This window comes from Euleptes europaea, chromosome 1, assembly GCF_029931775.1.
Source record: "Euleptes europaea isolate rEulEur1 chromosome 1, rEulEur1.hap1, whole genome shotgun sequence".
NCBI classification, from domain to species: domain Eukaryota; kingdom Metazoa; phylum Chordata; class Lepidosauria; order Squamata; family Sphaerodactylidae; genus Euleptes; species Euleptes europaea.
Genome location: NC_079312.1, coordinates 27,551,162 through 27,693,188, shown reverse-complemented (window position 1 = coordinate 27,693,188; position 142,027 = coordinate 27,551,162). Strand labels below are relative to the sequence as shown.

At 46.1% G+C, this 142,027-nt stretch overlaps 7 protein-coding genes and 3 non-coding genes across 10 annotated transcripts; 5 read left to right on the top strand and 5 right to left on the bottom strand.

Moving 5' to 3' along the window:
* Positions 1 to 34,511: 34,511 nt before the first annotated feature.
* Positions 34,512 to 52,303, top strand: LOC130474267 (zinc finger protein RFP-like). Its single transcript, XM_056845813.1, has 7 exons — positions 34,512 to 34,937; positions 40,327 to 40,422; positions 43,913 to 44,143; positions 44,762 to 44,784; positions 47,363 to 47,478; positions 50,729 to 50,905; positions 51,786 to 52,303. Exons 1-7 carry the CDS (start codon positions 34,512 to 34,514, stop codon positions 52,301 to 52,303), a joined length of 1,587 nt encoding a protein of 528 aa, XP_056701791.1.
* An 8,588-nt stretch (positions 52,304 to 60,891) lies between these two features.
* On the bottom strand, positions 60,892 to 66,233 carry LOC130474257 (zinc finger protein OZF-like). Its single transcript, XM_056845802.1, has 2 exons — positions 66,224 to 66,233; positions 60,892 to 62,095 (listed from the first exon to the last, which is right to left on the bottom strand). The coding sequence occupies exons 1-2, from the start codon at positions 66,231 to 66,233 to the stop codon at positions 60,903 to 60,905; spliced, it is 1,203 nt and encodes a 400-aa protein (XP_056701780.1). The 3' UTR covers positions 60,892 to 60,902.
* A 968-nt stretch (positions 66,234 to 67,201) lies between these two features.
* TRNAK-CUU (transfer RNA lysine (anticodon CUU)) lies at positions 67,202 to 67,274 on the bottom strand. The gene has a single exon. It is a non-coding gene; the product is annotated as a tRNA-Lys (tRNA).
* Positions 67,275 to 67,854: 580 nt separating this feature from the next.
* Positions 67,855 to 67,927, bottom strand: TRNAV-CAC (transfer RNA valine (anticodon CAC)). Its single transcript has one exon. It is a non-coding gene; the product is annotated as a tRNA-Val (tRNA).
* Positions 67,928 to 72,026: 4,099 nt separating this feature from the next.
* On the top strand, positions 72,027 to 82,181 carry TRIM41 (tripartite motif containing 41). Its single transcript, XM_056867374.1, has 6 exons — positions 72,027 to 72,962; positions 74,204 to 74,299; positions 75,210 to 75,440; positions 77,347 to 77,369; positions 78,058 to 78,185; positions 81,595 to 82,181. Exons 1-6 carry the CDS (start codon positions 72,027 to 72,029, stop codon positions 82,113 to 82,115), a joined length of 1,935 nt encoding a protein of 644 aa, XP_056723352.1. The 3' UTR covers positions 82,116 to 82,181.
* Positions 82,182 to 88,718: 6,537 nt separating this feature from the next.
* Positions 88,719 to 96,856, bottom strand: RACK1 (receptor for activated C kinase 1). The gene is made up of 8 exons (XM_056867378.1): positions 96,631 to 96,856; positions 95,128 to 95,299; positions 93,538 to 93,685; positions 92,610 to 92,705; positions 91,843 to 91,953; positions 90,585 to 90,725; positions 89,515 to 89,625; positions 88,719 to 88,873 (listed from the first exon to the last, which is right to left on the bottom strand). The coding sequence occupies exons 1-8, from the start codon at positions 96,737 to 96,739 to the stop codon at positions 88,808 to 88,810; spliced, it is 954 nt and encodes a 317-aa protein (XP_056723356.1). The 5' UTR covers positions 96,740 to 96,856; the 3' UTR covers positions 88,719 to 88,807.
* A 2,272-nt stretch (positions 96,857 to 99,128) lies between these two features.
* On the top strand, positions 99,129 to 99,201 carry TRNAV-CAC (transfer RNA valine (anticodon CAC)). Its single transcript has one exon. It is a non-coding gene; the product is annotated as a tRNA-Val (tRNA).
* Positions 99,202 to 101,288: 2,087 nt separating this feature from the next.
* Positions 101,289 to 104,228, top strand: LOC130474229 (histone H1-like). The gene is made up of 2 exons (XM_056845767.1): positions 101,289 to 101,856; positions 104,119 to 104,228. The coding sequence occupies exons 1-2, from the start codon at positions 101,289 to 101,291 to the stop codon at positions 104,226 to 104,228; spliced, it is 678 nt and encodes a 225-aa protein (XP_056701745.1).
* A 9,827-nt stretch (positions 104,229 to 114,055) lies between these two features.
* LOC130474188 (vespryn-like) lies at positions 114,056 to 118,155 on the bottom strand. Its single transcript, XM_056845725.1, has 3 exons — positions 118,080 to 118,155; positions 116,683 to 116,784; positions 114,056 to 114,540 (listed from the first exon to the last, which is right to left on the bottom strand). Exons 1-3 carry the CDS (start codon positions 118,153 to 118,155, stop codon positions 114,056 to 114,058), a joined length of 663 nt encoding a protein of 220 aa, XP_056701703.1.
* A 10,894-nt stretch (positions 118,156 to 129,049) lies between these two features.
* LOC130474179 (butyrophilin subfamily 1 member A1-like) lies at positions 129,050 to 136,529 on the top strand. The gene is made up of 6 exons (XM_056845713.1): positions 129,050 to 129,153; positions 129,842 to 130,123; positions 132,865 to 132,969; positions 133,440 to 133,460; positions 135,211 to 135,243; positions 136,015 to 136,529. Exons 1-6 carry the CDS (start codon positions 129,087 to 129,089, stop codon positions 136,527 to 136,529), a joined length of 1,023 nt encoding a protein of 340 aa, XP_056701691.1. The 5' UTR covers positions 129,050 to 129,086.
* Positions 136,530 to 142,027: the final 5,498 nt, after the last annotated feature.

Below are 142,027 nucleotides of genomic sequence, written 5' to 3'. Positions count from 1 at the left end.
GCTTCCTACCAACAAGGGACCTCCGAACATATAGAGGAACACCTAGGAACCAAACCCTGCAACAGCTCTAGATGCCAACTTTGTTCCCACATAACTCGGATAATACTATGACAGGACCTAATAACATCAGCTACATCATATTGGGCTTATCCACTAGCAAATCATCCAATTTAATAAATGCCATCATGTACAAACAGTACCCATCTACTATCTTCATTGGATAAATGGGTTGGTCTGACATAAGAAATTGCAATACTTAGAAACAAGTGGTTAAACATTTTGATCTTCCTGGACATCCTGTTGCATATCAGAAAATTATTTGTTTACCAACCCCCCCCCCCACAAAAAACACCACCCCTCAAATGGAATATATAACGTGAAAAGCCGGAATCAGAACTTATCAAGAAATTAAACACTTTCAGCCATCCTTACACCAAGGCATGGATTTCTTCACTAAATATAATTTCTAATAATCCAACAGGAATCACTTTTTAGACAATTTAATGGATTGTTCTTAACATGTATCATACCATAATCCTTTACTGATGACAGTTAATTCTTTCATGCTTCAGTGTCCCTGGCAACCAAGATGGAAGTTAATTCATGCCATCGTATTCCCTATTACTGTGTAAGGCTGTGAAAGCTGGACAATGAAGAAATCTGACAGGAAGAAAATAGATTACTTTGAAATGTGGTGCTGGAGGAGAGTGTTACAGATACTGTGGTGGACCACCAAAAAGACAAGTAAGTGGGTTCCAGATCAAATCAAGCCTGAACTGACCCTAGAAGCTAAAATGACTAAACTGAGGCTGCCGTACTTTGGTCACATTATGAGAAGACAGGAGTCACTGGAAAAGACAATCATGCTAGGAAAAGTTGAAAGCAGCAGGAAAAGAGGAAGACACAACATGAGATGGATCGATTCTATAAAGGAAGCCACGGCCCTGTTTGCAGAACCTGAGCAAGGCTGTTAATGATAGGACGTTTCGGAGGACCTTAATTCATAGGGTTGGCATGAGTCAGAAGAGACTTGATAGCACTTAACACACACACATTATTTTCACCACTTGAGAGAGAGGCTAGAACCTCTCACCAGTCCTTAACTATCCAAGTGATTCAAGTCTATGGCATAGAGAATTACACCTGATCTATGGCACCAGGTCTCTCTTTGCTCAACTCCTCCCCCTCTCCACTTCTGTAATTTTCTGGATAAATCTGAGGAAAATTATTTTCTTTCTTTCCATTCCATCTATTAATTCATTTATAGCCTGCTTTCTCACTGAGACTCATCAGGGTGGATCTGAGGAATGGTGTTCTGACTCACCAAAGCTTATGCTGGTATAAATGTTGTTCGTCCTTAAGGTGCCAATGGCCTTGTTTTGTTAGAGAAGGAAGATCTGACACCTCCCGCCTGTTCCCTAATATGGAGTTGCAGAAGCCTGGAATACTGGAATCCTGACACCCAGGAGCACCCCAGGCTGCCTCATTTATGGACTTTCCTGTTAGTTTGGGAGTTCCCTTTCCTGGGCTGTTCAAAACTTTGGAGTACGGGTTTCAATTTTCTATTCAAGAGGACTTTGACCAATCATTTCAAAAGCTGAGATTAAAGGACTTTTGTGTGCTTTACTTCAAAAAGTGCCCTATGGGCAACTCAGAGCTGCAGGTAAAGGGGTGAGCGGGCCAGTGACAATTTATCAGGGCAATTGACAGCCTGGCCCAGATGGTGACATTTGGCCTCTTGATTCTGCTGCTTCCCAGCTTATCATTCACTACAAAACATTGCCCTTGTCCTCAGATGTAGCCTAGGGATCCTGTTTTCCCGTTTCTAACAGACAACAGCTATTTTATTCTAAAACCATATTCAGCCTTTCCCAACAGCTGATACTGTATTTGCACCTCCTTCTCTTTGCAGGCAGCCCTCCAACAGGGATAGAAGCCAGGAGAGACCACATTCATAGCACAGTGCGACCCACCTGCTCAGCCTGCAACACAATGAACAGAAGGCTTGCTCCTAGCGGCTCTGCTGTGGCGATGCCGTCTCTCTTGTTCTAGCCTGGCCCCTGCAAGCTGCTTAACGGACAGGTGTTTGAACACCACTTCTCATGGGTGTGCAGTGATAGGGATGGCTTTACCTGTGGTCTGTCAGTGCAGCTTACAAAGGCCCAGGAGCCTTAGGACAAGACATTTGGCAGCCCCACTCATCTGCTTTGCTGCCCAGGTAGGGTTGCCAACCTCCAGGTGGTAGCTGGAGTTCTCCTGCTATTACAACTGATCTCATGGTGACAGAGATCAGCTCCCCTGGAGAAAATGGCCGCTTTAGCAATTGGGCTCTATGGCATTGAAGTCCCTCCCCTCTCCAAACCCTGCCCTCCTCTGCCTCCACCCCCAAATCTCCAGGTATTTCCCAAACCGGAGCTGGCAACCCTATGCCCAGGTGCTGTTCAAGAAATGGCTGGGTCTGCATTTGTGGGGGTTGGATTGAGGGAGACTGGTAAACTCAGCTGTCTTCAAAACACACTGGGGGGGGGGGCTATCTGGTGGATCTTCCCAAATAACATATATATATATTTGTAACTGTATTGAATAATTATAAATTAACAATGTTAGGTAAGGTTTCTTCTACAAAAGTGATTGATTTACTGAACACATCTTTTTGGCTTCAGTCCTGGAACACCAACATCAACAAACAATAAAAGAAATAAATAAAATCCAGCAAAGTAACTGCAACTACTTTTCAAAAGTCAATTTTAAAAGGCAATTGCAGTAAGCTGACATTATATTGCCTACAGGTCCCCTTTTCTCTCCTATTCACCTTCCCCTTGATATGGAAAAATAAGCTCACTGAAGCAAAATGCAGATTAGGATGTTAAATAGATACTCAGGTCAGAGGGACTTTCACACATGTGCGCAACATCTCTAAAAGGTGGAATTTAATAGAACAAGGCAGCCTAGTTTATTGCTCCAGAGACAAGGGATGGTTATAGCCAGTTTCCTGAGGTCAGAATGCCCTGCTAAGTGTGAATTATGTACAATTCCTTTGGCCCCTGGTTGTTACCTTGTCTTCCTCCTTCACACTAGCTGCTTATGTGAGCTGTATTTGCTATATGACTGGGGCCTACATAGATATGGAAACCACTTTTCTTTATCACTCTCCCCCTCCTTGGGTTAGGTCCACCTTCCTCTCTGTTTTCTGACCATCTGGTAGGCTGCATCTGCACTGATGTTTTTCTCCATTTTGGCTTCCAAACCAATAATTATTTTGGGTAACATCCACATTACATCATCTTCTAATTATCCACTGTCCAGGTTTTCATCAACCTCCCTACATTCTTTCTCCGATCTGGTTTTGGTACAATCTTTCCAGGAAGAACAGTCTACATATATCAGCAAGCTCTCTGACTGAAAGGTATGCATTTTATTATTAATATTAACTTCATATATAGCCTGCCTTTCTCACTGAGAATTAAGTTGGATCACAACATATGAAAAGCCAATTCCCTCAGTTAGCAAAGAACTCCAAAACAATACAGTAGGACTAGCAGGAGGAGGAGAAGGAGTTGTTTTTTATACCCTGATTTTCTCTACTGAAAAGAGTCTCAAACCGGCTTACAGTCACCTTCCCTTCCCCACAACAGGCACCTTGTGAGGTAGGTGGGACGGAGAGTACTCTAAGGCCATTTATGCTTGGCAATTAGCAGAGCGTTCCAGTCTGAATTGCCCTGCATATTTTTTTGAGTTTTGCACGAGGAATCGATGATTCAGAAGCCACCGCACTGCTAGTGCGCACAAGCTGCGCATTTCCAAGAAGCTCTTTTAAAGCAACCTTTTTGGTCCGCTGAGCCCTCGCTGTGAAGAATCTACACAAGGGAGAGTGAATAATTATAGCCGCGGATAATCGTGTTCCCACCTCTCCAACATCTACCCAGGTCTTCCCGCCGCCTCTGTACCGCCTACTCGATCTTCCCGCCCCATCCCCTTTCCGAACCTGCCACCGAAGGAAGCCATTTTCTAAACACCTGCATTCTCCGCAAACCCCCCTCTCCCTGCAAACGAGCCTGTGACTTGCTATTGTACTCTGGAACATTCACTTGTGGTTCCTCGCAGAACACCACCTAACCGGAGAAAAAAATTAATCGGCCAGCAGCGGGTCACGACCATGCCCCCCCTTTAAAAAAATTTTTTTTTAGTTAATATCGATATATTGCAGTATCCTAAGTTTGAAAAATGAATTATTTATTATGTTCACATAAAACAAATGACATGCAACCTCCCCCCCAGTTTTTTTGCATGTCGCCTGTGTGTGCCGCCCCCCTTTTTCTGCTTCAAATTGAGCGATTTATCTCTGTGTTAGGATCACAACACATGGCACATAATGCTTGCTTATTTTCTTTCCCGGGTGTTATTGAGTGAATGGTGGCCACTATTTTTTGGGGTTAACGTGTCTTGCCATATCTACGTTTAAACAGCACCTACAATGCAACCTCCATTTTGGGTGTTTCCCACACCTTCAAGTATGGGTGGGGGAGGGCGTTTCAGAAGTTGCCGCGGCATATCCCACCATCCAATGGGCATTCAGAGAGTACCCTTGTGGTTAGATCTGGCAAATGAGATGTGGTTCACGGTGTAGGTGGGGACGTCCTAGGAAATTCGGGGGGAAAACTGAAAAAAACAACAACCACAAATAAGCTGCCTCTACGGCAAAAAAACAAAAACACCCATGATTAGACTGCAACGCCTAACGCACTCAGTATATACTACGTTTAAAAAAAAGTGTTATCCAGGTTAGATCGCACCTCAGACCTCCCATTTCAGCTTGGAAATGCTTTGGAAGCGCCAGACATCTTTTTCCCCCCAAAACGCCTATACCACAATGTATTTCGTTATGTCGTTTCAAAACCGGCAATCCAAGGGGTGCGTTCAGTTATATACGCTATTCAGTTCTCCTCCCCTCTTTTTGCAACACCCAATGAAAAACCTTTCTCCTGCCATCCCGTTTGCATCCACCAATCATTATTGTTACTTAATCCCCCCCCCCCCAAGTGCTTATGGTCTTACAAAGGAACACGGGAATGTTGGAACATTAGATAACCATTTTTATTCATGCAGGGCCCAATCAATCATTTCCCTCATATGGAATGTCCTTGAAGTGGATTTTGTAAAGGTTCGTGGGCTTGAGGGGGAAGGAATGCAGAGGAGGGTGAGGGCTGGAAAAGTAGCGAAATTGTTGCCAGCGGCACAGCAGGAGGAAGGGAGAGATACTGAGGGATAGAGAGAGCGCCCGCACACACACACACACACACACACACACGTCAGGGCTCTCCTGCCGGCACAAAGTTTCTCCTTGCCTGTTCCTCCCTTTCTCTGCCTCCATGCTCTCAAAAAAATTTTTTTAATGTGCTCGTCCCAACGAAAAAATGCAAGATCGTTGGACCAACGCCCGAAAAGACGACAGCTCTGTGATTAGCACTGTGCAAGGAATGGCTCATTTTGGGTTTTTTTTTTGGGGGGGGGGAAGAATGCCTGCATAGGTTGTGATCAGGGTTTCCCTGCCGTGCAAATGAGGCAATTCCTAATGGTGTACAGCACTCCTTCAAATCAATAATATTGCGCATGCGTGGAAAAAAAGGGGGAGGGGAGGCGGGGAAGCATGAGCGACGTAGACATGACGCAGTGCTCCCCCATGCTCCTCCTTGCGATATGACGATATGACAATAAACAGTCTCGGGAGCAGTCTTAACAGGCACGGTGCGATCGGAAATGAAGAATACGCATCCAAAACACACACACCGAGCACGATGATAATATGCTGTAAATTGTTGGTGCCATAAGCCCCTGCCTTTACTATAACCGAGAGCTAAACCACAACTCGATCACTCAGAAAAATCATTTGTGGGCTGTCATTGAACGACCAAAATCGGGAAACCAGCAAATACGTTTTAAATCGCTGCTCCTTCCAACTTCTCAACAGACAACGGACCCCCCACACCTGATCATACTGCTTCCACTGTGACTGAGATCCTAAAGAGAAAAAAATTAAAGTGCTAGGGAAATTGTTACTGGGGTGAGAATATGGTGTGAAGATGCAATATTATGCCTGCCTTTTGAGCTCAAAAAAGCACCATCTTCTACGTCCCAGAAGACCAATTACAGACAGGATTCTACTACCGTTGGGATGGAATACTGCAGGCTGTCTTTGAATGAATAAGCACAGCCTCGCACTTTCTCCTTTCAATCCGCAGCCATGAATACGCATTTTTACATTCAGGTAACTCTGCAGCGAGCGAGTGGCAAAGATAGCCATGCATAAATAGCCAAAGGGAACTGTGACTGGCCCAAGGTCACCCAGCAGGCTTCATGTGAAGGAGTGGGGAAACCAACCCGGTTCACCTGATTAGAGTCCACTGCTCTGAATCACTACACCATGCTGGCTTTCAGTACTGAAAAAGCAATGCAAAGGAAAACTGGTCTAAGGCAGCCTCCATTTTCCCCCTTACTACCAGGCTTTTTTCAGGCTTAAAAAAAAAGTAATTGCGGTTCTATTACGCTGCAGTAATATTACATCTAGCTATGGCCATGATCTACTATCTCCTTCGAATTCCCAGCTTTCATTTTTTAACAAAAAGAAGTCCATCCCTTTTCACTATGAAGATATAATTTATTTTTTACCAAGTGATGAAAGCTGCAAATGCAGAGGAACTAGTAGATTATGGCAGAAACAAAGAGTTCCAGCAAAATCCCCACTTTGCCACAGAAAATTGCTGGGTAACCTTGAGCCAATCACACACAGCCTAACTTCTACAATGGAGAAGAGAATAATGTAAAATGCACTAGGTCCCCATTGAGGAGAAAAGTGGGGTATAAATTAAGTAAAATAAATTAAGTAAAGCAACAACAACAAAGCAATCTTGGATCAAACCAAGAGCATTCCTCTTCCATCCTTCCTCTGCACTTGGATACTTCTCTTTTAACTCATTTTGAAGTTTTCCTACCATCCCGAACAAACCATTCCGTTCCCTCCTTTGTTCAGTCAGGCGACACACATTAATCCCCTTCCCTCTTCCCAAGCTTGAAAAGAAAACAGTATTTCAATTTTAGATCTGGCTACCTGTCTCATAACTGACGGCAGCCCTTTCCCAAATCAAAGTTCTTGCTGTCGGGCTGTCCTGCTTGTTTCCTATCACACCAGTGCGTCACTCCAGATCATCCCACTGACATGATATATCCTTATATATATTTTTCCTTCTCTTGCATTTGTGCTTGACTAAAGTATGCTGTGTCCAGAGAGCTTTTGCCTGCCTAGGACTACGTCTGTCTTGTGAGTGGTGGAGCACGGGCCAACACATCATAGTGTCCTTACTTCTCTTCCAGATTCATTGCTTCCTAGACAACCTGGAACACAGATAAGCATTTGGACTTGTGCAGATCAGTAGCTATAACCACCTCTCCTTTCGTTTTTACTGTACCTGTTTGGCCTCTTGCCTTCTTGGGTGGAGAGGCTTGCACAGTGTTTGGATAACTGGAGTAACAGGCATGGGCTTCTAGTCTTGGATGGTATTATTGAACACTTCATATAATTTTGACTGCTTGAGACTGTGATTTCTCTACCCTAGATATTCGTACTGTTCCTCTCAATAAGCACTGTTTTTACTCTATCCATATTTTGTTTCCTCCCAAGCTTGTAGAGATATCTTACTCTCATTGAATGGCTCATTGCTGAGATTTGGGAGTGTTCCTTAGACCAGGCGCTGCAGCAATATGGAGTGAAAGTAGAGGGACGGATGTTTTTAGCATGGATTTGGGCTCAAATTAGTAAGTGGGCCATATTCACATGATGCACTAAAATGTTTCTTCTGGCCCCACAGCATTAAGCAGGTAAGTTCTTCCATTTTGGAGATGCCTAGAGTTATAGCAGGTAGCCTCTAGCTGTGCTCTGCTGCTAGGTTTGCCCTGACTGCCACAGGACTAGGGGGCAGGCAGCCCTTATTCCTGCCCCAGCTAACAAGGAACCTCATAAAGAAATAAAGGTAAATTGACACCTACACAGTGCCTATATTCACACAAACCAACCACTATTTTTCATAATGATACAGAGTTTGAAAACCCCCAGGCACGCACACTCCAGAGGTTCCAGCTTGGCATTCAAACTGGAGCAGATTTTTGTTGGTGGGAGGGGAAGGCATCCACACAAACGGGTCCCACAATGGTCTACCTCCTGGGTTTTCCTCAGCTTTGCTTCATGTGCAGGTTTGCAGGCTGTTCAGATGTGAAAGAGCACAGTTTTTGCAGGTTCCTCTCACATCAGCACCAGTTCCCTTGTCCCAGTCCCTTGTGGCCACTTTTTTCTCCTGGACCACCAGAAGCCCCCCCCCCCCCCACAAATCATTATTAAATGCTTACTTACGTGGAGGACCGGGGAAGCGAGGCATGGGGAAAGGAAACTGCACCTTGCTTGTAACTGTAAGAAACAGAAAAGAAAAAGCCTTGCGTAGTTTTTTTCAGCAGAGCTGCTTACAAAATATTGCCTAAAAGGAAACAATAGTGAACTGGCAGTGTGGTAGACTAAAGCAATATGTTTTTATTTGGTAATTGACATATTGCTGCAACCTAAAATCCCGTAACCTAATGCTATGTGGATTACCAATTTAGGTGGAAAAACAAAACAACCAAAAAAATCCCTCTGGTGGGGGGATGGAGACTATCAAGTGTAACATGCGGAAAAATACAGCAGCTATAAAGAATTCCAGAGAAGCCTTGTTATATGGAAGCAACATAAGAGACCTCAACATGCATTCACAATGCTGGAAGTCTTTTTAATGTATGATGGAATTGACTTTATAATGCCAGCTTTCCAAAGATTCTTTTGGAAGATTCTTTGCCAGGAAAACTCAATTATATTCATTACAGAACATACCTCTCAATGCATCATCGTTTAATTCAGGCCCCTTAGTCTGTTGTCTTTCATAATTCTTCAGCTGAGATGTGAAGTTTTCTGGAGAGAAAAGAAACTTTGAGATTTGGTGTCTTGCATGTATGACAAAACTTATCTAACTCTGCATCTAAATACAGATTGAAAAAGGATTTCACAGTTCTGTGAGCTGTTCTCAGTGAAAGTGTGGCTGTAACATCAGCCAATTGAACAGTGGTACATAATTCATTGGCTGGCTGCATCATAGTCCACTGTCTAATCCCTACATTTTTCCACAGTACAGTACTTGAAACCCCCAACTCAGTACCTTTGAATGTCTTCAGTGTCGATTTTAGAGCAGCATTCTTCTGAGAAAATGCAGCAAGTTTTTGTGTAAAATTAGTAGTGCTCTCAGGCTCCTGGAAATCCCTGGACCTAGAAGATGTTAAAAAAATTTGGAATGTAATTCTCATTAGCATGTAGAACCCAACAATGATTTAAAAGAGTTAAATGCCAATGGATGACAGATATCCATGTGACTCTTCCCCAACTCTTTGTTCACCTCCCTTTTCTCTCCACTCTGCCCAATTCCACCTCCTCAAAGATGCACCTCCCCATCTTCTTCTCCTTCTCCAGTCTCTTGTGCCATACCATAACTTATGGAAGCAATCCTGTCCCCCTGAGCAATCTGCTTACATTTTTTAAAATGTGATAAGAAAACAGAACACATTAACTCCAAAATGCCAGTGATATAAACCTTGTTAGGGGACAGATCATATAAGTGAACCAGCTAGCACTTACAGGAAAACTTAGCAATTAACTGCAAAACAAACAAACAATCAACAACACAAAAACTAACAGAGAAGCTGTGCAGCCAAGTGATCCAAAGTATGCTGTCTGCTGCATCTGCTTTACTTTCAGCCCATTTCTGATCTTTTGGCAGCCGGGGACGGCGTGGCTGAGGCGTTGCTGTGGAGCCCCCAAAGCCGTTTCATGGCCGCCAAAAGTGGGGAGGAAAGCCTTTTAAAGGCTTTTTAAAAAATGGGCCTTTTTGCCCCATAGAGAACAGTGATGCTGCGTCTGCTAAAAAGCAGATGCAGCAACACTGTTCAACCTGCCGGCATGCCATGCCAAAAGGGGACAGGAAACTGCCCATCAGCAGCTCCGTCCCCTGGCACGCCCCAGGAGCGCCTCCCATGACGTTGGCACACCCGTGTCAGGCTGCTATCTCGGTTTCGTTATTGCCTCTGTCTCTGCGCTGTATTGTCTGCCCCCCAAGGTCGCATACCTAGGCCTGGGAACTCAGCTCCTGGGAAACTGTATTCAGCCTATGCGTGTAATCTCCCGCCTTTCCTGCCTTATAATATCTCCCAGCTAGTGAGTCTCTCATAGCTGTCATTTTATTCGTTTGCACTGTATGCCTATTTGACCAGTAAAAGCCATCTGTTTGGACTCTATATGACTTTGTGGTGATTTCTGGTTCTGTGGGCCAAGGGCTGACATTATGACAGCTATCTCTCTTCACCATTCTACTAGCCAGGCTGGAGCCCAGGGGGGTTCGCCTGCCACTTGGATGGGAGCTGTGCAGCTCTCCAGGTGATCTATTACCCTGGAGCCCTTCTCTGAGGATCCTACTCTGTTACAAGACTTAATCGCTGAACTTTTCCGGACGACCCGAGAGGTTTGCCGCTTGAGGGGACTGGTACAGGAACAGTGGCAATCTCTTACAGGACGTCTCTGGATGTTAACGTCGGAGGATACTGATGCTCGTTTAGATCTTCAGGACTTGGATCAATTACTGGACGATGCCCGATTGGCGACTGAGGATTTACAAATATTAACTGGACTTTTGGATAATCTTATTTCTCGAGAAACTCTTTCTACCATGGCGGGAGCCCCGCCGGAGGGTTTTTCCCTGATCCCGGATGCAGCCAGCTGTCAGGCTGAGGCCAAGCGAGTCGCTATTAGCACCGCTCTTCTCCTTGTGGAATGTACAAAGGACACCCCGGTAGCCACCTTGGCTCAAGTTTTGACCTCGACTTTTGGAGCCGAGGCACCCGCACTGGCGGTTCGAGTACAACCTCTGCTGGGCGGGGAACCCGACCCCATACTCTCACTCCTGGAGACAGAACTTTTGCCGCGCATTACGGCAGAGACTGCCCTAAGACTTGAGAACGCCAAAGTTCTTGCGGATCAGCAAGCCGCCGAAGCGGCTAAGGTCGCAAGAGAGAGAGAGGCTGCGGAAGCAGCCAGGGCGGCTGCAGCAAGGATTAGGAATCAGGCGAACGTGGACACGCGCCCCAAGGACAATGTACTAGGGCTATCAGGTCTGTCTTTTTCCCCGGCGTTTGTCCCGTCGCGCGCGACCCAACGCGCACGCCGTTTGGCTGACCGACGTCGAGACTCAGGAGAGTCTGAAGACGAGGATTTATATGGGGATAGCTCTCAATGGGCCACAAGCTTCCGGACCAGTAAGCCTCATCTTACTGGTGGCCCAAGTGAGGAGGTTCATCTCTTACGAGCCCAGAATCGGGAGCTCTCCGACCGTGTTGATCAACTCCAGGAAGTAATGGAACGTATGCTTCAGGAGAACAGGCAATTACAACAAACCCTGATAGCTCAGAGACAGCCCGTTCCGATACCGGGTCAGGGGGTACCCGTACAGCCACCCGCTAATGTGCCTGCTCCACCCTTGCCTCCTGGAGCTCCTGTTGCTCCTCCGCCCGGACCACCCGTGCAACCACCCGCTAATGTGCCTGCTCCACCCTTGCCTCCTGGAGCTCCTGTTGTCCCTCCGCCCGGACCACCCGTGCAACCGGGTCAACCTGCGCCCGGCCCTTGGAAGCAACTCAAATTGAGGACTACGTATGACGGATCTCTCGAGACTTTGCCTTGTTTCTTGCATCAAGTGGACAGTTATATGCGAGAACAAGGACAACTTTTCCCCACGGAAGATAGCCGGGTGCGTTACGTAGCTTCCCTTCTGACAGGTAAAGCGGCTGACTGGATGGTCCTCCAGTTTGACACCCGCTCTCGTGCTATTCGTTCCCTCAACAACTTCATGACTGCCCTGAGAAGGAGGTTTGAGGACCCCTTCCTGGGGGAAAGAGCCAAAACGGAACTCTTACAATTAAAACAAGGCTCTGCTACAGTACGAGAATTTGCCGATGAATTTCAATGACTGGCAAGTAAAATTGTAGGTTGGCCCGAGACCACCCTGATCCATCATTTCAGGGAAGCCTTGCATCCTGACATTCTGAACTGGTCTTACATGCGGGGCGATCCCGATACCCTCGAAGACTGGATCCTATTAGCCGAGGAAGTGGAAAGCCGCCGACGCTTTATTTCTCTCGTCCGTCAAAAGCACAAGGAAAAAGGCACCCAAAAGCCTCAACCCAAGGCACCACTGCTTGTCCCACGAAATCCCCCACGTCCGCCCCAGGAACGTGAAGCCCGATTTCAGAGGGGTGACTGTCTTACTTGCGGAGAAATGGGCCACTTTGCAGCCGTTTGCCCGCGCCGCCAGGAATTATTTCGTCCCAGCACGACAACCCGCGCCCGAGGTCGTCCACCACGCAGAGGCACCGCGGCCACCCGCAGCGCAGCTCCGGGAAGACCCACACCCTCTGCACTCCATGCCGGGGACCCAGCCTCCCTGCCTACTACCAACGACCCCGCCGGGTCTCGGATTACAAGTGCCCCATTGGGGGACAACTTTCCCTCTTCGGATGAGGAAAATCCTTGGATTTCTCCAGCCTTAAACCTGGAATCTCCCCTCGACTTGTCAAAAAACGGCTCCGGTCTGTGGTGAATGGAGCGTCTCCACAGACCTCTCAGGATCTTCCTATCAAACCGAATGCTCCTACCAAAATCAAAGAAGTGGACTCCACCGTCTACGTGGATGCAGTTTTACAACACCTTAACGGTGGCCCACAAATCCCCGTCAAAGCACTAATTGACTCCGGTTGCTGTCGCACTCTCATAAGCGAAGCCACTTTTGCTGCACTCAGAGCCGACTCTGAGGCTTTACCCGCCCCCGTCCAATTTGCCCAAATGGACGGAAGCCATTTCCAGGGGGGTCCAGTTGATCACCGCACCATAGGGGTGGCAATGGGAATTGGTTCCCACTGGGAACAAATAGACTTCACTATAGCCCCTATCCGATTTGAAGTGGTCTTGGGAATTAACTGGATTAAAGGACATAGTCCCAGTATTGATTGGGAAACAAACACTATCTCCTTCGCTAGTCCCACCTGCGACCAGCATCGGCAAAACTTTGCTCTGCTATACCCGCCCGTTCCAGCATTAACCTCTACTGCCCCAACACCACCGGCTCTACCCGCTGTATACCGGGACTTTGAAGATGTCTTCGACCTTAGGGAATGTGATGCCTTACCCCCCCACCGGGCCTCAGACTGTGCGATTGAAGTGGTAAAGGACTGCACATTAACCAAGAGTAAGATTTACCCTATGAGCGCTTCCGAGCGCACTGTCCTCCGGGACTTTTTGGACAAAAACCTCGCCAGAGGGTTCATTCGCCCTTCGAATGCCCCAAACTCGGCCCCCGCGTTTTTCGTCCGGAAAAAAGAGGGCGACCTTCGCCTGTGCATTGACTTCAGAAAGCTCAATGCGGTTACCCAGACCAATGCCTATCCTATCCCATTAATATCAGATATTTTGGGACAATTACAGGAAGGCCGTGTGTTCTCTAAATTAGACTTGGTGGAAGCTTACTACCGAGTCCGTATCCGCGAAGGGGATGAACACCTCACTGCCTTCTCTAGCTGTTTCGGAATGTATGAATTCCTTGTGATGCCGTTCGGATTAAAAGGGGCCCCGGGGGTCTTCATGCAACTCATCAATGAAATCCTACATGACCTTCTATATCGTGGGGTGGTGGTCTACTTAGATGACATTCTCATTTATTCGAAAACTATGGACGAGCATGTGGCTCTGGTCAGGGAAGTTCTGCAACGCCTGCGTAACCATCAACTTTTCGCAAAACTAGCTAAGTGCGAATTTCACCAAAGCAAACTCACGTTTTTGGGATACATCATCTCCCACCAAGGTCTTCGCATGGACCCCGCCAAAGTCCAAGCCGTCCTCGATTGGACTCCCCCCACCAACCGTAAGCAAGTACAGCAATTTCTGGGATTTGCAAACTTCTATCGAGGATTCATCCCTAACTTCGCCCAGGTGGCTCTACCCATTACAGACCTACTGAAAACTAAGGGAAAAGTAAGCTCAGCTGCCTTGCCCTCCGCAAAAATCCTATGGACTGAGCAATGCCAAGCCGCCTTTCTGGCCCTCAAACGCCTCTTCACTTCGGAGCCGGTGCTACAGCACCCAGACCCAAATCAAATGTTCATTGTGCAAGTCGATGCTTCCGATGTAGCCATGGGAGGGGCTCTCCTCCAGCAAGGACCGGATGGTCTTCTTCACCCTTGCGCTTACTTTTCAAAAAAATTTGCGCACGCTCAATTAAACTGGCCCATCTGGGAGAAAGAGGCCTCAGCAGTTCATCATGCACTGACTCTATGGCGACAATTCTTGGAAGGGTCTAAAGTCCCCTTTGAGGTTTGGACCGATCACAAAAATCTAGCTGCCCTCACGGGGTCCCATAAGCTATCGGCGAAACAACAACGGTGGGCGGAGTTCTTTGCTCAGTTCCGTTTCACCCTGAAGCACGTCCCTGGGAAGCAGAACGTTCTCGCGGATGCCCTCTCCCGTTTACCACAATATCCGGTAAAACTCGAGAGACCCACCAACTCTCTGTTCACCCCTATGCAACGTGGGGCCCTACCTATGCTGGCTGTGCAAACTCGATCCCAGCATCAGCACACCTTACCCAACTTACAAGCTCCGCCAGCCCAACCGGCTGCCCAGCCGCCACCGCAACAAACCGGAGTTCCCGCCCTTCCTACCCCTCCGACCACCCAGCCGCCTGCAGTCTGCGCGCCGCCGCACGTAAGCACTAGCCCCATAACTGTTTCTAAGATCTCCATGGCCGACGGGGGGGCCCCCTCCAAAATCCCCATCTCCGAGTCCTTTTTAACTGTCCTGCGGGACCAGTGCCTTTTAGAACGTTCCGCTCATACCCTACCTCCTGGTGTTTTGGAACAAGGAGGATCCTGGTACAAGGACTCGAAATTGTATGTACCCAAAGCTCTCCGGAAGGACGTTTTACATTTAGCTCATGGAGCCAAAACAGCTGGGCACTTTGGGTTTCTGAAAACCCTTCACTTATTGCGCAGACAGTTCTGGTGGGGGGGAATGCGTTCCAACATTGACTCCTTCATCCGCAGCTGTCCCGTTTGTGCCGCTGCGAAACGATCGCAGGGCAAACCCCCGGGACTGCTACAACCTCTTGAAACGCCCAGCAAACCTTGGGAAGTGATTGCTATGGACTTCATGACTGATCTCCCTCTCAGTGGGGGTAAAACTGTGTTGTGGGTTGTTACTGATTTGTTTTCTAAGCAAATACATTTGATTCCATGCGCAGGGATCCCCTCTGCTCAGAAACTGGCCCGCCTCTTCGTGACGCATATCTTTCGTTTACATTCGTTTCCGCGTAAAATAATTTGTGACCGCGGAAGTGGTTTCGTTTCTAAGTTTTGGAAAGCTTTCCTCAAGTTGGTGGGAGTGGAACAAGGGTTGTCTAGTGCATACCATCCTCAAACTGATGGTCAAACTGAACGTGTCAATGCTGTACTTGAATGTTATTTACGCTGTTATGTTAACTACCACCAGGATAACTGGGTGGAACTGTTACCTTTAGCAGAATATGCCTACAATAATGCCATGCATCAATCCACAGGTTTTAGCCCATTTTTTGCTGTGTATGGACAAGATTTCAGTCCCATCGCTCCTGCAGATGATGTGGAGGGGGAGGGGAACCCCGACATTGCCTCCTGGGCACACGCCCTCCGTACCACTTGGCCCTGGCTCGTTAGCAACCTCGACCGGGCCAAACGTAAATACAAAGCGCAAGCTGACAAACATCGCTCCCCCGGGGGTGATCTACAAGTGGGTGCTTTGGTTTACCTTTCCACCAAAAATCTCCGTTCCACCCAACCGTGCCATAAGCTCAGTGCTAAATTCATTGGCCCTTTCCCCATCACCCGGGTCATAAACCCTGTCACGGTGGAACTGGCTCTCCCCAGATCCTTGAGGCGTGTGCATCCTGTTTTCCACATTAGCCTCCTCAAACCCCATGTTGCTTCTCCACAGTGGCATCCGGACCCACCTCCTGCGCAACCCATCATGGTGGGGGGGGAGGAACACTTCGAAGTCTCCAAAATCCTTGACTCCCGTGTTCACCATGGCAACCTGCAATATTTAGTCCGTTGGAAACATTTCCCCCCTGCCTATGACGAATGGGTGCGCGCACGGGATGTCTCCGCCCCCGACCTCGTCGATGCCTTTCACATTGCTTACCCGGATAGGCCAGCCCCCTTGCGAACTGGGAGGGGGCCTTGAGGGGAGCAGAATGTCAGGCTGCTATCTCGGTTTCGTTATTGCCTCTGTCTCTGCGCTGTATTGTCTGCCCCCCAAGGTCGCATACCTAGGCCTGGGAACTCAGCTCCTGGGAAACTGTATTCAGCCTATGCGTGTAATCTCCCGCCTTTCCTGCCTTATAATATCTCCCAGCTAGTGAGTCTCTCATAGCTGTCATTTTATTCGTTTGCACTGTATGCCTATTTGACCAGTAAAAGCCATCTGTTTGGACTCTATATGACTTTGTGGTGATTTCTGGTTCTGTGGGCCAAGGGCTGACAACCCGTAAAACATCAGCACAGGCCATTGCCATGGTGGAACGCTGGTGGAAGACCCAGCCGGTGTCCTTGGGTGGTGCTGCAGCAGCAGGAGACCAGCATCCGGGCCTCCCTGCCGGCGTTGGGGCCACTTACCGTGACATAAGTGGCCCGGGTGCCTGTGCACCGGGTGGGGTGGGGCCTCCAATGCTGGCATAGCTCCATCCTGGCCTCCTGAGGACTTTTGTGCTCAGATGTCAGGAATGGGCTGCCAGTCTCACATTAAGGCTGCTTCTACACAGGACTTACTTCAACAAAGAGGATCTAAACCCCAACTCTCTCTTCCAAATATCCCCCATCCATTTGCTATCGTTTCCTGGTAGGGTGTAGTTGAAGGAGCCACGTACCTGCTCAAGATGTCTTTAATATCCTGGACAGAAAGAGGTTGGTGGAAGAAACAGTTACCAATAATAGATATACTGTTCTTTGGGCTACTTTGACTTGACATGTTCCAAAATCGATTTAATAGCTAAAGTCATTAATAACTCACTTTCCCACCTAGAGCCCAAGATACCTAACAATATATCATTAGAGAGCATCTTGCATAAAATTCACCAGATCACAAACATAAACATCAGCCCACATATGTACAAAAATCTCACAAGAACTCCCTTTGAAGCAGAAATGTTTTAGGGCCAAACTAGATGTTACACAATCCACAGATCTGACCCATGGACGCTAGTGCCATTTTAGAGCTGAACTTGGCCATTTAAAAATGCTGTGAGGGCCCAATCCTGATCAGGCCTGCAGTGCATCAGTACCAGGTGATCACGTCCGTCCCCACCCCTCCTTTTCAAATGCTAAAATAGGGCTGTTTGGGCACTTGAAAAGGCACTGAGGGGACGCAAGAACACCTAGTCCCACTAGACTTGTAGCCCACCCTCCCCTAGCAAGGCCGGGCTCAGGGCGGCTTTCAACGGTAATAAATGTACGAGCAAAAGTCTGAAGTCACTTTCACATATGCTGAATGATCCACTTTTAACCCAAGTTCAGTGCAGTTTGCAACTGGATTTTACTGTGTGAAACAGTAAAATCCACTTGCAAACAATCACTAAAGCGCACTGGAGAGCCAGTGTACGTTTTTGCCCTCCTCCAGATCTCTGCTGTTGGTGTGGATCAAGGGATCAAAATAGTTCGGCATGTATACAGGCATACCTCGTATTATTGCATGGTGCTTTATTGTGCTTTGCAGATACTGCATTTTTTAACAAGTCTATTGATGCCATTTTTCTGGCAGCATGTGCTCACTTCGTGCTTCTGTGTCACTTCTTGATAATTCTCATAATATTGCAAACTTTCCCATTATTATTACAGTACATTTTTTGTCACAATGCTATTGCCTACTTAATGGACTATGGTATAGTGTAAACATAACTTTTATATGCACTGGGAAACCACAACATTTGTATGACTTGCTTTATTACAATATTTGCTTTATTGCGGTGGTCTGGAACCAAACTCGCAATAACTTCAAGGTATGCTTGTGCTTGGAGTTGTCTACCTCTGGTATAGATATTTATGCAGCTTGCACCTCTTCTGTACCCCTCACACATCATCCTCAAAACAAAAGTCTTGAGGAAGGGAGAGCCCTATTCCAGGGAATTGGGATAGGAGAGTTGGGATGAAAGGACTGGGGTGAAAGTATGGAGCAGAAAGGATGCTGCAAGGGGGCAGAGCCCTCCAACCTTCCATTTTGCTCAGAAAATCTCACTAGACTTTTACTACCAAAAAACGGTAAAAACAAGGAAGGTGTGAATTCAATAAAATTAGTAAATTCTGAGATTTTGTCCTAGACTTCCCATCATTTAGTGGCCAATTTCCAAGTTTTCACCTGCAGGAATTCACTGTCTGACTGCTGGTATATCTTCTCCATGTCTCCAATCAGGGTACTGAGATGTCCAGCCTTCTCAGCCTTTGACTTCTGTTCATCTTCCACCTCCATCTGCAGCTCTTTCAGCTGGTCCAGAAAGAGACTCTTCCGCTCCTGCTCAAACTTGTACAGTTGGTCAAATTCCTTCACAACCGCATCTCTTTCCACTTCAATTTTTTCCTGATACAAAAAAGGACGAAACATGGAAAGATCAATGGTAAGCCAAAGGACACAGTCTCAGCTCATACAGACACAAGTCCATAGGAAAAGCCAACATTTCTTGCCCTTCAGACTGTGTTCCATTCAAAATGTGGTCCCTATAAAGAAAATGAGTTGTTGACCAAAGGCTCTGTCCTTACATTTTTTGCCCTCCTCCAGATCTCCCTAAAACATTCCTTTCTTTTCTTAAGGACCCACATACCCCATCCCAAAATAAATATAAAAAAATGCAAAATTCTCGCCACTTAGACCTTGGAGTCATACTGTAACTCCCAGCAGAGCTAATACGTGGGTGTGGCAATTTTATGAAGAGTTACTACCACCTCCCCACACTCACATACAACCCAAACAAACAATAAAAACACTCACCAGGTACTCTTTGATAGTAAGCTCATCTTGTTGTTGCCCTAGCATGGCATTCTCCCTCTTCTTCTTCAGTTGATGGAGTTCAGACTGGATTTGTTTCTAAAGGAAGAGAAACAACAGAGGGCTTATCCCTTCGGGATGCGTATGCATGGGGAAGGGGAACAAGATCGCCTGGTTCCATCATGCTGTGGGTCCAATCAGGATCAGGCCCTTGAGGCATTTTGAAATGGCCTAGTTTAGCTCTAGGAGCCCCGTGACGCAGAGTGTTAAGCTGCAGTACTGCAGTCAAAAACTCTGCTCACGACCTGAGTTCGATCCCAACGGAAGTTGGTTTCAGGTAGCCGGCTCAAGGTTGACTCAGCCTTCCAAGGTCGGTAAAATGAGTACCCAGCTTGCTGGGGGTAAAGGGAAGATGACTGGGGAAGGCACTGGCAAACCACCCCGCAAACAAAGTCTGCCTAGAAAACGTCGGGATGTGACGTCACCCCATGGGTCAGGAATGACCCGGTGCTTGCACAGGGGACCTTTACCTTTTAGTTTAGCTCTAAAATGACATTAGGCCCATGGATGCTGTAACATCAAGTTTGGCCCACAGTCCGTCCGCCAAAGCTGCCATTCCTCCAGGGGAATTGATCTCTCCAGTCTAGAGATGTTGTCACTCTAGGAGAGCTCCAGGCCTCACCTTGCAGTTGGTAACTGTACATTCCAAATACACTGCTTCTAATATATTTTGTAACTGATGTGCATGTAGAGAAAAAGAATGTATATGGTAGTTGCTTCATAGATAGTTGTATGAACGTGCAACCTCACCCCCCCCTTCTGAGTGCTCAAATCACAGCCGCTTTGGATTCCAGGCAGGAAAGGTGCGGTTCATTTAAATTACGAGACTGAGACCTTTACTTTCCCCAAGGGCTGATTCTCCAGCCTCTGGTCCATTTCTGGGGTAACTGTACTCACCAGCACGCACAGCCACACTCATCAATTTTATAAAATATCAACGTTTATTTTGAAGAAAGTTAAACAAAACCAAATACTCTCAATTTACAACAAGCAAAGGAGAACAGCCATTAAAAGGTAAAGGTCCCCTATGCAAGCACTGGATCATTCCTGACCCATGGGGTGACGTCACATCCCGACGTTTACTAGGCAGACTTTGTTTTACGGGGTGGTTTGCCAGTGCCTTCCCCAGTTGTCTTCCCTTTACCCCCAGTAAGCCGGGTACTCCTTTTACCGACCTCGGAAGGATGGACGGCTGAGTCAACCTTGAGCCGGCTACCTGAAACCGACTTCCGTCGGGATCGAACTCAGGTCGTGAGCAGAGCTTGGACTGCAGTACTGCAGCTTACCACTCTGCGCCACGGGGCTCTTAGAACAGCCATTAGGTAGGAAAAAAGCACAGGAGGAAAGTTTAAGCTGTTTTCAGATTTTTACGCACCAAACCTCTATTGTATTGTTTATGGGATCCCCCTTCCTGTTGAACTAAATTGTTTCCTGCTGCGTAATCCACCTTGAGTCTCAGTGAGAAAGGCATTTTATGAATGACAAAAATAAATCAAAGTTCTAAGGACAGAATTCCCAGGGCAGGCCTGATTGACAGAGCCAAGGCACACAAGCAGGGGACAAGAAACTTTTGTCTGGTTCTCCTGGGCGATAATCCTGTATGGCTCACAGGAGGACAGAATTTGGTCCAGAGAGTCTCTCTCCAGCATTAACCTGCCAAGGCTTCTGGGAGCTCAGGAGAAAAAAAACATAGAAATGGTCCTCTCTTGAGATATGACTCAGCATCTGGTACTCCCAGATACATACAGAAGGTGAACTGCATAATGGAATCCAGAAGCAAACTTTAGTCTTTTGAACCCTCTTGGGGGTTTTTTCGGAAGAGAACTGAGATTTTTTTTACAAGCCTTCCAGGTTTTTTGGGTGTGTTTTTTTTAAAGCTCTCATGGCTTATCTGCCACTATAGAAGAGGAGTATTATTTTAGAATGTGTTGTTTTATTCCACTGGTGTTAGTAGCCTGAAACAAATACAGAATTAAACCAGAAACCATCGCCATTTCAAGCCACAAAATGAGGGCTAAACCACACATGACGGAATGGGGGCGCAGGGCAGGGAGGCAGCCATGATTGTATGTTTCGTTCTCTGATAAATGAGGCGGATTTTAATATCAAAAGGGTGAGGGGAGCTGAATGCTTCCGCTCCCTCCACCCCCACGCCTCCCCTCTCTTTGACCGTATCCCTCTCCAGGCTAAAGTAGGAACAGAAATCAGAGCCATATGGCTTTCCGTATGAACAGGCTGACAATGAGGAAATTGAAATTGTGGAAGACTTTCTATTCCTTGGTTCCACCATCAACCAAAAGGGAAACTGCAGCCAAGAAATCAGAAGGAGATTGAGACTGGGAAGGGCAGGCATGAAGGAGCTGGAAAAGATTCTGAAGCGTAATGATGTGTCACTGGCCACCAAGATCAGGTTAATTCATGCCATCGTATTCCCTATTACTATGTATGGGTGTGAGAGCTGGCCAGTGAAGAAAGTGGATAGGAAGAAAGTAGATTCCTTTGAAATGTGGAGTTAGAGGAGAGTGTTAGGGATACCCTGGACCGCCCAAAAAACAAATCCGGGTTTTTTAGATCAAATCAAGCTTGAAGTGACCCTGGAAGCTAAAATGACTAAACTGAGGCTGTCTTACTTTGGACACATTATGAAAAGACAAGAGTCACTGGAAAAGACAATCATGCTAGGAAAAGTTGAAGGCAGCAGGAAAAGAGGAAGACCCAACAAGAGATGGATTGACTCCATAAAGGAAGCCACGGCCCCCCTCAATTTGCAAGACCTGAGCAAGACTGTCAAAGATAGGCCCTTTCGGAGGACTTTGATTCCTAGGGTCGCCATGAGTCGGAAACGACTTGACGGCACTTAACACACGCGCACACATGAACAGGGCAGACACGTGAAACAACCGTGGGCTACCACTTCCTCGCTTAATCTCTTCCCCCACCCTGTTTCAGTGAAGATAATTCACAGTGGGTAGCCGTGTTAGTCTGTCCGCAGTAGTAGAAAAGGGCAAGAGTCCAGTAGCACCTTAAAGACTAACAAAAATATTTTCTGGTAGGGTATGAGCTTTCGTGAGCCACAGCTCACTTCTTCAGATACAGCTAGAATCTTCTTCATCTGAAGAAGTGAGCTGTGGCTCACGAAAGCTCCTACCCTACCAGAAAATATTTTTGTTAGTCTTTAAGGTGCTACTGGACTCTTGCCCTTTTCTACTCCTGTTTCAGGGAGCATTGCAACGTCTTACTTTATAATCCTGGGCAGCCTCTTCTATGGGAAGCACTTTATGGGCCTGGTGGGCGCGGGATTCCCTGCAGATGACGCAGATGGGGGTCTCGTCCTCCCGGCAGAAGAGTTTCAGGGGCTCCTGGTGCCTCGCGCAAACTCCCTTTGCTCCGGGCGAGGCTTCTGCCGCTTCCAGTTTCAGACGTTTCACCAGCTGCACTATATTCCCCAGCTCCCTGATGGGTCTGAAGGTCCTCTCTTGGATCCTTTCACGGCACTGGGGGCAGAGAAAGCTTCCCTCCTCCACTTTGGCCCAGCACAGCTCGATGCAGCCGCGACAGAAAATGTGCCCGCAGGAGATAGACACCGGCTCTTTGAAATACTCTAAGCAAACCGAGCATAAGACTTCAGATTGGAGCTCCTGAACAGCAGCCATGGCTTTCTTCTGCACAGAGCAGGACAGTCAGCGTGGCTTAGAAGCGCTTGCTTCCTGTTTCCTTTCTGGAGGACGGGCGGGCTGGAGAAGGGAGGGAGGAATAGCAGCAGTGTAGCGGAACGGAAATGTTTACTGAAGATCAATGAGGATCCATGTAGATCTGGCTTATACCTCCCCACACCAAAAGCAATCTCTGCCCTGACCTGGATCAGACCAAGGCCCATCAGGTCCAGCAGTCTGTTCACACAGTGGCCAACCAGGTGCCTCTAGGAAGCCACAAACAAGACAACTGCAGCAGCACCGTCCTGCCTGTGTTCCACAGCACCTGATATAATAAGCATGCTCCTCTGATCCTGGAGAGAATAGGTATCCATTTTGACTTTGGAGAGCCCTATCCTCCATGAATAGGCCCTGACCTGGATGGCCCAGGCTAGCCTGATCTCGTCAGATCTCAGAAGCTAAGCAGGGTCAGTGTCAGGCTGCTATCTCGGTTTCAGTATTGTTTCTGTGTCAGTACTGTACTGTCTAGCCTCAAGGCCGACCACACATACCAAGGCCTGGGAATACTGCTCCTGGGAAAGTTGACTCTGTCTGTGTATGCTGTTGTTGTATAATCTCCCGCCATTTACTGCCTTATATTATCGTTCAGCTAGTGAGACTCTCATAGCTGCCATAGTTCCCTGTATGCACTGTATTGCCTTTTTGACCAGTAAAAGCCATCTGCTTGGATTCTATATGACTCTGTGGTGATTTCTGGTTCGAAGGGTCAGGAGCTTACATTATGGCAGCTATCTCTCACCTTCTTCATTGTACTACTAGTCAGGCTGGAGCCCAGGGGGGTTCGCCTGTTGCTTGGATGGGAGCTGAGAAGCTCTCCGAGTGACCTACTATCCTGGATTCCTCTCGGAAGGATCCCACCCTGTTACAGGACATAGTCGCTGAACTCTTCAGAACCACCTTAGAGGTTTGCCGCTTGAGGGGACTGGTACAGGAACAGTGGCAATCTCTTAAAGGGACTCTCTGGATGTTGACGTCGGAAGATACTGATACTCGTTTAGATCTTCAAGACTTGGATCAATTACTGGACGATGCCCAGTTGGCAACTGAGGATTTACAAGTACTAACTGGACTTTTGGATAATCTTATTTCTCGAGAGACTCTTTCCTCTAGTTCTACCATGGCAGGAGCCCCGCCGGAGGGTTTTTCCCTGATCCCGGATGCGGCCAGCTGTCAGGCTGAAGCCAAGCGAGTCGCTATTCGCACTGCTCTTCTCCTTGTGGAATGTACAAAGGACACCCCGGTAGCCACCTTGGCTCAAGCTTTGACCTCGACTTTTGGAGCCGATGCACCCGCACTGGCGGTCCGAATACAACCCTTGCTGGGCGGGGAATCCGACCCCATACTTTCACTCCTGGAAACAGAACTTTTACCGCGCATTACGGCGGAGGCTGCCCTAAGACTTGAGAACGCCAAAGTTCTTGCGGATAAGGATGCCGCCGAAGCGGCTAAGGTCGCAAGAGAGAGAGAGGCTGCTGAAGCAGCCAAGGCGGCAGCAGCAAGGGTTAGGGATCGGGCGAAAATGGATACGCGCCCCAAGGACACTGTACAAGGGCTATCAGGTCTGTCTTTTTCCCCGGCGTTCGTCCCGTCGCGCGCGACCCAACGCGCACGCCGTTTGGCTGACCGACGTCGAGACTCAGGAGAGTCTGAAGACGAGGATCTTTATGGAGATAGCTCTCAATGGGCCACGAGCTTCCGGACCAGTAAACCTCATCTGACTGGTGGCCCAAGTGAGGAGGTTCACCTCTTACGAGCCCAGAATCGGGAGCTCTCCGACCGTGTTGATCAACTCCAAGAACTAATGGAACGTATGCTTCAGGATAACAGGCAATTACAACAAACCCTGATAGCCCAGGCACAGCCCGTTCCGATACCGGGTCAGGGGGTGCCCATCCAGCCACCCCAACCACCCGCTAATGTGCCTGCTCCACCCTTGCCTCCCGGAGCTCCCGTTGTTCCTCCGCCCGGACCACCCGTGCAACCGGGCCAACCTGCGCCCGGCCCTTGGAAGCAACTTAAATTGAGGACTACGTACGATGGATCCCTCGAGACTTTGCCTTGTTTCTTGCATCAAGTGGACAGTTATATGCGAGAACAAGGACAACTTTTCCCCACGGAAGATAGCCGGGTGCGTTATGTAGCTTCCCTTCTGACAGGTAAAGCAGCTGACTGGATGGTCCTCCAGTTTGACACCCGCTCTCTGGCTATTCGTTCCCTCAACAACTTCATGACTGCTCTGAGAAGGAGGTTTGAAGACCCCTTCCTGGGGGAAAGAGCCAAAACAGAACTCTTACAACTAAAACAAGGCTCTGCTACAGTTCGAGAATTTGCCGATGAATTTCAACGACTGGCAAGTAAAATTGTAGGTTGGCCCGAGACCACCCTAATTCATCATTTCAGGGAAGCCTTGCACCCTGACGTTCTGAATTGGTCATACATGCGGGGCGATCCCGATACCCTTGAAGACTGGATTCTATTGGCCGAGGAAGTGGAAAGCCGCCGACGCTTTATTTCTCTAGTCCGTCAAAAGCACAAGGAAAAAGGCACCCAAAAGCCTCAATCCAAGGCACCACCGCCCGTCCCACGAAATCCTCCACGTCCGCCCCAGGAACGTGAAGCCCGATTTCAGAGGGGTGCCTGTCTTACTTGCGGAGAAATGGGCCACTTTGCAGCTGTTTGCCCGCACCGCCATGAATTATTTCGTCCCAGCACGACAACCCGCGCCAGAGGTCGTCCACCACGCAGAGGCACCGTGGCCACCCGCAGCGCAGCTCCGGGAAGACCCACACCCTCTGCACTCCATGCCGGAGACCCAGCCTCCCTGCCTACTACCAACGACCCCGCCGGGTCTCGGATTACAAGTGCCCCATTGGGGGACAACTTTCCCTCTTCGGATGAGGAAAATCCTTGGAATTCTCCAGCCTTAAACCTGGAATCTCCCCTTGACTTGTCAAAAAACGGCTCCGGTCTGTGGTGAATGGAGCGTCTCCACAGACCTCTCAGGATCCTCCTGCTAAACCGAATGCTCCTACCAAAATCAAAGAAGTGGACTCCACCGTCTACGTGGATGCAGTTTTACAACACCTTAACGGTGGCCCACAACTACCCGTCAAAGCACTAATCGACTCCGGTTGCTGTCGCACTCTCATAAGCGAAGCCACTTTTGCTGCACTCAGAGCCGAATCTGAGGCTTTACCCGCCCCTGTCCAATTTGCCCAAATGGACGGGAGCCATTTCCAGGGGGGTCCAGTTGATCACCGCACCATAGGGGTGGCAATGGGAATTGGCTCCCACTGGGAGCAAATAGACTTCACTATAGCCCCTATCCGTTTTGAAGTGGTCTTGGGTATTAACTGGATTAAAGGACATAGTCCCAGTATTAACTGGGAAACAAACACTATCTCCTTCGCCAGCCCCATGTGCGATCAGCACCGACAGAACTTTGCGCTGTTATATCCGCCCGTCCCAGCATTGGCCTCCGATGTCCCAGCACTTCCAGTCCTACCTAACGTATATCGAGACTTTGCGGATGTCTTCGACCTTAAAGAATGTGATACCTTACCCCCCCACCGGGCCTCGGACTGTACAATTGAGGTGGTCAAGGACTGCACATTAACCAAAAGTAAAATTTACCCTATGAGCGCTTCCGAGCGCATTGTTCTCCGGGACTTCCTTGACAAAAACCTCGCCAGAGGGTTCATTCGCCCATCGAATGCCCCGAACTCGGCCCCCGCGTTTTTTGTCCGAAAAAAGGAGGGCGACCTTCGTTTATGCATTGACTTCAGGAAACTCAATGCGGTTACCCAAACCAACGCCTATCCTATCCCATTAATATCTGATATTTTGGGACAGTTACAGGAGGGCCGGGTATTCTCCAAGTTAGACTTGGTAGAAGCCTACTACCGAGTCCGCATCCGCGAAGGAGATGAGCACCTCACTGCCTTCTCTAGCTGTTTCGGTATGTATGAATTCCTCGTGATGCCGTTCGGATTAAAAGGGGCCCCGGGGGTCTTTATGCAACTCATCAACGAAATCCTTCATGACTTGCTGTATCGCGGGGTGGTGGTTTACTTAGACGACATTCTTATTTATTCAAAAACCATGGAAGAGCATGTAACTCTAGTCCGAGAAGTTCTGCAGCGCCTGCGCGACCACCAACTCTTTGCAAAACTGGCTAAATGCGAGTTTCATCAAAGCCAACTCACATTTTTAGGATACATAATCTCCCACCAAGGTCTTCGCATGGACCCTGTCAAAGTCCAAGCCGTTCTCGATTGGACTCCCCCCACCAACCGCAAGCAAGTGCAACAGTTTTTGGGATTTGCGAACTTTTATCGAGGGTTCATTCCTAACTTCGCCCAAGTGGCCCTACCCATTACTGATCTACTAAAAACCAAAGGGAAAGCAAACACAGCTACCTTACCCTCCGCAAAAATCCTGTGGACTGATCAATGCCAAGCCGCGTTTGTGGCTCTCAAACGCCTCTTCACATCCGAACCCGTACTACAGCACCCGGACCCAAACCAAATGTTTATTGTGCAAGTCGATGCCTCCGATGTAGCTATGGGAGGGGCCCTCCTCCAGAAAGGTCCGGATGGCCTTCTTCACCCGTGCGCTTACTTTTCGAGGAAATTTGCGCACGCACAATTAAACTGGCCTATTTGGGAAAAAGAGGCAGCGGCCGTTCACCATGCCCTGACTCTATGGAGACAATTCTTAGAGGGGTCCAATATCCCCTTCGAGGTTTGGACCGATCACAAGAATCTAGCTGCCCTCACGGGGTCCCATAAACTATCAGCAAAACAGCAACGTTGGGCTGAATTCTTCGCTCAGTTTCGTTTCGTCCTAAAGCATGTTCCTGGGAAGCAAAACGTTCTCGCAGATGCCCTCTCCCGGTTGCCACAATATCCGGTAAAACTCGAGAGACCAACTGACTCTCTGTTCACCCCTACGCAAAGGGGAGCCCTTCCTGTACTGGCCGTGCAAACTCGCTCTCAACAACAGCATCCCAGATCCAGTTCTCCAGCACCTCCAACCCGAGCGGCTACCCAACCGCCCTCGCAACTACAACGAACCGACGATTGCACTCCTCCAACCCCACCGGCTGCCCTACCGCCTACAATCTGCGCGCCACCGCACGTAAGCACTACCCCCATAGCTGGTCCTAAGACTACTATAGCCGGGGGGGGGGTTCCCGCCAAGGTTCCCATCTCCGAATCCTTTTTAAATACCCTTCGGGACCACTGCCTTTCTGAACGTTCCACTCACACCCTACCCCCTGGGGTAATGGAACAGGGAGGCTCATGGTACAAAGACTCTAAATTGTATGTACCCAAGGCACTTCGAAAAGACGTTTTACACTTAGCTCATGGAGTAAAAACAGCTGGACACTTTGGATTCCTAAAAACTCTCCACTTATTGCGCAGACAATTTTGGTGGGGGGGAATGCGTTCCGACGTTGACTCTTTTATTCGCAGCTGCCCTGTTTGCGCCACAGTGAAACGATCACAAAGCAAACCCCCGGGGCTACTGCAACCTCTAGAAACACCCAACAGACCATGGGAAGTGATTGCTATGGACTTTATGACTGATCTCCCTCTCAGCGGGGGAAAAACTGTATTATGGGTTGTTACTGATTTGTTTTCCAAGCAAATCCATTTAGTTCCATGCGCAGGGATCCCCTCTGCTCAAAAAATGGCCCGCCTCTTCGTGACACATATCTTCAAATTACATTCGTTTCCGCGCAAAATAATCTGTGACCGCGGCAGTGGCTTTGTTTCCAAGTTTTGGAAAGCATTTCTCAAGTTGGTAGGGGTTGAACAAGGATTGTCTACTGCATACCATCCTCAAACCGATGGTCAAACTGAACGTGTAAATGCTGTCCTTGAATGTTATTTACGCTGTTATGTAAACTACCACCAAGATAACTGGGTAGAACTGTTACCTTTTGCAGAATATGCCTACAATAACGCTGTACATCAATCTACAGGTTTTAGCCCCTTCTATGCAGTGTATGGACAGGATTTTGGTCCTGTTACTCCCAGAAATAATGTGGAGGGGGAGGGAGATCCTGACGTTGCTTCCTGGGCACACACCCTCCGTACCACTTGGCCTTGGCTCGTTAACAATCTCGACCGAGCCAAGCGCAAATACAAAGCACAAGCTGATAAACATCGTTCCCCCGGGGGCGAACTGCGAGTGGGTAAATTGGTCTATCTTTCCACCAAAAACCTACGTTCCACCCGTCCGTGCCTTAAACTCAATGCTAAATTCATTGGCCCATTCCCGATCACACGGGTCATTAATCCTGTCACAGTGGAACTAGCTCTCCCGAAAACCCTGAGGCGTGTGCATCCCGTTTTCCACATTAGCCTCCTGAAGCCCCATACAGCCTCTCCACAATGGCATCCCGATCCGCCCCCCGAACTGCCCATTATGGTGGGGGGGGAAGAGCACTTCGAGGTCTCCAAAATCCTTGACTCCCGTGTTCACCATGGAAACCTACAGTATTTGGTCCGTTGGAAACACTTCCCCCCTACCTACGACGAATGGGTTCGCGCACAAGATGTCTCCGCCCCCAAACTAATCGATGCCTTTCACACTGCCTACCCGGACAGACCATCCCCCTTACAGACTGGGAGGGGGCCTTAAGGGGAGCAGGATGTCAGGCTGCTATCTCGGTTTCAGTATTGTTTCTGTGTCGGTACTGTACTGTCTAGCCTCAAGGCCGACCACACATACCAAGGCCTGGGAATACTGCTCCTGGGAAAGTTGACTCTGTCTGTGTATGCTGTTGTTGTATAATCTCCCGCCATTTACTGCCTTATATTATCGTTCAGCTAGTGAGACTCTCATAGCTGCCATAGTTCCCTGTATGCACTGTATTGCCTTTTTGACCAGTAAAAGCCATCTGCTTGGATTCTATATGACTCTGTGGTGATTTCTGGTTCGAAGGGTCAGGATCTTACAGTCAGCCCTGGTTAGTATTTGGATGGGAGACCAGCAAGGAAGTCCAGGGTTGCTGTGCAGAGGAAGGCACTGGCAAACCATCTCTGTTAGTCTCTAGCCATGAACCCCCCCCCCCAAAAAAAAGGGGTTGCCATAAGACAGCTGCGACCTGACGGTTCTGGGTAGTAACTCCATAGGGTTGACATCCTCTAAGCGGGGTCCAGAGATCTCCCTGAATATGATCTCCAGACTACAGAGACAGTTCGGCTGGAGGAAATTGCTGTTCTGGAAGGTGGACTCTAGCATTACATCCCGTGGATGTCCCTTGCCTTCCTAAAGCATGTACTCTCCAGCCTCCTCCCTCACATATCTCCAGGAATTTCCCAACCTGGAGTTGGCAACCTCACAGTTTGAATGAAGTTTGAGGAAGATTCTTAGTAAACCTGCTCAGCATTACAGTGGTGGTTCTTGTGGGTTATCTGGGCTGTGTAACCGTGGTCTTGGTATTTTCTTTCCTGACGTTTCGCCAGCAGCTGTGGCAGGTACAGCTGCTGGCAAAACGTCAGGAAAAAAAATACCAAGACCACGGTTACACAGCCCAGATAACCCACAAGAACCAATTAACTCTGACTGTGAAAGCCTTCGACAATATTACAGTGGTGGTTTCTTAAACTAAATTTATGTTAACCAACATTTTTAAAAAAATGAATTAAAGCTGGAGGTGTGCTTAACTCTCACATGGAAAAGGTATGCTTTTTTTCTGGCATGGTATGATGAGATGAGAGGATGACAGATTCCTTCCAAGAAGAATCTTTTGAAGAAGAACCTACAGTTTTAGAAAGTGAAGTGAAAGCTGCACCGAGAGCAATTGGGAGAAACAAATCACCAGGAGCAGATGGGATATCAATAGAGCTATTCCAAGCCACAGAAATAGAGTCCATCAAAATATTGACAAGAATATGCCAACAGATATGGAAAACAAAACAATGGCTCACAGACTGGAAACGATCCATTTACATTCCAGTTCCCAATAAAGGAGACGTCAAAGATTGCAGCAACTATCGGACCATCACATTAATTTCTCATGCAAGTAAAATGATGCTCAAAATCTTACAGCAATGGCTGTTACCATATATGGAACGTGAACGGCCTGATATTCAAACTGTATTCAGAAAAGGCACTAGAGATCATATTGCAAATCTACATTGGTTACTAGAGCATACGAGAGAATTTCAGAAGAAAATCAACCTGTGTTTCATAGATTACAGCACAGCTATTGACTGTGTGGATCACGAAAAGCTATGGCTGGTTTTAAAGGAAATGGATGTGCCACTACACCTGATCATTTTGATGTGCAACCTGTACTCTGGACAAGAGGCCACAGTTAGAAAAGAATATGGAGAAACGGAATGGTTTCCATTTGGCAAAGGTGTTAGACAAGGATGTATTTTATGTCCCTATCTCTTCAATCTATATGCAGAACATATAATTAGGAAAACTGGATTAGATTTAGATGAAGGTGGAATGAAAATTGGAGGGAGGAACATTGTGGTTAGAGTGCTGAACTAGGATCTGGGAGGCCCAGGTTCGAATCCCCACACTGCCATGGAAGCTTGCTGGATGGTCATGCACTCTCAGCCTAACCTAGCTCATAAGGTTGCGGAGAGGCTAAAATGGTTGGGGGGGTTTTTTAATTTTTTTATATTTTAATTTTCTAGTTTTTTAATTAATTAAAAATTATTTATTTTAAAAATTAATTTAAAAACACCTGCAAGACGACTGCAGCAGCATCCTGCCTGTGCTCCACAGCATCTAATATAATAAGAGGAAGCTTTTTCCTCCAAATTTTTCCAGCTGTTTGTTCATGCTTAAGAGCACTAGCACAGAGTTCAAGCTATGCCTGCTATATGCTGTATAAAGAGCAATACTGAAGCTTAGCAAAATATTTGGTTCATAGGCTTTAGGGTACTTGGTAGGCCCTAGCCTATTTAATCCCACAATTCCTCTTAATTCCCCTTTTACGGCATTTTAAGCAATCATTTAAACATATATGTCCCCTTGTTCCGAACCACCCTGACCATGTCCTTTTCAGAAGAATCAATTCCATAGCATGTGACTTATATGACATTTTGCAAGACATTTGTCCAGAAGAGTAATACAGTTCATAAAGTGCCCGAGGATGTGGTGATGGCTGCCAACTTGGAAGGCTTGAAGAGGGGCGTGGACATGTTCATGGAGGATGTGTGTGTGTGTGCGTAAAGTGCCTTCAAGTCGCAGCCGACTTATGGCGACCCCTTTTGGGGTTTTCATGGCAAGAGACTAACAGAGGTGGTTTGCCAGTGCCTTCCTCTGCACAGCAACTCTGGTATTCCTTGGTGGTCTCCCATTCAATACTAACCAGGGCTGACCCTGCTTAGCTTCTGAGATCTGACAAAATCAGGCTAGCCTCATGGAGGATAGGGCTCTCCATAGTCAAAATGGATACCAATTCTCTCCAGGATCAGAGGAGCATGCAGAATATATTAGGTGCTGTGGAACACAGGCAGGATGCTGCTGCAGTTGTCTGGTTTGTGGGCTTCCTAGAAGCACCTGGTTGGCCACTATGTGAACAGACTGCTGGATCTGATGGGCCTTGGTTTGATCCAGCATGGCTTTTCTTATGTTCTTAGTAATTATATCCATAGATTCTGTAGCGTGTCATTTGTAATTCAGACTGTATAATGAAGTAACCTATGTAGTGAAGAAGGCTTTGCACTGTTTGCATTTTGGAATTTTTTAAATAGTACTTTACACTCGATCAAAAGCTGGAGGATCAGTGTGCTGTAGTGGTTAGAGAGTGAGATTAGGAACTGGTAGACTTGTATTAAAATCCCCAGTCAGCCATGACTCTTTAGTCTACCTTGCAAGGAGAAAATGGGGAACAGAGAATCATGCACGCCACCCCTGCGTGGGATAAACACGTGCTTGGTAGCCAGTGCAACTGAGGAAAGTGCAACTGAGGAAAGAGGAAGCTAGATAGGAAAGAGGAAGCTAGATAGCCATCTGTCAGCAATGTCAGCCTTAGGCAGATCATCTGTCTGCCTTAGGCAGATCATGAGAGGGCACCTTGGCCATCTTCTGGGCATGGGGGTGTGGGGGTTTGGACTTTCCTGCATTGTACAGGCTGTTGGACTAGTAGGGTTGCCAGGTCCCTCTTCAGCATCAACGGGAGGTTTTGGGGGCGGAGCCTGAGGGCGGGGTTTGGAGAGGGGAGGGGCTTCAATGCCATAGAGTCCAATTGCCAAAGCGGCCATTTTTCTCCAGGTGAACTGATCTCTATCGGCTGGAGATCAGTTGCAATAGCAGGAGATCTCCTGCCGCCACCTGGAGGATGGAAACCCTATGGACTAGAGACCCTCGTGGTCCCTTCCAACTCTATGATTCTATGAAGCAGGAGAGGCAGAGAAAGGACGTCTGGCTGTGCTGTTCAATTTTAAAACCATTCATTTGTAAACATGCAAAGGGTGGATGATGGGACAGGGGGGAGGGAAGCAGGCTGCCAATAACCTGGTTTGTCCCAGAGTTAAAAATGTAATGCCTAGATATAAGGGCTGGTATAAAACACTATGTACACATGCAAGAATTGGGGAAGTTGGCATCTGGGAGCTTTGGGGAAGTTGGCATCTGGGAGCCATGAAGCAACAAATCATGTTCTCTGTGCTTGGTACGGCCTTTCACCAGTAGAGAGCTCTGAATTACCTTCATCTTTAGGAATGTGGTTTCTAGTTACTAAGATCACAAGACCTAGAACTGGCTTAGAGACAGCCTTCGGCCAATATCTACAGGTTATGCTAATTAGAGTGAAGTAGACACCTAATGTGCATTGGTGCTTTTGTGTATCAATCTGCTTGTCAGCAGCCATGGGCCTGCCCCATGCGAATGCATAAACGATACTGACTTTCCTTTGTTTCTCTGGTGAGTCACTCCGCATCTTATTTGTGGGTTAGCTCACCCCAGGTCTGTGTTTGGCTAAATCACTGGTTCCCAACCAGGGGTCCACAAGAACTAAATTAAGGTCCGCGAAACAAAGTTATAAACCCATAATAAATTAATATTTTCAATTAAAAGTTCTCTATTATAAAAATATATATTCAAATATTATTCTAAGTTTAATGTTTAACTAACAGTTATGATTAAAGTTTATTTTCAAATTCTCAGAATTTTTATTTTGAACCTTGGGGTCCCTACAGCGAACAAAAAAGTCGTAGTGGTCCCTGGTCAAAAAAAGGTTGGGAACCACTGGATAGTTGCTCTTTTTAACCTCCTCCTAGTTGTCTTCATTGGACTCTATAAGACAACCAGGGCACTTCAAAAAAATAAAATAAAAATCCTCGGTATGCCAAAGTCTCCAGATGGTGCAGTTCTGCTCCGGCCCTTCCTCTGCCAGAACATCTGCAAGCCACAAACTCCCCCCCCCCTCCCCGCAAACGCTTCCCGCCGGAAATCCACCAATCAGATCCACCGACCAGACGGCGGTTAGAAAAAGGCCCCTAACCGACTTCTCTTTCGTTGACTCCCAGCCGGGTTGCCTCAAGAAACTTTCTGCTCCCCCCCCCGCCCACGGGCCCCAGGCGGCCATGGAGGACCCCGTGCAGGGCCTGCAGAGGGCCGCCGTCTGCTCCATCTGCCTGGAGTTCTTCCAGGAGCCCGTGTCCATCGAGTGCGGCCACAACTTCTGCCGGGGCTGCATCTCGCGCTGCTGCGAGGAGTCGCGGCGGCGCTTCTGCTGCCCGCACTGCCGCCGCAGGGCCTGCAAGCGCGACTTCCGGCCCAACAGGGAGCTGGCGAGCATGGTGGAGCTGGCCAAGCGCTTCAGGGCGCCGCGGGGGGACGAGGCGGCGGCGGCGGCGGGAGGAGGGCGAGGCCAGTGCGAGCGGCACCAGGAGCCCCTGAAGCTCTTCTGCGAGGACGACCGCAGCCTCATCTGCGTGGTCTGCGACCGCTCCAAGGAGCACCGCAGCCACACGGTGACCCCTCTGGAGGAGGCGGCCCTGGACTACAAGGTGCGTGCGCGGCGCTGCTTTTCCTGCCCTGGGGGGATATGGCAGGCGTGCTGTCGCTTTTAGTTTTTTTATTTAAATTATTTTTCAAACTAGTTCACATGCTATTATATCATTCCATTCATATGGTATATACAATAAACAATTTCTATCTTATCATTAACCAAATATATTATTGTCATTTTTTTAAATTTTTTAAATTATTTTTCAAACTAGTTCACATTCTATTATATCATTCCATTCATAGGGTATATACAATAAACAATTTCTATCTTATCATTAATCAAATATAGTATTGTCATTTTTTTAATTATTTTTCAAACTAGTTCACATTCTATTATATCATTCCATTCATATGGTATATACAATAAACAATTTCTGTCTTATCATTAATCACATATATTATCATTTTTTAATTTTTTAAATCATTTTTCAAACTAGTTCACATTCTATTATATCATTCCATTCATAGGGTCTATACAATAAACAATTTCTATCTTATCATTAATCAAATATATTATTATCATTTTTTAATTTTTTTATCATTTTTCAAACTAGTTCACAGTCTATTATTTCATTCCATTCATATGGTCTATACTATTAACAATTTCTATCTTATCATCAATCAAATATATATATTGTCGAAGGCTTTCACGGTCAGAGTTCATTGGTTCTTGTAGGTTATCCGGGCTGTGTAACCGTGGTCCAAGACCACGGTTTCACAGCCCGGATAATCTACAAGAACCAAATATATATAATTCATGGTGGGTAGCCGTGTTAGTCTGTCTGCAGTAGTAGAAAAGGGCCAGAGTCCAGTAGCGCCTTCAAGACTAACAAGAATATTTTCTGGCAGGGTAGGAGCTTTCGTGAGCCACAGCAAACTTCTTCAGCTCACTTCTTCAGATACCTTAAAGATTAACAAAAATATTTTCTGGCAGGGTAGGAGCTTTCGTGAGCCACAGCTCACTTCTTCAGATACAGCTAGAATGTGAATCCATCTGTCTTTAAGTAGAGGAGAGTGAATTCAGACAAGCATTAGTAATTCACCTGCTATTCACATTTACATACTGTTAATATTTACATACTAATGCTTGTCTGAATTCTCTCTCCTCTACTTAAAGACAGATGGATTCACATTCTAGCTGTATCTGAAGAAGTGAGCTGTGGCTCACGAAAGCTCCTACCCTGCCAGAAAATATTTTTGTTAGTCTTTAAGGTGCTACTGGACTCTTGCCCTTTTCTACAAATATATATAGGTAGTTGACTTCCCCTCTCCCCCCCCCTGTCCATTTGATATTCTTATTTCTCTCTTTGTATTTAGTGTCTAATTCAATGTAATAAACCACCTTTATCGTTATCTTAAACTGCTTTTAACGTTAGTATCGTAATTACGTCAAAAAATTTGAATTAGTTCAAATCATATCCCTTAATGTTTCCCAAATTAAGTTCATTTACACAGTATGTTGTCCATGCCTCCCATTCTTCCACAAATTCAGCATTTTCTTTTTGATTTATTAATGCGGTAAGTTTTGCCATTTCAGCCAGAGGTATGCTGTAGTTTTACCGTGATGTCGGTTCTGTGGTTTGGTTAGGAGGCTGAAGCCCGTTCCCGGCTTTTTATTCACATTTCCTACATAGGCTGTTACCGCACTAGGTATTCCCAGCGATGTATTAAGAGTTTGAGAACGTTATAAAAAATACTGTTCGCACTTTGTTTGGCCCCTTTAGCTGTGAAGACGTCTTCCAACCCTTTTTAAGCCGTGGCATCCAAAAACCCTTTTAAAGTGATGTTTTTTTAGAACATTTTATAACACTTACCGCACTAGGTATTCCCAGTGATGTATCATTTGGAAATGTTATAAAAAACATCGCTTTAAAAGGGTTTTTGGATGCCACAGCTTAAAAATGGTTGGAAGACGTCTTCACAGCTGAAGGGGCCAAACAAAGTGCGAACAGTATTTTTTATAACAGTTTCAAACTCTTAATACATTGGTGGGAATACATAGAAAGTGCGAACAGTATTTTTTATAACATTTTCAAACTCTTAATACATCGCTGGGAATAAATAGTGCGCTAACAGCCCTAGTTCCTGAATTACAGTATATTGAGGACAGTTTGAAAGCTCTGCACCCCCCACAGCTTCACCTCCTCTCTCATAATACCAGAACGCGGGGTCATCTGGTGAAGCTGGAGGGAGAGAGATTCAAAACTGATAAAAGGAAGTATTTCTTCACACAACGCATAGTTAAATGGTGGAACTCCCTGCCCCAGGATGGGGTGATGGCTGCCAACTTGGAAAGCTTGAAGAGGGGAGTGGACATGTTAATGGAGGAGAGGGGTATTCATGGCTACCAGTCAAAATGGATACTAGAACATAAGAAAGGCCCTGCTGGATCAGACCAAGGCCCATCAAGTCCAGCGGTCTGTTCAGTGGCCAACCAGGGGCCTCTAGGAAGCCACTAACAGGACGAGTGCAGCAGCACCCAAAATAATAGGCATGCTCCTCTGATACTAGAGAGAATAGGTATGCAGCATGACTACTATCCAATCTAACTAACCGCCATGAATACCCCTCTCCTCCATGAATGTCCACTCCCCTCTTAAAGCCCTCCAAGCTGGCAGCCATCACCACATCCTGGGGCAGGGAGTTCCACAATTTAACTATGCGTTGTGTCAAAAAATACTTCCTTTTATCTGTTTTGAATCTCTCACCCTCCAGCTTTAGCATATGACCCCGTGTTCTAGTATGGGAGAGGGAGAAAAATTTCTCCCTGTCCACTCTCTCCAAACCATGCATAATTTTATAGACCTCTATCATGTCTCCCCTCAGCCACCTTCTTTCCAAGCTAAACAGCCCTAAGCATCTTAACTGCTCCCCAGAGGACAGTTGCTCTAGTCCCCTAATCATTTTGGTTGCTCTTTTCTGCACCTTCTCAAGCTCTGTAATATCCTTTTTTAGATGTGACCAGAACTGTACACAATATTCCAAGTGTGGTCTCACCATAGATTTGTACAAGGGCAGTATGGTATCAGCAGTTTTATTCTCTATTCCTCGTCTAATTATGGCCAGCATGGAACTTGCCAAGATCAGAGGAGCATGCCGATGCTGGTGCTGCAGTTGTTTGTGGGCTTGCTAGAGTCACCTGGTTGGCCACTGTGCGAACAGACTGCTGGACTTCATGGGCCTTGGTCCGATCCAGCAGGGCTTTTCTTATGTTCTTATGTTTTCTTATTCAGTGTGGCCTTCGAGGGGGTGCATGCTGGGTCGTGGTCCAAAGTCCGGTTTGTGTGCCAGCTGCTCCCAAGCTTTTAAATTGTCCTCAATATCATTTAGGAACTAGGAAAAGTGAATGGGGAACTGGGAACCAACTTCAGCCTCCTGGTTTAGTTCCGTGTATGTAAACACACGTGTAATCTGCCTGTGCCCACTATGTAAGGAAAAGCATTCTATAAATACCTTAATAAAATCAGCATAACTATAAAAATGCAGTTTCTATCGTAACTCGAGCTGCATTTGTACCAGCAGGTAACTTCTTAAAGATACATTTGCTGTCAGATCAGATTCAGTGGTTGCTGGAAGACCCATCTGTATTTCCAGGGGAATTGGAAGCAACATGGGTGATTTCCAGAGCGAGAAATCCCAGAATAGTTGTGTCCTGAGCAGCTCAATCCGCTGAGATGGAGGCAGATAACAGAAATATTTGAAGTTGATTTTATAAGAGAGATCACTTAATTCATCCCAAGTTAATGTCTGGTAAACAAACTTTGGAGAGGGTATGAAAACTGGAAAGGAATGGAAATGGATTTTTATGAAATAAAATAGTTGCATTCCTCCCCCCCCCCCCATGGATGTGTTGAGAAATATTCATAAAATCCTACTAACACCCTGGAGAAGCCCACAAAAAAGGCACAGAGGCAAATCAATATTTTATAAATACCTTTAAGTATTAAAATTGTATTAACCTCTTCAGAGGCCAGTGCAGGAGAGATTTTTGCAGGGTTAAACATGGCAGGCAGCGCGGTGCCTTTTGCAGTGCGTACTGTTGGGGGGGGTCTCCCTTCTGTGGCTGAGAACCAGTAAACAAGAGCCGCTATTTTAATCTATTTTGAAATGCTAGAGGGTATTTGTATCTCAGGGTCTGCAGAAGGTTTACGTTAGGTAGACCAGTGGTTCCCAGCCTTTTTGGAGTGGTGATCCACAAGTCCACATTTACTTGGTATGGTGATCCACTTAAAAAACAACAACACCAAATCAATAAAACTGCAAAAGCCTGAGACCCACTTTCACCGGCATTGCAGCCGACTTTTGGGTCAGGACCCACAGGTTGGAAAATAAAGTGCTGGAGGAAACTAGGTTCTTAGGGAGAGTAAGTGAAAATCTGTAAATTAGTGTTGCCAGCTGCAACAACTTCATGGCAGGGTCAACATGTTCTGCGTTTGGAACAGTTGGCTGAAGTGCCTGAGGATGTAAGATCTTTATCTTGAGGGAGGGGATCTGATTTGAGGGTTGGATCTCCTGCCCTTAGCCTTCTTCTGTTCTCTACTTGTAAACCAAGCAAGTATTACAAAACACCAGAAGTGTTGTGGAACTCCCTGCCCCAGGATGTGGTGATGGCTGCCAACTTGGAAGGCTTTAAGAAGGAAGTGGACATGTTCACGGAAGGTAGGGCTATCAATGGCTACTAGTAAACATTGATACTGGTCAGGATGCATACCTACTTTCTCCAGGATCACAGAAGCATGCCCATTATATTAGATGCTTTGGAACACAATCAGGATAATGCTGCTGCAGTCGTTTTGTTTGTGGACTTCCTCGAGGCATCTGGTTGGCCTCCATGTGAACATATTACTGGACTTGATAGGCTTTGGTGTGATCCAGTATAGCTTTTCTTATGTCCTTATGTGTTTAAGTCTCCAGTGCTTTCTCATCCAAAGGAAACAAAGCTCACTCCTCATGGAAGAATGTAACAGTACAATAGAGGTAACTAGGTTTTCCTGCATTGTGCAGGGGGTTGGACTAGATGACCCTGGTGGTTCCTTCCAACTATGATTCTACAATAGCTAGATTCAGATTTCCTTGAAACGCCTTGTGGGTATATTATGAGGAAATAGCGTAGTTTAGTTGGAGTAGAAAGGTAGACCGAGATGCTTCATGCTACCCAATTACAGGAATAAAGAGAAACCATATTTGCAGACAGCAGTCTTCATTCGCCTCAGTATCTTCCTTGTGGCTGTAAGTTTCAACAAGATTTCAAAAAAACAAAAAAGGATTGAGTCACAGGCAAAGAAGAGTGAGAGAGAGACTGCTGGAAATAGAAACCCCTCCACACATGCATACACACACATAAATAAAAGAAAATACATTTCTACCTAAGCAAACTTTTTCTTTCAGGAACAAATCCAAAGTCAATCGGAGATTCTTAAGCAAAAGAAAGAAAGGCTTCAAGACCATAAACAAGCCAGTGAGCGGACAGTTGAAGAGTATCTGGTAGGTATCTCTTTTGGTTCACAAACACAGACTTGGGGGTCTGGTCAGGACCGATCCTAGTTGTGGAAGATGGAGGATAGGGCTATCCATGGCTACTAGTAAAAATGGATACTAGTCATGATGCATACCTATTCTCTCTAGTATCAGAGGAGCATGCCTATGTCATTAGGTGCTGTGGAACACAGGCAGGGCAATGCTGCTGCAGCCGTCTTGTTTGTGGGTTTCCTAGAGGCACCTGGTTGGCCACTGTGTGAACAGACTGCTGGACTTGATGGGCCTTGGTCTGATCCAGCATGGCCTTTCTTAAGATGGGCAGAGTTGGATAACTATAGTATCAAGGAAAATGCTGTATAATGGTGTAAATAAGTGCTGTGGCTGTCTACTCCATGCATCTAATGAAGTGAGTTCTGACTCATGAAAGATGAATCTTTTTTGTGAATTTTTAAGGTGCCACTGCACTCCTGTTTTATTTCAGGCTAGGGCAGGAAATTATCTGCCTTCTCTGCTGGAGCTTACTCATGTCCTGCAGATTCAGTCCTGAAGATGTATGTTCCTGTATTCTCTTCAGGCCCTGACCTGGATGGCCCAGGCTAGCCTGATCTTGTCAGATCTCAGAAGCTAAGCAGGGTCAGCCCTGGTTAGTATTTGGATGGGAGACCACCAAGGAATACCAGGGTTTCTGTGCAGAGGAAGGCACTGGCAAACCACCTCTGTTAGTCTCTTGCCATGAAAATCCCAAAAAGGAGTCGCTATAAGTCGGCTGCGACTTGATGGCACTTTACACACACACACACACACACACACACACACACACACACACACACACATTCTCTTCTGACCTACCTGGCTTCTTGCCGTTTACATTTTAACCACATTCTGTTCCCTGAGCAAACCATGAAAATAAATAATATAACCTTGGAATTTATGCAGGCTTTTATATGCAAAGTTCTACTATCCTAAGCCTGTGCAAGAAGGGGTCATTGTGGAACTCTCTGCCCCAGGATGTGGTGACGGCTGCCAACTTGGAAGGCTTGAAGAGGGGAGTGGACATGTTCATGGAGGAGAGGGCTATTCATGGCTACTAGTCAAAATGAATACTAGGCATGATGCATACCTATTCTCTACAGCACAGTTTCCTAAATTTTTTGAGTCATGGAGCACTTTTCAGGAGAGATTTGTCATGGAGGACTAATTTTCACCTAGCACCTATATACCCAACCGAATGACAGTAGTATTTTTCTTTCCAATCTCTTCATGGAGCACTAGGAGATGTTTCGCGGAGCACCAAGTGCTCCTTGGAGCACAGTTTGGGAACCTCTGCACTACAGTATCAGAGGAGCATGCCTGTTATATTAGGTGCTGTAGAACACAGGCAGGATAATGCTGCTGCTGGCGTCTTGTTTGTGGGCTTCCTAGAGGCACCTGGTTGGCCACCATATGAACGGTCTGCTGGACTTGATGGACCTTGGTCTGATACAGCATGGCTTTTCTTAAGTTCTTGTGACCCATTGTCCCATTTCCCCCAGTATCAGCCAATTACTAAAGTTTCCTCAAGCAGTCTTCCAGTTGGGCAGAATTTCTTCCATATGTTTTGAGAACAGACTGGCTCTGTTAAGGGAACATGTTTTGAAAACCTTGGTCCCTGACAGTTATCTCATTTTGTTAGGGCAGCCTTGTTCATTATCTTACTGTTCCCAGATGGTAAGTGAAAGAGAACTAATAATTGTTCCTGGCACGCCTGGAGGTCAAATAGCTGAGCAGCACAGGCTTGGTTAGAAATTAAGAACTCCATGGTGTCTAGAAATGAGAAAATAGTGGGGGATGTGTAGATGAGATAAGCAGGAGTCAGGCTACCCACCCACCATCTTGTGTTTAAACATCTGATAACCATATGAAGTCTAGGAGGTCATTAATTCATAGGGTCACTATGAGCCCGAAGCAACTTGACAGCACTTACACACACAATCACAACTACTTAATAAATATACACACAACTGTGTGCAGGGCCTTTGTCCTCCAGTTGGCAGTCAGCACCTCTGAATGTAATTATACTGTGGTCCTTTTAAACTTTCCTATTGACACAGATAGTTCTGAGCTGCCACAGTACACATGAACACACATGAAGCTGCCTTATACTGAATCAGACCCTTGGTCCATCGAAGTCAGTATTTTCTCCTTAGACTGGCAGCGGCTCTCCAGGGTCTCAGGCAGGGGTCTTTCACATCACCTCCTTGCCTAGTCCCTTTAACTGGAGATGCCGGGGATCGAACCTGGGACCTTCTGCATGCCAAGCAGAGGTCCACTGAGCCACGTTCTCTCCCCAAGGAAGGGGACATGAATGAGGACTGAAACTGATTTCAGAGAGAGGTTTGCATGTGATGAACTGCTTCTGGAAAGAGGAAGGAAGACTAGGTTTGCAAAGAAGTGAAGGGAAATGATCGATTTAGAGGGTAACAGGCAGGAAGGCTGAAGGTATAAACCCCTGTAAGCAAGGAGACTGGGGCAGAGTGTGACAGACTACATGCAAATGCACATACCCCAGTAGGACTTTAGGAGCCTCATGGCATAGAGTGGTAAGCTGCAGTACTGCAGTCCAATCTCTGCTCACAACCTGAGTTCGATCCTGACAGAAGTTGGTTTCAGGTAGCCGGTTCAAGGTTGACTCAGCCTTCCATCCTTCCGAGGTCGGTAAAATGGTAAAGGGAAGATGACTGGGAGTAAAGGGAAGATGACTGGGGAAGGCACTGGCAAACCACCCCGTAAGCAAAGTCTGCCTTGTAAACGTCGGGATGTGACGTCACCCCATGGGTCAGAAATGACCTGGTGCTTGTACAGGGGACCTTTACCAGTAGAACTTTGGTATACTGTGCCTTGCTCTCCGTGCTGCCAAAGACACCAGTATTGGCCATCTCGGGGCCAAAATATACATATGCTGGAAGTCCACATTCAAATACAGACATGATAGATACGAAGCTGACTTATACTGAATCAGACCTTTGGCCCATTATGATCAGTATTATCTACTCAGACTGACAGCAGTTTTCCAGAGTCTTAGGCTAAGGTCTTTCACATCTGTTTAGCTGGAGATGCCTGGGATTGAACCTAGGACCTTCTGCATGCCAAGCCGATGCTCTACGCCTGAGCCACAGCCCCTCCCCTGATGTGCAATAGAACTGCCCAAAACAGTTCTTTTTCTCCCTGTCCGTGTACACCCAATATGGATCAGGGCCATGGATCCTCGGCTTTCACCCCCTAACTAAGCTCATTAGATTAAAGACAGATATCCATGTTGTGCCTGGGTTTTGTTTGTTTGTTTGTTTGTTTTGCCTAAGGGCTTACAAACTAGCTGGGGAGGTGTCGAGAGAAGCCATCAAAGAGGAAAATACCAGTAATACTCACTTTGCACGACAAATGTCTTTCCTCAACATAAGTCCAAGTCACGTGTGCCTATAACTGCTTGCTTCTTCCCGTCTTGGTTTTTTAATCACAGGAGAATTTAGATGTTGAACGGAAGAAAATGACCTCTGCATTTGAACTGCTGCATCAGTTCCTTGAGGAAATGGAGCAGCTCCTTCTGGACCAGTTGGATGAGATGGAGATGGAGGTTCGGAAAGGGCAGAAGGAAAGTGACATCAGATTCTCGGAGGAGATTTCCCTTCTTGGGGACCTGATCAGTGAGATGGAGGAGAAGTGTAAGCAGTCAGCAAGTGAATTCTTGCAGGTGAGAGTATGGATCCTGGAGGGAGTCAGAGTATTAGATCCCAAGGTCTTCCAAGGCTCATTCAAAGCCTAGTGCAGAGTGAACAGGGGAAGAGGCAGAAGGCTCCTGCATTTTCCATTCGTCAGATAGCTTGCCTACAAGCCACAGCTGCCAGGGTTTGCCTGACAGATCGCTTGTGTTGGATGTGTCATGGAGAAGAGGCTGCTGTTATGAAGAAGAGGAGTAGTAGTAGTTGGTTTTTATATGCCGACTTACTCTACCACTTAAGGAAGAATCAAACAGGCTTACAATCCCCTTCCCCTTCCCACAACAGACACCCTGTGAGGCAGGTGGGGCTGAGAGAGCTGTGACTAGCCCTAGGTCAACCAGCTAGCTTCATGTGTAGGAGTGGGGAAACAAATCCAGTTAACCAGATTAGCCTCCACCAGTCATGTGGAGGAGTGGGGAATCAAACCCGGTTCTCCCAATCACAGTCCACAGCACCGCTTGTTCTTGGTGCTAACTACATACATGACCTTAGCTTTTAATGCCATTAGCAGAGAAACACATGAGCATGTTTAGAAAACGTTTGTATTCATAATGTGAACTCTGGTTTCTTCCTGTTTCTTGCACCTCCAGAATGTCAAGGACACACTCAGCAGGTAAGTAGCTGTCTCCAGTTCCTGCAGTCTGAGGGCTGGTTCACATGTACAAGAACATGAAGTAAGGTGACTTGGACGTTTTCTCAGCAGCAGGCCTCTGCAAACCACAGCCACTGAACCTTATTTCAGTGCTAAGGAATAATCCTGGAACGCAGAGGCAAATAAAAAAAAAAGGATTTGCAAGCTGCAATTTCTCTAACCATTGGGTAAGCCTATGTGTCTCCACTCCACTAAGAGGGAGTATGGTAAAAGTTCATAAAGTTAAGTATGAGGTGGAGAAAGTGGATCCCATAATACTAGACCTTGGGATGCCCAGTGAAGTTGATGGGAAGTAAATACAGGAGAGATGAAAGGAAGTAGTTCATAGCACAGTGCATAATTAACTTGTGAACCTCCCTGCCACAGGATATATTGACGGCCACTAAAATTGCTGAAAAATGGATCAGGCAAATTCATGGAGGCTAAGTCCATCAATAGCTAGTAGTGGAACCCCCATATTCAGAGGCAGACTACCTCTGCATGCTGGTTGTTTACATAAGACAAAAAGAATGGCTGGGTCCTGGTCCTTAAGCTTATGTTGCCTGTTGCAAAGTTGTCAGTATGTAAAGTGTTTATGGCTGACAGTTGCAGTGTCTTCACTGTTAGAAACAGGCCTTGATGTGGAAGACAGAAAGGAATTAATAGTATTCGGAGAAGGACTTTGACTCCCCCCAAGCTTTTAGAACATTCACTCACACAGAAGGTGCAGCCAAACCTGTGGATGAAGCAGAAATCTGAAGGAGGAATAAAAAAATAGCATTTAATTGGCACCTTTATATTAGGGTTGCCAATCTCCAGGTGGTGGTTGGAGATCTCCCGCTATTACAACTGATCTCCAGGCAACAGAGATCAGTTCCCCTGGAGAAAATGGCCACTTTGGCAATTGGACTTTATGGCATTGAAGTCCCTCCCCTCTCCAAACCCCTCCGTCCTCAGGCTGCACCCCCAAATCTCCAGGTATTTCCCAACCCAGAGCTGGCAACCCTACTTTACATTAACCTTCAACCATATACAGGGGCCCATTAATGATTCCGGACCAATCTAAAACTAGACTTTTCAATGCTGTAAACTGACTGATGCTCTTATGTACCTTGCCCCCAAAAGAGAGGACAAAACTCACAAGGAAAGTGTCAGTGTGAAGAGGCAAGTTTTTATGAAGTCTGTAAATACACCAATGAAAGGAACCAGAGGAAGAGATAGCAGGTGGCAGCAAGAGAGCAGACGGAAGCTGGGGGGTTGCAGATATAATCTTGGGTTAAAAAAGAGGCCACTGACATCAGGGGAACAAAGAGAGCATGGATAGAGAGGAAAGCAGATAGGTCAATGGGAGCCATACAATAAAGACATTTTCTAGTAAATAGAGCAGTTTGAACAGAATGTGAGAAGGGAGAGGGGCCAAAACAAAGAGCAGAAAAGAGGAGCAACATGTTCGTATTGATGGATGGAACAAATTAGACAAGCTGATGAATTCAAGTGGAAAGGGCTGAGAGAAGAGGCAGAAAAGTCAAACTGTAGTCATGAGAAAAGCATTTTGATGAGCCCGCAGCCAAGGAAGCTTGCAGAACTTTCTAATGCTGGGTTTGCTCCTAGGCAGTAATAAACTACCGTATATACCCATGTATAAGCCGACCCGCGTATAAGCCGAGGTGCCTAATTTCTCCCCAAAAATGGGGAAAAATTAGGCACCCGCGTATAAGCCGAGGGTCGGCTTATAACCCCTCCCCCCCCGCAGGCTTACCTGACAGGGCTCTCCAGCGGCGAGGGTCCGGCGGCGGCGCGGCCCGGGGGGGCCTGGGCAGCCTTCCTGCGACTGCAGGAGTCTGCCCAGGCCGCTCCCGGCGGGAGGAAGCGGCGGCGAGGCCCAGGGGGACCCGGAGCAGCCTTCCTGCGGCTGCAGGAGGCTGCCCAAGGCCCCTCCCGCCCGGGAAAAATGGCGGCGGGGGGCGGGGGGCCTTGGGCAGCCTCCTGCAGCCGCAGGATGGCTGCCCAAGGCCCCTCCCGCCCGAAAAAAATGGCGGGGGGGGGGGGGCGGGAAGGGCCGGGGCAGCCTTCCTGCAGCCGCAGGATGGCTGCCCAAGGCCCCTCCCGCCCAAAAAAAATGGCGGCGGGGGCGGGAAGGGCCGGGGCAGCCTTCCTGCAGCCGCAGGATGGCTTCCCAAGGCCCCTCCCGCCTGAAAAAAATGGCGGCGGGGGCGGGGGGGGGCCTTGGGCAGCCATCCTGCGGCTGCAGGAGGCTGCCCAAGGCCCCTCCCGCCCGGGAAAAATGGCGGGGGGGGGCCGGGGCAGCCATCCTGCAGCTGCAGGAGGCTGCCCCAGGCCGCACCCGGCGGCAGGAAGCGGCACGGGCCCGGCGGCGGCGGCGGTAAGTTTCCCCCCTCCCTCCTCCCTCCTCCCTCCCCCGTATTGACCCGCGTATAAGCCGAGGCCGGCTTTTTCATCCCATTTTTGGGGCTGAAAAACTCGGCTTATACGCGAGTATATACGGTATGCCCAGAATTCAAACAAGAACAAATGTCACTTTGGATTTTCTCCTTGCTAGATCTCAGAAGGAAGAGCTTCATTTGCCTGTGGAGATTTCTCAAGACCTAAAAGAAAAACTCAGTACATTTGATAAGAAAAACATTGCCTTAGAAAAAATCCTGAAGAAATTCAAAGGTAAAGGAGAGTTGACGTCTAGTCTTAAGGCTGCCTTATCTTTGACATTCCACTCTCTCTCTCTTCACTGCAGCTAAGAGGCAAACCACACAATATGTTTCTTCTGTCATGCATAATCGCTTGCACGTGTTCCCTCCAGCCACACAGCAGCTGTGGGGAACTGCTTCAAAAATAAAGGAGAGCCAAAATGGACTCAGAATGGTGCCACGGGGGGGTGGGGGGAGGAAGGTCCCCCCTCCACCAGTTGAGGGGGAAGTCATTTCATTGATTTTGTGCATTTCGAGCAGCAAAATCAGGAAAAAAAACTCCATGCAGGTTTTTGTGTGAGAAAACTGCTTGGGGAGGGAGGCAGGAGATCCTCCTCCCCCGAAACACTGTTCCAAGCTCATTCAGGCTCTCCTTTTTCCCCCTTAGAAACAGTTTCCCACAGCTGTTGCATGGCTGCGGAAAACACAGGCAAACTAGTGTAAATGAGTGGAGAAATGTATAATGTAGTTTGCCTCTAAAACCCTCCTCCCTGTCCTGTTCATTTTGTACTTTAACCCTACCAGCCCGCTTCTTTCCTGTCACCAGTGCATGTAGAACGTCTCTGCTTTTGTCAGTACTGAATTAAAAGAGGAATATTATCTAGTTTGCAATTGCAGCTCTTGGAAGCTAGGCAGGGTCGATCCTTGTTAGTACTTGCATGGGAGACCACCAAGAAAGACCAGGGTTGCTACACAGAGGTAGGCAATGGGCAACCACCTCTGAAAGTTTCTTGCCTTGAAAATCCTATGGAGTGGCCGTAAGTTAGCTGTGACTTGAGGGCAAAAAGAAAAAGAAAGAAAAAGAAACATGGAAAGAAGGAAGCAAAAAAACAACAATAAAAAACCCTCCCATCGCAGGGAATATCCACAGGAGGGATGTTTTGGGCTGCTGAAGATCTTGCCTGGGCAAGATCTTAGTAAATGTCTGTTCAGCAATAAGCCCGATTCAGCAGATAATCCGCTTTTCTTTGTTTCCCCCCCCCCTTACATCTCCACGACGAATGGGGCTTTATTTGAAAAGAATGAACACTGGGAATTCACAGAACCTGTTACTCATTGTTATAATGATATGCAGTGGCCAATTAAAAGAAGAAGCCCCCCCACACACACACACAATGGCCAGGAGGCCAAATGTTTTTCTCCCTCTCCCATAATACTAGAACACGGGGTCATCTGCTAAAGCTGGAGGGTGAGAGATTCAAAACAGATAAAAGGAAGTATTTTTTCACACAACTCATAGTTAAATTGTGGAACTCCCTGCCCCAGGATGTGATGGCTGCCAGCTTGGAAGGCTTTAAGAGGGGAGTGGACATGTTCATGGAGGAAAGGGGCATTCATGGCTATTAGTTAAAATGGATACTAGTCATGCTGCATACCTATTCTCTCTAGTATCAGAGGAGCATGCCTATTTTATTAGGTGCTGTGGAGCACAGACAGGATGGTGCTGCTGCAGTCATCTTGTTTGTGGCTTCCTAGAGGCACCTGGTTGGCCACTGTGTGAACAGACTGCTGGACTTGATGGGCCTTGGTCTGATCCAGCAGGGCCTCTCTTATGTTCTTATGAGGGGAAATAGCTGCCATGGAAAATGGCTGCCATGTGGGCAGGACCAGGAAAACCTGTTTTCCTGCCCACCCAGCAGCCATCCAAGCTTTCCTGTGCACTTTCACAAAACGTAGGAGCAAACCTAGTTTGGGAAAGATCATGGAAAAGCCATGGAAGCCCTAAGAGGTGCGAGGGAGAGGGGAAACCCTGCTTCTGAACTGTGTAGTGTGTGTGTTAAGTGCCGTCAAGTCGCTTCCGACTCATGGTGACCCTATGAATCAATGTCCTCCAAGACATCCTATCTTTAACAGCCTTGGGTCTTGCAAACTGAGCGCCGTGGCTTCCTTTATTGAGTCAATCCATCTCTTGTTGGGTCTTCCTCTGTTCTTGCTGCCTTCAGCTTTTCCAACATGATTGTCTTTTTCCAGTGACTCTTGTCTTCTCATAACGTGACCAAAGTAGGACAGCCTCAGTTTAGTCATTTTAGCTTCTAGGGTCAGTTCAGGCTTGATTTGATCTACAACCCACGGATTTGTTTGTTTGGGTTTTTTTTTTTTTTGGTGGTCCACAGTATCCGTAACACCCTCCTCTAACACCACATTTCAAAGAAATCTACTTTCTTCCTGTCAGCTTTCTGTGTAGAGCCTAGGACAAATCACCTGTGTGGAGAAGGCCTGAGTGACAATTTTAGACAACGGCCAGTGTGAAAGCGATGTGATGGATTTCCTGGGCTAGCCACCATCCCACAGGATTTCTTCCTCCATCACAACACAATTTCTTATCAATCCCATTACACTGAGGTTGTCAGTGGGAAATTAAAAGAGAAAATTCAAGAGGGGGTAGGATCTGGGGCTGAGTCCAGCTCATGGAAGCCTGGATTGATAACAGGTAAAACTGACAGGCACGAGATGGTATGCTTTTTAAAACTGAGCTAGAACAAAGTTTATTTCAGGGGAAAAAAACACAACTTGAAGTATTTTTTTAAAAATTAATTTTATTATATGTGTCCAAATATTCTAAGAATTGATAGAAAGAGGCAAATATTAACAATGAGCTAGGAGTTGTGGGATGTTAGACTTTAAACTGTACGCGCCTCAGAAAACCCTCCTCTCAGGCAGGTTTACAACATATTAACACAGTCCTCTTTCAACAACTAAATTTCAACTATACCAACTGAAACCCTGCTGATACACTGTAAACTTCCATTAGCCAAACAGGGAAACTTAACCCAAAGATCTAATATCTCTTCCAATCTTTCATGCACACTCCTATTAAATAGCTAAATTTGAGTACTGAAGCACTTCAGAGACCAACAGGATTTTCAGGGTATAAGATCCTGTTACCAAGTCCTGTTAAATGAACTCTCAAAAGTTAACTTATGACTAACAACCTCATATGTCGGATCTTAACTTTTCCCAATATAGTTTCTATTGGCTGATTCACTGAGATAATATTTCTGATTTGTCAATTCATTGCAGAATTTGGGTTTTCAGGTGTCACAGGCATTTTAGCAATGTCGTATTCTAACCCTCGGAATGATAAATCTGCCCTCTCTCCTCTTCCCCCCTGACTTTTTCTCCTCCACTGTTTTTTTGCATGATTATAGAAAGATAGATAAAATATCGAACAATTTAACACGAAGTCAGAACTCTTTCTCACTTTCTCCGTTGCTCTTTGTTAGACTCTTTGACGTTCGAACTGCAAGAAAAAGGAGAGGATGCGTCTGTGACGACAGGTGTGCAGACAGATCAGACGTTCGGACTGCGAGAAAAAGAGGAAGCGTCTGTGACGACAGGTGTGCAGACAGATCAGACGTTCGGACTGCGAGAAAAAGGAGAGGAAGCGTCTGTGACGACAGGTGTGCAGACAGATCAGAAGTGTTTATGTTGGCAGAAGAAGGATGAGATTCTCCCAAACTGTGTTTCCACACAGAATCCTTTACCTCCTGTAGGTATGTGAGGCTCTGAATTACTTTGCTAAAGAAAGGATTAACTTGCTACTCATCAAGAAGGGGAGGAACGGTGGCTGTAGTGATCAAGTGCCTGAAAGCAGTAATGGGTCGGATGAGAGATGATTTAATAAACAGAAGCTCATTCAGATTTAGTCATGTGGGGCCTCTCTCAGCTGGGAAACACACCGATGGGCATGGACTGACTGCCTAGCTGGGCCCCTGGGCTCTTTTGAGGAATCTTTGACTTTTAGCGTTGCCAACTCTGGCTTGAAAATTCCTGGAGATTTGGGGTCAATAACCTGGGGAGAGCCTAATAACCCTACCTACTCCAGTGAAGTGGAAGAATGGCAGGATTGGCCGGGAAACACACTGACAGGCCCAGCTGGGCCTCTCAGCGGCGATCGTGGCTGAACTGGCCCCATCTGATTGTATTGACTTTGATTGGATTAACTCTGGTTTTATGATTAATGTGTATTGTGGTTTTTATATCTAAAGTACAGGTGTGTATGGTTTTATTGTATTATTCGTTGTTACCTGCCCTGAGCCTGGCTTGCCAGGGATTGAGGGTGGGCTAGAAGTCCAATAAATAAATACATAGGGTGGATCAGGTATGTTTTGCCTGATCCTTTCTAAAGGATCAGGTTATCTTGTGTTATGCGTGATTTGGCCCAGAGCCTCCAATTTACAGAAGCACCAAGACACCAGCTGCTTCCACAGGGCACCAACCAGTGGTAGCTGAGTGATGGAGAGAGGCCCTAACCCTCTGATCCCATCTGTCTCATTGCAGAAAATATGACACTGGATTTGGACACTGCCGGCCCCTACCTTATCCTGTCAGACAATGGGAAAAGCGTGAAGCTGGGAGAGACGCGCCAGAAACGTGCCAAGTCTTGGGACCGATTTAACGTGTACCCCTGTGTTTTAGGCAGTAAAGGGTTTAACTCTGGGAAGCACTGCTGGGAGGTGCAGGAGGTCGAAGGAGGGTGTTGGGCCGTGGGTGTGGCCAGAGAATCCGTGAAGAGGAAGAGGAAGCTCAACTTCCGGCCCGAAGAGGGAATCTGGGCTTTAGAGCACTTAGGATTCTCTCATTACCGAGCTCTGACCTCCCCTCCAACTCCTCTGCCCCTGAGCAGGATGCACCAAAAGGTCCAGGTATGTCTAGACTACGAAGCAGGCCAGGTATCCTTTTTTGATGCCGAGAAGGATACTTGGATCTTTACATTCCCATCCATTTCTTTTGGAGGAGAGATAATCTATCCCTGGCTGTGGGTAGGGCGGAGGTCACAGCTCAGACTATGTCCCTGAAGCTGTGCGTACCTTTTACAAACAGGCCAAAGAACAAAACCGAGATTAGTTGCCATTTTGTCCATACAGCAATTTCAGAATAGAAATGTAACATCACTTCAGTGACCTCTACTTACATACATTTCCACTGAGCTTAAAATATTCTAGTTGTCTCTGAGTTAAGAAATCTAAAAGGTGCCGACCCACTGGTACATCTGTTTCAGCATTCTGTTCATAGAGTGGCCAACCCAGCTTGCCGGGAATGAGAGCGGGATATAAATGCAAATCAATAAATAAATGAACCCCTTGAGCTGGCGGGCCAGCAAAGTGGGCATAAAGACCAAGTAGGGTTGCCAGGTCCCTCTTCGCAACCAGAAGGAGGTTTTGGGATTCTGAGGCCCTCGGCAAAAGTTCCCGTTTCAAAGGACCAAACGGCCACATTGGTATGTGTGCATTTTCTTGGATAATCTTTCTGATGTATTAGTTTGCAGTGATCAATTATGAAATTACTGTTGTTTTTGTTGTAAGCTGCTTCACACTCGATAGTAGGATATATATATATTTTGAATAAATAAACTGGAGGTCACCAATCTTGTTGAGACTTTTGGGCCAATTTTGAAAACAAATCCTGGGCACCACAACAAAATGACTAATCACAGGGCTAGGTCCCATCACAAATTGTTAGAAGAAGAAGAGTTTATTTTTTATATGCCGACTTTCTCTTCCACTTAAGGAAGAATCAGCTCGGCTTACAATCACCTTCCCTTCCCCACAACAGAAACCCTGTGAGGTAGGTGAGGCTGAGAGAGTGTGACTAGCCCAAGGTCACCCAGCTGGCTTCATTTGTAGGAGTCGGGAAACAAATCCAGTTCACCAGATTAGTGTCCGCCGCTCATGTGGAGAAGTGGGGAATCAAACCCAGTTCTTTGGATCAGAGTCCACCGCTCCAAACCACTGCCCCATGTGAGTTTGGAGATTCCAAGCCAAGCATCCTCCTGTGATGGACGCAAACTGGTGTTTCCAAACTGGTGCTCTCTGCAGACAAAAGATGCCCCTAGGCTCTTTGGAAGGAAAATCTTCTCTTAGGGTTGCCAACTCTGGCTTGGAAAATTCCTGGAGATTTGGGGGCAATAACCTGGGGAGAGTCTAGTAACCCTACCTAATCCAGTGAAGTGGAAGAATGGCAGGATGGGCTTGATGCTTTTAGGGAAGAAGCAAGTGGGTGGCGGGAAACACACTGTCGGGCACTATAGTCCTCTTGGACACAAAGCTGGAGATCACTGAAATAAACTGGATACCCTTTGCAGGGCCCTGAGGAGGCAGCGTCCTGCCAAAACCTGTCCAGACTTGGGTTTGCACTGATACTTCAATGCACTTGGCTCAAGCAGCTCCAAACATCAAGCAGACCATTCTGCTATTAATAAATCGATTAAAGAATCTCGGAGAAACTTATGGGAAAAATTTCCTGAGAAACCTGGAAGTGAAATATCCCCTGGAGGCTCTCCCTAGCTCTTTGGCATTGTTGGCTGTGTCAGTCTTTGGAATTTTTAAGACCCAACCCAGGAACTAATGAAACAAATACTGCAAGGACTACCTTTTTGAAAATACTCTGATGTGTTGCAACAAGGGAGGGGGACTGTAAAAAGGTAAAGGTTCCCTGTGCAAACACCGGGTCATTCCTGATCCATGGGGTGACGTCACATCCCAACATTTTCTAGGCAGACTATGTTTACAGGGTGGTTTGCCATTGCCTTTCCCAGTCATCTTCCCTTTACCCCCAGCAAGCCAGGTGCTCATTTTACCGACCTCAAAAGGATGGAAGGCTGAATCAACCTTGAGCTGGCTACCTAAAACCAACTTCTGTCGGGATCGAACTCAGGTCGTGAGCAGAGCTTGGACTGCAGCACTGCAGCTTATCACATCTTTAAAACTTGTGGGCTGAGGAGGGAGGGCAAAAGAATGGTTAGCATCCATATAGTGGAAAGCGCTTCATATAGATTATCTCATTATGATCCTTAGTCTGGTAAACAGGGCAGCATTATTATTGTAGGTTTGGGAGGTTTGCACGCTCAAATCTCTCTCCTGTGACAAACACAAGAGGTGGCTTTATTTTATTTACTTCATTTAGCCCCTTGAGAGCACATCACATCACCAAAGAGGCTGGTTTCAGTCTCCTCCATTTACATCTTCCTGGCTTCTGTGCAGTCCCACATGGGGATCTGCGCATGCAAATGTGTGCCTGCACAGAGGAGCACACAAGGAACAACAGTTACAGGTAAGTGCAACATTGCTTTTATCCTTACAACAACCCTGTGTGGTAGGGCTAGGCTGAGAGTGAGCGACTGGCCCAAGGTCACCCTCTCACGGCAGTCGGGATTCGAACCCGTCTCCAAGACCCTAGTCTGACACTAATCACTGCACTACGCTGGCTCTCAAGCCATTCCATCTCAGCCCCTATGGAATTCAGTGGGCCGACTGACAAGAAAGTATATGGAGGTTTGTATAGCCTGTGTAATTTAAGCCTTCCCCCGACACGCTGAGGCGCTCGCCTACAGCTACCTAATGAAATCATGGCAGACGTGACATTTGAATTGGGGACCCTGCAAGTATCGCCACAGTTTTTTTTTTTGAACTGCCAGTTCCTGTAGAAAGGGAGTAGGAAGAGATCAGCAGGGTTTCCAAAACCTTTTTTTTTAATCACATGTGTCCCGTGCTTTGCGTAACATGACAGTGAAACCAAATGGGCACCTCTTCCTCTCTGACCGGATCACACCTACCTGAATCAAAGGCCAGAACTCCTTCTTGCTTTCCTTTGTATTACCCCAAATGAAGGAAACCTACACTTTTGACAGAACAGTGCTGATCATAGAATCATAGAGTTGGAAGGGACCACCAGGGTCATCTAGTCCAACCCGCTGTACAATGCAGGAAATTCACAACTACCTCCTCCCTGCACTTCCCCAGTGACCCCACTACATGCCCAGGAGAGGACCACAAAATCACACACGGAAGAGACCACAAGGGCCATCCAGTCCAACCCCCCACCCCCACCATGCAGGCTCCCACAATCAAAGCACTCCTGACAGGTGGCCATCCAGCCTCTGCTTAAAGACCTTGAAAGATGAGGACTCCACCACCCTCCGAGGCGGCGCCTTCCACCATCGAACAGCCCTCACCGTCAGAAAGTTCTTCCTAATGTTTAGGTGGAATCGCTTTTCTATTAGTTTAAATCCATTACTCCGTGTCCTAGTCTCTGAAGCAACAGAGAACAAGCTAGTTCCCACATTAACATGGCATCCCTTCAAATATTTAAACATGGCTATCATGTCACCCCTCAACCTTCACTTCTCCAGACTAAACAAACCCAACTCACTAAGTCTCTCCTCGTAGGGCATGGATTCTAGACCTTTGACCATTCTGGTCGCCCTCCTCTGGACACGCTCCAACTTGTCAACATCCTTCTTAAATTGTGGAGCCCAAAACTGGGCACAGTACTCCAAGTGAGGTCTGACCAATGCAGAATACAGTGGTAGTAGTACTACTCCTAGATCAAGGTCTTACCACTGGATAGAGTAAGGTAACCTCAGGCAGTAGCTATTAGAGGCGCCAGTAGAGGGTGCAGAATGTTAAAGGATTATATCTTTTACCACAAGAGGGCTTCCATTGGGAATGTATTCATTCAATAGCTACAGGTTTCACTTGTTTCTCTTTAATAAGGCTGTAAGTTAGCATTTGTTTTCAGCAGCTGGAAGAACATCCTTTCTGTACGGTGGACACATTTAGGTTTTGCTGTTTGTGACCCCCTGAGATTATTTATTATTATCACTTACTTAATTTGCACTCCCGCCTTTCTTCCCAATGGGGACCTAAGGTGGCTTACATCATTCTCCTCTCCTCCACTTTATCCTCCCAACGACCCTGTGAGGTAGGTTAAGCTGAGAGAGCATGATTGGCCCATGGTCACACAGCAAGCTTCCGTGGCCTGAGTGGGGATTTGAACTTGGGTCTCTCAGATATCGTCTGACACTCATCACCACGGCACCACCCTGGCTCTCGTGGAGTGTCACGTTGCCCATGAAACACAGACTCCCACCCTCTTGATTTCATCATACAAAAGCTAAGGGATGCTCGACAAGAGTTATAGTTTTAAAACTACCTCAAATCATTTTTTTAAATATAACAGTCACTCATAGCATGATTTTGGGGTGACCCTGAATTTAATTGGCATGTGCCACTATGTAGCTTTGTAGCACATAGAGAATAGTCACACTAGGGGGAACTTCATGTTAGACCTGCACAGAGAATTTATAATCTGGAAATTCTGAAGATATCGTGAGGAAGGCATGTATTTAAATTGTTTGCCCTATATGTTGCAACTATCAGTGCCAAGCTTGATTATTTCAAGCTTATTTCCCAGCCTTTGATTTTTAATAGTATATGTTTGGACAAACCATTTCAGCAAAATTCTTACCGTCACATCCTTGGAAAGATAATTGTGAATCATTGGAAGCTTGCCCAGAGATAAATCTTGCAAAGTGAAGAACAGCCAGATCACTGGTTTGCAACTGTAAGTTCAGAAATACTTACATCATAGAATCACAGGAGATGAATTAATTGGTTTTGATAGTCATGTGAATTTCACATAATTGGATCTAAATAAGATAGCCACACTTAAGACACCTAAATACGGGTTGCGTAAGACTATTTTTATGTTTTTCTGTGTCTGGTTCCATTCACATATGCAAGTATTTTTGTATCATTGTGATTTTTTTTCATATTTTCATAATTTCAAGGGTGATTAGATTTATCTTTTTAAAATTTAATTTAAAATCGATGGGAGTGATCTTTGGCAGAGATACTGTTTTCTCTTGACACCTGTAATAAATAAGCTGACTTCAGGAACTCATCTGTATAGGTTATCAGCCTTCTGACTGAAGAGAATACTCCCATCCTGTGGTTTAGTGGTTAATGCACTTTGAAACAGGGAAAGACTCTTGTTTCCATCCGTCTGTTTTAAAAGGAACACTTTCCCCACAGATGGGGGTAATACTCTGTTACACTTTGGGGGTTACCACATTATGTATTCCCAGCGATGTATTAAGAGTTTGAAAATGTTATAAAAAACATCGCTTTAAAAGGGTTTTTGGATGCAACGGCTAATAAATGGTTGGAAGACGTCTTCACAGATAAAGGGGCCAAACAAAGTGCGAACAGTATTTTTTATAACATTTTCAAACTCTTAATACATCGCTGGAATACATAATGCGGTAACCCCCTTAGACATAATACCACACACAAGGCTCTCTCAATATAAAATCAACTCACGTATGGATGGAGGTTAACAGCATCAATCTTATTTTTAAATGGAGAACGTTCCACAACATAAACCATTATCTAACTCTATTACAGCTTTGGTATAACTTCAAGCATTTTTATCTGTTCCATAGACATAGGTCGAAATCCCCAATCAGCCGCAAAGCTTACTGCGTGACCTTGTTCCAGTCCCTTTCCATCTAACCTACTCCAAAGGGTTGTTGTGAGGATAAACTTAGGCTCTGGAGGAAGGGCAGAACAAAGAGGTGATCTGTGTAGTTTGATGCTTTGAAAATAATGTATTCTCTAAATTAGTGGACTCTGAAAAACTAAAGACTTTAAGAAGATAATGCAGTCAACCTCTTAGAAAAACAGGCACATACACATGATTTTAACCCTTGAAAAAGTTTATCAAGTAGAATTAATAATACAAGAAAGCACAGAAAGTTTGACTTACTGACTTTGACAGAGAAATTAAAAACGCATTCTAAGCTAAAGGGCCCTCACAAATTCAGGACTCTTTAAGCAAATCTTACCCAGCTTCCTTTTGCTGTGAATAACTACCATGCAAATCTTACATCCAGCCTTCAGATTCCCTCTAAGGTGCCGTGTTTTCCTCACTGCATCCTGGTTATGAATCAGAATCTCTTTGTTCCCTTGAAGCAAACCAAGTGATTCAAACCTGGGGACCTACCAAACAGCAGCTTCTGCTCCTCCGAATTCAGGTAGGGACTCCTTCCTGGCAAGACAGGATTATTTGGGTCATGCTGCTACTACTAGATAATGACACATGAACAGATCATTGTTCTTCCATCTCCCCAGCCTCGCTGGCATCACTGGATATTGATTTCATGTTACAGCAAGAAGATAAAGGAACACCATGGGTAAGCAACGTAGATAGCTTTTGTTCCAGCAAAGGAGATGCCTCTAGTCACGGCTGTATATGTGTGCATTGCGCAAGATCAAGAAAGGCCATAGCTCATGGGTGCTTTGTAAGCACAAGGTCTCAGGTTCAATTTCAGGCATCTCCAATTAAAAGACTCTCAGGTAGGAGGTCTGGGAAAGGCTTTCTCTGCCTGTGACCTTTGCAAGCAGGTGGCCACCAAAGGAGGCAACACTAGGCTAGAATGGACCCATGTTTGAGTCAGTCAGAAGATTCACATATTACTGGGAGAATCTGGGTTCAATCTGCCAACCCTTTTCTTGGCACAGAACTGCAGAGGGGTTAAATGGAATGCAACCCTACTTCTATTAAATGAGTTCCAAAGAAGGACCTTGACACAAGCCTCCTTAAACTCAATGGGGCTTATGTCTAAATGAACATGAATAGGATTGTGCAGTAATGTTCCGACCTCAAGCTTGCTTATTGCTGAAGCCAACGGGACTTATAAACAGATCTGGCTCAAAACGTTCTTGGGGTTCAGTCTACCAGCTTCTCCACTGGTAAAGGAGGGTCTGCTTTTGACCTCTAAGAGGCTATGATTGGGATCATGAGACTCCTGTGTACATAAGCTAAGGATACAGGCCATCCTGAGACGGGATTTAGAAAGATCAAGCATAAAATGCTGGCCTTGATTTCATCATACAAAAGCTAAGGGATGCTCGACAAGAGTTATAGTTTTAAAACTACCTCAAATCATTTTTTAAAATATAACAGTCACTCATAGCATGATTTTGGGGTGACCCTGAATTTAATTGGCATGTGCCACTATGTAGCTTTGTAGCATACAGAGAATAGTCAGTGTTTCAAGCAGAATGAAAGAACACCTACATTGCAGGTAGGTGGAAGGCAATGTTTGATGCATTGAAAATAATGTATTCCCTAAATTATTTGCAACCAACCTTTGTAAGCCAAAAAGAAATCTTACGGAAATGTTAAGAGGCTTCCCTAATGAGAATCCTGAACAACAAAAATCCAGCTTTGACACTCATGTTCCAGAAATACTGAAGTGGCAGGCATCACACATGAACATATCCCAACATATGGAAGAGCTGCATGTTTCAAAATAGCTAGATTTGAGCCCAGGAGCACTTTTAGAGACCAACAAAATTTGGGGGGGGGTATAAGCTCTTGAGAGTCAAATCTCCCTTTGTCAGATACCCCACTTCGATTCTCAAAAGCTTATATCCCGAAAATCTTGTAGATCTCTTAAGGTACGCCCAGAGCCAGTGCTACCATTAGGCGAACTAGGCAGTTGCCTAGGGCACAGACCTCAGAGGGGCACAGAACTGGTTGAAAACTGGTTAGCAATGGAGGGGGGGGTGAGTAACAAGTAGTTAGCCTTGCCTAGGGCGCAAAAATGACTGGCACCTGCCCTGGGTATGCCTGGACTCGAATCTAGCTGTTCTACTGCAGACCGACATGGCTACCCCTCTGAAACTTGTTTCAAAATCAGATTAAGCATCTGGGCTGCAAATTACATCTTTCTGGACTAACAGCAAAACGCTGTAGCAACTTTTACCAAGACTGCACTGTACCATTTTGAGGCTGGGTTAGTTCTTCTGTATTTTCTGCAGCTCTGATGAGGAGTCAGTAAGTATTAGATAACAGATTACTGAAAGAAACACTATACACATGAGTACCTTCACTAGAAATCATTACTAGACCAATTATTTAATAGCTGCCTTAATAACTGCCTTTGAAGGGAAGGAAGCAAATTATCCAATTAATCTCTCATTTCTTTGCGGCTGATAAAGATATCTATTTTTTTTTTAATACAGCTGGTTTTTTGTTACCCTAATCATCTCTACCGTATTCTTAAGGAACAGGTAAATGCTTTAATGGAGCATCGTTATTATAAGGGTGGGAAAACCACTCAGGTTTGAAGCAAATGGCTGGAAATCCATACCCACAGAAAATAAGTTCAGTATGATTTAAGCCAGCCCATTGCTTCTCGGTGCCTCTGAAGATCATGTAAACATCCCGTCCTGTTTTACCAGGAACATCTTTTCACTTTTAAGCTATAACTTACCAGCTACATTTTTCAAGTATAAAACGAACACGAAAACTTAATAAACCAAAAATAAGGCAGCGTTGGGTGTACCGATTGGGAGCGAAGCTTTAATTACTTACATAGCTCTTTGCCCTTCATTGTGACCTGCAGAGGCAGGACAAATTATGTAAAAATATGCAAATGTGCCTAATTTGCATAAGGGATGCAGGGCAAAATAATCCTTCCTTGATGAATAATCTAAATTACTTTGGTGCAGATCTGTTTAAAAGCTTGGAATACACACATTCCTGTTTATGCTTATTAAATAACTTATAAAAACAGCTGTAAGTAGAAGGGGGAGATGAGGCTGATCTTCAGAAAGACTCTGTCTCTTGCTGCACTGGAGTGGCTGGGTCCGCACCTGAATTTTTTGCAGCGTTTTTGAAGTGGACTCTTCGGTGGCTAACCAGGTGCGAGCTCTGGTTAAACCTCTTCCCACACTCAGGGCACTCATACGGTTTCTCGCCCGTGTGGATTCTTTGGTGTTTGTTCAAGTCTGAATTCCGAATGAAACTCCTCCCGCACTCTAGGCACTTGAACGGCCTGTCGCCCGTGTGCATCCTCTGATGGGCCAGGAGGGCCGAGCTGTAACTGAAGGTCTTCCCGCAGAGGAGGCATTTGTAGCGCCTCTCCTCCTGGTGGGATTTGCGATGGACCAGGAGCTGGTGGATCATGCGGAAGCTCGCCGGGCAGTCGGGGCAAGCATGCAGTTTCTCCGTGTGGGTTTTCTGGTGGGAGATGAGATGGGACTTATGGCCAAAGCGCCGGTCACACTCCGTGCATATGTAGGGCTTCTCTCCAGTGTGGGTCCTCTGATGGGCAGAGAGGTTCGAGCTGGTGCTGAAACATTTCCCGCAGTCCGGGCACTCGTAGGGTTTTTCACCCGTGTGGGTCCTCTCGTGGGCGCGGAGTTGTGAGCTCTGGCGAAAGCCCCTCCCGCATATCGTGCACTTGTAAGGCTTCTCCCCCGTGTGGATTCGCCAGTGCTTGATGAGCACTGAGCCTTCGCTGAAGCACCGCCCGCAGTCGGAGCACACATAAGATTTCTCCCCAGTGTGGGTCCGGCGGTGTACTATGAGGGCCGAACTGGTGTTAAAGCTTTTCCCGCAATCAGTGCATTTGTAAGGCTTTTCCCCTGTATGGAGCCTCCGATGGGTAAGCAGGCTCGAACTGTGGCGGAAGCTTTTCTCACAAACCTCGCACTTAAACGGCCTGTCATTTGGGTAGACCCTCCCAGGGCCGTTCTCATAGTCAAAACAAATTTCCCCAGAGAACGTATTCCGAGGGGTCTCCAAGTCCCTCTTGTGGCTTTTGGGCTGCTCGGAATCCAGGAAGTCTTCGCTCTCCTCCCATAATGTCTTAGATGGCTTGTTGGGATCCTCTGGTTCATGATCCAGTCGATGGGGAGCGTCCTCTTCATTTTCGCTCTTGATCCAATCATCACCTGCCGGAATAAAGACTGCTCCATCAATATTCATCACCATAAGGCAAATGGTCATCTGAAATACTGAGGGCGGGAAGAGGTGTCGAGAGAAGACTAAAGAAAGTAGCCTCTGATGCGGAACAGGGTTTGAAAGAGGATTTGCTCCAAAAATCACAACCATGGTGATACCATCAATTTCCTCTAAAACAATCTTTAAATGTGAACAAAGAGTTTATAAATACAATGGGCTGGATCCTACTGATACCCAGGCCTGAAAGGCCCAGGCCTTAAATAAAGATTGAGACCCTCCTACTGGAGGAAGGTGTCATTAGGCTCAAACATGCATAGCTAAAGGTCTGACAGAGGCATAATTTAGATGTGTCCTGGATGGCCCAGGCTAGCCTGATCTCGTCAGATCTCAGAAGCTAAGCAGGGTCAGCCCTGGTTAGTATTTGGATGGGAGACCACCAAGGAAGACCAGGGTTGCTGTGCAGAGGAAGGCACTGGCAAACCACCTCTGTTAGTCTCTTGCCATGAAAACCCCAAAAAAGGGGAACAACAGATAACGAGGAACCGCTGGAGTTCCATAAACACTGCTAAGATCACAACAAGCTCAGGTCGACCTTGCAGAAAGTTACTGGCAGCTACTCAGTGACGTAAAGTTGGTCGGAACACACCTCTTGTTAGAAAGTGGTCCTCCGAGGTGGCTGCAGTGGGAGTTTAATTATATAAGATAGTAAGTTGTAAGAATGCTTGAATAATAATGAGTAGATGTGCCAGTTAGTAACATGCTTTCCAAGTATGTATAATGGAAGGAGGAAATGAGATGCTATATATTAACTGTGATTGGGAGTGCTGGTGTGCTTCTCTCTTCAAAAGCCCAGCCCCTTGAGCGGGGGGTGGGGGGAAACCTTATCTGTGTACACAGAAATAAAGTTTTTTTTTTCCTTTCACTCCCATGGCGTGGTTATTGGCTCAACAGTACCAGGGTCAAACCTGTTTATGATAACACTACAATGTCTCCATCGCAGTCTTATCCAATTGCCCTCCTCACTGCAGATCCTGTCCCATGATTCCTGGCAGACCCATTTCAGTGGTCAAGAGTTCCCTCCTTCTTCTCCCACCTGTGGAAAAGCTGGTAGCTCTGGGGGGAATGGGGAAGTAACTCTAATGTTGGGATGGATCCTAGCAGCTTTTCATACGATGTCATGTATCTACACTGTCCAAGCTATAGTAAGGCAGACAGATTTAAACACACACGGGAGGGGATTAGAGTGGAGGACTGCTTCATGGCATCATCTATCTTTCTTTCTTTTTTTACCTGCACATCCTTCAAGAAGACCAGGGCAGAATACCTGGTTCTCCTGACTCACTGGCCATTTATGCAGGGTCGATTTTGATGCTTGCTCAAAGCTGCTTTTTTAAATCCACCCTTTAAAATGACTTTTCACGGTCCCGATGAAAGAGGAAAGTCAAACAAATACCATCCCCCTCGCCTGTTCCTTCGTTTGCATAGCCATTACCTTCATTTGCATAGCCACTAGCAATGGTCATTTGCATAGCTAAGCCACAGCTGTGATTTTTCATGGTTCCTTCAGTAAATGCTTCCATGCAGGGGCAGAGCAAATACAAAGGGTCACGTTAAAGGCTCTTAAGAAATGTGAAGCAGATATGCACCGGCTTTGCAGTGACATCTAGAATGACGGTTCAGTGTGAAGAAATAAAAAAAATATGCAGGGCACTTCAGCCTGGAACTTGCTGCTAATTGCCAAGCATAAACAGCCATGATGTTGTCAAGATAATGACTACCAGGTTTGGCCTGGGCTCTTTATTCTGTTACAAGCCCGGTGGGGGGGGGATGAGGAGAAGAAGAAGAGTTGTTTTTTATATGCTGACTTTCTCTACCACTTAAGGAAGACTCAAACTGGCTTACAATCACCTTCCCTTCCTCTCCCCACAACAGACACCCTGTGAGATAGGTGGGGTTGCGAGAGTTCTGAAAGAACTACGACTAGCTCAAGGTCACCCAGCAGGCTTCATGTAGAGGACTGGGTAAACCAATCCAGTTCTCCAGACTGGAGTCCGCTGCTCATGTGGAGGAGTGGGGAATCAAACCTGGTCCTCCAGATCAGAGTCCACCGCTCTTAACCACTATACCACGCTGGAAATGCTTTACAAGGAAGTTATCAGATTCCTTCAGGAACCATTCCATCCAGTCTTTAATTGTAAGGCTGATACAGCTGTGTGGGTGGGAGACTTTGGCACATGAGGACCCTCAACGTAGTACACAAAGTACACAAAACCAATGTCCTCAGTACCCCCCCCCCTTCATAGGATACAAATGAATCCTGTCCTTTAGCAAAAAGCCTCACTCGTGAAGCAGACAGTGGCTCAAGGAAGATAACCACCATGGAGGAACAAGGGAAGAAACAGGTGGCAAACCTGGTTCATTTGGTCCAAGTTCTTCTCAGTTTGGGGGAAACACACACATATCTACAAAGTGTGTGGGGGGTATATTTGTTGCACATTCGATCTTACTCTGGCGGCCATACAAGACAGAAATACATCCGTGCATCAAAGGACCTCCCCTGCGAGAAAGGCACACAGAACCAGAGTGCAACTTGCACGTCACTGCCGCGGTCCCCACTGCCATAAAGCCAAGCTGCCACTCAGCTGTTGAAGCAGCATGTTTCATCAGCTACGGGATAGGCTGCAGTAGAAGCAACAAGAAAAAGTGCACAAGGCACACTCCCTTCGGCATACATGTGTACACAAGGCACACATCCCTGGTAGGATAGTGGCTGATAAGGCGAGAATGCAACTGACAATACAAGAGATTAGTATCAGAGGAGTATCAGAGGAGCATGCCTATTATATTAGGTGCTGTGAAACACAGGCAGGAGAATGCTGCTGCAGTTGTCTTGTTTGTGGGCTTCCTAGAGGCACCTGGTTGGGCCACTGTGTGAGCAGACGGCTGGACTTGATGGGCCTTGGTCTGATCCAGCAGGGCCTTTCTTATGTTCTTATGAGATATGACACTGACTACTGACACGACGACTACAGAGGTTTTCAAAAAAGAGGCTAGATGGCCATCTGTCAGCAATGCACTTTTTCTATGACCTTAGGCAGATGATGAGAGGGAGGGTGTCTTGGCCATCTTCTGGGCATGGGGTAGGGGTCACTGGGGGTGTGGGAGAGAGGTAGTTCAGAATTTCCTGCATTGTGCAGGGGGTTGGACTAGATGACCCTCGTGGTCCCTTCCAACTCCATGATTCTATGACACAGATTCCCCCCTGCCCCAAACCAGCTCTGTTTTATATAAAACGTTTACATCTTACTATAGCAAAAGAAAGCCACCCAGAGGTTGTTACCTAAGATTTTTAGAGCACACCATGAGCCAAGTTTCCAGCCAACACACAGATATATAAATACACACACAGCATATGTTCCAGATGTGCTTACGTGTCCAATGATTTGAGCCGTTTTGGATGGGAGGAAACAAATAATAAATTTTATTATTATTATTTTTAATAAAAAAGAAAAAAATATACATAAAACAAAACACAAAAAACAAACCAAAAAAAACATACAAAAATCTCAAGAAGCTCGCACACTTCTGTCTGGAGAAACAAGCCCAAGAGCCTCCGCATCTCTTTCGCATCTGTCAAGAGGCATGTCCTCAACATTGTTTACTGAGGATTAGATGCCTCTTCGAAACTACTTATCCGGATGCTGTCAAAAACTAGGAGGAAACCCGTGGTTCTTTCACAGCCTTACAGCACTTATTTATTGGGGGGGGGGGCGCGCGGAAAGAGTGAGGCTCCTACCCCGAGATGCGAACTGCAACCATTCGTCCAAAATTTGCACGCACATCAGCGCAGGAACCGTTTCTAGGGGCTTCAATAAGATGGGAAACAAAGACATGTGACAAGTGACATGCTGGCTTTTTGTGCAAAGGTCCCAGGGTCTTTGCAAGCGACTTGTAGGCACTGTAGGAAGCACAGTTTTGGGATCCCACCCAGGCCTAATGTCAATCACCCCAGCAATCCTCCGCCTCCTGCGGCTCCAGCGCTCCTCTCCCGATTGGAATTCAGCCAGCGCAATGATCCAATAACCCTTATCGATTGATTTTTCAGGGAGGCAGCCCCCCTCCCCCCCCCAAGTGCCTTCCTTCCACCCCTAAGCCGCTCTCGCCCCATCCCAAACACTTACCGGGGTCCATTTCCGTATGGGAACAGATGTTGTTGTTTTTTTTAACGTGAAAAGAAACGGGGGCGCAACGTAGCAGGACGACCACCCATTTCGGAGCCAGACTCCGATCGAATTCCTGGGGCCTTTTGTGTTGCTAAGCACTCTGGGAAATGTAGTCTGGATGGCAAAGGGAAACGGAGGGGGGGAGGGTGCGAGAGGCAAAGCATTCTGGGAGCTGTAGTCCTGAGTGGAACGGACTCCCACGCGAATGCCTGGCAAGATGGGGTTTTTTTTAAAAAAAATCTTGTTTTCTGAAAAGCAGTAGTTTGAAAAGAGAGAAAGAAAGCCCCCGCACTCTTGAAAGTTACATGGCGTGCCCTAATTCCTGCATGTGAGCACAGTTGGGGTTCAAGATTCACTCTGCACATGAAAGGCACTCTTTCTTACGATCTGCTCATATCCCGGTACTGCACATATTTCCGGTACTTTTGGTACTGGAAACTGATTCGGGTGCTGAGCTTTGGAACAGATTGCCCTCTGCAAAAGCAAATTGCCCTTTGCAACAACACCAAACAGGGGTCGAGGGAGGGGGGAGAGGGGGGAAAGGGGGGGCAGTATCCAAGAAAGAAAATGCAGATGACAACTGCCTCGTCTTGGCAGACAAAATACATTACACGGCATGTACAAAAGCCGAGTAATAACTGTAATTCGCAATGTACGGATGAAGAAAGGATAAGCGATGGGTAAATGGGTCAGGAATGACCCGGTGCTTGCACAGGGGATCTTTACCTTTTCAATAACCATTCAATCGCAAAGAGAGCGATTGGGTTTTGGAAGAAAATATGAGCGCAGCAGTACGTTAAAGAGCAACAAAATTTTTCCTGGCGGTAACTTTCAGCAAGCGAAAGCTTTGTAATTTTTGTTTTGAGCAAACAGGCTGCCAAGAGGTAGCAGTTGGGACAAATGTGTAGCAGAAGCTTTGAAAAAAACGTTTCTCTGCGCCCAACGTGGGGCTCGAACCCACGACCCTGAGATTAAGAGTCTCATGCTCTACCGACTGAGCTAGCCGGGCTACTGGTGAACTCTTGTTCTTACCATTAATGTTAATAGGCAATTACCATTTCGTTTGGTGTCTTCCACGTTTTTCAGAAAGTTTTTTGCTGCCATGGTTTTCTATGAACCGTCACTCGGTTACCAATCAAAATTTAAAGCATATTGAAAATAAGCACGACGCTACAGGATTAATTGTGGCGGCAGCTAATGTTTAGCGGCATCCTCTTTCGCGGATGTCTGAACTGGCCCATCAAATTACAGCCATTTCTCAAATCACTCCAGGCTGTTCCCGCCCCAGGTTTTCACCACCTGTTATGAATTTTATCAAGGCATCAGGATGTAATGTCAACGGAAGAATAACTAATATATACCACACATACACAATAAATACTCATGAAGGTGGGGTATGACTGTTGTTGGTTGTATATTTAGAGCGCTGAGACTCTTTTAAGGACATGCACAGCCACCGGGTTTGACACATATATATCCAGACATGTAAATATAATTTTGACCTGAAGACATTGAAATGAAACGGATTTTAAAGATAATGGGATAACGAGAAACAAAGGAGGGAGAGGGGGAAAAAAAACAACCGCCACTGTTTCTGCCCGGTTTCGAACCGGGGACCTTTCGCGTGTGAGGCGAACGTGATAACCACTACACTACAGAAACCAGGTGGCTGTTGGTTTTTCAATATAACCTACAATACTCTCCAAAGTGATCCATAAGATTGACAACTGTTTCAGCCCCAACATGTCAACATAAGAACATAAGAAAAGCCCTGCTGGATCAGACCAAGGCCCATCAAGTCCAGCAGTCTGTTCACACAGTGGCCAACCAGGTGCCTCTAGGAAGCCCCCAAACAAGACGGCTGCAGCAGCAGCATCCTGCCTTCTTTCTTACTTTTGCAATCAGTTCGTCTCAATAGACAAGACCTTAGCAACACTGCAAAACAGTAAAGGTCCGCAGAAGTGCTTGAAATCTGGGAAGCCACAGAGCTGGAACTAGTAGTCTTTGTTATAGGACTTATGTCACTTTTGAATGCTGCCAATAGCCAACGAATTTTAAAGGACTGGTATATATGATGAAATCGTGCTGATAATGCCTAACACATTATTTCTAACACTCTAAAATGCTTTGAAACCTTGCAACCGTCATCTACGTCAGAAGACTGAAGAGGGTTCCTGGATCCTTATTCAATATATTACTACAGCAGCAAAGCTGTATAAGGAGCAGAATTTTAGAAACACAAAAAACATTCCCAGAATAAGTTTTGAGACACTCCAAATCATATATACTACAATAACTGGCAGACACATAATGGTCCAAAATTAATTAGCCCTGAAATATATTTTTGTACATGTTACAAATTTGCAATACATAATGCCCAGGTTAGAATTCAGGAATAAGGAACTGGCCCATTTGCATCATTAAAGCAGCTTGGCCCAAATCATGCACTCCTGTGGCAGGGAGACTGTCCCCTATGAGATGCCCTGCTATGATTTCCAGCCCAAAGCTGTACTCATTTATATCACTTCAAATCTGCCTTTCTCCTGAAGTACTCAAGTTGCTCTCAGACCTCAAGCTTCCATGACAATCATTGCCTATCAGCCCTCAGATAAGGACTGGGTCTGTCTTTAACCTGCAATCAGCTCTAGACCAGCCCAAGTCATATAGAAATATGACAGGGACGCTGATCTCTTCAAGGTGTCCCACCAACTTATCTGGTCCAGGTCTTCATTTCTGTGTAAGCTGCCCAGACAAGATACCTGTGTCCATTATATACTTCCCCTGACATACCTATGATGAAGGTATGATGTAATTTGCTGTTAATCATATATGCGGCGGCAGTTTATGTACATGTTGCTTTAGGTTTGCTTCCATTAGATTACTTATTTGGGGGGTCTCAGTATTGCTAACTGATTCCAGTAAGAATTTCAAGCAAACATTTCTCACTGTTTCACAGTGCTGTTTAGCCTTAAAAAAGATAAGCAGCTAGAATCAATTAGATTTGTTACTTCCTATAAAAGTCTGATTTTCCCTGTGACCAGGAGCTAATACTTGGTTTGATGCCCAGGAAAATCTCATGAAGAGGCTTACCACTTAGTTTGAAAGTATCTTTTCATTTTTTTGATTAAATTTATACTCTACCCTTTCCCAGCCAGAGCCTTGGCATGCTCAGGAAAACATCCTGTCTGTCTTGGCTGGTAAAAACCAGGCCCTGCAATAGCATTATGTGTTGGCCTGCATAATTGTGCCTATATAAATTGGCCATACTTTATAATCCTGAAACTCTCCGCTCTGAAATTCAGTGAAAGCTGGTCTCTTTTCTTTCTGGGCAAGAATCTTTAAAATTCCATGTTATTCCCAAATACAGTTTATATAGAAAATGTAATGTATGCTCTCTTCTGCTCTTAATAACTATGATCTATGTTACTGTGTTCTGTATATTGGTGATCAGTGCTTATCTAATCAGTTCAAGAATAATAAGATTGATTATAAGTAAAGGTTTTAATTAAACCCTAATCTGATTATTGCTTGAGGAGTAAATGTTTTCTCTAAATTTGGAACAAATGAACTCTGATTTCCTCAGTCAGGAGTGTAGAAGCTGTTCAAAGGGTGATCATTTGAGGGACTGATCATAGCAGTTAATTCAACCAAAGAGATTTTAATCTCCATGTGACTTTTAAAAATATTCCTTCACAAATGAGCCTAATGGCCATAACAAAAAGACAAAAGGGTTTAAAAGGTCTCAGGCCATCGTACCTGCGGGACCGTCTCTCCCCATATACATTACATTCAATGGGAAACTTAGTGGAAGTCCCTAGCCCAAAGAGTGTCTGGCTGTCCTCGTCTAGAGACAGAGCTTTTTCTGCTCTGGCCCTGGCCTGGTGAAGTGCTCTCTCTCATGAGACCAGGGCCCTGTGGGACCTAATGCAATTCCACAGGGCCTGCAAGACCAAGATGTTCTGCCAGGCCTATGGTTGAGGACAGCGATAGTTTCCAGCTTAGCTGGCCTCCTTCCCCCTGCTTTCCTATTTTGCTCCCTAGTTATATCATCAATTATGCTTACCCTAACCTTGAACACCCTTTGCCGGGACTGTTCTATCCCTGCACGGCTGGCACCTGCCCCTGGAATGATTAAGGGTGCCATTTGAAATGTTAAGAGGTGGAAATTTTAACCAGAAACGTATGCTTTTAATGTCTGTAATGTTGTGAGCAGCCCTGAGCCCAGCCGTTGCCTGGGAGATAGGGTTGTCAACCTCCCGGTAGTGGCTGGAGATCTGCTATTGCAACTGACAACTAATCTCCAGCCGATAGAGATCAGTTCCCCTGGAGAAAAAGGCCGCTTTGGCCATTGGACTCTAAGGCACTGAAGTCCCTCCCCTCCCCAAACCCCACCCTCCTCAGGCTCCGCCCCGAGAATCTCCTGCCGGTAGTGAAGAGGGAACTGCCAACCCTACTGGGAGGGGCGGGATATAAATCAAATAAATGAATACATAAATAAATGAAGACTAACAAAAATATTTTCTAGTAGCTTTCGTGAGCCACAGCTCAGAAAGCTCCTACCCTAACAGAAAATATTTTTGTTAGTCTTGAAGGTGCTACTAGACTCTGGCCCTTTTCTACTACTGCAGACAGACTAACACGGCTACCCACTGAGAAAATATTCTTGTTAGTCTTGAAGGTACTACTGGACTCTGGCCCTTTTCTACTACTGCAGACAGACTAACACGGCGACCCACTGTGAATAAATAAACGAGTGCAGAAAACTACTGGCGGGCGCAAAAATAACCTCCTTTTCCGAGCACATAAATCGAGAAGGCGTACAGGTAGCAAAGCAGTTCCTTCGCCCCCTGAAAGGGGGGGGGGCTCTTCGACTAGCCCCGCCCACTCTACCTTCTCCCCCCCCTTCAGTCTCCTGTCATTTTTCTCTCTCTCCCACCGCCCCCACCCCCTTCACCCAAAATCCCTTGAAGACTTTGAGAGGAAATTCGATTGTGGCGCCCTGGGCAAACAGCTTATCGCGCGGAGCTTTTTGAGCTAGAGCCATGAAATCTCTTTTCCCACCCACCCTCTCTCCCCCCCATTTCTGTGGTTCTGCCCTAACCGGTCGAGGTTATCCTTGGGAGCCATAGAAACCCCCGCAACACAGAGCGGAAAGGAACTTCCGGTCAACTTCCGGGTGATGTTATTTTTCCCCCAGCTGGGCGGAATGGCCGTGAAGAGCTACGCAACCCGGATGTAAAGGACGCTCCGCAAAGGTTTAGTGGCAGGCCGTTCCGCACGCCGACGGACCCCACGGCTTTTTGCTCAGGCGTTTTCACGTCATAGAGAGAGACGAAGGAAGGGAGGCTTGCAGCGTCGCCCAGTTTTCCCCCTCAATTTCCGGCGTGAGGCGGTATAAACTACCATAGAGTAGTCACTTCCGGGGTGTGGCAGAGTGTCGCGCAGCTAGCTTGGTGAGGGAGGAAGGGGGGGTGTCTGTTCAGCCTGGGCGTTCGAGGCTGTTATTTGCGAAGTAGGGGGAGGGGAGAGGAGAGGGAAGGGGGCCTGTGAGAGGCAGCAGGGGGGGGGGGGTCTGGCTGAGCCTGGAGGCGTAGGAAGAAAAGCAGCTGCGAGGGCAGAAGTGAGCTCGAGAGGTGGCCAGACAGAGAGAAGCAGACTGCTAGGGGAGAAAGTGGTCCGTCTGAGGGGAAGGAGCAGGCTTGAGTTGTAGGGGACACCCAGTAATACCCCCCCCCGGTAGTGTGGAGAACCTTAGAACTCCATGGCGGCAGCAGCAGGCCCCCTGAACCCTGTGGCCACCCTCCACGAAGAGGCTGTCTGTGCTATCTGCCTGGACTACTTCACTGACCCAGTGTCCATTGGATGCGGCCACAACTTCTGCCGGGTGTGTATCACTCAGTTGTGGGGTGCCGGGGACGGTCCAGATGAGGAAGAAGAAGGAGATGATGTAGGAGCGTCTGGCTCCGATGGTGACTACAGGCCTGGTTCCGAGGAGGCCGCGGATGATGGAGGGATAGATGACCTGGGACCTGAGGAAGATGTTGATGATGAAGATGATTTAGAGGACGATGAGTACCTGGATGGTGGGGACATGGATGAGGAAGATGATGATGCATCCAGGGATGGGTATGATGAAGATGATGAGGAAGTGTGGGATGAGGAGGAAGACAGAGACTTTTGGGACCAGGATCCTGGGTCAGATGAGATGTGGCAGGATGCCATGGAGAATGACCTGTTCTTTGACAACTACGATGAAGAGGGGGAAGTGATGGATGAAGAAGGGGAGTATGATGTGGACTACCCTGCAGAAGCAGCCTCCCCGACTCCACCACCGCGCCAGTCTTTCACTTGCCCACAGTGCCGCAAAACGTTCCCTCACCGCAACTTCCGCCCCAACCTTCAGCTGGCTAACATGGTGGAGATCATCCGCCAGATGCACCCGCAGCCGCTCAAGGCTGCAACGGCATCAACTGAGTTGGTGGAGCTGGGCGCAGCGGGGGATGCATCAGGAGTGCCGCCTGCCTTGGCGGCAGGTAGAGCTCCACGAGGGGAGCGAAGCTTGTGCGCGAAGCACCAGGAGCCGCTCAAGCTTTTCTGTGAAGCTGATGAGGAGCCGATCTGCGTGGTGTGCAGGGAGTCACGAAGCCATAAACATCATAGTGTCATGCCACTTGAGGAAGTTGTGCAAGAATACAAGGTGAGCCATGGGGAGGGCGTAATCTGAATTTTACAGCGTCTCTTTAACCCATAGTGTGAGCTTTCACTAAAAGATCAAGCGAGGAGGAGATAGAGAGGTAACTTTTCTGGAAAATGTTGATACCAATGATGAACAGGGGTTGTCTTCTAGATTGGTATGGATTAGTTTGTAGGAAAAATGGAGATTTCAGAGAAAGTGGAGCTACATGCAATACTTCCTTTCTTATTTTACTACTTCATCCACATAAAATGCATAGTTTAGTATATAAAATTATACTACTTGGTATATTTATGAAATTTAAACTAGAAATGCTTTTTGGTTTTCTGCAAGTAAAATCACGAAAACACCCAGTGGTAGACAGAAGGGCAGGAGGAGAGCACTGCAAACTGCTTCACCCTGCTTCGACTTAGTATGTGGATCTGTGTTTGCCACTAAGTGTTTGAGAGGAAGGGAAAATAAAAGTTGAAATTATATAACATTAATTTTGTATCAAACAAAGAACTGTATGATTTGGACAGAAATAGTCTTATACAAACACAATAGGACTTGAAGCATATTTGGATGTTAAACTATTACTGAAAACATCAGCCCTTTCAGTAGTGGACTACACTTTATAGCGCATTAATTGTGGATATAATCAGGCACATTTGCACAATAAAAATACCATTGGAAAACTTGTACGTATTTATAGGATGCATAGGAATTATCATTATCGAATGCTGTTGGTTGCCTTACATATTTATTTTACGTAGTAATGTATATGCTGCTGCTTCAGAGACCTGCTGAAGGAAGCACATGAAGCAATAAAAATGGCATAAGAATTATCAATATTAAAAAAAGACAATGTGTGTGTGGGAGGGTGTCTCCGTAGTACTAAAGGCTTGCAGTGTGTGCTGGCTGTTAAAATGCAAGATGAGAGATTGAGGATTTCAAAAACAACCTGTTGTATGCTGCTTTGGCAGCTGTAAACCTGTTTGTACCAATTACATCCAAGAGTGACAACTAGGTGGCCAGGAATTAAAGATGAGAGTGAGATGTGTCTTCCTCTCCCCCCGCGAGTGGATTTTAACTCCAAAAGATTCAGGTTGTACTTTCACTCATGGCTGTAGGGAGAAGTCATAAAAAACAAATGCATTGCATTTACTTGAAATCCTACTTGCCCTGTCTTCCTAATTTGTACAAAAAAGAAACATGAAGGTTAACATTCAAGGGGAATTTTTTCGTTCTTTTTTTTTTTTAAGGCCAAACTCCAGGATCACTTGGATCCACTGAAGAAGAAACTGGAGGCTGTTCTGAAGCAGAAGTCAAGCGAACAAGAGAAAGTAGCTGAACTCAGGGTACGTGGCCCACTTTCCTGAATTCTTGTACTATAGTCCTGGTTTGCCTGGTTGACTACCTGGCCCTGTGTGTTACTAATTTGAGCACACTGAAGAGGCTGGAAAGCTCTTAGTCCAAGGAGCAGATGTTGCCTTTGTACCCAGAAAATGATAGTACCGTTTTGGTATATTGGGCATTTCTCTTACAAGGAAACCCCTTGTGTGAAGCAGCATAGTTGGGGTTTGATTTGCTGGATCATATGTCCTGAACAGGCCTACCCATGCACGTGTTCTAAAGGGAGAAGCTGAGGTATCACACCTGGTCTTATCTGCCAAGATCAAGGATCTTATATGCAGTGTGTCCAAGCAAAATAGCTGTGAGTTTCCTTATTTAGCTCCTTTGCAGAATTTGGGTTTTTTTCTGATTGCGGTTGCATGATGAAACAAATCTTAGTTGATGAATCATGAGTCAATCGTGGTTGATTAAATCTACACACATCTGCATGTAATTAAAACAAAAGCCTATTGTGCATTTAGCTGATTATACATATTACAGCAGGTAGTATCTTAAAACAAATAATTTCCTTTTCTGTGATAAAGTCTATCCTCATAGCTTTTTATTATAAACTTTTATGTTATTGTTATTTTCATCAGTAGTCTGATTAAGTCAGGCGCACCTTCAGTCAATAAAAAAGTGTTATTTGATTTACCTGATTGATCAGGAGAATATTGCTCTCCTAATTATCCAGTCCCACACATTGCAATTACCATTGCATTATACTTATAGACGCAGGGATTTTTCTGAATCAGCCTTGTTGATTCGCAAATGAAGGAAAGGAAATGATTATGTATTTCCATTTTGCCTCGCTGAGACATTCCCTCAGTCTCCTGTCCGCCCGTTTTTGACGTTCTCATCCTCTCTCTCCTGCAGAACAAGATGAAGCTGGACATGAAAGAATTCGAGTCGGACTTTGAGCGGCTGCACCAGTTCCTTGTGGGGGAGCAGGCGCTGCTCCTGCACCAGCTGGAGGATCGCTACGAAATTCTGCTAGCCCGCCAGAATAGTAATATCACTCACCTGGAGGAGCAGGGGGCTGCGCTAAGCCGCCTCATTGCAGAAGCCGAAGACAAGAGCAAGCAGGATGGTTTGCAGCTGCTCAAGGTGAATGGATCCTCTTCCCTTTCCCCACCTTATTTGGTTGCGTAGTAGCAAGAATGTGCGGGGTATTGTGTTGTGGCACTATGGTTTAGGTAGAGTGGTACTGGACATAGACACAGGTCTATAATACTGAAGTAAGTTGAAAGAGTCAAAGCTACTCTGCCATGAACACGTGAAGCTGCTTTATACTGAGTCAGACCCTTGGCTTATCCAGGTTAGTATTGCCACTCTGGCAGTGGCTGTCCAGGATCTCGGGTGGAAGTCTTGCACGTCACCTACTGCCCAGTCCTTTTTAGCTAGAGATGCCAAGGAATTAACCTGGAATCTTCAGCCTTCCAAGCAGACACTGTGTCACGGACCAATGGCCCATCTGTGACGGGCTGTAGTACTTACCATGTAGGCTATGCAGTTCATATGTGGAATGTATAGATATGTTTGACATGCAAGGCTTTACTGCACCTTGCTTAGAGTTTTTTCAGATTTTGTGTGAAAGTTACCCTTCCTTTCTTCAACCTTGAACATGCAAGTTGAAATGAAGAAATGAATTGTTTATTAGAATAAATTACGGAAGGTTATTCTTCTGCCCAACTAGCCCTCAACTCAAAGAACGCAGTTGGTTTGATGCCCAGAAAAAATCCCATTGTGTCTATTGAAGCATGCTCAGAGGAGCATCTCTTCATACCTTTAGAGGGCTGTCATGGAAAGGCGGAGGCGTGCAGGTTTACTGCAGACAGGATGTCCTTTCCAGGAATCCCTCCCCCGCACACCCTCCTTTCCTCCTGCTCCCTTCAGTCCTGGAGCAGTCAAGGGCCTTAACTGGCCGCCACCACTTTGATTCTAGGGCTTTACTAGAGAGGGTCCAGAGCACCGTCTCTCCCCACCCCCGATCAACCCCCTTTTCACTCAGAGCAGGCCCTGATATATGACCAACTATGAGGCATGACAGACTGAAGTAGAATAAATGAGAAACAGTTTATTAAAGACTGTAACAGTAAGTAAATAGGAAAGCTGTTATAAAAATAGGGCAGCATTAACACGGTGCCACTAAAGCAAAAAGTCATACAGAAAAGCTGGCTGGAAAACAACAAAGCTCCCTAATGGGACTGCCTTCCTTTGTTCCTGTCAATTCCTGATCCCTCACCCCATGCTGGGAGGGATTCTTGCCTACTGGTGGGAGTGATCCTGGCCTACAGGGATTCTGGCTTCACTGTGGCTCAACTTGAAGAAGTGAACACCTGCCCTCCCTGTACAGGGACTTATGTGCTTTCTGTCTAAGCTGCTTCCTCACCTGGCTTCTGCTCTTCTCCTCCATTTCCCCTCAGCCCAAATATGACTTGGAGGGTGCCTGGGAAATGTTGGCCTGTTGGAAAATATACACAAAGGGCTCATTCTTCAGCGTTAGGCCTAGGATCATGACAAGGACACAAATCAGGAGGTTCAGTAAAGCCTTGTGTTGGCCTGCTGAATAGCATTTGTATTAGCTGGCCGCACTCTCCAACCCCTGAATTTCTCAGATCTGGAATTCAGTGGAATTCTGCTTCCCCCCCCCCCTTTTTTTAGCAAAGCCCTGAGTAAGAATGTTAACCCTTCTTGAAACAAACATAATAGGTAGAATAGGAATGACCTGTATATTTATTTGGATTGATTTCTATGGGATATGCCACTGTTCTGTATATCCAATAATTTATTTAATCAGCTCTGGAGTTACCATTATTCGGAGGTGCCTCTTCACTTTAAACACTGTTTTCCTGTATTTAAAAGCTACTGCTGCATGTCTTCTCTTAGTAAAACTGGAATGGAAATGGTTGATTTCCATCTGAAAAGCTACCTTGGTTGTTGTTGTTGTTTTTAAAGTATTTTGTTACGCCTGCAGTTGCTGTCTTTCTAACATGATTTTCTTTTCTTCTAGGATTTCAAAGGCACCTTAGTCAGGTTGGTTGTTTTTTTTTTTCCCCAGTGCTGCCCCTGCTTTAACTTCCTCTCTGGCTTGTGCGCCACATGAGGCCTAAGAGCATCTGAACATTTCTTTGGGATTCAGTAGCTTTCTGCACTCTCTTGATTCAGTGGGTAAATTCAGTTGGTGACAAGAAATCTGGTATTTCAGAATGTCGGAAAATGTTAGCTTGTGCTGAGGCTGAAGATTTCCTGGTTTAGAACCTATTACAGTTTTTCGAAGATCCAAATCCAGCAATTCAACAAACTGCAGTTTATTGTCTGCAGATCACAGTTCTAAACTGTAATTTAAACCTGGTCTATAATTCTGGCTTGCTGCCAAGAAACAAACTGTCATTTCGCATGATTGGGGTGTTGCAACAAAGTGCTACAAACCAGGAAATTTTCAGACTCCTTAAAGTGAGTGAGGAAGAAAAATATTATGAAATATCATTCCCTACAATCCTATTTTTTCTTTCTCTTTCATTTTCCTGTATTTAATCTCATTGCTTTTCTGTCCTTTCTTGGTTGTATGTCATGTGCTTGTGTTAAAATGAATAATGGGGGCAGGTCAGGAAGGAGCTGGGTACCAATGGCTCCCATCGATATTTTTTTCTGACTCAGTTCTTTGTCTGTTGATTACCCTGTCCAGACCTTACATAGGAGTCTCATATGATCATTCCACCAGGTGTGAGAACATAACATTCCAGGATCCTGAGATGGTGCCAGTGGACGCAGGAAAGAAATATCGGAACTGTTTCCTTGTCGACATCTTGATGAAGAAGATGGAGAAAGTCTTCAGCAAAATCCCTCAAGGTAGAGGGCAGCCTAGCTCCCTTCCCCTTTCTGTTGGGGTGCCCGCTGTATAGTAATGGAAGAGTCATGTTTATGGTAGTGCTTCTCATGGCTGGGGTGTGTGTGTGAGATTTCAAGGTTGGTTGCAGATAAGAGCCATAACACAAAATTTAAAATCATAATACATTTTTAAAGCATCTGCAGTAGCCAGAGAGAAACAGCAAACCTAATTAGCAGTATACTTAACACAAGAATCGCTGCCAGACGTATGCATCAAATGACAAAACACGTTTTGGAATAAACTAGCTTGTGAAGGTTGACGTGGATGGGGCCCAGCAACTTCATGCCTGGTGTGGGAGTACCATAGGCTTCAGTGCTACTGCTAAGCAAGCCATGGCCCCATATAACTTAGCCTAGTGTTGCTCAGATGGTGGAGGATCATGTAGCAGGATCTTCGAAGAAGACCTTAAAAAGCAGATAAGGCCCTAGGGGATAGGGGATTCCTTGCTGTGGTCCTGGACCCAATTCATTTAAGAAATGTGTACTAGCTGCCTCTAAATCTGTGCAGCATTGCTGGGCCAGATATTCTCTAGGCCAAAGCTTCTTAAACTGTGGGTTGTAACCCCATATGGGGTTGTGTAACTGAGTGTGGGGGATGCGAAGTTTTTTGATTTTTTTTTAAAAATAATTGCGTTATGATTTATTATCAGTAAATGTTTGATTTGTATACCTATTTTATATACCTATGTCCCCTTGGCTGCGTAAAAAATTTTCAGGGGAAAAGGGGTCGTGAGTGGGGAAAATTTAACAAACCCTGCTCTTGGCGACCATGTTTCTTGAAGGCTCAGACCTGCATCTTGCAATGTGTGGCTGATAAATACTGACTGACTTTGCAGAATTGTCAGAAAGGCTGTTCACTGTTTAAGTAACATCCTTTGAGCACTCTAAAGCCCTACGGAAATGGTCAGGAGCATTAACAAGAGGCTTATTTATGTACCTTCTTCAGAATGCTGAGGATCAATTTTCATCCCTTCCAGCGTTTTGGAAAAATTTCTAGGCCTCAAGTTTGGGTGGGTAAGTGAAGGTGTGAAAACTGGTAGGCAGCTTCTGCTAATTGCTTACAAATACAAAGGTGGTTTTAGGTAAGGGTTTCAAAAACCACGGGTTAGGACATTGTTGGTTCACTGCAGATTCCACTCCTGCTTGTTAGATTCTGTCTCCTCCCCCACCCCCAATGCTTGCCAAAATTGAGGGTAATGAAGTCACACAAATTTTTGTGCAAACTTCTGCGGGGTACTCTCTTTTCTCAGCTAAGGTCAGCCAGTCTTTATTACGGCCCACAGGCCATTTAGAAGCAGAACCCCCCCACCCCAGAAAAAAACCTATTATTAATTATAAAGTTTATTATCTACATAGAATTTCAACATACCCCATTTGTCCTAATATAGCTAACAGTTTAGGGATTAGAATCTGAGTAAATTATACACTGAACGTTATCTTGGCGCACATTTTCACTGCAGAGAGCAGAAACTGCCACAGATACAGTAGTTCTTTGGTCAACCCCTGCCAATAAGATTTTGAGTCTTCTGCTCAGAACAGCTTTTTAATCAGCCAACACAGGTTCCAATAAATCCAAGCGTGTCTGTTCATAGAATCTGCAATGAAAAAGCACATGAACCAATGTTTCAAATATTAAAAGACCAAGAACAATTTCTACAACTGGATGGAATGTTTTTGTCTTTTTCTGTCAGGAGTACAGATGGTACCAAATTAAATCTAACCAAAGTAGTTTTCACATGCTTAGATCTGAAATTATCGTAGAGCCACACCTCCGCACACATTTTGGTCTTAGAGGTTGAGGAGTTGCGGGAGGCCGCATCAAGGAGGATTCTTTCCCGGAGATGCTAGAATTCTGCATCTGTTTTATGTTATGCTGACGGAGCATAGATGCATCAATACACTAATACTTTCGCACTCTTATCAGAATTGCATGTTTGCGTTCATTTGTTTTTTTGTTTGGCGTTTTCCTCACCTTAATTAGTGAAGGGAACACGGCAAATGCGACATGGATGCGGCAAGAGAAGTGGGATGGAACTGGAGTGCTTGAAGAGCTTCCTGTACTCAGCAGAACCGCCACCCAGGCAGCCTTCTTATGACCTTTTTAGCAAGCAAGCTCTCTTAAAAGCCCCCACCTCGGCCACATCGCCCGTATGAGCTTGAAACATGTTAATTTTAAACAACTGAGATGGTCCCACATCTTCTCGAGCAACCTTGGAGCAAAAGGTTCAGTTCCTCTTAGAGGACTCTTACCCTCCGCGTACTTATTTTGTTGCTCGTTTTTTGGAGGCCGCAGAGAAAAGACGAAGGGAGGCGTTTTTAGAGATGGGTCTTATTTAGGTTTTATGGTTTTTATTGTTCAAGACCTCGGTCTAAGAACCGGGGGAAAGAAAGAACTGAGATTGTCCAGAATTTTGAGAGGTACTAAATTCCCATCAGAGACCGTCTGGAGACACAGCCCTATCCTTGAGAGCCAGCATGGTGTGGTTGTTAAGAGTGGTGGACTCTAATCTGGAGAACTGGGTTTGATTCCCCACTCCTCCACATGCAGCCAACTGGGTGACCTTGGGCCATTCACAGTTCTCTCCGAACTCTCTCAGCCTCACCTACCTCACAAAATGCCTGTTGGGGGGAGGAAAAAGTGACTGTAAGCCACTTTGAGACTCTTTAAAGGTAGAGAAAAAGCTGGGTATAAAACCCAGCTCTTCTTCTTTTATTAAAGTAAAAGTAACGTCATTTGCCCCCTTCTGGATGCACACCTTAACGTGGTGAGGGGGTTTGTGTGTGTCAGGGAAGCTGAGAGCAATACCATAAGGGGTTTAGACTCTATCAAGAGACTGAACTCCTAGCAGAGTCACTCAAGACGGAATGGTCACAGCTGAGACACCCGACGAAGATGCGTCCACCCCCTTCAGGGATCAATGGCCACATCCGCAGAAGAGGACAGGCAGTTCCAGTGGGGAGGTGGGCAGAGGAATCCCTGAAGGTTAGCTACTGGGCAGCAGCAGTAGTGGAAGGTGACACTGGCGGAGGATCTTCCGTAGACAACAGCAGTGCCACTACGGCTAACCCTGGTTAGTACTGCGCAGAAGGCGGCACTGGTAAACCACTTCTTACCAACCTTTACCTTGAAAACCCTTGAATGAGACAATCCAAAATGAAAAAAGATATAGGACATTTTGGAGGACTTTCATTCATAGGGTCGCCATGAGTCGGAAGCGACTTGACGGCACTTAACACACACACAACGTCATTTGCCCCAGTCCATTTTGGATAGGACAGGAGATGAGTCTGAAGGAATGCCAAGCTTAGCCCCTGTTCACTGTGCCAGGAGTGAAGATGCCATCTGCTGTTTATGTGTTCTTTCCCTCAGTTGACTTGACCCTGGACCCTGAGACGGCCCATCCACGGCTCACCCTCTCCTCCGACTGCCGCAGCGTCCGCCTCGGGGAGCGCTGGCGAGACGTGCCCGACAACCCCAAACGCTTCAACTCCGACTACTGCGTGCTGGCTCTGAAGGGCTTCACTGGCGGCCGCCACTGCTGGGAAGTGGAGGTGGGCGGCCGACGGGGCTGGGCCGTGGGAGCGGCCCGGGAATCGGCCAGGCGCAAAGAGAAGTCCAGCGGAGGCCCCCACCTGAAGCGGGAGATCTGGTGTGTGGGGACCAATGGGAAGAAGTACCAGGCCCTGACGACCACCGAGCAGACGTCCCTCTCTCCCTCTGAGAAGCTCCGGCGCTTCTGCGTCTACCTGGACTATGAGCAGGGCCAGCTGAGCTTCTACAATGCCGAGAGCATGTCCCACATCCACACTTTCAACGCCTCGTTCCATGAGCGCATCTTCCCTTTCTTCCGCATCCTCTCCAAGGGCACCCGCATCAAGCTCTGCAATTGATGCTGCTGCCTCCGCTGCTTTTGCTCTTACCTGTAACTGGATGCTGTCCCCAACCTAGCCTCACTTATGCACAAAACTCTCCTGTCCTCTTTGATCACCCCTTGGTACAGGATTCGTGACCCTTTCCACCCTTGGATCCCATGGGTTCCTGCCACTGTGTGAATTCACTCGGGCGAGGACTCCTGTCCCTTCTAAAGATCCATTTATTTCCCAAATGTGGCTCAGCCCAGGCTATCGATCTGATTTTCTTTTCTTCCTCTAGAGATACGGTTGTGGGCTCAGAGCCATCCTTGCAAGAATCTCTTCCTTTGCTAAGTGGGCTTCTGCTGTGAGCAGGCAGCATTACTCACTGGGACCTTCTTTCCTCCAAGGTCCCTGGATCCATGATATCCCCTCCCATTTCCTCCTCAGAAGGTTTGTGAATTAAGCCTTATCTGATGGGTTTTATTTTTTGTGGGAAATCTTCCACAGCAAGGAAGCCTTGGGAACTGCGGTTTCCCAGCTGTCCTAAAGCAGTTTGTATCTCATTCATGTCTTGTGATCCTAAATTTATGTTGCCCCAGCAATATGCCTGGTATCAGCATGTCCTTAGAACTGATTTCCCAGCATTAATTTGGCCTAGTTCTATCTGGTCCCAAGTTACCATCAAGCATCAAAAAAAAAAAAAAACCCACTTCACAATGTCAGTCTGCATTTTAAATACAACTTACAGAGAAACGTTGTGCCTGGCTTCTGGGTCCAGGGTGGTCTCTTCCTCTCCAACTGCTCCAGTTCCTGCCTTCTGAGGGCCTTGCTCTTTTCTCTTCTAAAAAAGGCTAACTCATCCTCTCGTCATATTCTTCTGTACTACCATCAGATATTTTTCAAGAGAGGCCCATCCCACTTCTCCCTGTGTGAGCTGATGTAATGTCCTGGCAGTCTTTTTTCCTTGATGTTAGTTTCTCTCTCTTCTGCCTAGATTGCAAGTGTTTATAGATATTAGCAGTGTGTGATGTAGAGGTTATGTACTATCAGCCAGTGGCAAGTCCTAGCTGGACAGGCGCTTCTGCTCTTGGAATGTAATCTGGGTGACCACGGCTGCTGGAATGAGTGTCCCCACATCCGAAGCTCGCCCTAAACCTTTGATGCTGGGACTTCCTCACGGCTGCCTCCATCTTCACCCTGCCCCTGAGGTTTAGGTAACTTATTGTAAATTGCTTTCCTCCCTGTAGTTTCACACACTTGCAGCGGAATCCTTCTACTCTCCCACCCATGAAATTACTGGGGGGCGGGGCTTTAGCCTTGCGTGTGTACATGGGTTCTTTTTGGCATTACAGAGCTCCTTTTGAACTATTTTTGGCTAAAAAAAAGACTTAAAATGGAGATTTAGTTTTTTGGAGAAAAAGTTGAGAGAATAAATAAATTAAAGTTGTACAAGTTAAGTTTCTGCTTCTTGTCGTCTGTTCTGGTGGTGAAAGTGGGCGGGGGAAACTTAGAATAGAATCATAGAGTTGGAAGGGGCCATACAGGTCATCTAGTCCAACCCCCTTCTCAATGCAGGATCAGGCTAGAGGATCCCTGACAAGTGCTTGTCCAGCCTCTGCTTAAAGGCTGCCATTGAGGGGGAGATCACCTCCTCCCTAGGTAGCTGATTCCACTGTTGAACAACTCTTACTATTTTTTCCCTAATATCCAACCAGTACCTTTGCCCGCAATTTATGGTATATCCATTATTGCGAATCCTATCCTCTGCTGCCAACAGGAACAGCTCCCTGCACCCCTCTAAGAGACAGCCCTTCAAATACTTAAATACTGGGGGCATTTCATGGCCCTGGTCCAACTGACAGCTGGTGTGTACAGCAGTCTGGACTGATTGTGCCTGGTCTGATTGCTGGCTATGGCATCACTGATCCTGGGACAGGTGTGAGAGAAAGAAAGAAGGTCCCTACATTCCCTTCCCCAAAAGATACTCTGTCTCTTGGTTCAGGTCTTACAGGTAACTTTTACAGCAGAGGACAGGGTCAAACAGAATGGAATCAATCATTGTGGCACGGGATGGGGAGAGGGGTGTCCATGTTGCTGGCAGGCCTGGAGAAGAATGCCCTGACCTTTTGGTAGAGGCTTAATGGAATGTTATCGCCATGCCATGGAAAGCTTTATGTGCCCATTTCCACCCATGAAGCCTCTAAGTCGACAGGGCATTTTCCTCTCAGCCAGGTCACAAGCATCATGTCTGAAGAGCTTCCTGTACTCAGCTGGCGTTCTTGTTCTCACCTTATTAGCAGGCAAGCTCCCTTAAAAGCCCAGCCCCCAGCCACATCACCTATATGAGATAGAAACATGTTGATTTTAAACAACTGATGGTCCAAAATGTTGACAGGTATTAAATTCCCATCAGAGACCCTCTGGAGAGACAGTCCTATCCTTCAGAGCCAGCACAGTATAGTGGTTAAGAGCTGCGGACTCTAATCTGGTGAACCAGGTTGGTTTCCCCACTCCTCTGCATGCAGCCTGCTTGGTGACCTTGGGCTAGTCACAGCTCCCTTAGAGCTCTCAGCCCCACCTACCTCACAGGGTGCCTGTTGTGGGGAGGGGAAGGGGAGGCAACCGTAAGCCGCTTTGAGACTCCTTAAAGGTAGAAAAAAGCAGGTTATAAAAATCAGTTCTTCACTTTAACCTCCATGTATGTATGTTGACGCTTGGCTGCAAAAGCCATGTTGATTCTTCCTCTGTAAGGTTCATTATGCTTAAACTTTAATAATGCTGGTTTACTACCAATTTGCTTGGAGATAATTAGGTTATTGGGCTTGTAATGTCCCAGTTCTTTCCTGGGCCATTAAAAAATTCCATCTTAAATTCAATAATCTCACCTTTTCCTTTAATGACAGGCAGGTAAAGATTCTACCAAGATAAAATAATTAATTTTTTTTAGACATTTTACAGAAAATGTTATAACACAAATTCATCTTTAAAGATATAAACGTAATAATAAAGACCGTGCATTCCAGAGACAAATTAGAGATGACAAGTGACCCAAAGTGGAGCAAACATGGGTCCCACATACTTTGGTCAGCATCTTTTTACACAGGCAGGTATGCCTTGTTCATACCTGATAACTTGTTTTTAATTTCAATCAGCTCTTCCGTCATTAAGGACCTCAGCTGGGAGAGAAAATGATCCAGGTGGGATAATCTGCACGTCATCTTCCTCAGTGCATACTATGTGTTATAGACTGAAGTAACACTATAGGGACCCTGACCTGGATGGCCCAGGCTAGCCTGATCTCCTCAGATCTCAGAAGCTAAGCAGGGTCAGCCCTGGTTAGTATTTGGATGGGAGACTACCAAGGAAGTCCAGGGTTGCTGTGCAGAGGGAGGCACTGGCAAACCACCACTGTTAGTCTTTCAGATAACCTTTATTGGCATAATATTGATGGTCACAAGGTCAGAGATAACCAGGTAGTACATATCTAGATTAAAATTAAGTTTGAATCTTAACAGCTTCTGACAAAAACTCCACCACCTTCACTGTAACATCAGTTGAAATGTCGTTCAGCAAGGATTGACATGTGGTTGTTCTGTAAGAGGCTGTCCGTTTGCTGATTAAGGGTAATATAATTTTTTTACGGGGTTCGTCATGTAAACGACAATCTAAGATAATGTGATGTAAGGAGTCTGGCTGGCCCGTTCTGCATGGACATACCCTCTTGCCATGAAAACCCCAAAAAGGGGGTCGCCATAAGCCCGCTGCGACTTGACGGCACTTTACACACACAACACTATAGGGCTACACTGTGTAAGAATGCATCCAGCTCCTTTTCAATATCCCTATTGATTATAACCCACCTTTATTTTTTTAAAGAAAAATTAAAGGCCAACATACACAATATCTACCCCCCCACCCCCCCACCCAGAATGCCTGGCTTCTGATGGAAGAGAGGGGCAAATATTTGTCCACCTTAGCTGGTAGACGTTCCTTCTCATCTCCTACAGTAGCTGACTGCTGCCGTATTCCCTTAGCAAGAAAAAACAGCACAAGGCTCTATATATGTTTCAAGTACAAAAACTATAATCGATAAAGCTAAAAAACAAACAATGTGACAAATGTGAATTACCACCCAAAGTGTACAAAACAAATAGTACAGACAATATAAACATGAAAAGTTCTCTCAATATACATCAAAAAGTTATTTCGATTAGGAGCCGTTTGTGCTGTTGACACATTGATGAAGCCCCTAGCGGCAAAAACATACAAAACAATCCGGAAGGCGTTCCTATTTTCCTTTCTGGCTGAGAAGACTTCTCCAGAAGCTATATTTTATTTATTTTTAGCCATTGAAAAATAACTTTTTGATGTATATTGAGAGAATTTTTCATGTTTATATTGTCTGTACTACTTGTTTTGTTACACTTTGGGTGGTAATTCACATTTGTCACATTGTTACTTAGCTTTATCTATTTAATATAGTTTTTGTACTTGAAACATATATAGAGCCTTGTGCTGTTTTTTCTTGCCAACTGCTTAGCTATAGCACAGGTGTATTTTTCCTTCCAGTACTCCCTTAGCAAGCCTTTCACATCTTGGTACGAACACCTTCCTAGCTGGTTTCTAAAGTTTAATCTTCTTCATTGGCTCTAGCAGTGCACTCTTTGATTTCTCGTTTAGGCCCCTTTTTGTTCTCATTTCAGCAAAGCTACTGGAAAAACCCAGCAGGGTGGTGGCATTTGTTTGAACAAAAAGGGCATATTGAGGCATCTCAACCGATTTGGCCTCAGCTTTAAGGGGCTAGAGCCCGTTCCTCTCCCCCACTGCAGCCTTTTGTACCTGCCAAGATTGCGCTTGTGCAGGTGTATGGAGCCCCAGGCAGTTTTGGGGGCAAATTGGGAGTGTGTGGTGGAGAGGATTGGCAAAAATCTTGCCATGTTTTGCAAGTGGAAATGCCATTCTGGCAAAGGGGGTTGCTGACAGGCTGGTACTTTAAGATGAAAGTATGTATTTTTTTCACTGTATTTTTGTATGGCTTTGCTTATTGTTTGCACTCTCCCCCCCGCACACAAACACCGAGGTAAAAAATCGATGAGCCCTATGGTTAAAAAAGGAAATGCAAGTTATTTCCACATAAAAAGCAGACAGTCCACTGTAAATGACTTAACTGTTAATCAGTGCTTAAACAGATATGCCACTTTTCATAGCTGCTTAATGCAACTAGGCTCACTGTTCTCATTTTGTACACTTGGGTTTTGATTATACTTCCTGCCTTTTAACCCACTCTTCAGATTTCCCCCTTTTAGCTGTATGGATCTGCTGAATTTGATTTCACTTCATGCATCTAATGAAGGTTCTATCATCCTGCCCAAACTTATATTACAATAAATCTGTTTAGTCTCCTCCAAGACTTCTGAAAATATCTTACTCTAACTAGTCTCTTCATTTTTGAGATTTCCCCCCCCCCCCAATGAGTGGCCCTTTCAGATTTAACATACTAAACTTAACAGCGAGTCCCCATTGGGGGGAAAAGTGGAGAATGAATGAAGCAAATAAATACACACCCTTGCATTTGCCCGTGTTTTTGGGAAGAGGATTCAGAGTACAGGATTAAGATCTTTTGGCCAAGACCAGGCTGGTTGATTTAAAGCACAACCTATGACTATGGTAGGGGCCCATATCCTACTATGCACACAAAGAATAAGGTGACAGTCTTGAAGCAGCACGATGGCAAAAGGTAAAGGTCCCCTGTGCAAGCACCGGGTCATTCCTGACCCATGGGGTGACCTCACATCCCGATGTTTACTAGGCACACTTTTGTTCACGGGGTGGTTTGCCGGTGCCTTCCCCAGTCATCTTCCCTTTACCCCCAGCAAGCTGGGTGCTCATTTTACCGAACTCAGAAGGATGGAAGGCTGAGTCAACCTTGAACCAGCTGCCTGAAACCAACTTCCGTTGGGATTGAACTCAGGTCGTGAGCAGAGCTTGGACTGCAGTACTGCAGCTTCCCACTCTGCATCATGGGGCTCTTACAGTACAGTGGAGTCCACCCTTTTCAAGATTACTGGGGGAGGGTCACCTTTTGGAATGCTCCCATCTGTTAAAAACACCCTCATAAACAGAAAACATGATCACCAAGTAAAGTGCTAGTGGGATAAGAGTTGGTTTTTATATGCCAACTTTCTCTACCACTTAAGGGAGAATCAAACTGGCTTACAATCACCTTCCCCTCCCCACAACAGACATCCTGTGAGGTAGGTGAGGCTGAGAGCTGTGACTAGCCCAAGGTCACCCAGCTGGCTTCATGTGCAGGAGTGGGGAAACCAACCCACTTCACCAGATTAGCCTCTACTGCTCATGTGGAGGAGTGGGGAATCAAACCAGGTTCTCCAGATTAGAGTCCACCGCTCCAAACCACTGCTCTTAACCACCACACCACGCTGGCTCACCCTGAAACCCCCTCGCACTGTAACAGGTTGGTCTATTTGTATGGAAAATCTTTGTGCAAAGGGAAAGCAGGGATCCACCACCTGCCAGCTGGAGAGGGAAAACATCTCTGATGGGAAGCAGTAGGAACAGAGATGGTGAACCTCGATTTGCCTATTTCCTTGTATTTGGCAAGGAGGACACAGAGACTAATTTCAGCATCAAAACAAAAACATCTTTTACTGAATTTTTTTTCTTTTTTACATAATTATAGCTTGTGCCTTGGGGTCTCTCGCACTCTCTCATCTGGTTCCAATGGTGACCTGCCAGACGCGGACCAGGTTATCTGTGTATCCAGCAAACAGAGTCTGAAGGAAGGAAGAAGCATTAGCTATCAACTTAGGTAAACTGATTGAAGACTTAGCAAGGGGCAAAATCCTACTAACTTTCTGCTAAGTTTTTCCAGAGTCTGGTATGCCTGGGGTCTGACAAACTCACATCTCCCAGAACGCAACCACAAACAAACCCAACTTTCTTGAACGGAGGAGGAGGAGTTGGCTTTTTATATGCTGACTTTCTCTACCACTTAAGGAAGAATCAAACCAGCTTACAATCACCTCCCCTTCCCCTCCCCACAACAGACACCCTGTGAGGTAGGTGGGGCTGAGAGAGTGTGACTAGCCCAAGGTCACCCAGCTGGCTTCATGTATAGGAATGGGGAAACAAATCCAGTTCACCAGATTAGCCTCCGCCTCTCATAGAATCATAAAGTTGGAAGGGACGACCAGGGTCATCAAGTCCAACCCCCTGCACAATGCAGGAGATTCACAACTACGTCCCCCCCAACACCCCTAGTGACCAGAAGATGGCCAAGATGCCATCATGTGGAGGAGAGGGGAATCAAACCCGGTTCTCCAGATCAGAGTCCACCACTCTTAACCACGCTGATTCTGACACTCTCCTGGGCCCACGTGGCTTCTTAAAATGGGATGCCTGCACTTTCTCCTACCTGTCCATCTGCAGACCAAGCCAATGAGGTGCATTGAGGGGGCTCTGCCTTGCTGCTGGTGCTGATCACCTCCTGTTTGAGTTCGTCCACGATGATCTTGCCTTCCAGGTCCTGGGAATAAGGTGAAGAGAGTAAGCAGAATTGAGGGCTTCTATGTTCAAGACTTATTCTCTCCCCCACACCCACACACACACACACATTCTACTGTATATACCTCAACCGTATCAGGGCAACAGGCTCAGAAACAGCCTCTGGTTTTCCGCATGGAAACTGTGTCAGATGGCAATGTGTGTTTCATCACAGCATAAGCCCCCTAGGGACGACCGAAATTACAGCACAACTTCCTCCACCACAAGGGCTCTTCAGCGGGGGCACTAAAGGCAGATGCTTTCCCTGCTATTCCTGCCTTATCCTTTTCTTGCCTCCCCTCACTGCTGGAGTTTAGACTGTAAGTTCCTAGGGGCAAGGATTCCCTGACCTGGATGGCCCAGGCTAGCCTGGTCTCGCCAGATCGTGGAAGCTAAGCAAGGTTGGGGCCTGGTTAGCATTTGGATGGGAGAACCACCAGGGAAGTCTAGGGATCGCTACACAAAGGTACGCAGTGGCAAACCATCTCTGAACGTCTCTCGCCTTGAAAACCCCATGGGGTCGCCGTAAATCAGCTGTGACTTGATGGCAAAAAAAAAAAAAAAAAGAGCATGGACTTCATTCTTTTACACGGAAAGGGTTCTCATACAAACAACAAACTGCAGGGGCCCAGGGGAAGTCAAGAACAGAGGAGGAGGACCGGCAGCACCCAAAGCTGCCAGCACGGTATTGCTCCGATGACACTGAATGACGGACTGAGCAGCAACCAGGCTTCCCATGACTCAAGAAGGCACGCTCAAACATCACAGAGGGGATGCAAACCTGGACCTCCCGGTTTGTATTTTCAACACTCTGGCCATGCTGCAAGCACACAGGCCTGGCGATGAGCGGAGATTAACGGGCAGGAGAGGGTCAGAGAGGGGCAAACCTGACCCCTGTTCTACCATGGCTTTGTGTGACCTTCCTGCAAGCTCCCAACTTACCCAGATCTTGATGCTCGGTCCAGTGGCAGCGCACAGCCAGTAGCGGTTGGGGCTAAAGCAGAGGGCGTTGATGATGTCCCCACCGTCCAGAGTGTACAAGTGCTTGCCTTCATTTAAGTCCCACAGCATGGCCTGGCCATCCTACAGCGAAGAACGGAAGCCATCAGAATGGTGGTAAAAGGTGATTTTAAAGCCTACCAAACTCACTGGTGAAATCTATCCCTGCCTTCAAGAAACAGAGCTTCAAATGACCTCTTAAACTCCTTTTTGATAGCAAGTTCACAAGAACATAAGAAAAGCCCTACTGGATCAGGCCAAGGGCCATCAGGTCCAGCAGTCTGTTCACACAGTAGCCAACCAGGTGCCTCTAGGAAGCCCCCAAACAAGACCACTGCAGCAGCATTATCTTGCCTGTGTTCCACAGCACCTCATATATTTGGCATGCTCCTTTGATCTTGGAGAGAATAGGTATGTATCATGACTAGTAGCCATGGATAGCCCTCTCCTCCATGAACATGTCTACTCCCCTCTTAAAGCCTCCCAAGTGGGCAGCCATCACCACATCCTGGGGCGGAGAGTTCCACATTACAACAAACATGTTCACCATTATAATAGAAAAACAAGACCAGAGACCTGGGGCTGGTTAGTGCATTGGGTAGGATCCAAGGGTGTGACAAAATCATGCTGCGTAGACAGAAACCCCGTCCATAAAAAAAAAAAAACCCTCCATGGTAGCCAACCCCCAAGTTTCCCCTTCTTACTGCCACCTGACTCCTGAAAATAAAATCCCCATTCAAGGTTGGAGCAGCTCAGAAACAGCGTCTATCAGCTCAGTGACAACGTCAGATGGCGCTCGCCAAGTTTCATCACAGCTAAGCCCACATCCGGCGGGACGCAACACATCAAGTTTGCCCAGTGGGGGAACCCAGCGGCCCCTTCTCAGCTCCGGCCCTGGAGGGGCAGGTCACTGTCCCCTCCCTGCTCTACAGCACAACTACAATGCAAGAGAGGACCAGCCGCATGGGACTGCGCCGCCCCCTCTTGCTTCTTAGCCCTTCCTTCCTGGCCCCTCTTCCCCACAAGGATGTCCAGCCGGCACATAAAATCTGCCCTGCTGAATGCGAATGAGGACCCAGAGTCCAGCATACTCTTTCCCATTGTGGCCAGCTGCTTTTCAATGGAGGCCGAAGGCTGGTTCTCCAGACAAGCAGGAACAGAAGGGGGGGGGGAACTGGTCCTAGGGCTGTGGTGGACTTACCTTGCCACCAGAAGCACACAGGGAGCCGTCGGGGGAGACTGTCACTGTGTTCAGGTAGCCGGTGTGCCCGATGTGATTGGTCTTCAGCTTGCAGTTCGCCAAATTCCACACCTGCAGGATGAAGAGAACAGAACGGGATAAGGAGAATCTTCAAGGCCTCACCAAATTGTGCAGAGGTCCACCGAGGCTTATGGGTGAGTTCTTAAAATGGGGGTTATCAGCCAAATCCATTTGTAGGATGTCAGTCAAGCATCTGCTTGGCTGTCGCTTTCACAGGGAAAAAAATAGCTGCAGAAGTCCTCCAACTCAATATAACGTCCGCTGCAAGAACGAGAACATCAGCCTTTGGCTTCATTCACTTAAAAGCAAGATCACTTTCAGTCCCTGACTAGTGAAATCTAAACACCTGGGTAACTTTCGTAAGGCTCAGAAACAAATTTGGGATTTGGGGGTAAAGCCTACACAGGCTGGTGTGCCCAGAGAACAAATGCAGCATCTGATCCAAGCACTGGGTAATCCAGCCCCCCCACAAAAGGGGCGATTTTACTTAGCCAGAAAAAGGGATAAAACAACCAACGATTTTGCAGCTGCTACAGAGAAAGGCTGGAGATTGACTGGTAATGGCTTTCCCAAGAGAATGATGCAAAATCTTGAAAGCATATTGTGGCATAAACTTTCAGAGACTGATACCTGCATTATCAAAACTTGGGGGAAGTGGAAGTGGTGCCTGTTTTTTTTTTTAATTAAATCCCATCCCACGAACTCACCTTCACCAGCTTGTCCCAGCCGCAGGAGACAATGATGGGGTTGCTGCTGTTGGGAGAGAATCGGACGCAGGAGACCCACTCAGAGTGGCTTTCATCCTGGGGGAGGGGGAAGGTATGGGGGGTCATCAAAAAGAAACACAGTGCACCAATAAGGCTTGACAATGGGACAATCGAGTTTAAAAGTTAAGAAAACTAAAAGACAGCTAGTTAAGGACACAGCTGAAAAAGGCCAAACCTTTTAATCCTGAGGCCCTGTTGAAATCAAGCCTGCTAACACATATACAAACCAATTATGTTTTGCTTTTATCTTTACTACCCCCTACCTCAAAATCTGGAAAGCAAGAAATGAATTTCAGAATATGCCCTCAGACTCCAGTGGAATCAGATAAAATTTCCTTTTTCCTTAACAAATGCGAAGTGTTAAAACATAAGAGCATAAGAAAAGCCATGTAGGATCAGAACAATGCCTGTCAAGTCCAGTAGTGTGTTCAGTGGCCAACCAGGCGTCTCTAGGAAGCCCACAAACAATATGACTGCAGCAGCATTACCCTGGCTGTGTTCCACAACACCTAATATAACAGGCATGCTCCTCTGATCCTGGAGATAATAGGTATGCATCATGACTAGCATTCATTTTGACTAGTAGCCATGGATTGCCTCTCCTCCATGAACATGTCCACTCCCTTCTTAAGGCCATCCAAGTTGGCAGCCATCACCACATTCTGGGGCAGGGAGCTCCACAATTTAACTATGCCCCTATGTTCATTAACCAGTGTCTACTCTTTCCCTAAAGGGTGACTGAATCAACTGCTGCTACAGGCATACTAGACTTTGTGCAATCGGTGCCTCATTTAAGAGGCTAAAGTGACAACCAGATCTGCAAGAGCGTTAATTTCCGTATTATAAGAGAATTAGATCAACCATTCACCTGAACAGTGTACTTGCAGACACCCAGTGTGTTCCACAGCTTGATGGTTTTGTCTCTGGACCCGGAGACTATCTGGCGGTTGTCAGAAGAGAAGGCCACGCTCAGCACGTCCTTGGTGTGTCCCACAAAGCGTCGGGTGGTGGTTCCCCTGTAAGAGAGGAGAATTCCACACCTCATTTCCCAACCGGTATAACGGAGGGAACAAGGAAACTTCGGAACAAGTAACTTCTTGCATTGCCTGACCATCTCACCTCTTGTAAATTCTGCCGAGCCTCCTCCTTAGGGTTCATAAGGCAAATTTACTAAGAGGCTTCAGCAGACCCTGTCTCAAGGGGATGTTTCTCAGGGGGAGATGAAAGTTGGGATGGAGCCATGTTGATGGGATAAAGCTGCTCGCTGCAATTTCAGCAAAGCCAGTGGATGCAGGGAGCAGGACAATCCTGCTTTCGCCTTTCCCCTCATGCTGCCTTTCTAGGAAGGGACGGCGAACAAGTAATTCTCTTTGGTCTGTTCAGTGCCTGCTAGAAGAGGGACTTGGGCGACACCATTTCTGGATTACAAATACGTGTATAAATGGCAGCCCACACCTCTCACCAACCACAAGAAGAAGAGTCGGTTTTTATATGCCGACTTGCTCTACCACTTAAGGAAGAATCAAACTGGCTTACAATCCCCTTCCCCACAACAGACACCCTGTGAGTTAGGTGGGGCTGAGAGAGCTCCAAGAGAGCTGTGACTAGCCCAAGGTCACCCAGCTGGCCTCATGTAGAGGAGTGGGGAAAGAAATCCAGTTCACCAGATTAGCCTCCACCGCTCCTGTGGAGGATTGGGAAATCAAACCCGTTTCTCCATATCAGAGTCTGCCCCTCCAAACCACCACTCTTAGCCACTACACCATGCTGGCTCTCCATGAGGTGTACTAGAAATTATGAGTGTCTCAGTACCTTCACTGGGGAGCCTTGTTTGAAAGGGACAACACAAATGGACTCCAAAACCCAAACAGAAATGGACTTTTCCTCACCATGAGTTTGTGATTCCCAGAAGCTGTGCTACATTCAAGCACACAGTCCCAAAAGACTTTAGGCCTCTTTAGCATTCTTAAGATTTTTGCCAATTCCCCACTCTCACTGCAGACTCCCACTTTCCCCCCAATGCTGCTACTGAGGGTCTGAAGACCCCCGGCAACAACATTTTGGGCTGCTCAGTAAGCCGCAGCAGGAAAGGTGAAACCAGCAGAAATCACGGCCTTCCTCTAACGAAAACCTGAGTGCTCTTAAGTCTTCGAAACTGTGTGTTTATTGACACAAAGCCAGGAATCTTCCCGTTTCTCTGCCTCCTCTGTAATATCCCCTCATAATTGCAGGACATCTCATCAGACCCCAGTGGAGTCAGTAGATGTGTGTCAGATCTAATCACTGGGGCAAGAGGAAGCAAACGCTGATCCCAAACCAGCAAGGAATGAATACCCCAAACATTAAGCACGAGTCCAGCAAGGAATGAGGAACAGACATCAAGAGAGGAAGCCGGCTATTCGGCCAAGGGAAGAGTGCCGGGACCCCGTTTCTTCTCCCCCCACCAGCCCGCACTCACGTAGTCAGGTCCCAAAGGCGCAAAGTGCCATCCCAAGAGCCGGAGAGGGCGAACTGCCCATCGGAGGAGATGACCACATCGCTAACAAAGTGGGAGTGGCCCCGCAGTGCTCTCTGAGGGATCCCGTAGTTGGTTTCATCTCGGGTCAGTTTCCACATGATGATGGTCTTGTCTGGAAGAGAGTTACACGGCAATGGGTTCACTCACTGATCTGAACAGGTTATGAGTATACAAAGCTGCTGGACACCTGGTCAGAGGACTGGCTCATCAAGTTCCGTTCTGTCTGAGTGACAACAGCTATCCAAGATCCCAGGTACAGAAGGGTCTATCCCAACTACTGCTGTGAGAGATCCGTCAGCTGGACAAAACCAAAACTTGAACTTTGTACCTTCTGGATTCAAATGGTGTGTTCTACCACAGAGCTCTGACCAGGCAACGCTACACCTAAGGAGTCCCCCCCCCCCCATCACTCCACTACAGCTCTGATCTAGTTCTCACTGAGGTGGCCAAACCTGTGCCTGGGCTGCACCACTTCAGACTACAAGTCCAGATTCACACAACAGAATGCTACCCCATAAAAAAAGATTGCACATGCACAAAAAAACCACCAAGTCAGGGAGAAGGGCTAAGCTGTCTTGCAGACCAATGTGAGGAGAGTCCTTGTCAGGAGGACTAGCCCTACTTTCCTCTTTTCTGGTACCTTCTCCACTCCTGTCCCATCATATTGCAGGACGTGTCTTCAGATCCCCCTTGGTGGATCAGCAAACCGTGTCTGATTTAATCATTGGGACCATCGAGCAAAGTGGCAGAAGAGCTTATCTGCTACATAGGTGCAGAAGTCTCTTCCCACACGGAAGTGTCACACAAATACCCCCCCTTTCATTTAGCCAGCCCCTTGCTTTCACTTGCCTTGGGCCGTTCTCCCAAATCAACTCCCCTTAAACAAACTTCGGTTTGCCCAGCAGACATCCCAAGAGATGACGGTCCCTTTTGTCATCTGCCCGCCTATCCCATGCGGATAAGGACATAAGAACAGCCCTGCTGGATCAGACCAAGGCCCATCGAGTCCAGCAGTCTGTTCACACAGTGGCCAACCAGGTGCCTCTAGGATGCCCAGAAATAAGACAACTGCAGCAGCACCATCCTGCCTGTGCTCCAAAGCACCTAATATATTCAGCATGCTCCTCTGATCCTGGAGAGAATAGGCATGCATCGTGGCTAATATCCATTTTAACTAGTAGCCGCGAATACTCCTCTCCTCCTTGACACGTCCGCTCCCTTGTTAAAGCCTTCCAAGTTGACAGGACACCCCTCCAATCCGCCCTTGTAAATAAATTCGCATTCTCCATGCCACGATCCAGCCAGGCTGGTCTTTGGAAGTCCCTTCCACGCACTCCCACTTTGGTTGCCTCCACTTTATTCTATCAGTGGCGCCTGCCTCTCTCTCCCCCCCCCCCGCCCCCCGCGATTTGGTCTCCTCCTCGCCGCCTCCCTCCTCCTTACCGCGCGAGGCGGAGAGGATCATGTCCGGGAACTGCGGGGTGGTGGCGATCTGGGTCACCCATCCGTTGTGGCCCTTCAGGGTGCCACGCAGGGTCATCTGCTCCGTCATGGCGGCGGCTGAGGGGGCTCGAGCTCCCGCGGCGGGCGGAGGATGGACGCGGATTCAGCAGCGGCCCTCGCTTCGCCCCGGCCAGCTCGCTCGGGCCCGGAGAGAGAAAGGAAGCGGCGGCGCCTTCCGGAAACGGAAATAGCCTCTCCTCCCGCTCCCAATCTCGTCCGCAGTGCCGTACAACAACATGGCTGCTCCCGTGCTGGCTGTACGGATAAGTTCTTTCGCCGAGCCGGGCGGGCGCGGCCTAGTTTGTAATTCTGCGCACCTTCCAGTGCTCAGTGCAAGCAATTGCATGCTTCTCCGGCAAGCTGTGGTCACCGTGATATACCCATATGTATGTGTGTGTGTGTGTGTGAAGTGCCTTCAAGTCGCAGCCGACTTATGGCGACCCCTTTTGGGGTTTTCATGGCAAGAGATTAACAGAGGTGGTTTGCCAGTGCCTTCCTCTGCACAGCAACCCTGGACTTCCTTGGTGGTCTCCCATCCAAATACTAACCAGGGCTGACCCTGCCTAGCTTCTGAGATGTGATGAGATCAGGCTCGCCTGGGCCATCCAGGTCAGGGCCATATATAAATATATACCCATATATTCACCTAAAAAGGCGGCGCCTAGGCCTTTTATGTATCGCGATGTTCTCTAATGGGATTTCTGTGTCCCAAGGTTCAAAACGAAGGCCCTTTAGACTACTGGATAGCGGTAAATCTCCTGTTGAGTTTTGGGTTGCCAACAACCTGGAGAATAAAAAAAAAAAGTCTTGCCCCTTTAGCCAATCTTTGGAAATGGGCAGATGAATCTTTTCATGGCACACAAGTAACATCCCATTAAACTTCTTGGGCAAGACATTTTTTTCCTCCAGGTTGTTGGCAACTGAACTTGCATTTCACAGTCCTTTGGCCCTGATGCGTGTTTCTCATTTTTTTTCTTACCTCACAGTTTCCCCCACCCCTTCAGCAGTTATTAACTTGCAGACTAATGTTGCCATGCTGCATCCCTGCAAAAGTCCCTAGGCCGATGTCAGATGTGTTTTGTATACCGCCTTGAGTCTCAGCAAGAAACACAGGCTAGAAATGAAGTCAATAATGTTGATGCTCCAAGCTCAAATAATTGCCGCGTGGTATGATCTAGGTTTGCTGTGAAAGTGAACTCTGCTGTGGAAGAAATCCTCCACGTTTGGACATCACAGGGTGCATTTCATGAGATTCTCAAATGTTGATGTAAATGTCAAGTGCCGGCATTAAGCAGTATAATTGATTATGACCCGAAGGGTTTGTAATCCTGGCAGCCTGTGCCTAATCCACACAGGTTATTTGCCCTGGGTTCAATGCTTTTGGGAATTGGATTCTTTTCCTTCTTTCCCACAACAGCATGCGGCATTCGGGCACATTCAGTGTTTTCCTTGGTTTTGCTGCAAACTTTTGTGAAAGATTGCTGCGAAGCCTGGATGGGTGGGAGAGTTTGGAATTTCTGGGTTCTGCCCACATGGTAGTCATTTTCCCGGCCTCTGTCCCCATGAGAGTAATCTTCTCCCCTGTCTGAAGGGGCTTTAAATAAAAACCAGCAATTGTATACAGTTATATCATTGTATATAATAATCCGCCCATCAGATTATCTGAATTGCCAGCTTTCAATATCTGTAAAAAAAGTGTGTCTCTAGTCCCTTTCATTGTAGAGCAACAAGGGGAAAGGCATATATTCTCAAAAATAAAATAAAATAGAAGTCACTGGAGTTGTGGCTACCCCTCCACAATCCTAAGTACACTTTCCTGTGCATAAACCTCATTGAACAAAATGAGAGTTACTTCACAACAGACTTTCTTAAGATTGTTGTTTAAGGGTTTGTACTTACAGATGTAGGCATTCATGCACAAACCAGATTGTGAGATGGGGAGGGACTGAACATACCAGGGCAAGGGAGGGTCCTGTTAATCCAAAACACCATCCCATCTTTATCCAGAGGATCAAGGAACCCTTCCCTGGTTTCCTTGAACTAGTGCTAATATGGATCACTAGGAGAGGGATCCTTGATCCTCTGGCATGGCTTGGGATAAACGTGTTGCCAAAGATTACGACTTCTTAGTTTAACAATATTATTCAGTATAAAAAGTACATGGTAGTTTGACCCAATGACACTCACGCGAAATCCCAGTTCAATTGATTAGGCCAACAAATTGTAATTGATTCATTTTCCATTGAAGATATTCAGTTCATCCTAGTGGTAGCTGTAATTACAGACATACTTGTAACACCCATCGAAAACGAGCAGCGGATCAGAGCGACTCAGTCAGAAGAAAGGTATGTCAGCAAATTCCTTTCTGACCATCTTGAATTTCAAGCTAGCCATGCTTTCCCCTCAGCTACAGCAGCCCTCCTCAGGCTTACAGCTGAGTTTCTGTAGTGTAGTGGTTATCACGTTCGCCTCACACGCGAAAGGTCCCCGGTTCGAAACCGGGCAGAAACAAAGCAAAACGGGTGTTTTTCTTCCTTTCACTTTATAGGCTCTAAATTGTACAGTGACATGTCAGTTACTTGCTGCCGGGATTTCTAACACGCTCTATGGATAAACACGTACACGCTCCTTAGCAAAGTCCACTTTTGCCACTGTACTATTTACGTGCATTAAAATAAAGCCTACCCCATGAAGGGCTACGTTCTGATAACTGAGAAATTGTATTAATCTGACTAGCCAATCCATGGAATACTGATGAAGTCCAGAGAAAACGCAAGCAAGTATAGGAATGAGTTGTTTTTTTTAACAAAAAAACAGGTGAGAACACTTTCATTTGTGTTTTTAGGACAGGGTTCGGAAGCAAGTCGATGTCAACTCTGATCCCTCAAGTCGGGCGTCCATTCCTTTCAGCAAGAGAACCACCCAGAGGCCCAGGCAGGGGTCTAAATTGAGGCTGGGGGCCGTTCGAGGCGGGCAGGGGTCGGGGAACTTCTACGATCTGGCTTTTTGTTCTGGCAAGCTCCTCCGTGGTAACTTAATGCGCCACGAAAGGCTTTTCCTGAGGGTAACGCTTCACTGTATTTTTTTGGGGTGGTGGTGGTGGTGTAATTTAACTACTCCAAAGGCTTCTCTTCCTTGCCCCATACTGTGATTCTGTCGTAGAAACATTTTTTGGGGGGGAGTGTAACTACAAAGTTATATTGCTGATTTAAAACGTATGACTAAAACGAGATTATGTCATCCTGTGTTGTCTGGTTCATTCCGGGCACGGATTTTTAAAAGGATCTACATGAGGCAAATAAAAGGATGGTGTGTGGGTGGCGCGGGTAGGGAGGGGGGTAATCCATATATCATACATAACCCTCCAGTTTAAAACTGCAAAACGTTGGCCCAATCTCGGAAGATCTCGGCTGCTAAGCAGGGTCGGCCCTGGTTTGTATTTGGATGGGAGACCACCAAGGAAGTCCAGGGTTGCTGTGCAGAGGAAGGCACTGGCAAACCACCTCTGCTAGTCTGCTGCCTTGGAAACCCCACAGCTGCGACTTGACGGCGCCTCCCACCCCAATTTTGGTCACATTATGAGAAGACAAGAGTCACTAGAAAAGACAGTCATGCTAGGAAAAGTTGAGGGCAGCAGGAAAAGAGGAAGACCCAACAAGAGATGGATTGACTCCATAAAGGAAGCCACAGCCCCCCTCAATTTGCAAGATCTGACCAAGGCTGTCAAAGACTGGACATTTTGGAGGACTTTCATTCATAGGGTCGCCATGAGTAGGAAGCCACTTGACGGCACTTAACACACAGAGACACCCCACCCCAAATAGGCTGAAAGTGTCCGGAGTCTGCAACTCGTCTGCAATTTGGGCACACCGATATATTTGGAGAAATGGAAGCCTTGCGTAAGCCTGAGTGCAATCCTGTTCAGAATACTGCACTCGTTGATTTCAATAGATTTCGCCTGCATTGGATTTGCATTGTTAGGCTTTAAAATCACACAAGGCAACGTTAGTTCTACAAGCGCCTCTGGACATTTTTAAACATTTATTGACTGGAAATGGCAAGGAAGAAGGCAAAATTATAGCGCAGTAAGTCTCTTGGATTGGGTTCCACTTGTATTATTATTATTAGTAGTATTATTATTAAATTCAGACCCGCTTCCTCCCTCCCCGCTCTTTGACGAGGAAAAACCGGCTCATTATCTTCAACTTTAATTCCAAAAATAAAACAAAAAAACGTAGGGGCCGCGTAAAGGCTAGCCTTTATTTTCAGTAGCAGCGTTTCTGGGCCACACAGCCCGCTTCGTCAGAGACAGGCGGCTCGCTGAACGCTGTCCTCTGAGCCCTCCGCTCTGAAAAGCCAAGAAGGGCTCTGCCCCTTCGGAGAACAGAAAGAACACCCTGCCTTCGGATCGGACCAGAGTGAAAACCCCAGTGCCTAAGGTCCGCTTCCAGGGCAGGAAAACAGGCAAAAATAAAAAAGGGAGGGGGAGGAGGAACTGCAGATTGGTTCTTTGACGCCGGGCTGAGTGGTATATATAGGGACTGCGCGGCGCGGAGCAGAGCGTCCAGCAGGTGGCGGGCGGCGCGTGGGGCAGGAGGATGGTCCACAGAAAGCAACCGGGCGGCGCTCTTCTTTCAGAAGAAGGAACTTCCAGCGCAGCTCTGTCTTCTCCACCCAAGAGACGGAGCCGCGCTTCCTTCAAAGCTACCAAGCTGCCTTATTCGTTGTCCCAGCTGATCCTTCAGGCCGTCGAGACCTGCAGCGCGCGCAAAGGACTCTCTTTGGCCGCTCTCAAGAAGCACCTCGCCGAGACGGGTTACAACGTGCACAAAAACAACAGCCGCCTCAAAAGGGAGCTGACCAACTTGGTCTCCCATGGCTTGTTGACCCGCGTTTCTGGCACCACCGGCGCCACGGGCTCTTTCAAGCGCAGCCGTCCGAGGAAAAAAACGGGCAAACCCGAGCCGGAGAAGAAAAAGGCCGTAGTGGCCAAGAAGTCACCGAGGGCCAACAAAGAGCCGCACAAGCAGCAGCAGCAACCGGTTAACAAGCCGAAAAATCTGCACCGGCAAAGCACAGCCAATGCTGGGGGGAAAAAGAATCAGCTTAAGAACCACCCAGCAGGATCAAACAGGAACGTTCCAGCAAAGGGAGCAAGAAGGAAGTGTAAAGCTCTAGTAAACTAGACCGGCAATAGAAAAGAGCAAGAGCTCGGTTAACCCTACCCCTGACAAGACTAACACAGCTTACTCATCGTGATCTAGACCAGCAATAATTAGCTACTATTTTAAAAGGCTCTTTTAAGAGCCACACAAGAGTCACTGAAAGAACTGACCGCACCCACAAAGCCTCTATTCTCGTTTACAACAGTGGTTCCCAGCCTTTTGACCCACAAGTCCACGTTTACTTGGTATGCTGGTGACCCGCTTCAAAAAACGACCCACGTGCACATTTATAAAACTGGGCGGGAAAGCGGGGTTCAAATTTTTCCCGCGCTTCGTTTCCCGCCCAATTAAGGCCGTCGAGGCGACAAGCGGTTAGAAACGTTAGAAATAAAATATGAACTTTATAGATGAACGTCCGCTAAACCAAGAGTTCAAGCTTAACCTAAACATACTTAAAAGTTTTCAATGCGATTTAATCAATTGAAGATTGAATATAAATTTGAAAGACGCCTACATTATACAGGAATACTCAGTCTAGCCCTGTATAATGTATGTGTATTTCAAGTTGCGGACCCCTCCCCCCCCTTTTCGTTGTTGCTCTGGCTACGTTGGACAACAGTTGACTAATTTTTTTTTGAAATTTTTTAAATTAGATTTTTAGGGTACAGAATAAAACAAGAAAGGGGAAGGGAGGGGAAAGTAAAAATAAACATGTATTTCTGTGGCATACCACCACATCTAATACCTGATGCATTAGTGCATTGTTTCTAAACTATAATTAAAATGTTCATTACAATCCTATTCTAAAATCAGTATTATTAACGTTCACAATTTCTATTTATCTCTACTGTTAGTTGACTAATTTCTTTCTTAACCTGTGGAATAGTAGGAAAATTATAAAGAGCAATGCAAGAGCGGGTAGATGTAATAGGGAATAACACCCTATTTTATGAAGTGAAAAGGGTGGACGCGGTTTTGTAAATATTCTCCCCCGCCATGATCATTTCTTCCTTGCTTCCCTCCACGCGCTCGCATATCACAATATACTTTCTGAAATTAGCCACGGCTGCTTCAGAAATGTGGGCAAATGCCTTCCCTCGCCAATAGCGGTTACAATATTCAGCAGAAAATTCTTGTGAACTCCCTTTACGCTCGGCCCCGTTCAGCGATTCCAAGACGAGTATGAAGATCAATTTCCCATGCTTTGTTCGCGCCACAGATTTTAAAAACATTTTATGCCAGGTTATCTCTGATGCTGATTGGCTAATCAGCACCCCAATGCTTCTACTGACGGAGAAAAATGTCGGTAACGGACCTGAGTGAAAACAACCCTCTTAGTTTTATGGGCTGCTTTCTTACGTTGAAACGAATAGGGCGCGCCCACGAGCGGGGAGTATCCAGTATCTAAGTATTTCAAAGGTGATGCTTTGAATGCTAACATTTTTGATTCCTCAAACGAAAATTTTGTTCTGTATATAACGTTAAGGTTTATAGAATTATAATTCTGAATAACATCAAAGCAATACTATTGTTTTGTATATTTTAAACAATCGTTACTTTAAAATCGATATCTCTGATCTAGTCTTTGCACCGTAATCAATATGAAGTAAACGTGCAATGGTAAACCTTTCTGGTTCCAGCGGAAGGATTAAGCGCGTGTTTGTTTTATCTCCCGTTTAAATTACTGTGTTTGGATCATCCTCATATCTTCCAGATTAGGTGTAAAGGGAATGTAGTATCCCAAGAAACTAGGAAATAAAAGCTTTTGTTGGATGAATTTTGCTGAAGAAAATATCCAAATGGTCAAATAAACGAATGCCTTTTATTTTACCCACTCTTGCGAAATCCCCGCTCAAAGCAAAATATGATAAGATACAAACACTGGCGTTTTTGGGGGGAGCTGGTATCTTGTCAGAGAGTTAACCTTTAAAATTCAGCCCGTTTAAAGGAAAGTGCCCGACTGCACCTGTCTTATTATGATTATTATTGCCAGATAGAGAAGCCAAAACAGCAGTATTGTCTTTCCAGTTTGTGCAAGGCGGGAAATGCCTACCCGTCTTGTTTCTTTCCAAACTTTTGAAATTTAAACACCACCTTCAATCGGACCGTCACGTTGAACGATCTTCATTGCATTCCGTGTAAGCCCAGCACGAGATGCCTGGATATGCCTGCTGCCTCCGCTCTTTTGGGAACACTTGTAGCGGCTCCAGGAGGAGCTTTTCAGCATCCCGTCTGCCTCAGCTCTTTCGTGACTCTAATGCAGCAACACCCAGGCTGGATTTCACTGTCAAGTATCCCTCCGCTGGCACCGCCGCTTTCAAGTTTCTTCGGCACAGCGTGAAAGCCGAAGCTGCTCCGAGTGATGCCCAATGACGGCTTAGTCCATTAGCTTGTGGCGTGGGGAGAAAAGGGCTTTTGTTGTTGTTGTTCTGGCCCGCATTGCATGTCAAAAATCTCAGCTAGTGAGAACAGTATTTATCTCCCCCCCCCCCGATTTTCTTTCTTTTTGCAGCCTTGGAAACTGTAGCCTTGCTTTGGAGGGGCCAGACTTTTGTGTTCCCTTTCGCTTTGCCTCTACCTGCAGCGCGATTGGTCTCTACAACAAGAACCGACGGGCAAACAGAATGATATTACAGTCCAGAAATCTGATTGGGCAGAATGCATAACCAATAGGGAATAATCTATTTAACCCAGTAACAGGAAAGGATACTATTAACATAATTTTTTTTGAGAGTTTTTGTGTTGGTTTTATTATTTTACCCTTCCCGTTCGATAAATCTGACTCAAATACCATGTATGTTAAATAATTTTCTTTTACGAAGCAATACAGTTAAATAATCTTATCCCCAAAGCATTAAAACCCATTGGATGTGAGAAACAGAGAAGGATTTCTATTGGCCCTTTCCCCATGTCTTTGATTGGCCACATTCAAAAACTTGCAGTTTGAAACTATTGGAAGGCAGATTGAGGGTCTTATTTGTAGACCAAGCCTTTGGCTCTAAGAAGAAGGGGACTTTAGGCTTTTGATTCTGTTCTACTGTTGGCTGGTGACCGTTTTTTCAACCAAGAGATTTGTCCCTTGGTGTCCCGGCCCAATAAGCACACCAAGGAGGAGAAGGTTTAAAGATTTATTATTCAGCTGAATAACAGGCTCCAGTCCAAAGCAGAAACAAGCACTTTTAGTCCACCATATTATATACTTGCCAAGATGTCAATCATGTTCCCCTCCTCTTTACATCATTCTTTCCCCACCTTAGACATACAAAGTCATGTTAAGCCCGCATCACATCTTTCCACACGACCCATGATCAGAAAATGGAGGCGATTTTGCCTTTAGGGTGGGCAATCTATTATGCTAATGAAGCAACGCCTCTATACTTTGGCCTTGGCCAGTTTAGCAACCTAATCCACATTTACTGAGACAATGAATGCCCAGAGGAGTTTGGTGGAAGATGGGTATTCAACATTCTTATCTCCGGTTTCGTTTTGCAGTTACTTTGCAGCTATTATATACCAAAGAGTCTTTCATCCATCAGTCTAGCAAAAGCATTTTTATTTCTTTAGTTCATTTTCTCGTTAACCCTTTGGTTAGGCCTATACCACCCTCATGAAAGTCCAAAAATAGTTGTGGACTTAATATTATCATCCATTTATGTGCCACCTTTTGTCCAAAACAGTTGTCAATGCAGCTCACAGTTAGATTTAAAAAGTGGGCAATAATTCAAACCACTATTAAAATAAACCATTTTTTAACCGTGGCATCCAAAAACCCTTTTAAAGCGATGTTTTGTATAACATTTTCAAACTCTTAATACATTGTCGAAGGCTTTCATGGTCAGAGTTCATTGGTTCTTGTAGGTTATCCGGGCTGTGTAACCGTGGTCTTGGTATTTTCTTTCCTGACGTTTCGCCCGCAGCTGTGGCAGGCATCTTCAGAGGAGTAACACTGAAGGACAGTGTCTCTTCAGTGTTACTCCTCTGAAGATGACTGTCCTTCAGTGTTACTCCTCTGAAGATGCCTGCCACAGCTGCGGGCGAAACGTCAGGAAAGAAAATACCAAGACCACGGTTACACAGCCCGGATAACCTACAAGAACCAATCTTAATACATCTCTGGGAATACATAATGTGGTAACCCCCATTGAATTAAGTTCTGTTGAACTTCACTCCGTGTTATTCCACTCTCTGTTGTATATATTGTACATATTGTCTTTACACCTGCTTTGTTGACCACCTGGAGGTTGGCAACCCTATAAATTGTAGTAATGGTGCTTAAGGCAATGTAATACATTACAACAACAGGATTCAAATCCCACAAGTGAAGGAGGGTTTCTCTATACTGCTTTCCCTGCACTGATGCTAAAAATAAAGTTGTTTTGTCTGGAGTGCTGTTTTGTTATGAGCCTTTGAGTGGCCCATTTGGCTACATTCTTTTTCGATGCCAGCTCCTATATTTTGCAACACTAGGGTTGCCAACCTCCAGGTGGTGGCTGAAGATCTCCTGCTATTACAACTGATCTCCAGGCGACAGAGATCAGTTCCCCTGGTGAAAAAGGCCACTTTGGCAATTGGACTCTATGGTAATTTGCATTGAAGTCCCTCTCCTCCCCAAACCCTGCCCTCCTCAGGCGCCACCCCCAAAATCTCCAGGTATTTTCCAACCCAGAGCTGGCAACTGTATGCAACACCCTCCCACAAGGACGTACAGAAGGGCCCCTTTTTAGTTTGCCATGGTTGATGGGAAAAGTGCATATAACTTTAATCTCTATTTTAATAACTCCTCCTAACATACTTTGTTCTTACAATCAATATTAATGGATGAGAACGGGAGGAAGTAGATTTAGGACATCTTGGGATATTTAATATCGCAAGGAAGTTGTTTTGATATTTTGCTGTAAAGATATAGGAAGTGATGAACACCAAGCTTGTCTACTCTTAATTCTTTCCCAATGTTTTTTCTGTGTCTCTGACTTGACATAGCAGCTTTAGTTTCCAAGATTTGTTTAGTATCACCTGCGGTAGCCCTCCTGAAGATGCTGCTACCAACCAATCAAACTGAGTTTGAGTAACAAGGAAGACAGCTCTTGGTAATATTAAATGAAAGGAAAATTGTAAAGAAAGAGAATTTGGGAGTGGAGCTGACAAGACTAATTTTTGGAAAAGTGTTTAAGTGAGAGAGTATGAAGGAAGTTATAAATCTTCAAGGGAGCCTCAAGCTGAAAATCTTCTATGACTAGGGAGTAAGGAGAGCCAGCATGGTGTAGTGGTTAAGGTGTTGGACTAGGATCTGGGAGACTCTTCGAATCCCCACTCTGCCATGGAAACTTGCTGGGTGACCTTGGGCACACTCTCAGCCTCGACCCCCACAAATATTTGGATGGGAGACTTCCAAGGAATACCAGGGGCACCATGCAGAGGCTGGCAATGACAAACCACCTCTGAATCTCTCTTGCCTTGAAAACCCTACAGGGTCATAAGAACATAAGAAAGGCCCTGCTGGATCAAACCAAGGCCCATCAAGTCCAGCAGTCTGTTCACACAGTGGCCAACCAGGTGCCTCTAGGAAGCCCCCAGACAAGATGACGGCAGCAGCACCATCCTGCCTGTGTTCCACCGCACCCAAAATAATAGGCATGCCATTAGTAGGCATGCCATAATAGGGTCGCCGTTAGTCAGCTGTGACTTGTCAGCAAAAAAAAAGGGGGGGAGTATGAGTAATCTTTACCCGGGTTAAATGGTATTAACTAATGAGAAGACGTTATTGTTCCCACACTTGTATGTGTCTGAGACCTTTTATATAGTACCGTGCTGGAACTAAGACTTTGAATCAAAAACATCTGTTCAAAAATACAAGATCACGCTTTTGATCAAAAAATCATCTATTGCAGAATAATGTCTTGGACTTTTCCAGTCCTCTTTTATTGAGCATTTATATAACTCTGCTTTTTGTTTTAAATAAATCATTATCTAAGACCTTCTGCTTTGGTGTATTTGCCGGCTTTGGTGTCTGGTCCCATTTTAGTCTTTTACTATTTTTGGCCTTTTACTATTGGGTGTAGCTCTACTGTTGGGTCCTTATCGTCCCCTTAGGCCTTCTCTTGTAGCAGTGGATGGAGCTTTACTTCTGGAATATTTCAATGCTTTCACATCACGTGCAGTATGGCTGATGGGACTTCCTGATTCCTTTGCTGTGTTTACAGCTGTGCTTCTGGGGTATCTCACTCTCTTTCCAGAAGATGCAGGCTTACCGCTGGAGTAGCCCCGTCTCTTTGCAGCAGGCACAGTGTCAGTCGCAGAACTGTTGGGCCTTTTAACGGTAACAACGGTTCTCTTGAGGGGTCTCTGGAACATCTTTGCAGAGCTGGAGGGTTGTCTTGGTTGTTTTTCTCCTGGTTTCTGTTTCCTATTGAGCCTCTGGACCTTCCCACTCGCCTCCGCAGCCTTGAGGCCAGAGCTCTTTGCCAGCTGTGCTCCTTTCAGCTTCTCAGAAGCACGCTGGGAGTTTGTTCTCTCTGCTCCCGTCTTCTTTCTCCCTATGATTTTCTTAGGACCTTCAGACGCTTGGGCGGCAACCTTCTTCCCCTGATGCTTCCTGATCACGAAAAACGAGGAGCCGGCCTTGTGAGTCATCTTCACCAAGGCACCTTTGGACGACAGCGACTTCAGCTGTCTCTTGACGCTGGGGCAATATCTGCTCACGTTGTAGCCCTTGGCCTCAAGCACTTGGTTCAGCTGGGTTAAACTGAGACCTTTGGCTGACTCACACAAGTTGATGGCTCGGATGAGGAGCCCGGAGAGATTTGGGAGGCTCTCTACTGAGTCACAAATATTCTGCCTTTTCTCCTTTTTCTTTTGCATAGATCGTGTCATCATTGTTGGCCCTTTTCTGACATCATCCACCCTTTTCCTCTTCCCACAAGACACCTTCCTTTCAGGGACATCCTGTTTCCTTGCAGGCATGGTGCCTACCCACTGCTTCTCTTGAGGTTGCTATCCTTGCTTTCTCCCTTACTCAGCTGAGACTGGTTCCTGTTGTGTGCTCACTCAAGCTATTTATAGATCTGAGTGTGAGACAACAGACTATCTCATAGGCATCTGTTCTCAACAGCCAATCATCTCCCTCCTTTCTGCTTCTGAGAATTCTCCTTTCATAACCTGTCCCTCCCCAGTTCCTGGCACACAGATATGTAGAACATGATATTTCCTCCACCCTTTATTTGGGGGTGGTGTCATGACTCAATGGCAGAGCATTTATTTTGCATGCAGGAAGTCCCATGATGTGACAAAAAAAAAACCCTTTGAAATTTGCATGCAAAAAGTCCCATGATGTGGAAAAAAAAACCCTTTGAGATTTGGGGAGGGGCTGTAGCTCAGTAGTAGAGCAAGTGCTTGGCACATAGAAGTTCCCAGGTTCAGTCCCTGGCATCTCCAGTTAAAGGAACCAGGCAGGTAGGTGATATGAAAGACCTCTGCCTGAGACCCTGGAGAGCCACTGCCAGTCTGAGTAGACAATACTGACTTTGATGGACCAGGGGTCTGATTCAGTAGAAGGCAGCTTCATGCGTTCATAGTCTGGAGAGCTACTGTGAGTCAGAATAGACAATACTGACCTCGATCGACCTGATCAATGGCCTGATGCAGTAGAAGGCAGCTTCATGTGTTCATACCAGGAAAAATTAAAAAAATACTAAATTTCTATGTATCAGGTAGGTGTTAAAAGTACAGGAGCAAAGAACAGGTGTTTGTGCTACTTAGAAACTACTCGTTAAATCCAGCTTCCTGCTGGATAGAATTTTTCAGTCAGTGGATGGGAAAAGAATCCTTTTCCATCTCAACAGGAGAACAAAGGAATCTTCACCTGTTTATGGCTTAGATGTTTCAGGGTTCTTACTAACATTTATCCCACTGCTAGAGTGTAAAGGTGATAGATACAATGACGGGCAATTCTTGAAAGAATTTGCGATTCAGTCTCCAGGTTATTCCAAGGACAGATGCGTGGAATTTAAAAGACACCCCCCAACCCTGTCAGGTGTCATCGTGTCATCATAATGTTGTTTGTGATGCAATGATGTGGGTAGCTAACCTTCTGGAGTCTCATGTGACTACAGAGCCTTCACATAGATAAGCTCTGGCCATTGTTAAGGATCAGGGCTAGACAAGTGATATGCAAAAGGTGCCCCCTGATTCCTGGTGGGGCTGTGACTCAGTGGTGAAACATCTGCTTTGTATGCAGAAGGTCATAAGAACATAAGAAAGGCCATGCTGGATCAGACCAAGGTCCATCAGGTCCAGCTGCAGAAGTCTGTTCACACAGTGGCCCATCAGGTGCCTCTAGGAAGCCACAACACATTGCCTGCCTGTGTTCCAAAGGATTTAATATAATAGACATGCTCCTCTGATCCTGGAGATAATAGGTATGCACCATGACTAGTATCCATTTTTACTAGTAGCCATGAATAGCTCTCTCCTCCACAAACATGTCAATTCCCCTCAGGTCCCAGTTCAACCCCTGGCATCTCCATGTGAAAGCCTCAACTTGAAGGTTATGGGCCTCTGCCTGAAACCCCGGATAGCCACTGCAACTCATTAGGCAATACTGACTTTGACAGACCGATGATCTGACTGGAAGTCCAGCTTCATTATGAACGCCCCTTACCTGGAGATACCAGGGATTGAACCCGGGACCTTCTGCATGCCAAGGAGATGCTCTCCCACTGAGCCATGTTCTTTCCCATTATGTGATAATGATCTTGGGTCAGGGGAGGGGTCCCAGGCATGGCACCTGGAGAAAAGCTTGGGCTTCCACTTGGAAGGATGTTGCTGTATAGCTGCCTTGGTAGGAAGTGAAGCTTGTAAGGCAAGATCTGCAAAGCAACTTTCATAGTGTGTGAATACAGTTATAGTAGAATTGGGTTGCTGCACACTTGTACAATAATAAAACGAAGACAATTTTGTCCTCTCTCTGATCTCTTCATCATTGTGAACACACACAAAGCTGCCTTATACTGAGTCAGACCATTACTCCATTAAGGTCAGCATTGTCTACTCGTACTGGCAGCGGCTCTCCAGGGTCTCAGGTGGACCTCAGGAGACCTTCTTAAATGAAATGCCATTTGACGGGAAGAGCTGCAGAAGGAATGGATGATGGATAAACAGCCTAATTATATTTATATAGCTTCATCTATTGGTTTGCCACCATTCTTCCAAAGAGTTCAGGGTCCTCCTTTTATTCTGTCTTCATCACAGTCCTGTGAGTTAGGTTAGGCTGAGAATAAGTTTCTAGCACTTACTGTACAGCTTTACCTTTCCCCTTATAACTCTAACAGAAAGGGCAAAATCCTTTTAAAAACGAAAACTTGGAATTAGTAGATCGTGGCAATGGCTCGTCATAAGATTATGTTATAGTGAACTAGCAAATCCCATTTTTAAAGGTCTCTGGCGCCTGTGTGTAGAAGAGGGGAATGGTAGCCACCAATGATGAAGCAAGGCAAATGGTGCAGATGTGAGTGGGACCTGCAAAAAGGCTCACCTTCCCATCTGCATGGTACCTGAAGGCACTTTGATGGCAATCTTTCCAAAAGGATTGTTCCTGTTGGGTATTAGATAGCGAGCTTTGCTACATGTCAGACAGTTAAGGGTTAATATTGTAACTAACCAAATGGTCAGTATAGTGGCCATCGACCTCATTCCTGGTGGTCACGTATACCACAATTTACATGTTTAACTGCTTTCGATATCCTTTGTTTAGAAGTGAAAGCAGTTCAGTTGCTTTCTGATTCCCTTTTTGGATGCCAGCGTGTTAGGATGGAGAGGCTTTCTTGTCGTTTAAGAATGCCTACTCGAGAGTAAGCTTAGCACCTGCTAGAGCCTTTCTGGCAAGCATAAGAAACTTAGAATGTAGTAAGGATTATTTGTTTTGCTCCCAGTGAATTTCCCTTACCCTTGAGTTTAGAGTAAACTTTGCTTATTACAAAGACAAACGTCTTGCTTCTTTTGTGCATGTGTGTGTGATCAAGCTTTATTTTCAATAGACCAGGACCAACGATCCAATCCCTCTGAATGGTAGCAGTAAGCCCTTATGAATCAAACCGGCTTACAATCCCCTTCCTTTCCCTTCCCCACAACAGGCACCCTGTGAGGTAGGTGGGGCTGAGAGAGCTGTGACTAGCCCAGGGTCACCCAGCTGGCTTCATGTGTCGGAGTGGAGAAACCAACCTGGTTCACCAGATTAGCCTCCGCCACTCACGTGGAGGAGTGGGGAATCAAACCCGGTTCTACAGATCAAAGTCCACCGCTCCAAACCACCGCTTTTAACCACCACACCGGCTCTCTTTCTTCTTTCTTCTTCTTCTGTGGTTAATAAACTAATCATGGTTTTCTGTGGTTAATAAACGAACCATGGTTTCACATTCTGATATGATGAACCTTAACTAACAGTAGTTAGTTGAACAGCCTGCTTTAGGACAATCATATAAACCATGTTTCTTTCATAAAACCATGCTTTCATGGGCTGTCTGCACCAATCCTCCCAATTACCAATAGCATCTAGTATTACCAAGGACAGAGTATTCTCAGCTGCTCTGCCATGGAACCCCTGCTCAATTCGGAGGATCAATCCTAAGGAAGCTTCATGCAGAGGGCTGTGCTGGGATTGACCACGACCCACTGTGAACTGTGTCAAAGAATACTCCAGTACTCTCCTGTGAGTGTGCTCAGTGCATGTGGGGGATGGGCACGTTATCTTTTGGGGAAACTCATCTGCATTACAGGTCTTCTCACTGACAAGCCTTTGATAGTACCATAGCAGCTTCCAGCCATAGCTATGAATGAGGAAGTTCCCTGATCTGAATCTCACCACTGCCACAAATTTACTAGATGGCCCCAGGCAAGTTACTCTCAGCTTCCGTTCCTCTCCCCAATCTGACCAGGTACTGGACAATCTGCAATATGGGCGTAGAATAGCCTACCTTGCAGGGCTGCTGTAAGGATTACAATAAGATCAGTACCTTGTCTGCAAAGTGCTTTGAACATTCAAAAGTACTGTACCAAATGGTAAATATTATTATGACCGGTTTTCAAAGAATGCAGGGGTATCTGGAAAGTAGTGTAGAAGCCTTGGGCTTAATCAAATTTGACAGAAAATGCTGCAGTTGTATTCAATCCAAACGTGTAACGCAGGCCTCTCTCCCCAGTACCATCCCATAATACACAGAACTGAAGCTCTGCAAGTTAAAATACATGCTTTATTTCTGAAATGACATAAGGTAGAGGGGGAGGGGAAGTAGGATGGGAAGGTAACCAAACACAAGAATGATCAAAAAGCCATAAAAATGGTTGTCTTTTACTTCAGAGTTTACCAATTTTTTTTTTGTTCCTTTGTGACATATGTGCACACACCCTCTGAAATAACCTCATTTGTAAAGGGGAATTAAAAACAATATTTCAAAGGTGAAATAGAAAAAAAATGGTTTCAGGAAGAATATCTTTAGCCATCTGTTATCAGGAATGACAAGTTCCCTCATCTGATGGACACAAAGTCACTGCCAGAAGTGTAACCACGCAAACATACCTACAAAGGACATCCGTTCCAGGTAACTGACAGAGGTGGAGAATCAAGAACCCCAAGAGCAATAAGGGATTTTAAAGCTGTATTTTTACACAGAGATAAAGTTGTTCTTTGGCAGAAAACCGAGATTTCAATCGAGGGTTGGTACCTGGTCTGTTAATCACTGCGTTTACTAATCGTGGGTTGTTAGGATGACCTGATCCTCTTGCGGTTGGCTGGTCAAAGAGATATCAGTATAGAGAGGATGCAGAGAGTTGGGAGAGAAGAAAGAAGCCTATATCCTGGGGTTAAATATGCACAAACCAGGATTTGTAAAACAGGGGGCGGACTGGCTATTGTTCATTGCTCAAGCCACATTCAAAACGACCCAGCTGGCTAGGAAGTCTCAAAGCAGGCTTTTTTGTGTACACTGAACTGGCATTTATTTATTACTGCTTTATAATTTTTTAAAAACAAACTCTCCTGTTTTTTTTATAATCTCTGGACTTCTTAAAGATTCTTGGTATTTTGGTGTGTTAATGGTAGTTTTTAGTTTTTTACTCTAATGGTTTTTAGATTTTATTGTAAGCTACTTCGGGAGATGTTCAGAAATGTAAGATTTTTTTTTTTTTAAAGTAATACAAACATCAGGTCACTATATTAATTTGAGACTAACTGCTCCACCCACATAAAAGAAAGGAACCACTTTCTTCCCATTGAAAGAGGCTCTTTTCTCAATCACTTTCCCGTCCATGTAAAAGGTTATTCTGCCTGCGTCGTACTCCAGAAATACCCCAATGACCCCAGGGGAACCAGTGCGGGAACCAGTCTCCAGTGACCGATACAGCCACCAGCGGCCCACTTGCCAAATCCCGTCACCTTCAGCAAGACTGACAGCGCCCTTCCTGTTCGCGCTCTCAAGGGCCACCCCCACCGCCCACTCCCTCTGGTCCCCATACTTCACCTCCCAGTAATGCTTCCCAGACGTAAACCTAGGGAGGCCCAACAACGCAGGGGTGCTGCTGAATCGTTCAGGTTCGTCCGGCACATTTGGGTGTGTACCTCGCGATTCCACATAGGTCCTGTCTGGGGACACAGCGAGCCCCGGATACGCTGTGTTGGGATCAAAAGTCACTTTGGCTGTGGGGGAGAAAGAGAAAAAGAACGGATTGCTGCGTGACAGGAAAAATCAAATTCTCGAAGGGAAGGACCCGATTGGCCAAGTTCTCACCCATCTGGAAAATTTACTGTGGAATATTGAACTAGGTTCCAATTTGCATGCTGTTCTAAGTTTGCACTTTCTCCCTTGTCAATCAGACTTCTGTGCCTTTAACGGCAGAAGGGCAATGGAAAATGACCCCCCCCCCCAATACAGGGATGGAGGACAGTTTTCCATGTTGAACAACTTGCAGCCCAACGAAGGTCTCCTGCCCTCTCAGATGCATCTGTTCTATCACCCCCACTACCTCTCATGCCTGGAGCTGCCCCTCAGCACACCTGTGTGTTCACTTCATGGGCGGGGGCCATGGCTCATTTGCTTGGCATGCAGAAGATCCCAGGTTCAGTCTCTAGCAAATGGATCAGGTAGTCAGTGACATGAAAGACTTGGAAAGTCCATGCCATAGACCTTGATAGAACAAGGAAGCTTCATGTTTTCATCCATCCTTAAAACCCATGAAGGCTGGTGCAACCCCTGGGTCTTCGCTCTCTCTGTTGAAACAAAGCCTAAGCACAATGAAGGCATATTTCCCTGAGTCCCTCTCCTCCTCCCATGTATGCTTGGGCAGTGGCCCATCTTGTACGCCATGAAGCACCACGCACCATGACAGCACTATATTAATAGGTCTTGCACCTTTTTATCCCTCCAAGGAGCTCAGGACAATGCACCTGGTTCTCTCTTCCCCCATTCTATTCTAATAACAGCCCTGTGAGGTAGACTAGGCTGAAAGTGGAAGAATGGTGATGTGAACTCCAGTCTCCAAGATCTGAGCCCCACACTCTCACCAGCTTGGTGTAGTGGTTAAGAGGGGTATAGGGGTCACCCCTACACTTGAAGCCGGCTGGGTGACCTTGGGCTAGTCACAGCTCTCTTAAAGCTCCACCTACCTCACAGGGTGTCTGTTGTGGGGAGGGGGAAGATAATGTGATTGTAAGCCGGTTTGAGTTTCCCTTAAGTGGTAGAGAAAGTTGGCATATAAAAAACGAGGAATTATAGTTTCAATAAGCATAGCTTTCTCCTTGGTGAGCGTCTTCTGTTGAATTTCTGCCTTGTCCAGTATAATAGCCACTTGGGTAAGAAGGGGACAACTCCTGGTGGGTGGAAGAAGGGGAAGTGAAATGCAGCCCCAAGACCATAGGTTGCCAACTACTGAATTAGAAAATCTCATAAGAACATAAGAAAAGCCATGTTGGATCAGACCAAGGCCCATCAAGTCCAGCAGTCTGTTCACAGTGGCCAACCAGTCTGTGCTAGAGGGTTCCCCCCCCCCCATGCACATGATCTCAAGGCCGAGTTGCCAACTTCTGCTTGGGAAATACCTGAGGAACTGGGGGTAGAGATTGGAGAGGGAAGAGTTTGGGGAGGGACTCTAGCCGGGTATAATGCCGTACAGTCCGCCCTCCAAAGCAGCCATTTTCTCCAGGGGGATTGATCTCCACTGTCTAGTGATCAGTTGTAATTCTAGGCGATCTCCAGCCCCCACCTGGAGGTTGGCAACCTTATCTCAAGGTGCTTGGGCATCATCCATGAAGTAAGCCCCACTTCTATAGCTCTTAAACAAAAAATATATATTCTTCCACTCCTCACTCTGTGTTCTACTTTAATCAATGACCAATTATTCATTTGTTAAGCCTATTGCCCCTCCCAGCTCTTGATGTACGATAATATTTTATGGACAGTCCCTTGAGAGATTAACACAGCCAACTGCTTTCTAGGAAGAGCGATGATTTTAAAACAATGATTTGGGAATTTTTCTGGCATATTTTAACCTGCTTCATTTCAGAGGTACACCGATGAACACACGAAGCTGCGTTGTACAGAATCCATCAAGGGGAGTAATGTCTCCTCTGGCTGAAGGAGGGCTCTCCGGGGTCTCAGGCAGAGATTTTTTTCACATAAACCTGATTATTTTGAGTGGAAGTGCTGGGGATTGAACCTGGGCCCTTCCACTTGCCAAGGAGATGCTCTGCCACTGAGCCACAGTCCCGAGTACATAATAGCAAGGCTTCTTCTGCCGCAATACGTTTTCCCTCCCACCCCCATCATAATTAATCTATCCTTACTTCTGTATTTTTCAGGGTTTTCCTTTTTTTCCTGTCCGATGCCTTCGCACTCAGCAAGAAGACACAGTGACAACCACAGGGTGCAGAAGAGTCTTGATGTGTCTTGAGGAGAAACAGAGACGAGTCAGCAACGAAAAAGTCACAGGTGAACATAAGGTGGTTCCAGTAACATTTCTTTATTTCTTTAATTTATATGCCCCCTCTCCAATGAACTGCCTGAGACAGCTCATGAAGTAAAACAAAGTTGCTCTTAAAACAACAAAATAAGAATAAGAAATTACAAACAGTAAAATAAGCTAGGGCAGAAAAATAGCATAAAACAAAATTCAGCAATGTAAAATGGCATCGTGTGGTGCTCTAGGAGTTTCCCAAATCTCTATGGTACAAACCATAAAGATTTGAGAAATTTCTAAAGCATTGCTGATGCCATGGTATCACTTCTGGATACACAGCTGTAAGTGAAGTCATGGCACTGTAGGACGCCAGTTTCTATACTGCAGGTGTTTCGCTCAACAGCCTTCAAAATCTGACACTGTCCAAGGATATAATGGGTTTAAGTGGGTCTAACTGGTTTGTCATTTGAAATGTGGTGTTGGAGGGGAGTTTTATGGATACTGTGGGCTGCCAAAAAGGCAAATAAATGGGTTTTAGATCAAATCAAGCCTGAACTCTCCCTAAAAACTAAAATGACTAAACTGAGGGTATGGTACTTTGGTCACATTATGAAAAGACGAGAGTCACTGGAAAGGGCAATAATGCTAGGAAAAGCTGAAAGCAGCAGGAAAAGAAGAAAACCCAAGATGAGATGGATTCACTCAATCGAGGAAGCCAATACCCTCCGTTTGCAAGACCTGAGCAAGGCTGTTAACGATGTTTTGGAGAACATTCATTCATAGGGTCGCCAATGTCAGAAGTGACTTGACGGAAGTGACATAACACAACTGGGTTGGATTGTGGGCAGCATCTCTCAAACCCAGATCCAACTTGCTAGCCACTGAACTGCACCATTTCCCCATTATAAAATGCAGACCTTGTAACATTTCTCAGATGAAAACTGGACAAGCTTTGTAATATCTCCATTCTCCCAGCTTACTGGCAGGTTACACATGGCATCTGCGCATTCACAAGGATGTGTCCTAGAAACAAGATACAACATTCCCTCCCTGTGAAGAGAATGAGTTTCCAGAGGCCCGGGGAAAGGGCGAACTCTGAAGAATGACAACTCTGCTCCTCAAAGGCACCAATAGGGGCAAAACAGGAGAAATGGTTTATCAGGTGCAGGGACCCGAAAATAGGGACTGTCCCTGGTAAGCAGGAACAGTGAAAACATCCTAGAATGTACAGTGCACACATTTTGGGGGAGAAAGCCAGAAACAGCGGTGTCTTCTTATTGTTACCTTTGAGTGTCCGAAGGCCACCGTTTGTAAAGGAGAAGTTCCAGAAGCGAAGATGTGAGTCCAAAGAAAATGGCATGGCGACGCTCAGAAATTCCTCCTGGGTGACAGAGATCCAACAATATACAATGAATATGTTTTGTTCTGTTGCTGATCCTGCCCCCAGCACTAGACTAAATCACAATCAACGTTCCACTTTTATATTGCAGGTTAGAACAATAAGCAGGCTAGCACAGGATGGCCAGTTCTTCAGGGATTGTACCACGGGGGAGTTTTACAGAGATCAAATCATGCACTCTGCCCCGACTACATTTTCCCGCACCCCATGTCCACAATACTCGCATGTCTGGGAACATGTTTGGTGTTACAATACAAATGGATGGAAATTGATAGCAGAGCTGAAATAAGTTTGAGGAAGGAGAAAAAATAGAATTCTACCTATTTGGATGTGTTTTCAACATTTAGCAAAGAAAAAAAAGAGGGAATGAGAAGGTACTAAAAATGTATGAGAAGGTACTAAAAAGAGCCACAAGATATCAACCATCATTGAATAATTGATAAGAGAAATATAACTGAAGAAGTATTAATACAAAACAAGTTTACACCTGGAAACTTGTCTGCTAACACCACCTGTTGGAACACTACCTAGTGAACACTACCTGTTGAACCAACAATCATATTGAATTGTACCACCTGTTGAATATATATTTGTAAGATTATTTCATATACTGTTATATAAGCAGATTTTGTATGTTACATCCACTATGTTTATTTTTGTATATCAGTTGTGTTGAAATATTTTTTGATGACTATCTCATGGTGACTTATAACCTACTTATGTTGAACATATTTAAAAAATTATATGTTTATAATCTATCAATGTTGTAATATTTTATTTTAGGAGGTACTATCTGACTAGAGTGTGTCTTTTACTTTTAGCAGCCTGAATAGCCCGGACTAGCCTGAGATCATCAGAGCTTGGTTGCTAAGCAGAGCTGGCAGTGGTTAGTATTTTGATGGGAGATTGCCAAGGAAGACCAAAGGAAGGCAACGGCAAGCCACCCCTACTCCTCTCTTGCCTTGAAAACCCCACGAAGGGTAGCAATAAGTCAGTTGTGATTTGATGGCATAGTATTTTTCATCATTTAAAATATTACCTCCATGCAAACTAAGCTTACTAACAGCCTGGAGGAGGGGGAAAAACTCGGTCCCTTTAACTGAGGCTTAATAGGATGGGATTTACCTCCACCCCATGAAAAAGCTTCAGTTGCCCACTTCCCCACATTTAACATCTATTAAAGGGGCAGGACAGGGTGTTGGCAACCATAATGTGAACTCTTCCCTCTGCCGCTGGCTCTCTGCATTCTCATTCATGGATATGGTTTGATCTGGTTCATTGAGTGTGTGTGTGTGTGTGGGGGGGGGGGTCCTGATCCAGATTGGGGCTGTGATGCTGGGGAAATGTTAACTCTGCTGCTGTACCATTCCCCGTTAGAAAACCTACTCTACACCCCGCCTCTAGCTGCAGCGAAGAAAAAAGAAGCCACAACATTAAAGCAGTGCATGGGCGGCGGGGGCAGTGGGGGGGGGGGATTTTTGACTGGGGGAAATTGAGGGGGGTTGGAAGACTTAACCTCCCCCTTTCCCAGCACCATTTATCTGATCTGCACCAGGACACCCCCTCGCTGCTTGTCAGGCTCAAAATGAACCCCCTCAAGTCCCAGTAGAGGATCTTGGGTGCCCTTTGTAGTTTGATCCTAAGCGACCTGAGTGGTACTTTTGAAAGCCATCCCTCACTCACCATAATGTCTTTCTTACCTTGTGTTCCTGTACCGGCACCACCTAAAGAACTCTGAGATGCTGAGACTCCTCTAAGGGTAATCCACATCTCCAAAGGCTCTTAAATACTCCCTGTGGCAAGGAAGTCAACCTCTACTCTCCTTTTCCCTCCAACTGCAAACCGAATGGCACAACCTGTTCTTCAGCATTTTCCAAGGGCTGTTTTCCACCCCCTCTTCCTCTTGTCTGGAGATTTGCCATTTGCTCTTTGATGTTTTGAAGCCCTGGATGATGCTATTCCCAAGAAGCTACATTAGGGTTGCCAACTCTAGGATGGATAATATCTGAAGATTTTTTTTGGGGGGGTGCCTGTGGAGGGTAGTTTGCAGTCTGGGGAGGGGAGGGACCTCTGCGGGGTATAATGCCCTCAGTTGTAATTCTTTCATCATTCTTTGCCCCCCTGCTTACAACCATGATGGGCTTCCTCACGTTTAAGACAGAACATTTATTGTAGTAGTAGGTATATATTACAACAGCCGTTGTAATCTATGGTAGAGATAGGTAACATTATTCATACTGTAGAGAAAGTGGATCAAAAGATAGCTTCTGAGTAGAAGAAATAACCTTGGCCAGGTTAGGAACTCTCCTGGTGTTTGTGAAGAGGGGCATGTCTCAGGCTGGATGGTCTACAGAAACTTTCCAACTGTGCATCCCTACTAGAATGCTGTGAAAAGCACCAATTTGTGTATGATTCCCTGTCCAGCAAGGAAGATGCATGAAATGAATGAAAAAAGGCTTCCAATTGCATACAGCTCCTAGCTGGATCCGGGCATTGTGAGTAGAACAGCTAAACACCAACAAAACTTTATGGAGCTAGGCCAATGAATGCTGGTTGTGACCCTGGCCTTACCAGGGTCATTGTGGCATTATTTTTTAAGACAGCCTGCCCTGCTTCCCTATGGCTAGAGAGGAACCTCCGGGGAATAAAAAACCTACAGGGGGGACCCCCCCCACCAATATATAAGATAAATCCATTGAAGACAGATCTGTTAACAGCTATGAGCCATGATCCCTCATCAGAACCTCCAGGATCAGAGGCAGGATATCCCTGAATAAAAGCTGCTGTGGATAAACAAAAGAGAATAGGTAGAATTTTTTCACCCTACTTATGGGTTTCCCATAGGCATCTAGCTGCACACTGGTGGAGGAAGAATCAGATGGACTGCTGATCTGGCCCTGCGTAGCACTTGCATTTGTAAAGGGGGTGGGGGGAGGGATACAAAACAAATGAAAAATCTTGAATACACATATGAAGTTGCCTTATACTGAGTCTCACCATTGGTCCATCTAGGTCAGTGTTGTTTACTCTGACTGGCAGCAGCTCTCCAGGGTCGCAGGCAGAGGTCTTCCACATCACCGACTACCTGATCCTTTTAACTGGAGATGCCGGGGGTTGAACATGGGGCTTTTTTTGTATGCAAAGCAGATGCTCTGCGCTCAGCCACCACCTCTCCCCAGCTTCCTTTTAAGTGACGCATTCTATTGAGAGAAAATTTCTCTCCCCCGCCCCCGCCCCCACATTCAAACTCTTGTAATATTGTGGTATTATTGGAACTGGCAGCTAGGATAAAGTTGTCAGAGTCTCGCAGGTACCTTACAAGACATTACTTATGACATAAATACATAAATAACAAACAATCATAATATGCAGTCATTCACAAGTAGCAGTTGTTACCAAGGATTTCCCAGAATTTAGGAGTCCAAGAACACATGAAGCTGCCTTATACTGAATCAGACTGTTGGCCCACCAAAGTCAGTATTGTCTAGACTGGTAGCAGCTCTCCAGGGTCTCAGGCAGAGGTCTTTCACATCACCTACAACCGGATCCTTACTGGAGATGCCGGTGATTGAACCTGGGTAAAGACCAGAAGAATGCTAGAAGAAGAAGAGTTAGTTTTTATATGCCAACTTTCTCTACCACTAGGAAGACTCAAACCGGCTTGCAATCACCTTCCCCTCCCCACAACAGACACCCTGTGAGGTAGGTGGGGCTGAGAGAGCTCTAACAGAACTGTAACTTGCCTAAGGTCACCCAGCTGTCTTCAAGTGTAGGAGTGAGGAAACAAATCCAGTTCACCAGATTAGCCTCCGCCACTCATGAGGAGTGGGGAATCAAACCTGGTTCTACAGATCAGAGTCCACCGCTAGGCAGATGCTCTACCACTGAACCACAACCCCTCCTTAAGAACTTCATAAACAAGTTAGCAGGTGGATGAGGAATTAAAACGCTCACAAGTGGCAGCTGAGAAAATTTCCAGAAGAGGCCTTGAGGTTCAGAAGGTCAGCATACTTGAAGTTATACTGTCCCACATGCGGTTGTTCATTCTTAAGTCCCAGTGCACGAACTGTCTGAGAGCAAGAGATGCATTGAGTAATCTTGGATCCAAATAGCCAATGTTTTCTTATTTATAGGGTTGCCAACTCAAGGTTGGGAAATTCCTGGAGGTTTGGGGGTGGAGCCTGGGAGGGAAGTATTTGGGGAGGGGAGGATCCTCAGTAGGGTTTAATGCTGTGGAGTCCACCTTCCAAAGCAGCCATTTCCTGGGAGGGCAAGGAATCAAAATAATGCACTTGTATAGCTGATAATAAAAGCACAGACTCAAACTGAAATGCAATTAGGTCTATTCAAAAGAACAACCTCAATGATAAGAATAAATATGTGCTCAAGGAGCAAAAGACAAAAACCAATAAATATTCACAGTTACAATATCCCTAAGGTAAAAGTAAGTATACAATTACTCTCAAAGGTAAATAGAGGTATAATAGGCAAAAAGTCCAAACATCCAACTGGTAAGTTTGCACAGGCAACTGAGTAGTTATAAACCGCAATGGGCTTCCGGTAAAGTCCCCATTTCATATTCTTTTTTCAAGCTTCAAATGTATCCGTGTGCCAATAACCCTTATGGGAAAAGAAGCTTATAAGCTTGCAATTAAATATGGACAGCTTTGGTAAGGCGTCTCTTTTATAAGTCTGTGCTTTTATTATCAGCTATACAAGTGCATTATTTTGATTCCTTGCCCTCCTTGTGCACTTGGAGCCAGTTTTTGATTACTTATTTCCTGGGAGGGAACAGATCTCTGTCATCTGGAGATCAGTTGTAATTCTGGAAGATCTCCAGGCCTTACCTGGTGGTAGGGTTGCCAGCTCCGGTTTGGGAAATACCTGGGTGGAGCCTGAGGAGGGAGGGGTTTGGAGAGGGGAGGCACTTTAATGCCATAGAGTCCAAGTGCCAAAGTGGCCATTTTCTCCAAGGGAACTGATCTCTGTCGCCTGGAGATCAGCTGTAATAGCCAGCCACCACCTGGAGGTTGGAAACCCTATCTGGGGAGTGGATTAGCATTTAGGCAAATTAATGTTCAGCCTAGAATGCTTATGAGGAACTGCTTGCTTGAAGCAACTTGTAGGACAACTTGATGAAACTGGAGTCCTTACTAATGGCTAATCCTTGCTTAAGGCCTTCATTAGCCCATACATGTGAAAGTGAGTTTGTTTTGAACAGATGTCACCAGAGTGCCGAAATACCTGTCTTGGGAACATGGTGCAACTTTCTTTTTGACATCCTCATTGAAAGAGACAGGAACCCTGCTGCCATTTTGGTTCTTGGAAACAGCACGGTGGGGGAGACAGGAGCTCTTCATCCCCCTGCAACACGACCCCCCGGCAGGGTTGAGCGCCCATGGCTTTTTGAAAAGGAAAACCAAAAAAACCAAACTCCATGGAGGGAATTGGGGACACAATGGCCCTAACAATGCATTGCGAAAAACTCTCTCCTGGGAGTAAGCCCCACTGCATAGACACATGAAGCTGCCTTCTACTGAATCAGACCCCTTGGTCCATCAAAGTCAGTATTGTCTACTCAGACCGGCAGCGGCTCTCCAGGGTCTCGGGCAGGGGTCTTTCACATCACCTCCTTGCCTAGTTCCTTTAACTGGAGATGCCGGGGACTGAACCTGGGATCTTCTGCATGCCAAGCAGGCGCTCTACCACTGAGCCACAGCCCTTCCCCAAATCCTGAGCAGGATTCTGAGTAGACCTGCTTACCGTTGTTCGGTAAAAGTCTGAACCATATCCAGTGACTCCTCCTACAGAAAAAATGTCATGATGAATAGAAGCAGAATGTTTTTAAATCAGTGGGAGAAAGGAGGGTCACAGGGTGAGGAAAAGAGGGGGGAGCTGCTGTGTGGAGGTCCTGTTATTACCCAAGTGAGCACCTCTGCAGTTGCAGTGAAGCCTACATGAAGAGAAGCCGCCTTGTGAAAGCAGCTCCAGATCATCGACCAAAGCTGCTCTATATGTGTTTATTCCCCAGGCTTTCCTCTCTGGGCAATGCATGTGGCCCTGCTCGTGGAGTGACTGTTGTTATATAAACAATTAAGTGGCCCTACACACAATTAGCTATGTTTAATTGTGTATTCACGCTAACAGCAGAGTTTTGTTTGTGTGCGAGACCACCTCCTAAATGACACTGCTACAGATACAGGGGCGTATAAAAAACATCACAACAAGACACCCTTAAAATACACAATATGCTTCATCCTCCTCCTCACACCCAGTTTAACAACAAACAGGCCTTTAGGGCTTGCTATGTACCTAGGGTTGCCAACCTCCAGGTACTAGCTGGAGATCTCTTGCTATTACAACTGATCTCCAGCCAATAAAGATCAGTTCACCTGGAGAAAATGGCCACTCTGACAATTAGACTCTATGGCATTGAAGCCCCTCCCCTCCTAGGTTTGCTAAGTTCCTCTTCACCACTGGTGGAAGGTTTTTGGGGTGGAGACTGAGGAGGGCGGGGTTTGGGGAGGGGAAGGACTTCAATGTAGGGTTGCCAGTTCCCTCTTCCCCATTGGCGGGAGGTTTTTTGGGCAGAGCTTGAGGAGGGCGTGGTTTGGGGAGGGGAGGGATTTCAATGCCATAGAGTCCAATTGCCAAAGCACCCATTTTGTCCAGGTGGACTGATCTTATTGGCTGGAGATCAGTTGTAACAGCAGATCTCCAGCTAGTACCTGGAGGTTGGCAACCCTAACTGGCGAAGAGGGACCTGGCAACCCTACATGTACTCCCTCCCCTTCCAAAAATCTTTCTGCCCTTCTCTTGCCCAGCAATGTGGGGCCTCTGCCCTCAAAATGTTTCTTAGCTGTTGGGGAAAGTAGGAAGGGGTGTGTGCCCCTCCTTCTCTGACAGGAAGGGTCAAGCACCCTGCCCCAAAGCTCACATGAACCAGTGTTAGATTCTTAAGGGCTTACTGCTACCATTCAGAGAGATCGGATCGTTGATCATGGTCTATTGAAAATAAAGCTTGAGTCTCACACACACGCACAAAAGAAAGACAAAGTCGTTTGTCTTAATAAAAACAATCTTTACTCTAAACTCAGGGTTTGGGGGTTTCACTGGGAGCAAAACAAATAAACCTACATTCTAAGGTTTCCTAACCTTGCCAGAAGCCTCTGGCAGTTGCTAAGCTTACTCTCGAGTATGCATTCTTAAACGGCAAGAAAGCCTCTCCATCCTAGCAGGCTGGTATCCCAAAGGTAACTACAGCACTGCTTTCACTTCCAAACGATATCGAAAGCAGTTAAACATGCAAATTGTTTGTGTACGTGACCAGCTGGCACGATTGCAATGGTCACCATACTGACTACTTGGTTAATTACAATATTAACCCTTAACTGTCTGACATGTAGCAAAGCTCGCTATCTAATACCCAACAACCAATAAATGGCTTGGAAGGAAGGAGAGCAAACGCAGCTCCAATTTCGTGCACCGCTAAAAATGCTGTCAATATTATCTTCCCCAGAAGAAGTGGCCAAGCTACACATTGAGTTCTGTGGCAGGATTCCCTCCCGCATGTGTAGTCTGGCTAAAAAGCTCCTTCCCAATTGAAAATGGCACCCCAAGGCCACTTTTAGCCCCGGCAGGAAAAAAGGACCAGTGCCAAAGGCCCTCTGAGAACCATTACAAGCCGCTTAGCAATAACTCTCTCTGGGTCCCCCTCATACTATTATATAACCTAAGCCTCACAGAAAAACAAATCATGTGTGGTGGTTGCCTCTATGTGTTATTGCACTGGGTTCTGAGAAGCTCAGGGATTTTTTAATTTTTTTTTGAGGATTGTAGTGCAATCAAATGCAACCACAAATACTACTGGTTAGATCAGGGGTGGGGAACCTCAGGCCCAGGGGCCATATAAGGCCCGCAAAATCATTTGGCCTGGCCCTTCATGGGTCCTGGCAGATCTCTAGCTCAGAAGGATGCTGCCCTGCCTGAATCTCTTGGGCCCAGCTGGGGACGGCGGAGCTCAAAAGCAAGTCGCTCTACGTGGCAGACACTCGGAGCCGTCTCCTGTCGTGCCTCTTGGGTAAATGTTTGACCAAATATAGCAGGCTAATTTTTAAGTTGATAATTTTATATGGCCCGCGGATGTTATAAATATCCAAATGGCCCTTGGCAGAAAAAAGGTTCCCCACCCCTGGGTTAGATCGACAAAATCAAACCCATTTATTTAAGTACAGTTGCACCCTAGTCTAGTCACAGCAAGTAATCTAGTAAGATACATAGAAAACACATTATGTTATCTCCCCCACAGGTGTTAGCGGTCTCCGCTGAAACGCCCAAGGTAGACTGCTGTTCACTTCAGCGGTAGTTAGGTTGGGCCTCCTCAGGAAGAAGCAGACACCCACGTTTTGCACCTGGTATGTTGGAGAGCATGGAAACAAGCATCCACGGAGGACAACTGATTCTTCAGGAAGGTATCCCTCCCACCCTGAAATCTCCTGCCTGACCCTGCCCACTCAGGGGGGGTGCCAGGAAAGATGTCAGAGGGTACCATGGTGCCCACAGGCTTCATGTTGGGGACCTTCCATAGCCATGTTCTGATGATTCTGGAGTGGGTATACTTAATCCCCTAAATTCTGCAGTTCCCAGGTAATATTTATATTCTATACTGCTTCCAGACAGTGTGTATCTTCAGATCAGCCTGGTGAAGGAAATACTTTGTGGAATAGGCGTTTTGGGGAAAACGTGGAAATTTGACGCTTCCAATGCGTTTCCGGGCCAATACGGGAGGTATGAGGTGCGATCTAACATGGATAACACGTTTTTAAAAACGTTGTATATACTGAGTGCGTTAGCCCTCTAGATTAGACTTGGTTAATGACTGGCCCAAAGTCCATTTGGCAACTTCAGTCACAGCAACGTCTATTGACTATCCTAGTTCCCCCTCAAGGATTCCAACAGATGCTTCATGCTCACTGGCCTTTTCTGTGGTGGCTCCTTTTAAAAATCCTGCGTCACATTTAAATTCAAATTCAAAAACCTTTACTGGCATATAAGATCGTTCCAGGAATTCCAGAATTATCGTCACATTTACGGTACTCTGCTCATTTCTCTTCCCTTCTGAGGCTTAAAGCAGCCAGTAGAGAAGGAATATTTCCAATCAGGGAAAAGATGTAGGAAGTAAAAATGAATCCCCTGTTTCCCGGTGTCATGGCCTGGATCCCTATCAAGTCCCCCCTCCCCCCTCCCCCCCGGTGACTGCTTTTTAGAGCCAAAAGAAAAGATACATCTTCTGTTCTAACTGTGTAACTCAAAACTGGTCTTTGACCGTAATAAACAAATGAATGAATGAATGAACTGTGTAACTCCTGCGTCCTGTGGAGGATGACTCTGTTGTTCTTTGACCCATTTGGGCTGTGGTGTGTGACGCTGATTCAAAACGATAACCTAACAACGAGCAGAGCTTTACTTTAGGATGGAGTTCGCATTCCTGTTCATCCATGTTGTGTAGTAAGTGACCTGGAACTAGTCAATCTTAATGTACCTCGTGTGATTGTTGTGAGTAATCACGCGTATCACACAAATGGCAAACCGTTAAACCCATTACAGTAAACTGTTTCACACGGAAATTGTGTCCTTAAGAACATAAGAAAGGCCATGCTGGATCAGACCAAGGTCCATCAAGTCCAGCAGTCTGTTCACACAGCGGCCAACCAGGTGCCTCTAGGAAGCCCCCAAACAAGACAACTGCAGCAGCATTGTCCTGCCTGTCTTCCACAGCACCTAATATAATAGGCATGCTCCTTGGATCCTGTAGATCACCTTCCTTCAATATTCCTAGAAAAGCTCCTTGTAAACGTTTGGTGACATATGGAGCAATTGCTTGGCCAAGCAATAGGCTGTTCATTTAGCAATACATTCCCCCACACCCTTTCTAAAGGGAACACAGGGCGGTGTACATGGTTTCTGCCTCTTCGCTTTTCAGCTCACAACAACCTGATAAGGCTGGTTATGCTAGAAAGAGTGTCCCCCACTGAGCTTCATGGCAGAGTGGTGACTGAACCTGGCATATCCAGATATAAAGATCAGGTAGGAGGTGATGTGAAAGGCCTCAGCCAGAGACCCTGGAGAGAAGCTGCCAGTCTGAGCAGACAATACTGATCCTGATGAACTAAAGGTCTGATTCAGTATGAGGCAGCTTCCTGTATGTTTTTTTACGTGCATTCTATAGTTTCTGCTGTCGTTTCTGTGCATGTTTGGGGAAGAGGCTGGCTGCTGTTGATTAGATTGAATGACGTCAGCTTGACACTTGGCCTCCCTCCAATTTGGGCAGCCCATCTGTTGGCCGTTGATAAATGCACCGTGCAATGGCTAATGTTAGAAGAATAGCCTAACCTCAGACAACGGACTGGGGGCTCCTAAACAAGTTTTTCTTCTCATTGTTCTTTCCTATGCAGACTTGGCATACGGAGCAGCTACCATGAATGACTTACAGATGCTGGCTCTGAGACAACTGTCTCACCTTTCGTTGAGGGTTCAGATATGGCAGTAAACCCGTGGGAACAAGGGCTTTACAACCAGGTGAGAATGAAGAGGAGGAGAAAAGATAAGGATCGTCTTTAATTCAAAGGAACAGAAAACGGAAAGACATCCAAGATATCAGTGACGATGTTCCTCTTCACTCATGAGGTAAAGGAACATATTAGAACAGTTTATTTATATAACTGTACAAAAATATAACGAGAGATGAATATTCAGCATAACTAAACAGCATTACTTACTGTACCAACATTTTTTATTGTTTCCTTTTTTTTACAGTGTTTGTTTTACCTTTTGGTGATTAGAATAAGAAAAAAAGGAACGTGAAACCTTCTGCCTTCTCTTGTGATCCAGAAATGAGTTTCTTCCTGTTCATTCTCATGGTTTCCTTCATTGTTCTCCCTGTAAACAACATGGGCCCAAGTAAGAACCCTATGGGGGCTTTGACAAAAACCCAATTGTTCCTGGCTAAAATAATTTATTTTCCTCTCTGTTAATACATTTAGATAAAAATGTCTCCTAGAATTTAAAAAAAAATTGGAATGAAAATGCAAGAATTACCTTACTGGATCAGACCAGAAAGCCTTCTAGGATCTCTGTCTCTAGCAGAAAATGCATGCACAAAGCCCCAAAGTAGTGTGTGTGTGTGCGTGTGTGTGTGTGTGACCATGAGGGAAACAGCCATGCTTAAAAGGCCATACACATACTGCCTCAACTCCTGTAAGGAAATGGCCTATGCCAGGGAAACTCATAAGAGATTGGTAGCCTTCCCCTGGTGATTGGGAGGTTGTCCGTCTTTGAATTGGCTAAAGGAATATTAGGTTAGAGGAGTGCCCAAGGCACATAATGCAGCGAAGCCTATCTGGTTTGTGTGTGCTGCTAAGAATCAAAGTTACACACAGAGCTGCTTTATCTTTGCAAAACTAATGAGTCTAAATATGCCCTCCCCAGGCTCTGTCCCCAAATCTCCAGGAATATTCTAAGCCTAAGCTGGTAACCCTGGGCTGGGTTTTAATTCATTTGAATATATATATTTTAAAAGACCTTTGAATAGACTGATGCCAGTATAAACTTGCATATTAATCTAATTCTGTCTTTGTCCCAAATCTAGCATCAGGCTCTGCTCCATTCATTTCCATTGAAGGTTACAATAAAACAGGGATCCGAGCTGTTTGTCAGTCCAGCGGTTGGTACCCAAAACCTGAGATGCTGTGGCGAGATCCCAGTGGGAAACATCTTTCTCCTTTCTTTGAAAGAAATGCCCAGAAGGAGGATGGGCTCTTTGAAGCGCAGAGTGAGATCATTGTCACACGAAATGCAAACCAGAACTTAACCTGTGTGGTCAGGAACATTCTTCTTAACAAAGAAAAGGAATCAACCATTCACATAGCGAGTAAGTTTCCAACAAACTCTCTCTGTTATTTTGTACCTAGGCCTGTGACTCTCAACTGAGGTGGAGTCAAAGGTAAATAGTGAGACAGCCAAAGTTGCTGTTGAATACCAAACTAGTCTAGAAAGTGAACCACACGAGGAAGTCAAAGAGTTCTGACATGGTCTCTTCCAACTGGGTTACAATTTTGACAGAGAAAATTCAGTATCAGAATGAATATAAGGTAAGGACATGATTCTGGGATGGTCCTATGCTTCTCATGGTGGAGAGAAGCATAGTGTAGTGGTTAGTGTCAGACTAGGATCTGGGAGAACCAGGTTTGAGTCCCCACTCTGCAATAGAAGCTGGGTAGGTGACCCTGGACCAGTCCCTCTCTCTCTGTTTAACCCTAACCAACCCACAGGGTTGTTGTGATGATAAAATAGAGGGGGGGATGATGTTTTAAGCTCCTCTGGATCTCCATTAAGGAGAAAAGTAGGGCATAAATTAAAAAAAATCTGAAAAATACAGCCAGCCCTGTCTATATTTAACATATTGTTCCAGTAAAGGTGGAGAAATTCAGGGTTACCATTATAGAAGAGAGCACTGTAGATAACACATCTCTAATCGTATTCACACCTGTAGGCTAAACAGACAATGCAGGGAATAAGAGGCAACCACATACACCGTTATGATTATGTGCAATTTCCCAGAGCCAGCGTGATGTAATGGTTAAGAGCAGCGGACTCTAATCTGGAGAGCCGGGTTCGATTCCCCACTCCTCCACATGAAGCCTGCTGGGTGACCTTGGGCTAGTCACAGTTCTCTCAGAACTCTCTCAGCCCCTCCACACACACCTCATGAGGTGTCTGTTGGGAGGGGAAGGGATTGTCATTGTGTAAGCTGCTTTGAGACTCCTTAAAGGTAAAGAAAAAGCATAAAAGCCAACTCTTCTTCTTCTGGTGTATCATACAACACCCTATCTGCCAATTGGAAGGGAGGCTGGTGGTGACTGTTTCTGTAAGACAATGATGATGACTCCAGCATCTCAGTGTTTTCTAAAATATAACAGAAGTGATCTAGAAGGCTGTTGGTCTAATTTTTTGTAATTAGCTATGAAACATGGGATTTTAACCTGTGGCTTGGGGCTATTAAATAATAATAATAATGCATTCTTAGTATGCAGGAGAAGGAGATTGAGACTGGGAAGGGCAGCCATGAAGGAGCTAGACAAGATTCTTAAGTGTAAGGATGTGTCACTGGCAACCAAGATCAGGTTAATTCATGCCATCGTATTCCCTATTACTATGTATGGGTGTGAGAGCTGGACAATGAAGAAAGCTGATAGGAAGAAAGTAGATTCCTTTGAAATGTGGTGTTGGAGGAGAGTGTTACGGATAACCTGGACTGCCAAAAAAACAAATCAATGGGTTTTAGATCAAATCAAGCCTGAACTGACCCTAGAAGCTAAAATGACTAAACTGAGGCGGTCGTACTTTGGACATATTATGAGAAGACAAGAGTCACTGGAAAAGACAATCATGCTAGGAAAAGTTGAAGGCAGCAGGAAAAGAGGAAGACCCAACAAGAGATGGACTGATTCTATCAAGGAAGCCACGGTCCTAAATTTGCAAGATCTGAACGAGGCTGTCAAAGATAGGACATTTTGGAGGACTTTGATTCATAGGGTCGCCATGAGTAGGAAACGACTTGATGGCACTTAACACACACACACAGAGAGAGTATGCAGTAGTGTATTGAAAGTTAAGAACTGCCTTTGCTAGTCTGTTTCTCCCCCAACCTGCCCTCATCTTTCCCTTGTAGGACACAATTATTTCTCATAGGCTTATACCAACCCACATACTCAGCTCTGGGGGACACACTGCACACAAAATTGTCCAGAGATGAAGGCCATGAAGTACTATTATACCTGAGAAGTTTTAATAAAGAACCTGATTCCAACTAACACAATGAAACATGCACTTTTTGTCATACAAAAGTCTTAATGTGAAGAAACAGGCAGCTGAAGCTTTTCATGACATGGATTTGTGTAGTGTCATCTGGTAAATAACACCCTGGCAGGCAATGGCAAACTACCTCTGTTCATCTCTTGCTTTGAAAACCCTATGGGGTTGCCATGAATCAGCTGCAGTTTGATGGTACTTTCCATCTGGGTTTGAGTCCCCACTCCTCCACATGAGTGGCAGAGGCTAATCTGGTGAACTGGATTTGTTTCCCCGCTCCTACACACGAAGCCAGCTGGGTGACCTTGAGCAAGTCACACTCTCTCAGCTTCACCTACTTCACAGGGGGAGTCTGTTGTGGGGAGGGGACGAGAAGGCGATTGTAAGCCGGTTTGAGTCTCCCTTAAGTGGTAGAGAAAGTTGGCATATAAAAAACAACTCTTCTTCTTCATCATCCCCAAACAACATCCCCTCAAACGGCTGTTAATTTTTTCTTCTTCTGGCTGTTGGCCCCTCTAGTCCAAATTAAATGCAATTAGTTGTTCAGTGTTTCTTCCCATCATGGCAATCTATGAATCAGGCCTCACTGTGAACAGGTAAGAAGTAAAGAGCATTAAAATAAGATGCGCTGTTCATGGGGACGGAGTCTCAGATCTGCATCTAGCTGTTTATTCAACAGAACGTGCTGATTTCTGCTTTTGTTCCAGGTGTCCTTTTACATTTTAAGGCCTTTTGGCCCCATTTTTGTTTTAAAAAATCCATATTTCCAAATATCAGTTTATTTGTTATTTTGTGTTTCAGATGACTTTTTCCCCAAAACATCTCCCTGGATAGTGGGTCTGTGTATATCCCTGATGGTTTCACTTGGTTTGGCTTTCTTTATTGCTTACCTGTTTAAAATAAACAGTGAGTATTATGACAGAAAACACCGCTGGAAATACATATTTGACAATAACTATAGACCTTTGTTTGTGTGGCAGTCCCAACAGGATATAATATCAAATTCGGTACATAAGGATTTTTCCATAGATAACATCAGCTATAGTCATGAAAAGTTAAAATGTAATAAAACCGCTCCCTTTAATATTTTAACTAAATCTATTTTTCTATAATTTAACCCCCATACTAACAACTTGTCCTCTCTCCTAATTGTTGATTTATTATTACTTAAACGATTCTGTTATTATTACTGTGATTACTCTGAATATAATTTGAATTATTATGCTGACGTAATCCTTTTGACTGCAATCTTGCGCCTCCTTTTCTAGCATAAACTAATTGAAAAATCACAGGGTTTACCGACAAATAACTTATGGCAGGAATCAACACTTTCACATTTACAGTAGTAATAACAACTATTTTCTTTTTTATTCTAGGAAAGCTTGCTGCAGAACTTAGTAAGTGATTCACTTTTCAGAATTACAACATTTGGGACACGATCTAATACACAGTTGAAACCCATTTATTTCAAAAAGACCTAAGGTCACTTTCTTGGAAGGAAGCACCAATGAATAACATGGGACCTGCTTCCAAGTAGACATGCTTAGAATTGCTCCCTAAATTACAAAGGGACACATGAAGTTGTCTTATAATGAATGAGATCACTGGCCAATCAAAGTCAATATTCAGACTGGCCACGGCTCTCCAGGGTCTCAGGTAGAAGTCTTTCACATCATGTATTCACAGCTCAATACATTTTAAACTGAAGATGCTAGGTACTGAAACTGGTACCTTTTACATGCCAGGCAGATGCTCTGCCACTAAGCCATGGCCCCAAGTATTTAGGTTGGGAAAGAGGGAAAAGCCTTACAGTGCCATCTTAAGCAGAGTTATACCCATCTAAACTATGGTTGCCAGCTCTGGATTGGGAAATACCTAGAAATTTGGGGGATGGAGCCTGGAGAGGATGGGGTTTGGGGAGGAGAGAGACCTTAGCAGTCAACCCTCCAAAGCACCCATTTTCTCTAAGGGAACTGGTTTTGATTGTCTTGAGATCAATTGTAATGGTGGGGAGATCTTCAGGTGCCACCTGGAGGTTGGCAACCCTATTCTAAGCCGATTAGATGGCCATAACTCCTCTTAGAACTGTACTGTTAATCTAAATTCATTGAGGTAAATATCTGTTTCGATAAAACCTCTGATGGCTGAAATCAGGTGGCTTACAATAAATATTCTGCTTTAAAAAGATGCTCAGATTCCTTTAGAAGATGAAAGGGGTATGCCAAAAAGAATGTTTTAGCTCTCAAAGCGACAACTTTTTTCCAAGGAGAAACTTGAAATGTCTTTTACCTTGCCCAGGATTACAGAGTTGGAGAATGCATCAAGTTTAGGCCAGCCTTTCAGCCCCAGTTTACTTTGAATCACAAAGAGAGGGCTCTCTGCTCCTATTGAAGTGTAGATGTCTGTGAGAAACAGATGTTTCTTCTGAATAAAAATTTCTTGCATGATGATTATCATCATCATCCTTCTTAATACTAAAGTAGCTGCCCTCGCCCCATCATGATCACACAAGCAGCAAAACCAGGGCACCCCTCAATAAAGCAAGGATTTCACCATATTCAGGGGACTCCCAAAAGAGATACTGCAGGAAAAAAAACCCATGGTTTTGTATATTAATCATAAGAAAAAGATACCCCCCCCCCAAACCCACATATACTCATGGAGTCTGATGTGTACCGGAGGCACAGAATGTTGACAGCAGTTAAGAGACGCAAAAAGATTAAAGGGGAGGGAGGACGAGTCTGATATTGCTCTGAAAACTTACAGAATCTGATTTGAGTGTGTAGAATTATGAATTTCCAGACTGTTTTTCCTGCCCCAGTGATTCCTTGTAGACCTGCAGCCTATTTTTGTCTGCACTTTCATGGCATTGCTACATAGGAATGTGTCAAATGTTAGTACAGTCACTTTTCCTTTTGATGTATCCTGTCAGTGATAAAGCGAACGACTGTTGCCCCTTGCCTTTGCATACTATAGAAAGATCACATTGTGCGGTGATTTTAACATGTCAACGAGAAAGGTGGCAATCAGCCTTTGACTAACTCCTCCTCCTTCATGCTGAAGATGATGGTTGTTGTTATCATTAACATTAAGCCAAGATTCCTATTTTCATAGGACTGATAATTTTTATTTCTATCCTTCTTTTAGGGTGGAGGAACATGGTGGTGCCAATAGAGAAAGGTAAGTATGCAAGTTTTTATGTGATTGTTTGTTACTTTAGCCAGGGGTCCTTGATCTTTTTCAGTCCGTGGGCCCCTTTGAAATTCTGACACAGTGTAGTTGGGGGCAGCCACAAAATGTCTGCCACGGGAAGCAGTGCCAGCCACAAAATGTCTGTGAACTGATAGCACTTTCCAATACTATATGTTCAGTTCCAGAGGCTCTTCATTGAAAAATGAAGCCCTGGAAGTGATGTGGGTGCTGGATGCTCTTGTGACTCAGCACGCTCATACAGCATTTCTCTCCCCCCTCTTGTCCTGATTGATCAGCAGGAGGTGCTGCATCACTGGGAAAGTTACTTTTGTTTGTTTTCTCTCTCTTTGGCTATTTATGCAGGGTCAATTTTGATGCTCGCTCAAAGCTCTTTTTAAAAATGCGACCTTTAAAATGCCTATTCATGGTCCTGACTCAAAAGGAGAAATTCCACACACACCCACTCGCCTGCTCCTTGTTCCTGCCATTAGCAACTGCCGTTTGCATAGCTAAAGCGCAGCTGTGATTTTGCATGCTTCCTTGAGGGGATTCTTCGAGGTGGGGGTGGAGGAAACACAAAAAGTCACACTAAAGGGGCTCTTAAGAAATGCGAAGCAGGTATGCGCCGGCTTCGCAGTCACTTCCTGAATGACGGTTCAGCATGAAAATGTTTTAAAAATATGCAGAGTACTTCAGCCTGGAACGCGCTAATTACCAAGCATAAATGGCCTTTCTCTCTCCCTCTCTGTCACCCCACAGCAAACATAACCTTGGATCCAGACACAGCGAACCATGACCTTATACTGTCAGCAGACCAGAAGAATGTCATACAAGGGTTCATGTGGCACAGACTGCCTGGCAACCCCAAAAGATTCGATGCGGAACGCTGCGTGTTGGGAAGGGAGGGATTTTCCTCAGGGAGACACTACTGGGAAGTGGAGGTGGGGGAGGAGGGCTATTGGGCAGTGGGGGTGGCCAGAGACTCCGTGAGAAGGAAAGGACGGCTCATCCTTGACCCCAGCGAAGGAATCTGGGCCGTAGAAAAGTGTCGGGTCCAATACCAAGCTCTCACGGTCCCTGAGACTCCTCTGTCTCTGCAGAAGAGACCCCGGAAGATTGGGATTTATTTGGACTATGAAATGGAGCAGGTGGCGTTTCATGATGTCAATCACAAGACCCCCCTCTTCACATTCCCCATAGCCCCCCTCAGCGGGGAGAGGATCTTCCCTTTCCTTCATGTTGGGGTAGGGTGCTGGCTTAAAGTTTGCCCCTGAGAGCCCTAGAGCCAGGGTGGGGCCAGTGGGTGTATGTCCTGTAGCCCCAATTCTGCCATCTAAGCTTGAAAATAAGGTATTTTGATTGATCAGTGACCATACAGCTTGCAGTGAAAGAATGGGTGCTTGTTTTTGGAATGGCACATTTTCTTGCTAAAAGAGGAGGAATTATGGCTGGTAAATTCAAAATATGATGGCATTCCAAGGTGTACCTGCCTCACTTTAAGGGAAATAGACTATAATCTGGTGAACCAGGTTTGATTCCCCACGCCACCACGTGATGCCTGCTGGGTGACCCTGGGCCAGTCGCAGTTTTCTCAGAACTCTCTCAGCCCCACCTACCTCATAAGGTGCCTGTTTTGGGGAGGGGAAGGGAAGGCGACTGTAAGCCGGTCTGAGACTCCTTAAAGGTAGGGAAAATCAGGGTATAAAAACCAACTCTTCTTCTTAGCCTTGCCCGTACAATAGCCTCCCTGACACTTTTATCCTTACTACACTTAAGGGAAGAAGCTAACCTAAGGAAAGGGTTGACTATGAAGTAGGGGGTAAACGTTTTGGAGCAGATAAACTGTTGTTCTTACTCAACTGACACATTTCAAATGCTAACAATTCATATATACTAGGAGGCACAGTGACACATGCTTGACAACTGAACTTTCTGTTGGTTAGGAGGAAATACTTCGTTTTTTTCTTCATTCATTTGAAGCTTCACTGGGCAGAGAAAGCTAGTTATGGCCCTAGGTGCCATTCATGACACAAGATGAAAGCACAAAAGAGCCACTGACTTCATGTTTCTTTTATTATTGAATTAGGATTTGGTACCTTCTGGTAGCAGTGTGACATGGACTGCCCCAGTGCAGCATGGAAAGACGAGTCCTCCTCCTCTGAGGATAACCTACCCTGTAAGAACATAAGAAAGGCCATGCGGGATCAGACCAAGGTCCATCAAGTCCAGCAGTCTGTTCACACAGTGACCAACCAGGTGCTTCTAGGAAGCCCACAAAGAAGACGAGTGCAGCAGCATTGTCCTGCCTGTGCTCCAAAGCACCTAGTATAACAGGCATGCTCCTCTGATCCTGGAGAGAATAGGCATGCATCATGACTAGTATCCATTTTAACTAGTAGCCATGGATAGCCCTCTCCTCCATGAACATGTCCACTCCCCTCTTAAAGCCGTCCAAGTTGGCAGCCCCAAGCCCCACACTGGCAGATCCTCCCTGTGAGGTGGGTCCCTCAGTGCCTCTCTGGAAGGACCCTTTGCAGGCATGGGCTCTGCCCCCTGAGCCAGCAGGGTCCTCAAGCCAGGAGGGTCCAGCATAGACCTGCCAGCTGCCAGATCCACCACGGTCTCCCAAAGGATCCCAGGAACAGAAAAGGTGAAGGGCTAGGGCTGACGCTTGGGACAGGTGCCGGGGTGAACGCTAGGCGGTCTAAGGCCTCGCCACTGCTGAGGAAGTGCCAGAACAAACTGGTCATTGCGGGATCTGGGCCCTGCTATTCCTCATGAGTAGAGGAGCTGACTCAGCTTGAGGAGAGGAGCCTCACATGGGATCAGCATCATCAGTAGGGAGGGCGAGAGCCAATGTGGGATCAACTTGTCTGTGGTCTTAGTTGACTATCCCACCAGACGCTCGACCTGCTCGTTGCCAGTTCTTGGAGCTTTGTTACCTGACCCTTGGACTGCTTTTGAATTTTGCCTCTGGACTGTTACCTGATCCTGGACTGAGATCCTTGGACTGCCTTTTGCCTTTGGGTTGTTACCTGGTCCTGGGCTTTGACTTTGGACTGAGACCCCAGAACCACTGGCTGTTGTTGCCCAGGCTCCCCTCCCGCCTGGATGCAAAAGGCAAGATGTGGGCTTTTCAATAAGTATACATTGAAAAACAAACGGTGATAGTGAACTTCATGCTGTGTCTTTGGATCGCCTCTAAAGGAATTTATGGATTACCAACACTTATTTTTTAAAATAAGAGGTCCTATTGACTCTCACTTTAGGTACAGATAAGCTTACCATGGTTGTTGGTTGCTGTGTGTTGTTTGAAAATAACTCTTACACTAATAAGGCTACACATATATAGTTCAAGGGCATGTTTCCCCACCAACAAAGTCCCATAATAGAATGCCATCTTCCTATCATTCTCAGTGATGGCATAAGTGCCCCTTATCCTGGGTTAAATGGGCACTTAACACTGGTGCGGGGTCACGCTGGCTCCTAAGGAGCTTTGCGCCCGCTCCCCCCCCCCCATGATTGCAGCCTTAAAACATAGGTAAAGATATATTACCACTTTTCTTCAGGAATTTCATAGCCCAGATCTTTTCCCCACTTGTATTGAAACAAGTGTTTAGATACAGTGGCTGTTTAGCATAAAATCTCTAGAATTTGGGAAAGCATTGTCTCCTGGTTTTTACTTATAGTTTCCTCAAATTTTATCAGGTTTTTTTTTTTTAATCCCTGGGCCTGCTTAAGGCAGCTTACAATCAAACAACATCACAATATTAAAAACAACAACACTAAAAACAATATAAAAGGTAACAATATAAGGAGAAATAGAGCTGAGTTTAAAACAAGATCCAATCAACACAGTATTCAGTCCACTCAGAGAGAGTGAGCGAAGACCATACCCAGGCAAAGCTTTCTGTTACACCTTTTAGCTAGCTCTTGTTTTAAATTTACCTTTGTAACTTCTGCCCCACTACCACCACCTTTTTGTTGTTTGGACCCTTCTCAGGAAAAATAACACCCAAATAAATTTTCACTAGACTCCTACAAATTAAGGAAGTTGTTAGCATTGGTGTTGGTCCAAAAATGCCCCAACCAATGCAGTCAACTAACACCTTTTATTAGAGCCATCCCAATCCTAGAGTTGGAAGGGGCCATACAGGTCATCTAGTCCACCCCCCCACTCAATGCAGGATCAGCCTAGAGCATCACTGACAAGTGTTCGTCCTGCCGCTCCTCAGGTTGGGAGGTACAATTACGGTTGCCAGGTTCCTCTTTGCCACCGGCGGGAGGTTCTTGGGGTGGAACCTGAGGAGGGCGGGGTCTGGGGGGGGTTTTCAGTGCCATAGAGTCCAATTGCCAAAGGGCCATTTTCTCCAGGGGAACTGATCTCTATCAGCTGGAGACCAGTTGTAATAGCAGGAGACTGACAGCTAGTACCTGGAGGTTGGCAACCCTTGGTACAATTTAAAAAAATGTTTTTGGGAAATAAAATTCACGAGGACACGATAGTGAGTCCTGGTCAAACCTGTATTGTGCGTTGGACTGCAGATCTGCTTCAACAGGTGCTCGCTTCAGTTGACACCCCAATCTCTTGTGCAAGAGGTAAATAAATTGATTGAACTCCACAGGCACCAGCACTTTCACACAGGCCGAATAATGCACTTTCAATCCACTTTCAGTACACTTTAACAATCGCTTGCAAGTGGATTTTGCCAGTTCACACTGTAAAACCCAGCTTCAAAGTGCACTGAAAGTGCATTCACAGTGGGTAGCCGTGTTAGTCTGTCTGCAGTAGTAGAAAAGGGCAAGAGTCCAGTAGCACCTTAAAGACTAACAAAAATATTTTCTGGTAGGGTATGAGCTTTCGTGAGCCACAGCTCACTTCTTCAGATACAGCTAGAATGTGAATCCATCTGTCTTTAAGTAGAGGAGAGTGAATTCAGACAAGCATTGGTATGTAAATGTTAACAGTATGTAAATGTGAATAGCAGGCGTGATGGGATGAGGTGTGGTATGCAGAAGAGTCTGTGATGTCCAGGGGAGAGATGGGCGTGGAGAAATCAGCATTGGTAATGAGCCATGAATGCAAGGTCTTCATTCAGCCCAGCTAAACACATCGACTTTATTGGTTCTTGTAGGTTATCTGGGCTGTGTGACTGTGGTCTTGGTATTTTCTGTCCTGACGTTTCGCCAGCAGCTGTGGCAGGCATCTTCAGAGGAGTGACACTGAAGGACAGGGTCTCTCAGTGTCAAGTGTGTAGGAAGAGTAATATATAGTCAGAAAGGGGTTGGGTTTGAGCTGAGTCATTATCCTGCAAAAGTATCAAAGGTAATGTGCTGATCATTGTCCTGTAGCACATCTGATACTTTTTGCAGGACAATGATTCAGCTCAAACCCAACCCCTTTCTGACTATATATTACTCTTCCTACACACTTGACACTGAGAGACCCTGTCCTTCAGTGTTACTCCTCTGAAGATGCCTGCCATAGTTGCTGGCGAAACATCAGGAAAGAAAATACCAAGACCACGGTCACGCAGCCCAGATAACCTACAAGAACCAATGAACCCTGACCATGAAAGCCTTCGACAATGCATTGACTTTAGTTTGAACATCAACTGTAATTCAGCAGTTTCTGAAAGTGCATTATTCGACCTGTGTGAAAGTGCAAACAAACCCCAGCAAAACGTCTCTGTAAAGTTTAAACCTTGCAGCCTCAAAGACAGCGCAGGGGAGGGAAAAAAAAAGCGAGTCAGTGTATTCATTTAGGCGCTGCCCTCCCTACAAACTAACACAGGTATTTATCTGGAATGGTCACCCCCCCCCAAAAAAAAGAATCTGCACCGCCCCCTACTGGAGACAAGGACGAGGATCGCACCTGAGAGCCCAATTAAGAGAACTGCTGCCGGCCGGGAGTTTCCGTTCAGGAGAGGCCGCCAGCGAGGTGGTGGAGCGGCTGGAAAGGGAGGCGCCGGATCCGCACTCCGATCCCCGCAGCGGCTTAGGAGGGGGCGGCGGCATCGGTCTGCAGCAGCAGGAAAGAAGAAGGTGCGCGCGAGGGTTGGGGGACGCTGTAAGAATGGAGGAAGTTTTGCAATGGGGTGGAGGCTTGCAGTTGGTTACGGAGGAACGAGGATAGGGAAGAGAGGACCAGTTAAGAAAACCCAGGGGGGAAGGGAGGTGGTGGTGGTGGTGGTGGTGGTGGTGGTAGTGGTGGTGGGGCACTTATGCACGGGAGGTTTTGCCTTGGATTTGCCCCCCCCCCCCATCCAAAATCTCAAAACTCTGCACGGGGGGCTTCTTGTTGAGTTTTGAAAATTCAGATGGGAAAAATTCAGATGGGAAAAAGGTGCATCTAGAGAGCTGCAAAACCTCCAGGGTATAAGAGAAATGCTGGGGGGCGGGGAGGGGGGGAAGGAAGCAGAGAAGAGATGGTGGTGCGTGGGGGAGGGGAAGTGATTTTAGGAAGGAGAGGTAGTGAGAGATCCCCCCCCCCAAAAAAAAAGAATTGGTGAAAAATAGCAAAGGAAAGGTTTGTCTAGCAGTTGGCATGACCGAGATAGAAGCGTTGGCTTTTTAAGGATCGGGTTTTCTCTTCGCTATATGACCATCAAAGGTATCTTTCACATTTCAGCCTGATCAATGCACCTAAGGGGGTTTAGAGCAAAAAAACAGGAAGTGAGGACAGGTGTACTCTTACTACTGGTAGGGCCCTGCAGCCGAATGAAGTTACGTGTTATGGCCTTCCCCGATCCTACGTGCACATAGAAGTCAG

Excerpts from the sequence above, each read along its gene's own strand:
- LOC130474267 (XM_056845813.1), top strand. The coding sequence starts at position 34,512 with ATGGAGGACCCCGTGCAGGGCCTGCAGAGGGCCGCCGTCTGCTCCATC. Across the intron at positions 34,938-40,326 it reads AGGCGGCCCTGGACTACAAG|GAACAAATCCAAAGTCAATC; the intron begins GTGCGTGCGCGG and ends TTTTTCTTTCAG. Across the intron at positions 40,423-43,912 it reads GGACAGTTGAAGAGTATCTG|GAGAATTTAGATGTTGAACG; the intron begins GTAGGTATCTCT and ends TTTTAATCACAG.
- TRIM41 (XM_056867374.1), top strand. The coding sequence starts at position 72,027 with ATGGCGGCAGCAGCAGGCCCCCTGAACCCTGTGGCCACCCTCCACGAA. Across the intron at positions 72,963-74,203 it reads AAGTTGTGCAAGAATACAAG|GCCAAACTCCAGGATCACTT; the intron begins GTGAGCCATGGG and ends TTTTTTTTTAAG. Across the intron at positions 74,300-75,209 it reads AGAAAGTAGCTGAACTCAGG|AACAAGATGAAGCTGGACAT; the intron begins GTACGTGGCCCA and ends TCTCTCCTGCAG.
- RACK1 (XM_056867378.1), bottom strand. The coding sequence starts at position 96,739 with ATGACGGAGCAGATGACCCTGCGTGGCACCCTGAAGGGCCACAACGGA. Across the intron at positions 92,706-93,537 it reads TCTGCAAGTACACTGTTCAG|GATGAAAGCCACTCTGAGTG; the intron begins GTGAATGGTTGA and ends CCCCTCCCCCAG. Across the intron at positions 89,626-90,584 it reads GACCGAGCATCAAGATCTGG|GACCTGGAAGGCAAGATCAT; the intron begins GTAAGTTGGGAG and ends CCTTATTCCCAG.
- LOC130474229 (XM_056845767.1), top strand. The coding sequence starts at position 101,289 with ATGGTCCACAGAAAGCAACCGGGCGGCGCTCTTCTTTCAGAAGAAGGA. Across the intron at positions 101,857-104,118 it reads AAAGGGAGCAAGAAGGAAGT|CAACACCCAGGCTGGATTTC; the intron begins GTAAAGCTCTAG and ends ACTCTAATGCAG.
- LOC130474188 (XM_056845725.1), bottom strand. The coding sequence starts at position 118,155 with ATGCCATTTTCTTTGGACTCACATCTTCGCTTCTGGAACTTCTCCTTT. Across the intron at positions 116,785-118,079 it reads TGGCCTTCGGACACTCAAAG|ACACATCAAGACTCTTCTGC; the intron begins GTAACAATAAGA and ends TTTCTCCTCAAG. Across the intron at positions 114,541-116,682 it reads AAACCCTGAAAAATACAGAA|CCAAAGTGACTTTTGATCCC; the intron begins GTAAGGATAGAT and ends TCTCCCCCACAG.
- LOC130474179 (XM_056845713.1), top strand. The coding sequence starts at position 129,087 with ATGAGTTTCTTCCTGTTCATTCTCATGGTTTCCTTCATTGTTCTCCCT. Across the intron at positions 130,124-132,864 it reads ATCAACCATTCACATAGCGA|ATGACTTTTTCCCCAAAACA; the intron begins GTAAGTTTCCAA and ends TTTGTGTTTCAG. Across the intron at positions 135,244-136,014 it reads GGTGGTGCCAATAGAGAAAG|CAAACATAACCTTGGATCCA; the intron begins GTAAGTATGCAA and ends GTCACCCCACAG.